The sequence below is a fragment of the Callospermophilus lateralis genome, chromosome 12 (assembly GCF_048772815.1).
Source record: "Callospermophilus lateralis isolate mCalLat2 chromosome 12, mCalLat2.hap1, whole genome shotgun sequence".
NCBI lineage: Eukaryota > Metazoa > Chordata > Mammalia > Rodentia > Sciuridae > Callospermophilus > Callospermophilus lateralis.
In genome coordinates, this window is record NC_135316.1 from 77,690,595 (window position 1) to 77,834,773 (window position 144,179).

The 144,179-nt window shown below is 36.2% G+C and overlaps 1 protein-coding gene across 1 annotated transcript; it reads right to left on the minus strand.

Moving 5' to 3' along the window:
- Positions 1-41,175: 41,175 nt before the first annotated feature.
- Cog6 (component of oligomeric golgi complex 6) lies at positions 41,176-114,400 on the minus strand. Its single transcript, XM_076871996.1, has 19 exons — positions 114,223-114,400; positions 111,032-111,175; positions 109,045-109,116; positions 105,515-105,573; positions 97,926-98,037; positions 95,972-96,054; positions 95,539-95,609; positions 92,973-93,066; positions 86,903-87,031; positions 86,733-86,824; positions 85,082-85,146; positions 80,166-80,257; positions 75,437-75,554; positions 62,737-62,868; positions 62,264-62,431; positions 58,647-58,754; positions 57,662-57,715; positions 54,788-54,867; positions 41,176-41,714 (listed from the first exon to the last, which is right to left on the minus strand). Exons 1-19 carry the CDS (start codon positions 114,373-114,375, stop codon positions 41,567-41,569), a joined length of 1,974 nt encoding a protein of 657 aa, XP_076728111.1. The 5' UTR covers positions 114,376-114,400; the 3' UTR covers positions 41,176-41,566.
- Positions 114,401-144,179: the final 29,779 nt, after the last annotated feature.

A 144,179-nucleotide genomic window follows, 5' to 3' on the forward strand; every position in this document is an offset into this window, starting at 1 on the left:
ACACTTTAGAGTTTTCTACATATAAAACCATATTACCTATGAATAGAGATAATTTGACTTCTCTTCTTCTAATTTGGAAGTGAATCCTCTTATTTCTTTTTCTCCTCTAACTTCTCTGGGCTAACTTTCAATATTATGTTGAATAGAAATAATGAAAGGACATGTTAGCCTGAGGTTAGAAAAAAAGCTTTCATTTTTTTTTTTTTTAACAATTGAATAAGATGCTAGTTGTGGGTTTTTCATAGTCTTTATTTTGCTGACATAGTTTCCTTTTATTCCTTGCTTGTTGAGCATTTTTATCATGAAAGAATATTGAATTTTTTTCAAATGCATTTTCTGCTTTAATTGAGATGATGTGTTTTCCTCTTCATTCTATTATCATGGTGCGTTACATTGGTTAATTTTTGTATATTGAACTATCCTTGTGCTTCAAGAATAAATTACAATTGGCTATTACATATGATTTTTTTCATACATTATTGAATTAAGTTTGCTAGTATTCTGTTGTTCCATAGATTTTTTTTTTTTTTTGGTAGTATCTCCATCTGGTTTTGAATTTAAGGTAATGCTGGATTCAGAATAAATTATGAAGTATTCCCTCCTCTTCAATTTTCTTGGAAGAATCTGAAAAGGAGTAGTATTAATTCTTCTTTATAAGTTTAGTGGAACTTGTTAGGGAACCCATCTTCCAGTTTTCATTGTCAGGAGGTTTTTGGTTACTGATTTAATTTTCCTTACTAATTTAGGTCAATTTTATTTCTTCATAATTCAGTTTTGGTGGTTTATGTGGTTCTAGGGATTTGTTCATTTCATTGGGCTATCCAATTTGTTAACTTATAATTTTTCATAATATTCTCTTATAATTCTTTTTCTTCTTATAAAATCAATAGTAACATCTCCTCTTTCATTTTTTTTATTTCATTATTTGAGTCTTATCTCCTTTTTTTTTCTTAGTAAACCTGGCAAAAATTTTGATAATTTTGTTGATCTTTTCAAAGATCCAACTCTTGTTTTCATTGATTTTCTCTGTTATTTTTCTTTTGTTTATTTCCCTCCCTCATGATGACTTCTTTCCTTCTGCTAGCATTGGGCTTCAGTTTCTTTTTTTATTTCTTTAAGGGGAAAAGTTAGGTTGTTGATTTGAGATCATTCCTCTTTTCAATGCTTTTACAGGTACAAATTTCCTTTTTTGCCCTGTTTTTGCTGAATCTTATAAGTTTTGATATAGTGTATCTTAATTTTCATTGAAGATATTCCCTAATTTCCCTTGAGATTTCTTCTTTGACTCATTTGTTGTATAAAAATGTCTAATTTACACATATTTGTGAAATTTCTAGATTTCCTACTGTGTCAATTGCTAGTTTCATTTCACTGTGGTCAGAAAAGATATTTTATATGATTTCAATCTTTTTACATTTTTTTAAAGAGAGAATGAGAGAGGAGAGAGAGAGAATTTTTTGATATTTATTTTTTTTTTAGTTATCGGCGGACACTACATCTTTGTTTGTACGTGGTGCTGAGAATCGAACCCGGGCCGCACGCATGCCAGGCAAGCGCGCCACCGCCTGAGCCACATCCCCAGCCTCCTTTTCACATTTATTAAGATTTGTTGTGGAGCCTAACACATTGGCAACCCTGGTTAATACTGTATGTGAATCTGAGAAAAATCTGTATTACGTTCTGTTGCTATTGGGTATAGTGTTCTATAAATACCTTTAGGTCCAATTGTTTGCTATTGTTCTTCATGTTCAATAATTTCTTATTGATCTTTCACCTGATGTTTGCATCCATCATTACAAGTGGAGTACATCATTTCAAGTGTAGAGCCATCTATTCCTCTCCTAATACTATCAATTGCTGATTTGATGTATTTTAGAGTGAATTCTGTCAATGCTTGCTTGATATATTTTTGGAATCTTACATATTTGGGATGTATACGTTTTGTCATCACTTTTTGTTTGTTTGAGAGGGGTCTTGCTATGTTGCTCAGACTATTCTCAAACTCCTGGTCATGTGATCCACCTGCCTCAGCTCTTGAATAGCTAGGATTACATGTATATTCTACAGTGATCAGCCTGCACATATATAATTATAATTATTAATATCTTCTTGGTAAATTGTCCAATTTGTCATTATGTAATGTTTTTCTTTGCTTATTGTAAAAGTTTTTGAGTATTTTGTCTGTTCACTCTACCATTGATCCACACTCCCAGTCCCTAACACTGCTTCCTTTTAGTTACTATTTGCCTGCAATAACATTTTATATGTTTTCACATTTAGCCTACACATATCTTTATGTCTAAAATGCAGACAGTATATGGGCATGTAGTTTAGTCTTTGTGTGTTTGCTTCTTCTATTCTACCAATCTATGTCTTTAGATTAGGGAGTTTAATACAATTTACATTTAATTAGTGATAGTGAAGGACTTATTTTTGCCATTTTGTTGTGTTTCTGCATGTGTTAGAGCTTTTTGTCTCTCATTTTCTCCATTACTGACTTCTTGTTTAATTTCTTTTGCAGTGACACATTTTGATTCTCTTTTCATTTCCTTTTGTGCATATTCTATCTATTTTCTTTGTGGTTATGATCAGGATCACACATAACATCCTAAATTTATAATGATGTATAAGTTGACCCAAATTTAACTTCTGTGATGGCTAATTTTGTGTGTCAACTTGACTACACTACCAGGTACCCAGATTCAACATTGTTTTAGGGTGTGTTTCTAAATGTATTTCTGAATAAGATTAGGGTTTGAGCTTGTGACCTCAGCAAAGTAGATTGCCCTCTTCAATCTAAGGAGGAATCATTCAATCCATTGAGGGTCTGAATAGAAAAATAGGTGGAGGAAAAAGGGTCATCTCTTTTTTTCTTTTTGTTTGCCAGCCTGTGCTGTGAGATCAGTTTTTTCTTGCCCTTGGGCTTGAATTTGTACCTCTGATTCTCAGCCCTTTGGACTTGGACTGGAACGATTCCAGCTTACAGATGGCAGGTTGTGGCCTCCATAACAATGGGAGCCAATTCGTCATTATAAATCTCAATACATATATCAATCCCTAATATCTAACATATAGATATAGATATATAGATAGATATCAATATATATATATATATATATATAGATAGATAGATAGATAGATATAGATATAGATATAGATATACATGAATCCCTAATCTCTATACCTATAGATATAGATAAATCCCTAATCTCCAATTGATCCTTTTTCCTCTGGAGAACCCTAATACAACTTTAATCACATACAAAAACTTTATTCATTTATGGCTCTGCTAGTCTTATGTTATTGATTTTACTAATTAGACAAATAAAATAAAAAGTGAAGTTATAAACCAAAATTACTATAATACTTATTTTAATCCATGTAAAGAATTTCCTTTTTTTTTTTTAGCTTCAAGGTATTTTCTAGTTTCTTTTCATTTTAACCTAAAGGATTCCATTAGTATTTCTTCTTGGATAAATCAAATAATAATGAAGTCCAGCAGATTTTTTTTTTTGATGGAGAGGGTTCATAAATGTCTTTTTCTTCATTTATTTTTGGAAGACAATTTTACTGTATATAGAATTCTTGGTTGGACAGAGTTTCCACCCCATCCTTGGTTTGTTCTGAATTTTTTAGCCCTTTGAATATATCATCTCACTGCCTTCCATTTCACAAGGTTTCTGCTGAGACATCTACCAGTAACCTTAGTGAGGCTCCCTTCTATATAACAAGTCACTTCACTCTCTGCTTTTCCTCGCTCTGTCTTCAGAGTTTAACAATTTAATAATCATGTGTCTCAGTGTGGGTTTCTTTGTGTTTATCTTAATCAACATTTGTTAAGCTTTTTGGATTTTTATATCCATGTATTTCTTCTAATTTGATAAGTTTTCAGACATTTCTTTCTCATATAATCTCTCTGTCTTCCCCTCTCCTATAATTCTTATAATGCATGTATTGGTCTGTTAGATGGTTTTCCTTAAATCCCTCAGGCTCTGTTCAATTTTATTTACTCTTTCTGGATAATTCAAATGACTTGTCTTCCTATTTGTTGATTACTTTTCCATCCTTTCCAAGTTTGCTTTTGAAACCTGCTAGTAAATTTTTCAATTCCGTTATTATGTATTTCACCTCCAGAATTTCTGTTTGATTTTTTTTTTAGAATAATTTCTTCTTCTTTTGGGTATTTTAATTTCATTTACATATTGTTTTCCTTATTTCATTTAGTTCTTTGAGCACACTTGAGATTTTTTTTAAAAGTATTCTGTTGCATATGTTTCTTCAAAAGTTATTTCTGGAGATTTATTTTATCTTAATGACTGGGTTATGTTTTCTTATATGGCTTGTCATTCAAATTGGGCTTCTTTAAAAGAAAAGAAAAGAAAACAAACAAACAACAAAAAAGACAGCTACTTTTTTCCATCTCAGAGACCAACACAAAACACTTGCATAAATTTGTGACCCTGTGAGCCTTCAGAACCGCCTAAGGAAATGGTCTCAAGGGCTCTCATGTCTTTTCTGATCATGTGTATTGATTTGGTCCATGTGTGCTTTTTCTTTTTTTTTTTTTTATATATAAAGTATTTATTTTTATGCACATATTTACCCCCTCCAATTTTCTCTAGATGCATTTAAATATCTTTTTTTTTATAAAGAGAGGGTGGGAGAGAGAGAGAGAGAGAGAGAGAGAGAGAGAAAATTTTCAACACTTATTTTTTAGTTTTCAGCGGACACAACATCTTTGTTTGTATGTGGTGCTGAGGATCGAACCCGGGCTGCACGCATGCCAGGCGAGCGGGCTACCGCTTGAGCCACATCCCCAGCCCGCATTTAAATATCTTGATTTCTGAAACAGTCACTTCCTAGCTTCTTGTGACCTTAAACGTTCTATTACAGTGTCATGGCTACAACCTATTGTCTCCAGATATCCACAGATCTTCATGCCCTCTGAAGTTTTCATGTGCACCTATTCTGTCTTTCCACAGCTTCTAGCTTGAGGTCCAAACTGTCCTACCATTCCTTAAGTCAAAAACTATCCTTCATTTAGAAGAAAAGATGCTCTTCCAGGTAAAAATAAAATCATTTGCCATACAGTTAAACATGGTTGTTCACAAAATATAATAAATGTTTTGAGAAACCATTTGCTTTGAAGTTGGGAGATTAGAATCAGGAAGGAAACAAAGTACAAAGACGATAAAACTGGTGAGCTTCTTCAATTTATTTACTTTGGCTCAAAACAAAGTGAAAGATTTTGGGTTTTATACCATCTTTCCACCCTCCCCCCAGAAAGTTGTATAACTTTCCAATTACATTTGATTGGCTTTCTTGAAATCTACTCTTTTTGTACTACTTTTCCTTTTTATTCATTATGTATTTATTATGGACTGAATGTTCATGTCCCCCCAAATTTGTATATTGAAACTCTAACCACTAATGTGATTGTATTTGGAGACAGGCCTTACAAAGATAATTAGGTTTAGACATTATCATGAGATTAGAGCCCCAGGATGAGTTTAGTGCCCTATAGGAAGAGACAGTAGGGAGCTTGTTCTTTCTCTAGACCCACAACTCTTACTTGCTGTGTGAGGAAAGACACAGAAGTCTACAAGTCAGGAAAAGAGCCCTCACCAGAACCTAGCTTTGCTGGCACTTTAAGCTAAGACTTTAAGCCTCTAGAACTGTGAGAAAAGAAATCTCTGTTGTTGAAGCCACCTAGTATATGGTATTTTGTTATGGCAGTCTGAGATGATTAAGACAGCATTTATTGAGCTCTTTCTATGTGCCTAGTACTGGGGTAAATGCTGAGAATGAAATAAAAAAATAAGACATAGTCCTTCATCTTAAGAATCACAGATTCTAGGGCTGGGGCTGGGGCTGGGGCTCAGGGGTAGTGCACTTGCCTGGCATGTGTGAGGCACTGATTTCAATTCTTATCACCATGTAAAAATAAATAAAGATATATCAACAACTAAAAAAAAAAATTTAAAAAAAAGAATCACAGATTCTAGTTAGGGCAACTAACATATAAATCCGTAATTTCTGTACAAAATGATCAATGCTTCAGTAGACCAAGTCACTGATCACCAAGTGAGCAGCACAGGCTTAAAATACAGTATCATCGAATGGATAGTTTTTATGTTTAGAAATGTACTGAGGCCCATTATAATTTTAATGGGAGATGGATCAGTTCATGGATCCACTGCTCTGCAATATCTTCCCAGGTTGCCAATGAACTATGGGGTAGTCAAACCTCTCCAGCCTTTTATTTTTAAGTTTCTCCATCTGTAAGTTGAGATGGTAACACTTTTCATGAACTTCTGTACAAGGTTAGATTAAACAAGGGCATATTGCTCAAAAAGAGACGGGAAGAAACAAGTAGAAAGATTTGTGTTTCATTAAGATGAAAAGATTACATGGGATCAATTACTAACATACAGGCTACTTCTCTAACTCAGTGCTTCTCAGACAGTAATGGCCATAAAAGTCATGTGGCAATTTGTAGGAATGCAGGTTTAGATTCAGGAAGCTCTTATCCCCAACGTGTTCCTTTCTAACAAGCTCCCAGACATGCTGACACTCCTGGTTGTTGGACTATATGATGAGAGGCAAGACTTGTGGTGATTTGAGACCCTATTGTTAGTTTAGATAACAATGTTCATATTTTCTAAAATATTTTACTTACCAAAGCCACCAAAGCGTCACTTAAGATGGTAGTTCTCACATTTTTTCATCTCAGAACACTTTTCACAATCTTTAAAAACTATTCTGGAAGCCAAAGAGCTTATATTTAGTTGTATTTACTATATTTGAAATTAAAACCAAGAGAATTTGAAAATACAAAGACATCTGCCTACATCTGATTATCTGTCAGAATGATTAAAGTCCTTTCACATCCTCTAGCCTCAGGAAAACTGCACTCAATAGTCAGAAGAGTCTAAGAATAAAAAAGCAAGTAGTGGCTTTACAATGATAAATTATTTTGACCTCTGAGACCTCATAAAAGGAACTGCTTAAGATATTCCTCTTTCAGTGCACACAACTATACCACAAATTCTACACAAATCAGTTAACAACTTACTACTTAACTCACTCAAAAATGATTTCATTTGAAATCTAATATGTACAAACCAGCATGTTAGGTCTCCAAGCCCTTACATTAAAAGCACATGGTTGCCTGGTACAGTGGCACATGTCTGTAATTCCAGTGGCTCGAGAGGCTGAGGCAGGAGGATCTTGAGCTCAAAGCCAGTGTCAGTAACATCAAGGCACTAAACAACTCTGTGAGAAAAAAAAAAAAAAAAGAAAGAAAGCATATGGTTAAATCTGTTGTTCTCAACTCTGGGAACTTCTGAAATTTGAACCTCATCCAAACCAATTAAATCAGTATATCTGGAAATTAATATTGTTTTTAAAATTTAACTAATGATTCCAATGTGCAGCCAGGATGGAAAGCCGTTGGGTTAAGGAATCAGGATATAAACTAGAAAAGCCCAGAGTCGAAGACAGTGTGCACATAGGGTCAGCATTGCTTAGTGGCTTGATGAACTACGTTAGAATCTTGGTACTAACACTCGTCATGTGACCATATACAATATAGTATCTTATCCTTTCTTGCCTTCAATTTCCTTAGCTGAAAATTGGAGTAATGGTCTGTTTTTAATAGTGTTGTTCTGAGGATTCAGGGAGGTCAGGCATGGAAATCACATGGTAAATATTCATCAAATATTAACATCATTAATAGAGACATTAAGCACTGCAGAGTCTTACCAGGTAAGATGTGAATTAAGAAAGTCTTTGGGGACGGGAGGTACAGTGGAAATATTTTATATGTACCTCAAAGAAAGACAGAATTAATCTGAAGGCAATTGCAACTCTTAGTATCACCTCAGCACAAATTGGCTTAACACAGTTCAGGGTGTGATTGAATAGGTTGTTTTTGTTTTTATGTTTGTTTCTTTAATCCCTGTTGGAGAAAAGGACCTAAACTAGTAGATTTGGCTGTACAGAAAGGATTTTTTGGCTACTGTCGATGAGTTCTAAAAGGGTTTATTGATCTCCAACACTAGAGCTTTCTCCCCTGAATCCATGACAGACCAGCCTGGCTATACTGCATAAACAGTTCCATTTACTGCTATTATGCAAACATTACTTTGGCATTAACATAGAAAATGTGAATCAGAAGGTACTATTCATAAATAAAATATTTGTAAAAGAAGAAAAGCCACCACAGAGTTAATCTGTCTATAAAGTCAGAGAAAAGAGGCATAAGTAGAATAGATGATATCTCGGCATCAAGTAATAACTTGAATATATGGAAATAACCTGGGTAATTTGGTTGGTATAGAAGTATTCAAGCATTCTTCCAAATTGATTATTCCCACCGACCAAAGTATTTAAATAATTTTTAAAAATCTTTAACTTTGTTGAGTAGATTATGCTCAAAATGTATTAAAAAAAAAAAAAAAAAAGGTAAGGCATGGGCTAGGGTTGTGGCTCGGGTAGAGTTCTTGCCTAGCATGTGTGAGGCACTGTGTTCAATTCTCAACACTGCATATAAATAAATAAAATAAAGGTCCATTGACAACAAATATTTTAAAAAGTAAGACATAATAAAAATGGTAAAGGGCAGAAATTAACAGAGCATATATTTGCTCAATTAGACCCAGTGTCAGTGATAAACATTGTTCCTCTGTGCTCATATATACACAATAACCAGCAGCTCTGGGGTAAACATCATCTCTTCTCCATTTTTTCGCACCACCATTTTATGAAAATGGACTTTTCAAAATGTCTCACCTAAAATTTCAATGATCCCAGTTTTTGTTGCAGAGATATCTGAGACAAAAGAAAGGATTTTTAAAGTTATTAATGTCAATGGTCTGTGTTTTAAAACCATCATTTATGATACTTCTGGCATGGTAGAAAGTGGAAAACAAGGAGAGAAGTAGTAATGCAAGCTCCATCTATGGCAAAAATAGGAGGTATTTTTTGTTTGTTTTTCAGAAGAGTTGAAAAGGCCAGTGAAGATTGAGGTTATAAGGCTCAGAGTTTCAGATCTCAGAGAAACAGCAGAATACAGTTCTCCAACATTTGATAAAACCCACAAGCTCTTGTGTGAAACCACATGCATGGGTGCCCTTGGTAGCTTTGGGAGGCATGGATTTAAGATTGAATGAAGAGCCAATATTGTGGCACACACATATAATTCCAGCAATTTAGGCACCTGAGGCAGGAGGATTGCAAGTTTGAGGCCAGTCTGGGCAACTTAGTGAGAGACCCTGTCTAAAAATATAATAAAATTTTAAAAATAAATAAATAAAAAGGGTTTGGAATGTAGCTCAGTTTTAGAGCACCCTTGGGGAAAAAAAAAGGATTGAGGAATCATAGAGATAAGCCACCTCTGCAGAGAGTAGTCTATCAATGTATCAATGACACCAGGAGATAAAATACTGAGTTTAGTTAGAAAGGGAGATATTAGGTTTTGGTATCTCATCACATACACAGAAGCTTGAATATTAAGAATATCTGCCATCCTGAAACATGGCACTGATACCTCATCCACACAGACCTGTTACAAATGACTGATCCAAAAGTAATTTGCTTCCTTCCAGAAATACCGCAAGGGAGGAAGGGAAGGATGGAAACAGAAATTTTAAATAGGACAGGAATCACTTACACCCAAGGGGGACATAAGTTGCAGTTAACAAATGGACACTTTGACCAAATATATGTTTATACATTTAATTTCAATTATAAATTTTAAATCTTTAACAATCAACCACTTTCCTAAATTAAGAACATCTAGCAGAAATGCAAGAGCTCAGAAAAATTATTCTGACACAATCAAGAGATGAAATATGTGTGTGTGTGTATAATTTCCAAGCATTTCCTCTAATTTAAGTTTTCAGCCATTATATCTTCAAATAATATCTCTACCCCCTCCTACTTTTATTTCTATAATTTTTATAATACGTGTATTAGTCTGCTAGATGGTGTTCCTTAAGTCCCGTAAGCTCTGCTCACTTTTCTTTATTTTCTCTTTTTCCTTCCCAAAACAGATAATCTCAAGTGACTTGGTTTCACTATTTATCCTCTTGTATCTTTTGAATATTTAACACACGTTAAGACACATGTACATATTATTAGTTATTTTTCAATAATGCATTTTTAAACCAACAACTACATTGTGGACATTTCAATCATACTCAGTGGGGGTAATGTTATCTCTACCAACTGAAGTAAGTAACTTTTGTTAAAACACAAAGGAGAACAGTAGAGTGTAAGAGAAAATGAAAGAGTGACAGAGGAAAGAGTTTTCAGTAAGTGGATCTTTAGTGCATACTTTCCTTTAGGTCATCTCATCCTTTAATAATCCACAAAGCTTCAAATCATTTAGAAAGACACAAACATTTAAGATGAGAACATCAATAATAACAGTGACAGCTAACACTTAATTGGTGCTTATCATTTGCCAGACATTGTTCTCAGTGCTTTATACACATTTATAGTTACTTAGCCCTCACAGCAACCCTCTATGCCATATGTGTATGTTATAATTTGCATTATTCTGGAATTTCCCTTTGCTCATACCTCACTGTGTTTCTATCAAATGAAGAGCTACAGAAAAGGGCAGATGACAAAGCCATCTGGCCACATTTCTATAAGCCAGACCTCTGGGCAGTTTTCCAAGACATAATCACCTCCCACCACTGGAATGACTCCAGAAGCACAGGGTCCTGCACAGGTCACAAGATGATGATGATGGTCCATGGGGTAGCCCAACCAAAGCAAATACCAACATTCAAAAGACAATGTTGCTGATAGTGCAATTTCCTGCTTTGAATGTTTCACATTCCTGAGCTTTCACAGAAAGGGCTGAAATGAAGATTTATCCAGGACTATGGACTGATTACCCTCTGGGAGGGATAATTAGGCTATTGGTAGTTATCACCAATTATTTTATAGTGATGACAGTTGTGACATGGGGAAACGTTAAGCATGGCAGTTTGAGAAGATTTCATGCCAAAATATCCTTTTCCACGCTTCTCTCCTAAGTGCCTGAAATTCCACAGAAAGCATGGCTATATATTATTATATATTATATACATATTATAATATTTATTATTACCCAGAAAACATCAATATATATATATACTATGCCTCTTAATAACTCTATTCCCCCATGCAAGATTATCTAACCTGAGGTTTCCCATCTGTCAAATAGGGATACTAACTCTCATTGCAGAAGCTTGTTGTGTGTGTGTGTGTGTGTGCGCGCGTGCACACACTCACACCCCCCACTTGATACAGAATCCAGTTAAGCACTGAAGCATCCAGTAAATGTTCCACTAACATCAGTTTCCTCCCACACCTTCCTACCTAATTAACCCGATCCTCTTGGCAGGCCGTGCAGGAGTTCTTTGCTGAGTTCAAACTTGACCACCTTGCCTGGAAGTGGCCTTTTGTGCAGTGGCCACCCACATTCTTTTGTTCACTCCACTCCCCTGACCCCTGACCCAGTCCACTCACTCCAGTTCACAGAGTGGTGAGCCAATCTCACAGTGAAAAAAGACATTTCCTACCTTTGGGGGAAAAAAATATTAAAAATGGGCAGAGAACCAGCAGACTTATGGTGCCTTCCATTTCCCATCTGCAAATTTCTCAAAATACTTTCCAGTAAGCAATCACTTAGGGCTCATAATGTGATTAATAATATCAAGTGTCTCAGCCATCTTGAGCATTCCAGATAAAATGGTTTCTTAAGAACAGTCACTGTGGTTGCCTCAGTCTTCTGTTCTTGTGTGCTGGAATCTCAGAGGGGTTATGGGGAACCAATCAATCAATCTACCAGGAAAATTCTTTTTGCTTGATTCTAACCATAAATTAATAGGGTTTCCATGAATGAAATCCAGTGTCACCTCCAGAGTCTGGAGATCCCAAGTCAGCAAGGCCGACTAGAATTGACGTCACAGAATGGCTCTTTCCTTTCCGGAGCACTTTAGAAAACAATTCTCGCTTTCGTGTTCCTCTCAAATGCCATTGCCATTGGATTTTACAAGTTCAAGTTCGAGGGAACACTGTGCTCTCTCTGCAAAACTTGCTTCAATATCACATTACTGTGGTGGTTACTTGGTGGAAAATGTGATTCCCAAATTGTCCCATCTGACCACTGTGCCTTCCCCCTGCACTCCCCACCCACTCACAACCAGCTCCCCAGGATCCCACCATCACCCAGAGCCACATGCCCAGTTCCAGGCTCCCACTGCTCTTCCATTCCATGTCACATGGATGAAGACAGGCTGAGCCAGGGTTGCAGCCACCCTCTTTATCTGCCTCCACATTCCTTCCTCTGCCTATTCATGTGGCTGCAGAGGTCTGGAGCAGCTTCCTGTAATCTCATGGGGGGTGGGATTTTCTCCCTCCTGTGGCCTCTCAACCTAGTTGTTTTGGGCAACTCATTTCCTCCTCTCTTCTCTCACTTGAGTTCTATAGCTTCCTCTGCTCAGCCTGCTACCTCCCTTCTACCAGGGAGAGGTCTCTTCTAAGCACTAGAATTTCAGTGTGCTCCTAGGTTTCCTGCTGACAGAGTGCAGGATTTCCTGAGACAGAGATGTATATGGTTGGGGCACTTCTGGGCTCTATGCTGACCACACCTCGGAGGGATCATTCTGCTCTGTACAATACATCATATTTATATCCCCGGGGCATTGAGGTCTGTCTCTCTGTCCTTACTTTGATATATCATTTCCTTCATTCTCCAAAGCTGAGCAAAGCGGAAAATCCTTCATCCTCCAAGTACCCTAGCCCCTGCTCTCACCCTGGCTCTGTTTTGGGAGTGTTCTTTCTGCTTTAATCCCTAACCTGAAGGGCTTAATTAAAATAAAGGTTAAACAAATAGCTAGAAAAGCAAAGTGTTGCATGAAATATAATCATCCACTGAAATTTCCTCTTGAGTACCCTAACTCTTAAAAACATGGAATTATTAAAAAATAAAGGATTGCTGGAGATTCCTCAATTAGGGTAAATTCTCTGATCCTTTTTATTGTTTCTGTTGGAGACGTCTGAATGGACCTGTTCACAATTTAAAATGTGTATGATATATACAGGAGGGGACTCCTGAAGAGTCACTAGAACATGCCACAGTGGTAAGTCCATTTGGGAACTGGGAGGGTAACAGTTACCAGTAGAGACTCAAGGTAAAATACTAAATTTCTCACATGGTCAGATAATGGAAAATTTGACCCCTTCAATTCCTGCCTTCCTATGTCCAGCTTTCCTACATTGCCACTATATATCCTGTTACAACCCAGAATTCCCAGGTGTTTTACAAAATCTGAAGGTGGTTCCCAGTCTTACAGGCTTACTTCTGGAGCAGAGTCTCAGAGGAACCCCGTGCAGTTGCCTTTGTTGCTGCCACAAAGAATACATACAGCAACCCAGGGTGGAGCCAGCTGAATTCCAGACAGTTCAGGGATCCTCTGTTGACCATACCACAGCCACAAGCCTCCAGCGTGTTGCAGCTGGTCACGATCAGGACTGAGGGCCTGAGCCCAGGCCTTCTTTCCAATTCCTGATCAGTCCATGGCAATTCAACTCACTCTTCCTCAATGTAGTCCTGGGAGTTCCCAGAAAGGAGCCTGAGTCAACGTGTCGGCATTCAAACTCCTTTTCTTAGGCACGTTCACAGGCCGCTATGCTGTCCCCAAGGGGGTTCCTCCCCAGAACCCATAAAACAGGGGCTTCCAGACCACCAGCCTCCTTCAATATCCACCTCAGAGTAGGAGCCAACCCAAAGGTTTCTCTTTCTATCCTCTTGGGGAATCCATTTGGAGAATTTTATTCTTCTCTGAGAATTTTATTCTCTCTCTGGGCCTTATTAGTAAATGACACCATTTTCAACCAAATTTGCTAACTTCAAGTCTCAGAGGACAAGAGTTGGAAATCTTGCAGGCATCTGAATTGCCATATGAATTATTTATTCCCTCACCCAAAACTAAAAGCTTTGATTATTGACAGTTTCCACTAATTCCAACTAAGAGAACAGCCTACTGTGTTCTAAGTGATGAATTCCATGTGAATATCTTGTTGACTTCTGTGTTCTATGCTTACAGCCCCCCATGAAGAATAAATGTTTAGGAAAAAAACTAGTTGCACAGGTGCTGGTGCCCTGGGGCCACCTGCTCTTCCTAGGTGGTATTGGTCTCCCTCCATTCTCTGTTGGAGTTTCCCCATGAATTCTAGCCTCTGCTTCTAAATCCCACCACTCACTGCTCATAGCTCTTCTAGGCAGTGTCATTACTCTGTTATGTTTCTGTCACGGTGACAAATACCTGAGATAAATAAACTTATCATGAAGAAAGGGTTATCTCAGCTCAAGTTTCAGAAGTTTTAGTCCACGGTCACTTGATCTAGTTGCTTTGGCCGGTGGCAGACTGTACACTATGGCGGAAGCATAAGGTAAAGAAGCTGCTTATCTCATGGCAGCCGGGAACTAAAAGAGAGAAAGAGGTCAGGGTCCCCATATGATCTTCAAGGGCACACCCCTAATAACTTACCTTCGTTCCACTAGAACCTACTGCTTCAAGGTTCCATCATATCCCAATATCACCACAGGCTAGGGATTGAGCCTACTGAAGTTCCAAACCAAAGCATTCTGCCCCAGGGCCCCAAACATTCACATCTACCCCCACATTGCCAAATGCATTCAGTTTATCTCGAGGGTCTCCAAATTCTTAACAGTTCCAGCATTGCTTAAAAGTCCAAATTCAAGGGCTGGGGAAATAGCTAAGTTGGTAGAGAGCTTGCCTCTTATGCACAAGGCCCTAGGTTCAATCCTTGCACCATAAAAGGAAAACAAAGTCCGAATTCAAAGTCTCCTTTGAAACTCAAGACCAACTCTTAGCTGTAGACCTCTATGAAATCAAAAGAACAGGTTGAAAACTCCCAAGATACAATGTCACAGGGGAAACATTCCCATTCCAAAAGAGAGAAATAGGGGCTTAGACAGGAAGAATCAGACCAAAACAAGACCAAAACCTAGCAGAGTAAACATTAAATCCCAATGATGCCTATTAGGCATCCAGGCACATGGTCGCATGATATAAGCTCCAAAGGCCTTGGGCAACCCAACCCTGTGACCTTGCTGACCGTAGCTCATGGTTTCAAAAGTTTCAGTGAGTGGTCAGCTTGCTCCATTGTTCTTGGACCTGTAGCAAGGCAGTAGATCATGGTGAGGAATGAGTGAGAGAGCAATCTGCTCCTTTTATTGCAGCTGGGAAGTGAAAAAAAGAGATACAGGAAGGGCCTGCACCCGTTGACCTATCTTTCTCCCTCTAGACCCTATGTCCGAAAGGTTCTACCACCTTCCAATAATGCCATGGGGAACAGGGTGTGGTGACAACCAAGTCTTTAACCCATGATCACCTGGGGAACATTCAAGATCCAAACTATAGCAGTTACTCTCAAGAGATGCTCCTGTAGAGATCCGGAACCTGAGCTCTGCAGGTGATGTCAGACTGCAGCTTATGGGCAGCTCCTGAGTCCCCTGAGCAGCAGCTCTTGGCTTGCTGTGAAGGTAATGCAATTCCTCCAGGCATATCCTTCTTGGGCCCTCCTAAATGCCTGCCATTCTGCCTGGAGTGGACCATAAAATAAGCAGAGTGAGCCTGTCAAGCCATGCTGCCACCAGTTTGCTTCCCTTGTCCATCGTGTTCTTGCCCCAGAATCCAAACAGTTTGGGGCCACTTCCGGTCCAGTTTCCACTTCCTCTGAGTTAGAATGAAAAACTATCTCACTTTGGGTGGGGTTGCAGTTTTTTTCCCCCCAAAAGATCTTCAACATAAGGGGAATGAAAACCCCGCTCAGTGAAATCAGAAGTTAGACGTCTACATGACAGTTGTGTTAGAATTGTATATGGCCATTCCTCGACTAAGGATGGAGGACACAGGCTGACAGATATATAATGTCCTGGGATTAAACTGAGACAGATTCCGGGTGGTTTGCTGGCGTGGAGTCAGAGTCTGAATTGGAGGCAATATTTCATGCTATAGACTTTCTGGTTCCTCAAGGTTAGTTTGAATTGGTATCTAGTCTAAGAAGGCCTCTGGGAAGTACTGTCCTTTTCAATCTCACAAGCACATGAGTAACTCTGCCAACTATAACACCATTTTAAAATAGAAGACACAGTTCCTGACTATGAAAATTTAACATGAAACAGAAGAGAGTAAAACAATTTTAAAATAAGGTATTGTGTTCAGTTATGACATTAAGAATGGAAAAAAAAAGAAAACTAGAAAAAAAAAATGAACAAACAAATGTTAGTTATTAAAAATTCCAGGCCTTTGTGCTGCTGAGCATCAGCAAATTTCTAAATAATAACCCACTAGCCCTGTGACCGCCATGCTCTTGTCAAGGACAATAACTTGTTTCTAGTTGGAAGTAAAGATTTCTTAACAAAGGGCTTAGAATTGAATGATATAGCTTTGTCTCCACCTGCAGGAATGAAAAGAATGAGTTTTTATTTGTTAGCTGAAAATATATATATGGCCTCTAAGATCCCCATCAGAAATATGAGCTTAAGCTTCACTATAGTATTCTTCTATTCAAAGTAATAACTAGCTCAAAACAGGATCCATGAAAAAAAAGAAAAAGACTAAGTCAATGCAAACCATCATGCTTATTTATGTAGCCTTTTACTGGATTGTACTGTGCGCCTAGAAAAGTTCACAGTGAAGTGCAAGGTAGGTCAGTAAGGAGGAGGAGGGAAGCGAGGGGGAAGGAAGAGGGGAGGGAAAGGAAGATACTGGGGGAAAAGGTGGCCAAATTTTGTTTTGTGCATGTGTGAATAAATAACAATCTCACCATGTATAATAATGCATCCGGTTTTAAAAAGTACACAGTCGTGAATGCACAGCTTGATGAATGATCATCAAACAAACACACCCATGAATCTATCGCCTGGCTCAAGACAGCAGGTTAGCAGCATCCTGGAGGGCCTCTCCCAAATCACCCTTGCTTATAAAACCTGGATTCGAAATCTTAGGTTTGAACCTGTCCATCAGGAGAAAGAAGCTCAGGGGCTGGAAAGCACAAGACTGCCCCCTGGGCATCACGGCCTAGGAGCTGCCCCGAAGGGGACTCACCAACCCCTATTGTAATGAGGGAAATCAGCAGCCTCTAAGGTCTGTGGTTCCTGTCTTCTGTGATTTCAGACATAATTGGTTCATGCTCATGTTCAAAGGCAGGTTTAGCCTACATTTTTATTTAGCTATGTTTCTGTCAGAAGACTCGGTCCAGATGAAAATGAAACAGAGACTGAGGTTTATTTTCCTCTGCCAAATCCATTTCTGATGGACTCTTTGCAGAACCACAGCACATGATATTTAGAGAGGACCCCTGTCTGACCCACATGAAAGTAGGGGTATCCACAGGTTCCTACAAACTAGCGCCCACACCACACCAACGAAGCAATGAAACCCTTTTGCTGCTAGCCCTAACTAAAACTTCTAACTAAAATAATTGCATCTGCTTTAGGTTATTTATTGTCCAGTATCTTGAAACTATTATTTCAAATAATTTTTTTTTCAGATATTTGGTTGTTTCAGGCAGTAGGGTAGAGCTAGTCCCTATACTCCATGTGGGCTGGAGGCAGAATTCTGAGATCAACTCTGATAATTCACTGCCTCTTGAGAAGAAAGAGTTTTTAGAAACACAAAACATCTTATCCTTATGCATTTCTATATGCTGGGTAGTGTGTTCTCCTTTGCCCAATATGTGTGGTTGCTACTCTTGTGACCACAAAGTCTGAAGATACTTTCAGGCTTAGATTTAAAATCAGTTAAAAATCCCATCTCCTACTGGCTCATGTGGGAAAGGACAAGTTCACATCTTAATGCTAAGAACAAACACGGAAAGGGTCCAAGCAGAGAGAGAGAGTAGAAAGAAAATTCTGAAACTTCACAAAATATGATAGGCTTTATTTTCTTTCCACTTCTAAAAGTATTATTAAAACACAAATGCACAAATGCATTTGTTAAAAGTATTGGAAAAAAATGTATCTGGATATTTTGCAAAGAATTAAGCCCGTGTCCATGGGGGGGGACTCAGGAGGCTGGTGACCCCGACAGGTGCTTTTGGTAGCAAAGCGTCTAGTACATACATATTGTGGGTGCACTTCAGCTATTCAAACCCAGACAGAGGAAATGGGGGAATGAATGGGGGGAGAGATGGGGCTTAGAAATGAATAAAAAGAGAAAATGGCCCAAAACCCTTTGCTGGGGCTCTTCATAGGATGAAAGCCTGCATTGTGTGGAGATGTGAGTCAAAATAAGAAGGTTATTCAGCTATCACAGACTGCATCGCAATATAAAATCATTCTTTTCCAGCCAGTTTCTGAAACTACCAAAAAAAAATTCCTCATTACCTTATTAGCTATTTTTTTTCCTTTTCTGTAGCCCACAGTCATTTCATATTTTTAGGGGAACAATTAATTTTTAAAAATTGAAAATCTCTCTTTTCTAACCTGTCAGCTGGGTTTTGCATGTTCCTGTGAATTGGATGAATGCTTGGACCTAATTTGATGTTTGCCAAAAAAAAAAAAAAAAAAAAAATACTGTTAAAGTCCTGCAGCTCTCTTGTAAGTGTCTATGGGAGCAGCCCTCCCCTCCCCTCCCCTTCGTGTCCCTGTCCCACTCCGGGGCCCTTCACCTCCCTCTATTTTCCTTGGATGAGAGTCTCACAGTGAATAGGAAACATTTTTAAGAGAGGGGAGGAGGGTTGAGAAAGAGAATTTGAGGCCAAATGGGGTCCTTGGAGGAAAAAGAATTCAGAACTGCTGATATAACTCAATGGCATTCACTGTTGCAGAGTAATGAACTTTTTACTTAGTTAGCAGCAGTTCACCTAATGTCCTAGACTCATTTGAGACCATTTTCCAAGAAGAAAAGAAAGCCATGTGGTTCACGGCTGTGCATCTGCGCTCGGTGCTGAGAGCCATGTGCCTTTTCTTGTGCAGACTTTTGTGCAAGGGAAAGACAAGCTCTTATCTTTGTCTCTCTGCCTGGTTCCTGGTGTGGGATTCTTTCATATGAATAAACACAAGGGGAAAGTAGGTGGCTTTTCATCCATTTTGAAAAGGTAAACTGGCCTGAAAAATTATGGGCTTTAACTTGATTACAATCTTCCATGTCCATTGTCCCCAGACCTCTCTAAATAATAGATAATAGAGGGTCTATGAAATATCCATACATTTATCCTAAAGCTGTCTTCTATTTGGTTGACTGAGAGGGTCATGCATTAAGAGACCATGGGATCTTTTTTCTCATTTCTTCCATATTAATATGGACACCTGAACAGAAGTAGTCATTTTCATTTGTTGTATTAATATCTGTGGATTACTGCAACCTCAGATAGAAGGGCCATTTCTTTCAGGGAAGGGTCAACTAGAGAGTGACATTTATGCTTCCTCATTATCTTGGTTTTTATTATCTTGTTTTATACATTCAAAAGCAAGGGAAGGTACTGGGAAGTGGAATGGATCAAATTATGCAGGTGCATGTACAATACAGCATATTGAATCCCACTGTCTTGTATAATTATAATACACCAATAAAAAGTAAAATTAAGATTAAAAAAAGCAAAAGTTGTGAACATTTAAATCTAACTTGATTAGATATCAGGAAATGGGTTATCTTGATGCTTGAGAATTTCATCTTCTTCTTGAAAGTAAGCCTGCTGGTGCGAGACCTGTACCTGGGAGGAGCAGGTACTGATTTTGGTTTCCAATGAGAATGCATGGTATTTACAGTTCAAATATTTGAAACTCTCCCTATTCGACTTAATGACACATATTCTTGGGACATCACTGTGGATTTTGACTGCAGCAGATAGTGGCTAATCTAAGATTCTATATGGGTTATAAACGTATTGCCTGGCCAACAGAAAGTTTCTTCCAGATTAGCAGATGCTATGCCTTGCTCATAATACCTCCCTAATGAATATTTGTTAATTTGATTAGTCTAGGATGACACCTCTATAGACTTATTTGGTAGCCAGATTCTTGAACATTCTTTCAGTTCTCAGAGGTGACATGGAGGTGGGGGAAACAAACTGGTTTCCGACTCTGGTCCATTTCCTAAGATGTCAGAGACACACCTTTCTGAGGTGACTCCAGGTCAGACCACTGGAGAGGTCCTTGTTCAGTGAAGTCACACAAAGAATCTGAAAGGATCTCTTCAGGGCCTCCTGGATGGCCCCTGGAGCCTGCAGCTGAGATTTCTACCTCTGACTTCAGCAGGATCCCTGGGCGCCATTTGGTCTTTCTCTCGTCCCTGCTGTTGAACCTGAGAAATGGTGCAGCCTGGCTGGCACCTTTCCAGACCACTTCCTCTGGTAAGAAAAGAATAACAAGACTTTGTAACACAGAAAAATGCACACCACCCGTCCTGGATACCCAGCCCAGGCCAGAACAGGATCCAAGTTCACAGAAGCCCAACCGAAGGGCATGGAAACAGGGCTGTCACAGGAATTTAAGGCCACCCTCCATCCATGATCCCAGACTCTATTATGTTTGCCTCCAAATTAGTCCCTCACAGGCCAGAGGGGTCCAGAGTAAAGTTAGCAATCAGCCCAACAACTGCCCTACTTATTAAATACAAGCCCTGCATTGTTCTGAGGTCTGGATAGGACATGGTTTTATTCTTATTCTATAAGGCAGATACTAGTATTATTTCTATCTTACTGATGAAGAAACTGGAGCACAGAGATCTTTATATAATCACCCAAGGTCACAGTGTGGTGCTTCAAAAGTGTGTGTGAAATTCTTTGAAATTCCTTCGAAAGGTGGAGTAAAATTCTCCTGCTTCCTTGATGTGAACCAGATTCATGGATGATTCTAATAAGTATGACATGGTGAAAGTGATGAGATGTGCTACCTCGGTTAGGATGTAGGATGTGATCTCCCAATAATTCTCATGTTTTTCAACCTGAATATTTGGAACACCTTGTAGTTTCCTGAGCAACTATTCTTTCCAGTATTGCAGTCCTCTTTGGCCAAGTCAACTCCTACTCTTTTAGGAATTCATTCTAGGGAGCATCTCCTCTGTTTTATGTCCCTTTCACCCCACCTGGCCCCTGCTCTTGCTCTCTACTTCTGGAGAACCTCCCTGCTCCAACTCCAAGTTCCAGTGTGACTGAAGATAGCCCTGTGCACAGTGTCCCCTGTGTTGATACTGTCAGTTTAAATGCTTGTCTCCCTAGTTGGGAAGCTCCTGGACAATAATCGCAGAATATTTTTCTTTGTACTCCCAGTGTCTGGCAAATAGTAGTTGCTTAAGAACTGAAATAATACATGCCAAGTACTTAGCCTAACACTTGATAACAGTAAGTGCTTGATTCATGGTGATGCTGCTGCTGCTAATTTATTGATGCATAAATTAGTTACTGCTCACCTATTCCTGGCAACAAGTAAAGACAGGAAGGCTGAAGGAAAAGAAAGAAAGGACACAAAGAAAGTAATGAAGAACTAAAGACGTGGAAGATAAGCAATTGACTGAGCCAAATCAAAGCAGACAGACGAGAAAATCAAACAAAGCAAGGGGAATTTGACAAACTTTCCTAGAAGCGAGACAGTCTCCACTAGGAAAATGGTAAGTTCCCTGTAACTTGAGTCACTAAAAACTAGACCAGACAACCCACTTGAAAATACACAGCACTAGACATCAGAATTCTGGACGAGTTAGTGGACTTTTCTTATTTCTAGTTTCTCAGACTCATTCATAAAATAATTATAAAAAGAACACAAAGTATTTTTTTACATCTTTTCCCATGTGTTCCCCCTTGTTTTTCCAATGGAAAACATACAATATATTATATATTAACATCTTCAAGCAAGGAGGCTGAGCAGGACAAGTGGCTAATTTTTTCTTTCTTTCTTTCTTTTTTTTTTTGCAGAGCTGGAGTTGAACCCAGGGCCTTGGGTATGCCAGGCAAGCACTCTACCAACTGAGCTATATTCCCAGCCAGATGAGTGGCTAATATTTAACAATAACATTGGGGAAGACAGAGACAGTCATTACACCGGAAACTCGTTCAATACAACCTGAATATTCTGATTAGGTCTATAATGGAAATTAAAAAATAAAATAAAAAGTTGGGCAGACTGTTTCTGGGTGTTTGTTGATTTATCTGAACAAAATCGGTCAGAATAACTTTCCTTAAAATAAAAACCATTTATAACACACACGTTGTACTTAATTTCTCTGGCTCTCCTTTTGCCTCTTCCTCCTCCCCTCCCCTCATCTGCCCCCCTTTTCATCTGATAGTTCCTAGAAACAAAGCCAAACACTAAAATAAAAGAGCTGATATTACTATTCTCTTGTTTTCTTCAGCTTTTTAAATATAGTCATATTTTTTCCCACTCTGTCCATCAGAATTTTGACGAGAACACTTCTTTCAGAAGCATCCCTGAAAAGATGATTTGAGGATATTTCTAGCATTCACTTTAGTTGGCTTCTGGATGCTTTGTCTTGATATTTTATTAAAATATAATACCACATTAAAAAATAACTCAGTTATTAGGGTTTTGTTAGATACTCAGGCAAAACCACAGAATGAGAGAGGTGAATGGGAGAAGGGAGCCTCCTGAACAGGTCCCTCATGGCATTGACAAGGAAACCATGTCCCCAGGTGCAGTCAGGTCACAAAGCTAGTAGGAGTCGAAGTTAGGACCAGATCCCAGACACCATCCTTCTTCATCTGGAATTCCTCCATTATACCAAGGACTAAGTGAGGAGAGACAAGAGTTGTATTTTTCTCCTCCATTTTCTCCAACCTCATTCCAGCAACATAAATAACCGCCAACCTCCGACAAACTCTTATTCTGTGACCTGCACTGTTCTATACTTTTGTGTTCCTCAATTTATTTGAGCCACATCATCATCTCCACCTTTCCAATGAAGAAATAAGGCACCATATGTTACTTTGCCAAAGCAACCTACCTGAGGTGACAGATGACAGACACGAGATGGGACTCCAAGGCCTAGCTCCAACCCTGCCCCCTCTCCCCCCCTCCCCTTAGCTGCCATTATGAGACCTCCCTCTGGAGCAGGGAAAGTGGTGGGGGGCCTAGTGACCTGCCTGGGTGTTGATGTTTCCCTGATATTTCCATGTGGTCGCTGCAGCTCTGCAGTTCTGTGGCTTCTCTTCTACCCAATCACTAAGAATGAGCCTGCAATCTCACTCCTGTGGAATTTTCGGAATATAATAACATTGATTTTGCAGTGATGTAAAAATATGAACTTCACCACTTTTCCCCATCTTTGTAAACTATCCAGATGTAAATATATTTTAAAATTCTGACCAAATCACTGATAAAAGGTAATTATAACCAAGAATACCTACCAAAAAAGTATAAAAATCTATAAAAGTAAAAATAAATTTTCTGGGCTGGGGCTGTGGCTCAGTGGTAGTGCACTTGCCTAGCACGTGTGAGGCACTGAGTTGGATTCTCAGCACAGCATATAAATAAATAAAATAACGGTCTATCAACAACTAAAAAAAAAAAAAAAAATATATATATATATATATATATATATATATATATATATATATATATAATAAATTTCCTAATATTGAAAACCACAGATTAAACAGAAAAGCTTTTGAGCATAAGTTGTACCCAACACTAAATATAGTTCTCAAATTTTTCAAAACCACATTTAATGTGTTTCTTATATTTCCTCTCTAAATTCCAAAAACAATTGGCCTAACAATTTTAGAAAATGAATTTCCACTGGCAAAGAGACGCACTCCAATGTACATTCCATTTATAAATTTTTGAAATCATATGCAAAATAAGTAACGTGAAAGATTTCAAAAGTTGTGATTAAGGGTTCTTTTGGCAGATATGAACTTGGGGCGTATTGGAGAGCGTTCTGTAAATAACAAGCTCTGATTTACCCCCCAAATAGACAGGGAAGCAGTAGGCCAGGCCTTTCTCTACAATGAGACAATTGTGCTCTGAGAACGGCAAGGTGGCTTCAGGCCTGCCAGCTCAGCACACACCACACACTCATGTGCATTTCCGCTCAAATGCCTGACAAACTTCATGGTCTTTTGTCTGATTAACTTTTAGGTTCAGGTCAGCCAATATTTAAACATGGTGGGGTAAAAAATAAGAAAGCAAATTTAAAAACATCGATAGATTTACAATTTCCATTTCCATCTGTAACATATGAGTTCGGCACGATGGTTTCCATGTGGGCTAGCCACAGCATTTCTTCTTCTAAGGAACTCATAGACTTTTAAGCAGTAAGGAGCTAATTATGACACGGAAGGAGGTGAAGTCATAGAAAAGAATTATCTATGTGCATAAAACTACCAGCCTTAATAGAATCCTAATAGAAGTCAGGCTGGTGCAGGGTCACGTGAGGACAGGGGAGAGTTGGTCCAGTTTTTACCAAAGGGGCACCGTCAATCTGAAACCATACAAGCTCCAGCTCAGGGCTCTTATTTTGTTTTTTTCTCTTGTTCTAATAGAAGCCGAGGTAGAAACACACACACAATAAACTAATAATTGAAAATTATTCACTAGTAATTGAAAATTATGGTATTTTGGCCTCTTTGGTTGTTACTGAGAAATGTGCAAATATCATATAATCACATGCTCTGGGTCTGCCAGAAGTCACAGAAATAGATAATTCCAGTGCTTAAGATAGTCACTGTGAGGGGAATTCAAATCATAAGAAGACCTTTCTCTGCAAACTGCCAGGAAGTGAATTTGGAAAGTATTTGTTGTTGCTTCTATCCCAACTAAGGACTCTTCATAACACACACACAAAAACAAACAAACAAACAAAAAAACCAACAATAAAAAACCTCAAATAACCCAATCAATAAATGGGCCAAGGAACTAACAGACACTCCACAGAAGAAGAAATACAATCAATCAACAAACATATGAAAAAATGTTCATCATCTCCAGCAATTAGAGACATGCAAATCAAAACTATTCTAAGATTTCATCTCACTCTAGTCAGAATGGCAATTATCAAGAACACAAGCAACAGTAAGTGTTGTTGACAATGTGGGAAAAAGTTCATTCATATATTGCTGGTAGGACTGCAAATTGGTGAAACCAATATAGAAAGCAGTATGAAAATTCCTTAGAAAACTTGGAATGGAACCACCATTTGACTCAGCTGTCTCACTCCTTAGTCTATACCCAAAGAACTTAAAATCAACATACTACAATGACACAGCCACATCAATGTTTATAGCATCACAATTCGCAATAACTAAATTATGGAACCAGCCTAGATGCCGTTTAACAGATGAACGGATAAAGAAAATGTGGTTCATATACACAATGGAATATTACTCAGCCTTAAAGAAGAATGAAATCATGGCATTTGCAGGTAAATGGATGGAGCTGGAGAATATCATGCTGTCAGCCTACAAAAAACAAAGACCAAATGTTTTCTCTGATAAGTGGATTATACAGAGGGGAGGGGAGGGGAGGGGAGGGGAGGGGAGGGTGTGTGGGGATGGGAAGGACGGTGGAATGAGACAGACATTATTACCCTATATACCCATGTATGATTACACTACCAATATGACTCTGCACCATATTCAGCCAGAGGAAGGAGAAGTTGTGCTCCATTTGTGTACAATGTGTCAAAACGCATTCTGGTGTTGTGTGCAACTAATTAGAACAAATTAAAAAATTAAGTTTAAAAAAAATTTAAAAACCTAGTAATAAACAACAGGAGCAGCAACAACAACAAAAAAGTATTTGTAAATATCCCAAATGACCTGCACCCTGCTATTTTTCCTTTCCTGGCATTAGGATGGAGGGAGGGCTCAGAGGCAGAGGAGCATGAGTTGGGCAGAAATAGCTTTGACCCCTGATGAGACACTACAGCAAGTCCTTCCTCGTCTCAGACTCTCTTCATTCTTTTCTGAAAATTAGCAAAACCCAGGTCTACCTTGTGGGGCTGAACCATAAAACATACAAAGACCTGGCCCCAAATGGTTGACCCCAAATGGCAGGTGTACAGAAAGCAGAGGGTCTCTGGGGAGAGTGAGGGGGTGCAGGCCTTCACCAGCTAGTAACTATGCTGCCACGAGAGTCGCTAACTACAGTTGGTTGCTCTGTAAGACCTACCAGTTCCTCCGCGGGAGCAAGAGAGCCTGGGGACATTGAAAAAGGGGTATCTTTCTTTTTCTTCAAGAGACGACAAGGTGAATCAAATACGAGGTTACTTGGAGCATCTTTGAGAGTTGAGAATGGAGTTGTCAGGCCAGGAAGCGGGGTCTGAGCAGAATCCAGATAAGTGATTTGTCACCATGGTGCCAGGGGTTAACTTTAGGAAAATGTATCTCAGGTGTTTACTGAGAATTCCTCTGACTTGACAACCAAGCCACTTCAACTGCTATACAGCTGCTGGTGTCCCTGCTAAGGACACATGAAGAGTAAGCCCCAGCTCCAGACCTCGAACAATGAAGAGTTGAGGAAATACAAGCTCCCGGAGGGCAGGAACCTTGTCTGTGTTGTTTAAATTGAATGCTGAGCACAATACCAAATGCCTGCACACATATGATAGGACTCAAGAAATGTGTGTTGGATGAAGGATGTAAACGATTATAAGAAGCAGGTACAACATATTCTGGAGGTTGAGAGGTGGGGGACACACCAATGGGTTGGTTGAATACATCAAGAAAAGTCTGATAGCATATTGTAAGATTTTTAAGTAGAAAAAGGGCAAAGGGAGATGTTTCAGGAAACAGCATGAATAGTGGTGAATTGTGGATGTGCTCAGAGAGCACATATCCTCAGATACATGCTCTGGGGTCTAATGACAGATTGCTGCGGGGAAGAGCACCCAACCTGGAGTGGCAGGACAGGGCCTTGCCCGGGATGCGGGGGGAGGAGGCCGGGGCCTTGGTATTTAACTTCAGAGGGTGTTAGAAGGGGAAGTTGGAAGCTTGCTTTCTCCTCTGTGCCCAGCTTCAACATCCTCTCTTCTCCCTTAAATCCTTCTCCCCAGTACTAAACAGAGTCCCAGGATGCAGGCATCAAAAATGTGTTGGATGGATAAATGAGAAAGAAAACTTGCGAGGCAGGAGGATGAGATAAGAAGGACCCACATCCATTTTCCATAACTTTTGAAAAATGCTTTTCATGGGCTGAGGCTGGGGCTCAGTGGCAGAGCACTTGCCTAGCATGTGTGAGGCACTGGGTTCAATCCTTAGCACCACATAAAAATAAATAAATACGAGTATAAAAATATATATAATTAAAAAAATCTTTTCATTTACTTTATAAAAATAAGGCTTTAGGACACTGTTTTCAAAGGAGGCTCCAAACAGCCTACTGAAGTGTGCAGAGGGTCTGTGTTATCTTCCTCCATCAAGGAAGCAAAGGTCGGTGGTAGGGGGTGGTTAATGCACTCCGCCAAGGTAGCAAACCGAGGAGGCATGGATCATCACTGTGTCCCTGCAGAGGACCCTTTCCTGGACCAAAACACTTCCAAGACTGCCCCAGGGTCCAACACAAGATCAGTTTGAGGACCAGGTGACAGGCATGAGCCGCAGGGCAGGGCCTCACCGGAGAGTGCTGAGGACAGGCTGAGTTGCTGGTCGCCCACATTGTAACTCCTCTGGGACACATACCTGGCTGAGCTTGTCCCCAACACAAAGATGGTATACAACGGAACGCTTGGAGATCTTGCAGTATGACTTGACTAGTACAAGTGCTTTTCAGTATTGGAAGAAATAAGCCAACAGACTGGGTGTGGTGGTGCACAACTGTAATCCCAGTGACCCAGGAGGCTGAGGCAGGAGGATCACACATTTGAGGCTACCCTGGACAATCTGGCAAGACCCTGTCTCAAAATTAAAAAAAAAAAAAATTAAAAGTGTTGGGGATGTAACTCAGTGGTAGAGTGCCCTAGGTTCAATATGGAGTACCAGGAAAAAAAAAAAAAAAAAAGATAGAATAAAAGCAATAAGACAGCAGGATAGTTGGGTGATCTGTCACCTGCTGAGATGATATACAAAGGCCAGATCCTGAGTTGTGGGATCCAGAGGTTCTGCCCATCAGCCTTGTATGAGATGACACTGGGTGGTAGCAGGCTGTCTTCCTGCTGGGCTGGTGGTACCCAGTCTGCCACACCTGCATCTGTGAGGTTTTGCTCTGCCCCTACCTGGGAGACCAGGAGGAGTTAATGAGGAACAGCTAATGCTCTGACACCAGAGAATGAGAACGTAGGCTTGTTTTGAAAGAAAATGAACATGAAAAAGACGATTAACACTATATTGAGTGAGGTCTTGCAGAGACAAGAGGAGAAGGCAACGAAGCGGTGGAAGCTCTTTTGAAAAAAAAAAAATCTCTCAGCAACAAAGAACGTGGTAGCTACACGCTTCGGCGGTTACTAAACTCTTCGGTAATTAAAACTTGATTGGGAGAAATGAAAGCCTGTGATCTTAAGCCTTTCTCATTACAAATAAGCCTTTCACAATTAATTCTTGAGCCGTTCCTCTTATAGCAAATTTGACAGTGAACTTTGTTCAGTAATTCTGACTAATGGCTAGGGCCACCTCTAGAGACACAAATGGATTTCTTTTTCTTTTTAACATAATAAAATGGATTAAATTAAATAACATTGAAAGGAAAAACAAACACATACGAAGGCGTACAGCACAGAAAGGCAGGGGGAAATGGTGACAAAAAAAAAAAAAAAAAGAATAAAAAATTGGATCCCGTGACAGAAGATCTGGGTTTCATCAAGATTCTGTCACCTCAGACAAATCGCTTGTCTCTGTTTTCTTTCTCTCTTTTTTGAATCCGTAAACATGGGACTAGAAATAACATGGAACTTCGAGGCTCTCGGCAGTGGCCAATGAGAGCCCACATGGGCTGGGGTCCGTGAAAGCCCCAGGGCAAGTGCTAGCTGCTCCTGGCGCCCCCTGGTGGCTGCCTCTGAGGACAGTCCCATCCCCTCCGTGGAAGCTGGGTATAGCATGTGCTGCCTTGTGGGGCTCTGAGGCCGTGGCATTCCATAGGCAGCCCAAAGGGAAACCCCAGCTCATACGGACAAGCCCTGGTGGAGGATGTTAATTAGGTAAATTACCAAAATTGCCACCTGTGATACAAACCAGAAAATATTTTTACCTTGTGATACTGCTTTCCAATTTTCTTTGCAGGATAGATTTGAATGATGAATGGGACTAAGTCACAAACATCCTAAATCAGAGCACAGGAACTTAGGTCAACCATGTTTGGCAATGTTAAGGCACTGGGTTATTGGGGATGTTGAAATTTCATAAGGGAGTTAGGTACTTATTTAGTTAGTTCAAACTACAGTAACAACATCTTTCAGACTGGGTGATTTATAAACCATGAAATTTACTTCCTATAGTTCTAGAGTCTGGGAAGTCCAGGATCAAGGGGCCAGTAGATTAAAAGTCTGGTGAGGGCTGCTGTCTGCCTCAACCATGGTAGCCCCTCAGTGCCCCTCAGAGGGTGGAAGAAGTAAAGAAAGCCCCCTCAGGCCTCTTTGATGAGGGCACTATTCTCCTGCATGAGAAACCCACCCTTATGACCTAACCACATCCCCATCTCCCCTTTCAATACAATCACCTTGAAGGTGATTTGGGGGGGGACAGACCATGACAGCAATGTATTGAAATATTTCCTTCCGCTCTTAGCTTTCATTTTGACGTAAAATCATAATTGCTAGTAGTTGTTGGACACCATTGTGTATCTGGCCCTGTGCTAGGTTATTTGATTTTATATGGCTTATTTTAATTCTCACAATAAACTTATACGTTATGACAACTGATAATCCCCACTTCAGAGTTGAGAAAACTGAGCTTTAGAGAGAGTGACTCTTCCAAAGCCCCACAGTCAATAGCTGGAGTTCACATTAAAATAATGCTCTTGGCCAGTATGCACGTTGGATGTAAAACACTGTGGGAATTTGGAAAAGTGCAAAGGATGTTGCCCAGATGGAGGGAATAGGAACAGATTCAATCACTCTGGAAAATAGTTTGGCACTCTCTTATAATCTTGAATATTCCCATATTCTACAACCCAGAAATTCCACTCCAAAGTAGATTCTCACGCATTTACACTAGTATACATACACCGGACAGTTACAGAAGCATTATTGAGATTGTAAAACCAACAAAAAATACTAGAAAGGCCCAAATTTGTCAGAAAGATGTGACTTGTCACACAGTGAAACATTATACAACAAAGAGAGGTGAATTGGTATTCTCTCTATACTCTTGCAGAGATGAATCTTTAAACTAAGTGGAGAAAATCGTTGCAGAAGGCTACCTACAGGATGATACCACTTTAATAAGACAAAATGCAAGCAAAACTAACAAACAATAACCAGGGACACTTACATATGTGATAAAACTTCTTTAAAAATCAAGTGAACAGTAAGGACAGATTTTTAGCCATTGGTTCCCTCTTGGGTGGGTGGGGCACAGGATACATGCACATAGGTAGATGCAATAGTATTGGTAACATTCTAGTCATTAAGTTGGGTGGTGAGGGCCACAGGTGACTGCTTTGTGATGCTTTGTGATTAACATATAAATTAAATATATTATTTTCAGTGAAGCTGTACATAATTAGAACTTCCTTTTTCAAAGATACAACTGAGACTGAGCTTCAAAGGTAGATGGGTAAATGAGGAGCTTCCTCTTCCCACCCCCACCCACAGGCACTGAAAGCCTAGATGAAAATAAAAAATAAATCTAACCAAGGTGCATGGTTATGATTATTGAAGTTTATTTTTCTGGACCCTTCAAGTTGGAGGACTACTTGGGCTCTGGAGCCTGGATAAATAATCCTGCCAGTAGAGCCAAGCCAATGAGAAAGATCTAGGCCACCCACACAGCAATCGTGAGCTCCACTGGGTGGGCAAGGAAATTGCAACGGTCCCTGCCCTGTGGCAGCACTAAGCCACCTGTGGAGCCATAGTAGAGGCAACAGAAATAGCAGTGGGCAAAGCTATCCAGTCAGCCTGGGGGCCAGCAAGTGAGTGCCAGGGAGATATCAACACCAGGGCACTCCAGCTGAGGCAATGTAAGAAAGTGCATAATTGAGCATAATAGAGTTAAAATATAATTGCCTCATTAAAATGAGTTACTAAATCTCATTCTGTGTGAGTGTGAAGAAGAGAGACATGTATGTTAAACAGCAAGAAAAAACCAAACTGCATAAATGACTGGGCTGGTGGGATTTGAGTGCCCTGCAATGGCACCTAGAGAGCAAGAGACTGGATCCTCACTGCAGGCTGTGAACCCTGGTTTGTGGCTGCTCTTCTGCAATGGTGGCTCAGAGTTGGGCTGACCAACTGTGACTCTGTCTTATCTCCTGGACCCAGGAGGTCTCCACTTTGGAAGCTGAAGCTCTGGTTGAGGGAAGCTCTTCCCTATCATTTTGCTGTCTCTAGAGTTTACAAGCCCAAGTCAGCTGTAAAACATGGCACTTTTCATGACTGGAGACCTTCATAGCCGAATTCAGAGCTGGAGTCAGGGAAATGTAAGAACTGGTTTCGTTGCTGGGCACAATACCTCAACCCCTGCAAAGCAGAACATGTCCTTGCCACCCTGTAAGAAAGCCCATACAAGTGGCACTTTCCCCAGGAAGTGTACACACCCTCAAGCTTTGGTGAGATCCAGGAAGTGCACTCTCCATGAAATCACCCAGAGACAATGCTTCTCTCTCCTCACAGTTTTACCACCTATAATGTTTCCTGGCACTACCACCTCCATTTCTGCCCTAGAATTCTCCAGAAGGAAGAAAAATCTCAGCTTCTCACCTCCTCTGGAACATTTTAACACACATACACACACACACACACACACACACACACACAAAATGTGATTTCTGACAATACCTTAGGACTTTTTATTACCTCAACAGCCACAAGCAAGTCACGCTTCATTTTCTCAATTCTCTGACAGGACCACGATCTGGCAATTAGTACAACTTAGGCGGAAAGGGGCAAAGTTAGCTTTTGTCTTAGAACCCTGATGCATTAAAATGTCAAGACTAATGAGTTATTTTCTTTTCTGTATTACAAAGCACATAAATGTTAACAATCTGGTGTCAGTAAGTATCGCTGCTGAGAGGCCAAAACATGTGGAATATTTTTGTAGGCACAGCTTAGGCAAGGAGATGGAGGAAGGAAATGTCCAAGGAAGGAAGGAAGGAAGAGGGTAGTGTAGCCTAGTCCTAACCCATGCCGAGAACCCTGACTGTACCATGCACCCAGAAAAACAGGACACATCAAGTCCACAGGGGAGGGCTCCAGGCTCCACCCTCACAACTGATGTGACCCACCTCTGCTGGTAAGCCCCTGACTTCAAATGCCCATTTTCCCTTATATGGGCAGATTTCTTTCTATGTGTGATTAAATACTCTGTGGATTCCTCAGATAAGTTCAGGAGTGCGGAAAAAGGGGGAGGATAAGCTTTTTAATTACAAGCAATCTAGCCTGGCAAACAGAACTCTCAACCTGTCCAAGTCCCAGACTTCTGAACCTCGCCCAGATCCCCATCTGCTTCTTTCGTGGGAGCTTGGGGAGGGGGTGCTGATTCAAGTTCCCACAGAAAGAATTAGAAAATCTTGGACCAAATGCTTTGCTTTAACAAATGAAGTCTCAGTTCTGGATAAAAGTCAAATTGTTAAGATATTCCACTGCTCTGGTTTGGGGGTTGGGGGAGAATAGGATGGGATGGGGAAAGGACAGAACCAGATTTCAGTTCATCTTGATGAAATTTTAGAGTTACAAAGGATACTCTTGTCCCTACCCCCAGATTTTTTTCTGGGTGCAGGCCAGGGGTGGATGGATGTCTGCAATCCCTTAAGTGACTCTCCCCACCCACTCTCATACCCAGTCTCCCTGAGCGCCAGGATACTCCAGAAGCCGCTGAATGGAGGCCCCTGAAATGTTATGAAACAGGAATTGGCAACCCTTTCCTCCCAAGCTGCCAAGCTAGAGAAGAGGTTGGTGGAGAGTGGGGGCAAGGAAAGGAGACTGCACTGTGTCGGCTGGGTGTCATGACTCGACTGGTTCGGTGCCCCCCACTGTGCACCCACTGCTCAAGTGGCAGGCAGATGGAGGGCAGATGGGCAAGAGGGTGGAGTCAGAGGCGGCACTGCAGAGAGCGCATCTAGAAGCCAGAAGTGGCCGGGTGGCAGCTGTTGAGTCTTAGCCAGGCTGGCCCAGCTATCAGGAAACCTGGAGTGCCACCCTCTGGCAAGTGAGCCAAGGGCTGGTTGCTGAATCCTCTGACAGAACCCTCCCCTCGGGCGCTTGGCATCTGAGCATTAATGGTCTTGGCACTTGTCCTAATTGCTCAGAATATGTGCTCAGTACAGAGTAATTCCTCCATCACTCTTAGTAACTATCTGCACACAGCACAGAAGTTGTGATGTTTTTATACAGAGAATTCCTTTGCCGACCACCAAAATTCGATGAAAATGTCTCAGAGGCTACTGGGTATAAACCAAACTCAAGAGTTTTACATTAAGTTTAGTCTCCAAATTATGGATGGTTTAAATTTAAAGCCAGCAGGATGCCCACCAAGCAAGAAAATTGCTTCCTTATTTTGTTCAAGAAATCATCTAGAAGGAAACTTGCAACACCCAGTTATAAAAAGGATTCATATTTTATCTAAAAAAAATATGGAAGTTGGAAACCAATGTTACCTACATCACTTATTTATACTAGTTAGTATATAATTAAGTCCCAAAACTCACTTTGAGATAAGGCCATGCCAGTGAATGAAATCAGGTTATCTCTAGTGTATAAGATACTGAGATCTTTTGGAGATTAAAGTCATATGCTAGTATTAAAAAAAACAGTCAAAGCCAAAAGAATCCAAGAAACTCAATCCAGGGAAAGAGAGATGAACAAAATAAATTGCACCTAAATATGCTGAGAGAATTTGGCTTGATTTATCATGGAATCAAAGCAATTGGAGCTGCCAGTATTTCAATTATCTGTGACTTGCTTAATTAGTAAGTCTATAGCATATTTTTTGTAAGTGTGGAAGAGGAGACAGAGAGCAAGAGGCACCAGAGGAGCAATACCAAAGAAATCTACCCCCACCGATGATTCTTTTTAAGAAACAGATTTTATTGCCTCACTCCCCTGCTGAAAAATTTAATAGCAAAAATGCAAATAACACACTTCTAAGTAACTCACAGTTCAAAGAAGAAATTATAATGAATAAGATTTAAATATCTAGAAATAGTCTAAAACATATAAAGCCCAAACTTATAAAACTAAAAGGAAGCAGAGACCGATCAACCATTATAGTTGAAGTGTTAACAATATGGCTCAATAGGTTGCATACAACCCAGATTAAAAACAAGAAGGGTACTGGGATGCAGTGATACATGCCTATAACACAGTGACTCAGAAGACTGAGACAGGAGAATCACAAATGTGAGGCCATCCTCAGCAATTTAGGAAGACCTTCAGTAACTCAGAAAGATTCTGCCTCATAAAGGGCTGGGGATGTAGCTCAAAGGTAAGCATGCCTTGGTTCAACCCCTAGGGAGGGGGGAAACCTCAGAAGGACTACAATTGATTTGAACAAGACTTAAAAAAGGTATCCTTTTAGCTCACGTACAGCACAGCACCCAGTAATTATACAAAACTCTCATTTCCCAGCTTAGAGAGGATAATTTACTAAAATAGATAGTTTGCTGGATCACAAAGCAAATATAAACAAATATAAAAGGACTGATACACCAAACATTTTCTGGTTGTAGTAGAATTAAACTTGAAATTAACAACAAAAAGATAACTAGGAAACATATGTTTGGAAATATACTTCTAAATAATAGGAAATAAGGGGTCAAATTATAATGGTAACTAAAAAATACTTTGAACAGTAATGAAAACATGACATACAAAACTTAAATAGTTAAATCTGTGATTTCATGGAAATATAGATAAACATATTAAATGGACATTTAAATAAATATATTGCCATAAAAGAATGTCTAAAAATCAATCTATAAACTTCTACTTCAAGAAGGAGGAAAAAAAACAAGTAGAACACAAAGAAAGTAAAACAAACAAATTAATAAAAATACAGCAAAAATAAATTAAATAGAAAACAAGTATAAAGAAATCTACAGTAAAAAATAATTTCCTTGAAAAGACTAATAAAATCCAAACTATTTTATTTGGTTAGTTATTTGCAAAACTAACCAGAAAAGAAAATTTAAATTCCCAATACCAAGTCCATACGTATTAAAAGATAAGAGGATAGTAAGGAGAACATCATGACAATAAATTTTGATAAAATGAACCTAAACCTTGAAAAAATAAAATTTACCAAAACTGACACAGAAGAAATAGAACAAGTGAATAGTCCTATATGCATTTTTAAAAGCTGAATTTTTAATTTTAAACCTTCCCATGAAGACATCTCTAGAGCTAGTTGGTTTCACCTGGAATTCATCTTCCAGACAACAGAAAAAGAGACTTTATCCCAGTTTGTTTTTAGTACCAGTTACCACTTACCAAAACCTGACAAGGATGTGAAAAGAAAGGAAAAGTACAGGGCAAGTTTCCCTCATGAAAAAAGTTGCAAAAAATATAAATATTACCAAAGTCAGTCAAGAGATATATTAAAAATATAGTATAGTATGACTATGGGGTTTATTCCAGAAATGCAAAGTTGTTTTGACATATGAAATTTTCCATATTAAGAGGGCTGGGAAATGGTTATGTATTTTGGTAATGGAGATTGAACCCGTGGGGTACTTTACCACCGAGCTATATATCTCCAGCTCTTTTATTTGAGACAAGGTCTCACAAGGTTGCTGAGGGGTTGACCTTGAATTTGCAATCCTCCTGCCTCTGCCTCCCAGATCCCTGGGATTACAGGAACGTGCCACCTCATACCCAGCAGATACGATGATATAAGTATATATAGAAAAAAGTTTTGATAAAATTCAATGCTCACTGGTATGCATGATTGTGCAGGGGCTCTGACCATATTCTCAATAGCTATTCCAGAAATCTGAGTTGATTCTCCATTATACTGACAAATATTAAGTTGTTATTTGTGGAATAACATAAAGCCAGAATGGCTAAGTCACTCTAGAGGAAGAAAATGAAATAGAACATTATATACTAAGACTTTTTATAAAGCTATAATAATTAAGATAATTGTTATTTGGGCAGGAATAAGTAAATCTACTAGAAGAATGCAGTAAAAATCCATAAGTTAATTTATCCACATTCATGGAAGTTTCAATTATGACAGATGGCATTCACCTCACCCCACCATGATCACACCAAGGAAGCAATACCAACTCTGCATTATCCCCCAGAGGTTGTAGGTTACCAGGAGCAATTCCATGGCTAATGATTTACCACTTTCAAAGTGAGTCTTTCGGTAAATCTTAAGGGTGTGTTTGCACATTTTTTGGTTAATGCAAATTCTATTATAGCTTATTATTATGTGAATCATTAATCTGTTACTACTCAGTGGAAAAGTAATTTTCTTCCTTGAAAGATTCAGAATAAAGGCAGGGTACCTTGACCTGATTTTTTTTTTTTTTTTTTTTTAGCAAACTTTTGGGGCTCTTTTAACACTTGCCTTGCTTATATCTTTATTTATTAAAAGAAATGAATACAACTGTAAGCAAGAATTCCTGGCTTACAATTAAATATGTATTCCAACTATGTGGTATACTAATAAAAAATTTGGTTTCCTTTTAGGACTTCATTTCCAAGGCAAATGCGTTTTTCTACCTCAATTCAATCCTCATTACATTTTATATTCCTTCTGAGGACTGGCTAGCAAAATAGTGGCCAGCTCTTGCCTGAGTCCTTCAAACAGCTCATACCGATGGCATCCCTTGAAAGACTCATAACCTTTCAACACGGAGAACCAACTCTGGATGCTGGCTGGCCCTCCTCCTTCTTGTCACTTTGCTTTGAGTAAGCAAAAGCTATGTTTGCTGCCCTGGAATTTCAGATCTGACATTCATGGAAACAAAGAAAATATTTAAGAAAATTAATTTTAAAGCAATAAACTTTGAAAATTGTAGACTGGTTTAGAGTTTCACTATTTTAAATACACAAAACTAAAATACTTTGCCAAAATATAATGTATCTCCTCGAAGAAAGCAAATAATTCATAAGAATATTTTTGGCCTATCAAAAATTTTCCCTGTTTCAGCTCATTTTTGTAAGCTTAGTACCAGTTATTTTTACTTATTAAATTATCAGTGCAAAGAAATTTTTATTTTTAACATTCACTGGCATTAATTTTAGTTGGATTTGATAGACTGGCATGCTGTTATTAATATGGTTATTATATTAATTTCTCAGCTAACTTGTAGTAATTTTCTGTTTAGACATGTAAAAATATAATTCTAGTGTGTATTTCCAAAAGCACTCTCTGAGGAAATATAAATAAGTATTTTTCAAGGTGACTGATAATCATGCTTAAATATAATCATAGCCCCCAAAGTAACCATTTGTGGGGCCATCCATATTATCTAAAAAACATATTTAACTAGGAAAATCAACTGACCTGCTGCAAGTATTAAATATTACTATGTGACTCTGCATTTTACTTGTGTATTTTAAAGTTCATAGTCTATAAAAGATTCACAAACTGGGCAATTACCTAGCACTACCATTGTCAGCTTCAAGAAGATACCTCACTTTCTGACTTTCAAAAAATGGCTGTCAGAAAGGCTTCCCTAAATCTCAAAAATGATAAGATCACAGAATCTGAATTAAGAACATGCCACTGGCACACACACACACATACACACACACACATATTTGCAATTAATCTAGTTTCATTGACATAAAAATCATGTAACATAAAATTTACTATTTCAAAAGAAAAATTTAGTGGTATTTAATATATACTATGTTATACAGTCACTATCACTAATTCCAGAACATTTCTATCACCTCAAAAAGTACCTTTTAGCAGTCATTCATAATCTTCTCCTCTCCTATCCCTGGAAACTGCTAATCTACTTTACATCTCAACAGACTGGCCTATTCTGGATGTTTCATACAAACAAGAGTCAGTGCAGCCTCATCTGTCCGGCTTCTTTCAATTACCATGATGCTTTCAAGATTTCATCCACATATCATCAGTACTTCATTGTTTTTTATTGATTAATAATACCTCATTTTGCGGATTTATCACATATTGTTTATCCTCTGATTACCTGAAGGATACTTGGGTTGTTTCCACTTTTTGGTGATTATAAATGCTGCTATAAATGTGTATGTACACATTGGTTTCCAATTCTCCTATCAATACTGAACACACCGTGTTGCTAACTAAGTTCTGATGTTCTGTAGGTTAGGTGTATTATATGGTGACTCTGTAACTTTTTGAGGAAACTCAAACCGTTTTCCACACCAACTGCACCATTTTACATTCCCTTCTGCCATGTATGAGGGTATTGATTTCTCCACATCCACACCAAGTTGTTACTGTCTTTTAAGATTAATATTGTAATCAGCCCGGTATGTGTGAAGCGGTACCACATTATGGTTTTGATTTGGATTTCCCTAATGACTAATAATGTCAAACTTCTTATTTTCTTATTAGCTATTTGTATATCTTATTTGTAGAAATATCTATTCTAATCCTTTGAATATTTAAAAATACAGTTTTCTTTTTATAATTGAGTTGTAAGCTATATTTTGAAGACACTAATTTCAGATACTAGACCACTACCTATATATGATGTGCAAATATTTTCTTCCACTGGGTGGGCTCCTTTTTCATTTTTTCAATAGTGATCTTTACCGAACATACTTTAAAACTTAAAATTGTCCTCTCCCCATCTTTTGGAAGTCTATACTTTTGACATCATTAAAAATAAAAAAAAAAAAAACTTGCCCAATGTAAGGTCATAAAGATATATAGCTATATTTTCTTCTGAAAGTTTTAGTCTCAGTGCTTATATTTAGAACTGTCATCTATTTTGACTTCATTTTTTAATACAATGTAACATGGGGTGGATTTACAGTTGTTCCAACTCCATTTGCCAAATAGCTTATTCTTTCCCCACTGAATGGTCCTAGAAACCCTGTTAAAACAAACAAACAAAAATAAACAAACAAAATAACAATAACAAATTAAGCATAGCATAGATACATGGGTTTATTTCTAAACTCTAAATTTTATTCTACTGAACTACAGATGGTCCCCAACTTTCAACAGCTAAACTTATGATTTTTCAACTTTAAGACAGTAGGAAAGTGGTTATGTATTCAGTAAAAACTGTACTTCAAAATCTGGAATTTTGATTTTTTTTCCCCTCTTTGTCAATGTTGGACAACAGTGAGCTGCAGCTCCCAGTCAGTCACATGATTCTGAGAGGAGAGTGAACAACCAATATTCTACAGCACACTGTGTTGCTAAGTTCTGATGCTCTGTAGGTTAGGTGTATTAAATGCATTTTTTACTTAATGATATTTTCAACTTACATTATTCTTATCAGGACGTGGTCCTATGGTAAGTTGAAGAGCATCTTTATGTGTCCATCCTCATGCTAGTATGACACTTTTAATTATGGTGGCATTGTAACAGGTTTTTAAGTTTTAAAACCTATTAAGCAGTCCTCTGTTATTTCTATACAAATTTTAGGGTCAGCTTGGCCATTTCTGAAAGAAAAAAAGGTAGATGGAATTTTCATAGGGATTATGTTGCATCTATAGATCAATTTAGTGAGTACTGGCATCTTAAGTCTTCTAATCCATATTACTTAGGCATTTTCCATTTACTTAGGTCATCCTTGATTTAATAAGGTTATACTTATGCCACATCAAAATAGTCCAAAATGCAAACTATGACCTATGTAGCAAATCTAAGTATTACCCTTGTGATTATAAGTGATTATTACCACTTATAATCTTTTATTTTGACTTTGTTCTCAAATCTTACAATATACCACATTTTCCTGCTTGTCTCTGACTAGTTATCTCAGATTTGCCATATATATATATATATATATATATATATATTTTTTTTTTTTTTTTTTTTTTGGATAAAGATTCAGGGATACTTAACAACTGAATCACATTCCTAGTCTTTTTAAATTTTTAGACAGGATCTTTCTAAATTGCTGAGGCTGGCTTTAACTTGTGATCCTTCTGCCTCTGCCTTCTGAGCTGTTTGGATTATAGGCATGCGCTCCAATGTTCAGCTGTTACCTATATGTGACACACACACACACACTCTCTTAAATTTTTTTTAGTTGTAGATGGACACAATACCTTTATTTGTTTCTTTGTTTGTTTGTTTTTTTAATGTAGTGCCGGGGATCAAACCCAGTGCCTTACACACGCTAGGCAAGCACTCTACTACTTAGCCATGACCCCAGCCCTTGCCCTAATACCTTTTCCAAAAATAAATTAACAAGATATACAAAAGTATGGCAAAGAATACTGCTCTAGAAATAGTTCAATATTGTACTTGAGAAAACCAGATAAAAAGAAAAATACATTTTTTTCTTAGAAAAAAAAGGAATTCACTAATGGTACCAACTGTTTTTCACAGAACAAATAAAATATGTAAAAATTTAAGCTTGAATTTATATTATGCTTTATTTTTCACATATATCACATATATTTATTGTAGAAAAAATAATACAATTATATACTTTCACCAAAATGGATGATGTAATTCTTTTGCTCCAAAATAATTCATATTGGTTTGAACACCAGATAATTTTGTCTTTGGTTATATTTAGGACTCACACTATATGACAAATGCTATCTTTAAATACTAGACTAACACGTAGCTCAGGATACCTACACATCTAAAACTCAGCAAAGTGATGAGCTCTACTTTGAATTCCATCCAGGGTATTCAGAGTAGACTCCAACCTATTTAAATTACTTTCTTTGTTCTCCCTTTTAGCTGAGCATATATTTAAAATGACATTAAAACGTATATAACCATTTGTGTGCTATGTGTGAAAGTAAAGCAGAAATGAGACTATTGCTATATATACCAGCAGCACAATCCACTGTTATTTTCCTCTCTCTCAACACCCATTTAGAATAGTTATTTTGGGAACAAACGTTCAATAAAACTATTCAGTCTACATACTCACATTAATAACAAGAATGCAAAGAAATCTTCAGGTAAAGATGTATTTACTATAATTAATGATAGTTTTAACAAAATTTGGTGTTAATATAGAATTAGTCTTTTTAAAACTATCCTCTCATATTACTTTTTCCCACAGATTTTATGTTCCAGAATAAAGAAGAAATTGCAGAGATGGAGAGGTAGTTAACAAAGAAGAGATAACTTTATCCAGAAAGAATATGCATATAATACTAACAAAGGTCAATGTCTAGTTACTTCCATACAATTGAAAATGGAAAAAAATTACTGGGACCTATACAATCTTATGGTACAAAGAAATCTGTAACTCAGAAATTTCAAAGATAAATAGGTGGAAAAATAAAACAACCTTCAGTATTTTAGGGAAGTGATATTTTGCTAACACAACCAAGGAAGACAATCAGGAGAGCAGGGTCTGCACTTGCTGGGGCGACCGGTGCAGAATACTCTCTGGATCTTTGTATTCATTGACTGGATTCATCACAGCTGCATACACTTCACCATAGGCTCTGCAGATCAATTCTGTAGACTGTTTTACAATTTGCTCTCTGTGGATAAGCAAAAAAAACATGAACACATGATCACTAGGAATTATACAGAAACTTCCTATTTGAATCAACGCATTTCCACATTTACCAAACCTCCACTATTACTTAAAAATCATTGCACAACTACAGGTTATTTTCTTGGTTTGGGGATAAAAGATAAAATTTTAAAATATTTATCATTTATTAAAGTCTTTCTCATTGCTATGTAGGTTCCAGAGGGCAGGGACTGTGTTTTATTCAGTGCTCTATCTTTAGGGAAATAACAGTGTCAGGCTATTCTGATGCTTCTCTGTTTATGACCATATTACACCCAATAAACCTACTGTGAATTGAAAATATCATTTATCAAAAATGCACTTAAGGTAGGATGACCTATTGAACCTCCTATCTTAAACATGCTCAGAACACTTAATATCAGCCTGCAGTTGGAGCCAAATCATCTCACACAGGCCTATTCTATAATATAGTACTGAATATTTCAAGCAATGTATTTACTGAATACAGTACACTATAGCGGACAACTGTATTCAGCTGTTTACTCTCACAATCACGAGGCTGACTGGGAGCCGTAGCTCACTGCTGCACAAAATTATAATTATACTACAAAGCATGTTGCTTGTCTAGGAAAAGATCAAAATTCAAAACTTCTATTGAAAATGTAACACTTTTTGCAACAACATGAAGTTGAAAAATCCTAAGTCAAACCATTATAAGTCAAAGGCCATCTTAGTAGACAGTTAAACAAGAAATGAATTGTGACCTCCATCAATGTATTCATTTTGCAAAAATGACTACTAATACATTAATCTTAAAGAAATAAGTTTGTAATTACTTATCAAAGCTTTTATGTCTCAGAAAAACTGACAGTAAACTGACGTTCCACCTGGAGGCCCTACGCTGAGACCACATCTCCTAGGCTCCTCTGCAGCTCTGGATATCATCACCAGGCTAACCATGACACTTGCCGGGAACAATCTTCAGCATTCTCACATGGCTCTAAAAAAGCACCTGGAAGAACAACAGATGCAGCCTTGCAATGTTTTTAAAAATCTTCATGCTAGAGAAGAGCACTGGGTTTTCTAAATCTGCCATCACCTCCCTCCATATTGTTGTGACACCTTCTTTTTTCCCCAGCTGCTTGAACTATTCATACATCACTATTCCTGGTCCTGAGAATGCCAATCTCTATTTCCCGATTTTTACAAAAACTACATAAAAAATTTGCTTTTCAAACTTTACAACTACTTTTCTTGTAATGTTTCCTATTTCTGTTAATGGCATCACTGAGTCCCATCGTCTCTTGCCTACAGGACTAAGAACACTCTTACTTGGTCTTCCCTTTTCCCGTCTTTCGCATACTCAGTCCTTTGTAAGCACTGCTGTTAGATACACCTTTCTGAAGCAGACTTTTAATCAAGTCTCTCCTTTACCCGCTGCCTTTGAGGAGCTTTGGTGGCTTCAGAGAAATCAACATTCCCCACTCAAGCACTTTCTGGATCACTTCTCTCAGTTGTAGTCCAATGCAGCTCCTCACTGCTCTCTTTGCCCTGAGCTTGGGGACTTCAGTTCTTATACTCACTCTTCCATTTGCCTGATATACATTTGATAACCATTTTGCCTCCAACTACTTTAAATGTCCTAATATTCTGTAAAAAAAATGTACTCTCATCCATGAAGTCTCTGATCTGCAGAGCTAGAAACAATCATTTCCTTTTTGAAACATCCATGGCACTTTCTTTGTTCCTCTTATGGCATTTACCACTCCTTAAACTTTAAGTTTCTACATTTTCTTGATTCTCATATCCTAATAGCTTTATGCTGAGGGAGGGGAGAGTTCCACATCAAATCTATATACCAACTGCAAAAGAGCTCCATCTTAAAATGTCAAAATGTACTTTTAAAAACATCTGAAACTATACAAATATAAGATATTCATACCTCAGCTATCCTGCAAAACTTCAAGTAACTGGATATTGTTCATATTCTTATGTTCCCTAAAAACCCAGGATACTGTAATTGCTCACTGAATGACTGTAATTGCTCACTGAATTTAAGTAGCCCTACTTCTGGGTCGTTGAGCCATCATTCTTTTTCATAAATACTGGGTTAATGGCTATTTCAGGCCAACCTTTCTCTCCACATAGTCGAGTATACTATGTGATCAGACTAACTTAACAGTGATGGTGGTAACAACAAATTGTGTTGTCATACAAGTCAATGCCAAGAAATCACAATCAACAAAACATATTCTTTAAGTTATTTTCCTGGGAACTATATTCTTTTTGATAAAAATAGACCAAATAATATATTTGATGGCTATTTGTGGAAGTATATATTCATGGCCTAGGACATAAATAGATGGGTGGAATGGGGAGGGAAGTTCACCTATGATCTTGGATCATCAGTACCTCATTCTGATGAGATCCTATATCCTTAGCAACTAACATTTTATTTAAAACTAAAGCAACTTGACATTTTCCATATATTGCTGAAGCTTTCAAAATTAGAGTAGGTAGAAAAAAGATGCACTTAGTAAGTTCTCTGAGAAAAGTGGACTCATAGTAGGGTCTGTACCACCTTTCTGCTAGAGGGGATAAAGGTGGAATCTGGTTTGGAACTCTACTTAACCAAATGAGACTCCAAGATGTTTTGTGATCTACTGACTGCAGATCTTTCCTATAATTAACTGAACTAACAATGAATGCAACAAATGATGCAAGATTAGTTCTAATAAATTAATAGTTGAAGAATACTATAAACTGGTTTTGAAACAACTGTCAGATATAATATACATTTCATAACCATTTTGTAACAAGGCAGATACTCGATTTTAGAAAAATCGAGTTTTTAGTTCTTTACTTAGAGCAATATGACAGATTTGAGGGGCTGTCATGGCATTCATTATACCTCATACTTGAAAAATCTATACTTAATCTGAATACAGGGTATATTTGCTAGTCTATAAACATACAGAAATAAGGCTGTTGTTTTTCTATTGGTGCATGTTAATTATACAGAATAGTGGCTTTCATTGTGGTATATCTGTACATGCTCATAACATAGTTTGATCAACTGGATTCCCCAACATATCTCCTTGCTCTCCACTCCCCTTCTTCACTGAAGACATGAAGATAGGCCCCCCACCTCCAGCTTCCATAGATGAGAGAAGACATGTGACACTTGTCTGGCTTGCTGCACTTAACATGATGATCTTCAGTACTATCTATTTGTTTCTGCAAATGTTCTAATTTCATTTTTTATGACTGAATAATATTCATTTGTATATATTGATATACATTTTCTTTATATCTTTTTAATTGAAGTTAAAAATCAGAATAAGGTATGAATATTAAATAAACTTTAAAAATTGAGACAAACTGTTAAATTAGAATTATTGAAAACTCTGCTGTAAATTTTAAATTTTATTTTCTAATCCTAATAATGAAAAAATTTACATATATTAATTCAGTTATAACTTAAAGCCCATTTCTGTTTCTAAGATAAATTAGCTAAAAATGTCTACAATTCACAATGTAGCGGAAAAACCATAAGTCTGCAATACAGAAAAACAGAATAAAGCAATATTGCTAAAACAAAGATAAATTAAATAAGACCACATCAATAAAACCAAGCAAGACTTTTTAAATGTTGGTATTCGGTGGAATAGGGTTCTTCAATCTATATATAGTAAAGAGACTAAAAATGAACACAGATATGCTGTGGAAGATGAAAAGTTAGCAAAGCTGGTGAAGAAAAGAAGTCTTTCATGAAGTCGGAAAAAAAGGGGAAGTAAAAGAAACTTCCCTCTGCCCAGTCAGCTTGCTAAAGCCAACCAGATAGAGACAAGAGGGAAAGGGAGATTCTCTGAAGTGAATCCACGTCAAATTCAAAGTGTAAAGAGCAAGAGCTCTGACTGATAGTGTGATTCCACAGTTCTGAACAAAACAGGGTTCATTCATCACCCCCAAAGTCAGGGAGAGGTCCATCTAACACAGTGCAACAGAATGGCACAGTGAAGGAACTGCTGTCAGAAGACTCAGGTGAAGCTCCGCCACTATTGTTGCCTTTAACTTCCAGGATTAATCCCTCTACTGTGAAGTACTAACTAGACAATATTATAAGACACTTTCAGCTTTTAAATTATACTATTCAATTGAAAAATAAGAGCATTTTAATGAACTCCTGTTTAAAAAGAAATTTCTATGTGTCTATTTACCTACACATGTACAGACATTATTTTGAGGGATTGGGTTTGCTAAATGATGATATGATAGGTAGGTAGGTAGATAGACTAATGACCGATAGATGCTTACATATACTTTTAAGATAAAGGATAAACTACATTATAATTACTTCTAAAAATAAAAAGGAAGAAATAGTAAAACAGAAAATAAAAAATAGAGAATAAAACCATTTTAGAATTACAGAAACATATTTTTATATATGAGTAACTGATATTTTAAATTTTCAAAAGTTATACTTGTCCTGGATAGATTATTAAACCATCCAGAGGCCAACAGAGCACCATTAATAAACTAATCCATCATATTGTCTGCTTTCCTTCCTTGGACCAAATTATTTTTCTAATCACTAATATCATATATGAAATACAGGGTTTCAAATAATGGTGTCAATATAGTGACAGATAATTAATTATCAAAATGGAAAGGTTTTAGGTATTTTGTAACTAAATCTAAAACAACCAAATCATCAACAGTGCAGACACATACTTCTGGAAACTTGGAACGTCCTTATCTACTGATCACTATAGGAAATGCAATTTTCTTATCAGCAGAGTATGCAGGCACTGATTCTAACAGAGAAATAATCCACCTGCATATTGAACAATCACAGTCAAGCCATAGCTAGTAGATGAAGAGTACGTTTTGAATTGTTACATGCTAGAATTGTAGTCCTGTTTTTTATGAGGCCAAAAGATATCTATCACAAGGGGTAGACATTTTATTTTAATATAAGCTGTGATCATCTATAAAGTTAGACCATTAGTTTTTGCTACCATAAAATCTTCTTGGGACTGATTTATTAAATGGTGCTGTACTGGCCTCTGGATGGTTTAATAATCTATCCAGGACAAGTATAATTTTTGAAAATTTAAAATATAATCTTTATACAAATAAAGAATGAATACAAGTAAAAATTCTAATAAATTATTAATGAAAAAACTACTATTGAAATGTTAAAACTGTTAAGCTGATTCACAGGCCATTTTAAGAAATTCATCATTTATAAGCACTTGAAAAAGAAGGTTAGAATATAACAGTTTAGATAGAAAACAGTTTAATGTGTCACAGCACATTAACTGTACCTCGGGGGACATCTTTTCTACAAGACAGAATCTACAAATTAACATACCCCCATAGTTTGAGACCTTTGATGAACAGTGAACAGAATCAAACAAAGGCACATTCACTTAAACAAATAATCCTTCTGGACTTTGTTTACATTATTTCCAAATTTTGGAAACTCTTCAATTTGCTGCATTTAGGAAGCAATTTGCTGTACCAGTGTAGCATACAGCAAATATAATAATCACATAGTTAATTTATTATCAGAAAAAAGAATTGAAGGAGAAGATTAGCTTGCTACACAAATTTACAGAAGGGCAACATTTTTTAGTTACTTGTGCAATAGAATACTAAAATTGAGAAATTCTATTTGTCCAGGTACAAATGTCACAATGCTATAACAACTTAGTGTTATATGTTTAAAAAATTTAAATAATAATTTAAAACCATATGGAGAAATCTTTCTCATTTTAAAATATGTTCAAAGAAATTAAGTGTATTTTAAATATAAAGCACTGAGCTAAGAAATGAAGTGCTTACTTTCAGAATCAGTGAGCTTGTCATTAATCAGTACTTTAGAATTTTGGTTGCTATAACAACATGATACAACTTTCACCATTACCATAAACCCAGCAATTCTAAAAATAGTTTATTTCAACATTCAGGTTCTGTTATCACCAATTGAGCTTTATTACAGCACCATGTTTAATAGTGCAATCAAATGTATCAAAGAAAAAAAGGTGTCAACAGTTCAAGGCTGAAAATCTAAAATGATGACAATATTACTTATGAATAACAGATTGTGTAAACATTTTTTCTTTATCACAATATAAACATTAAAAATGTCACAATGGGTCAGGTCAGTTTTTCACCCCAGGTCATCTGTCTCTCAAAATGAAATGTAGACATGTTTCATGTGAGTCTTAGGAACATATCTCACATAAGTATTATCTATCACATATGCCACACATCTTTGAGCATCCTTTAAAAAAATAAAATGCTATCAATATCTTAGAAAGTGTTAACAAAAATATAGGATAGTCTAAATAGCTTACAAGCTTTATGAAGACTTCCAGATTTTATAATAAATTCAGCAAAGTAGCAAGATACAATCAACACACAAAAAATCACAACAGTTTTTCTATACACCAATATCGAATCTGCTGAAAAAGAAGTCAGGAAAACAATTCTATTCACAATACCACACATACACAAAAAAAAACCTAGGAATAAATCTTACCAATGAAAATTACAGAACACTGCAAAAAGAAACCGAGGAAGACACTAGAAGATGGAAAGATCTCCCTCATGGATAGGCAGAATAAACATTGTTAAAACGGCCATATTAACAAAAAAGATTTGCACATTCAATGCAACCCCCATCAAAAGACCAATGACATAATTTGCCGTGAACAATACTTTATATACAGAGTTATGAAAAATTGTGCTGTGAATGGATAATTATGAATGTAATGCATTCCACTATTATCTTTTATGAAATAAATAAGACCAATGACATTCTTCATAGAACTAGAGAAACACAGTCCTGAAGTTCACATGGAAGAATAAAAGACTCAGAATAGCCAAAGCAATTCTGAACAAAAAGTGATGCTGGAAGTATCACAAGGTCAAATGATACCACAGAGGTACAGTAACACAAACAGCATGGTACTGGCAAACAAGACAAAGCAGACACTCAGATCAATATAATAGAATAGAAGACACACAGACAAACCCGCACAGACACAGTTATCTAATCCTTAAAAAAAAATGCTGCCAAAATACATTAGAGAAACGACAGCCTTTTAAACAAATGGTGCTAGAAAAGCTGAATATTCTTATATAGGAAAATGAAATTAGATTCCTCTCACCCTGCACAATCGTCAGCTCAAAATAGACCAAAACTCAGGACTTAAAACTATGCTACAGCTACAAGAAAACAAAGGGGCAACACTCCAACATATAGGCACAGGCAATGACTTCCTCAATAAGACTCCTAGAGCTCAGCAAATTATACCTAGAATTAATAAAGGGAATGGCATCAAATTAAAAAAGCTTCTACAGAGCCAGACACAGTAGCACACACCTATAATCCCAGCAACTTGGGAGACCAAGGCAAGAGGATCACAAGTTCAAGGACAGCCTCAGCAAGTTAGCAAGACCCTGTCACAAAAAAAAAAAAAATAATGAGGGCTAGAGATGCAGCTCAGTGGCAAAGTTCCCTGAGTTCAATTTCTAGTATCACCCCGACTCCCTGCCCTCAGTTTCTGTATAGCAAAGGAAACAAATAAGAGCTTGAAGAGAGAGCCTACAGAAGGGAGAATATCTTTGCCACTCTTCCAACAAAGGATTAATAACCAGAATATATAAAAAATATTTTAAAAAATACCAAAAGAACTAAATTCATTAAATGGGCACTAAAGACATTTCTCAAAAGAATGACCAACAAATACATGAAAATGTCCTCTACATCTTTAGAAATAAGGAAAATGCAAATCAAACTACTCTTGAGATTTCATTTCACCCAGTTGCAATGGCAATTATCAAGAATCCAAATAATAATAAATGCTGATGAGGTAGTAGGGAAAAAAATACTTATACACCACTGGTGGAATTCTAAAATAGTACAACTTCTACCGATATCAGTATAGAGATATCGTTTTATTTCTTAAAAGACTAGGAATGGAACCACCTGTAATCCAGCTATGCCACTCCTTGGTATTAATCCAAAATAATTAAGTCAACATACCATAGAGATATATGCATTCCAATGTTTATAGCAGTGAAATTCACAACAGTCAAGTTATGAACCAGCCTAGGAGCCCCTCAACAGATGAATGGATGATAAAACTATGATATACATACACAATAGTTTTATTCAGTAATACATACACAATAGAATTTTATTCAGTCACACTTCTTTGTAGACAAATATTGAATAAAATATTCAACAAAATATCACATTCAATATGGGAATTTTTGCTGTAGTTATGTTAAATTTATAGATTTCATTTGCTCCACTAGTAAATTTTCCCATTTATGAACACAGTATGCCTATTTATTCAGATCTTCTCTAAAACTTTTCAATAAAGTTTTCTGGCTTCTTAATAAAATTTTATAGCTATGTTTTTGGGCTCATTCCTAGAAAACAATACTATGGCTATTACAATAAGGGCTTTTATTTTTCATTATTTGTTCTAATTAAATATTGTCAGTGTATACCAAATGTACTAATTCTTGTATGCTAATTTTGAATCTGGCCAAGTAATAACTCTATTTCAGTTCTATTAGTTTATTAATTATTTGCTTCATTTTTTTGCTAAATATCTAAAACTAATAATTTTTATTCTTTTTAATAGTTAATGACTAACATCATTATATTGACTACCCAAGGTAAATAGATGTGATAGTATGACATATCTTATTTTGAAGTTTAGTGAAAATGTTTCTAATGTCTCCTCATTAAGGGTGATGTCTGTGGGTATACTTGCAATGTTCCAACCTGGTTACATGATTGTTTTTTTCCAACTGGTATGTGCAATAAGGTTAAATTAAGATTTTTTGCCTTTATATCCTTTGGCTTTGATATGGTTCCCTTTTAGTACAGTGGCATGTTTAGTTTATTATCTTCATTAAGGATTTTTTCAATATCTGAAAGGCTTTATACCAAAGATTTTTAGTATGATTTTTATTAATACAAAATATTCCCTTTGGGCCTTTTAATGATATTCACCCTGAATTCAATTTTGTCTGTGAATACTGCCTGCTACTCTTGCCTTATTTTGGGGCTACTTTGTTCTTAAATGGTTATTGCATGTTCTACCACAGAGCTTACACCTTTACCTTAGTAAAGATACTTTTGGTGAACATGTAATCAAGGTTGACAGTGGAGATTTTTATTGTTGTTGTTTTTGCTTTTTAAAGATAATATTCCATTATTTTTTAGTTCGCAATGAAAAGTCAGTGGTAGTATTTATCATTACTCCCTGCTCTCTTCCTCTGGCTACTCTTCAGATTTTTCTTTTTATCACTGGTTTTCAATAATTTAATTATGGCATGCCTGATATAGTTTTCTCTGTTGGGATTTATTTTGCTTTTTGGATATGCAGATTCATGCATTCCATCATATTTGAAGAAAACTATTATTTTTTCAAAATGTTTTATTTCAATCATAATGATTTTTCATTTTTATATCATATCTATATGTAAGATTATTTAATATTTTTAAATTTTTTAATTCGTCCTTTTAGTTATATATGACAGTAGAATGTATTTTGACATCACATATACATGACTTCCCATTTTTGTGGTTGTACACAATGTGGAGTTACACTGGTCATGCATTCATATGTTAACATAGGAAAGTATGTCCAATTCATTCTACTGTGTTTCCAATTCCCATCCCTCCCCTCTTAATATTATTTTACAATTTCTAAATTTAGATTTTCTGACTCATTCTGTCCTTCAGTTTTGATGTTTCTACTGTCCTCAAGTTAACTGATCTTTCCTTCAAGACTGGCCAGCTGGTTCTCAAGCACATCTAGTAAAATTTTCATTTTAGATATTGTATTTTTCAAGTTTAAAATTCTCATTTTCTAAAATCCCTATTTATTCTCTCAATATAATATAATGTTTTCCTTTAAAATCTTGATCACATTTTTAATAGCTCCTTTAAACATCTGGTAATTCTGCAAGCATTATTTTTGGGTCTATTTTCTAGTTTTGCTTCTCCTTCTAAATATTTCTGATTGTATGCTTAGCATTCTAGAAGCTACACTGTTGACTGTATGTTGTCATCCTTCAGAATGCCTCATTTATTCTCAAGGCAGTTAACTTAGTTAAAATTATCTTGGTCCTTTAGATGCTTGTTTTTAAGCATTGTTAGTGTGAATCTAAAATACCCTTCACTGTAGGACTAAATCAGCCCTTGGGCTTTCTGAGGTCTCCAAAGCATGGTCTAAGTTCTAGGTGCTTTTCTGCTCATAGAGTCCCAGAAGTTGTTCTTTCTCTGATATTTTCTTTTTTTCCTTCCCTTCTTTCTTCCCAACTTGCTTTTTACCTGTTTATATGGGTACTCCTGATAGTGAATATAGGTAGTAGTTACCAAAAAAGGGAATTCTGTTTCTCTTATAACAAACAGAAAATGGTTTCTTCATAGGCACATGCTTTATTTCTAACATATATTACAGAGAAAGAATCTTGAATAAAAAAGTTCTCAAGTCATATCTACCTTCTTACATATTCGTTTCAGGTAGCATCTACATTTCCTTTATTTCTTGTCACCCATGGAAATCATTCTGATTCAATAAGCAAAGATTTATTGAGAACAGTTTATATATGCATAGTTGTGGTTTCTGCAATCCAAATTTTCTATTTTCATGCCACTACAAAGTGAATATGAGAGTTTGTCATTGAAAAAGAAGAGCTCCCTTTTAATTGATCCAAATAAAGAAAGAAGGAATTCTTTAAAATGATTTTTTCTTCCTAGTCTTTCCCTCATTATCTATACTGTCTTGCTTCCTGGCTATTTACATTTATTCATCAGTTTATTCTAAGGCTGAGGTGTTTAAACAAAATCTCCTTTGAAAGTCATTCAAACATTAGCAGAAAAGGGGAGAGAGAGTAACACGTGTTCCAAAGTACTGCAAAGATAGGGAAAAGTGAAGTTCAGAACACAGCATTAGCAAAACAGGTAGGATTTTAAAAGAATGCTTTACATTTCAAAGAATCAATTGACATATTAAATATGAATTGAAAGACTGGAATTAGGAATATAAAGACGTAAAATAACATTTGCCTAAAAACAAATCATCATTTTAAAAAAGGCTCAAAATTCAACTGAATAAAAGTTATCTCTTATTATTTCAAATACTTTATAAAGAATATCAAATATACAAATACTGTGCCTCTACAGTACCAGAAATAAGGATAAAAATTATTTGGGGGAATAAAAGGAATTGCCATCAACAGACAAAGGCAGAAACGCACAATTAGAATATCTGTTTGAATGCTGAATGCATAAAAAGTGCTATATATTTTCAAAGCAACCCTGAGTTAAAATAATTGGTCAAATTGGTAATGATTTCAGTTATCCTTAACAAAAATACATTCACAGATCATATTTACTTTTAAGGTACTTTACAAATGACATTTTACAATTTTTTTAAGGAAAACCTCATAATTTGAGCCATGGCATAATGGTGATTCTTTTATAGTCTTTTAGCTTTTTAAGTAGGTTATACATAAAATGTTTTGGGATAATCAAATATAAAGTCACCAAAATATCATTAAATTCATTTACTCTTACATTCACCTATTAAAGGAATTTCCTAATTCCCTGTCTCAGAAAAATATAGTCTGTCCCACTCCTAGCCAATTCTTCTTCATGCTGAATCAACAGCTGCCTCCTTGCTCAGCTTACTGCTGTAGTCCTTCCCTCCAGAACAACAGGTTTGGACCACATCTGGAACAACACCCTTTTGGATACTTGACATGTTCAGTAGTTATTTTCTGAATTTTTTAATATAAATATTTGCTTAAGGGCAGTGGTAGAGTGCTCGCCTAGCATACATAAGGCACAGGGTTCAAACCTCAGCACCACATACAGATAAAATAAAGATATTGTGTCCACATACAACTAAAAAATAAATGTTTAAAAAAATATACATATTTGCTTACATGTTTAATTGACCTACCAGACTATAAGCTCCATGAGGACAGAACAAAGCCTTTTAAATCAACTTTTGCCCTGTTACTAATAAAGCACTTAATGCACAGTTGTTCAAAGGAAAGAAAAGAATATATAGATAATTTTGCCTAATTTTCTACTTTGCGTTGACAATTTCGTTAATTTCTTTCTTAAAATTAAGGAGGTCAGTAACTGATCTCTCAGTTACTTCAAACTGTAATATTCTAATACTTCAGAATATTACGTGGTTCTAATATTTTAACAAATGGTTCTTTGTCCTGAACCCATTCCTGATACAAATGGTGTCTGACTTTTGATGAGTTGACATACTATTTTTCAATTCTACAGTGGTGAGAAAACAATGCACATTCCATAGAAACCATACTGCAGATTTTGAATTTTGGTCTTTTCCTGGGCTAACAATACTCTAATTAGATGTTGGGTAGCAGCAGTGATCTGCAGCTCCCAGTCAGCGACAGGATCAAGAGGGAAAAAAACTGGTACTCCACATTGTGCAATGCTGCTAAGCTGCCATGATCAGTAGTGGATTAAATGAGTTTTGACTTTTCATATTTTCAACTTAAGATGGATTTATCAGTACATATTACTATCTTAAATTGAAGTATATATATTATATTGAACAATTTTATAATACATTTAGAGAAAGCACTGTGGTCCGAAATGGTTTATAAAATAATCATCTGTATCACACAATAAATACATTGTTGATCTCCCATGACATATGCAACATTATTCTGACATGTTTGTACTCTTTAAATAGGTTATGTATAAAATCTTGGCATTATGGTTATATAGCTCAAATTATTATGAAAATAATTTAAAATCATAACTTAATTACAATCATTTACTAATTAGAGATTTTGGAAAAATTTTGGCAAAGAATAAAAAAATGGACAGTGTCAGGTCAAAACCCTTAGGTGCTGAGGCCAGAGAAAAAGTAAAAAACTATAAATCTTCAAAAGTAAATCTCCTAGTGTTGAAAATAATTTTTTTCAAGAAAAGTGCTTGATGGTTAAAAATATGTGACTCTTCAGCGATTATAGACCAAAACCACTTACTTCACTGTAGCACTAAGGAGAAAGTTCAGCTGTGGCATTAATAGGTTGTCTGGGGCTGACAGATAGCGATCAAACTGAACCTTGAAAGAGAAACACAAAACATAAAGTTCACTGATCAACTTTCAAAACATTTCAAATAGAACAACTTATTTTATGAATTTAAGGATTAAATCTTAGGAAAAATCCCATATTCCAAATAACTAAATCTTTTTGTTTAAATGCATATTTCTTAAACATCTAACTGAAATTTTCTAAAACTGCCATCTTTTAATAGAGTCACAACTAGCAAAACTTCTTTTAAAACCCTGAACCTAAGTCATTCATTTAAATCACCCTCACCAAGTTTAACAAGAAGTAAAGTTACTCTGGTTCAAGTATATCTTCCATGCATCTACTGTATTTGTTAATCTGCTTGTTTGTCCATTCATTCAACTGGTATTTCTCAAGTACCTGCCATTAGTAAGGTCCTCTGCTAGCTAATGGGGACATAATAGTTAAGAGGATAATCCCTAGCTTCACAGAGCTTAGTGAGACAGATATTTAAAAACCAATAATATAAATACTACAAAATTACACACCGTGTTAAATACTACAATGGGAAAACCAAGGTAGCATAAGTATAAGTCAGGGATCGAGGTTTGTGGGTTTGGCAAAAGCCTCTCTAAGGAGAGGACATCTGAATTGAGAGTTTAGGATGAGCACAAGCTATATAAGGTAGGGAGAGGGTTCATGGAGAGGGGACTACATATGAGAAGGCATGAGAGGAGAAGGAAAATTGCTAGATATGTAGAGATCAGCTCGCATAGGACTTGCACACTTTACATAAAAGCATTAGTAAGCCACCAAAGTTAAGTTAGGGTATAATGTGATGTACGTTTTAAGGAACTAAATCAGGCATGAAGAGGAGAATTAATGGAAGACTTCGATAGCTGAAGCAAGGTGCCCAGTAGGCAGCTGTTGCAGCATTTTAGACTCACGCAGCAAGGAGGGAGGCGCAGAGGCACTTGAGAGTCAGTGCAAAGTCGCCAGGATTTGGTTACTGATAACAGGAAGAGGGGCTTGACTCTCACATTCTGGATGTCTTAAGTAATTCATATTATTATCATAATACATAAATGCATTCTTCATCCATCTGTTTAGCTGTGTAACAGCTGTACTGCTTACTAGACCATGTTCATTTTCATGCCAATTCTTAACATAATGCATAGAAAATAGCAGACACTTGGTTAATGACTGCGAAAATGATAAATGGGTAGATGTTCTTATTCCTCTCTAAGTTAAAAGCAGTTGGAGGAGAACATGGGTCTGGCAAGGCAGGGTTAGTTTCGGATTTCCTGAAACCTCCCATTTGGAGGTTACGATCAGTAGATATAAAACCATACATCACATAAAAAACTCAACCAAAACTTTGTTTCTTCTGAGACATATGCAACTTATTTTTCAGATCAATATCAGGCATATAAAATTTTGAATGGGGTTTAAAAATATGTCATAGATTATGTTAGGGACTGAATATGTGTCAGAAGGAGAAAAAGGGAGGAAACATACATTTACAAGTAATGTAACTAATCTTTGTTTAAATATACACACACACACACACACACATACATACACACACATATATATATACACACACACATACGTATATATTCATTTTGTGGGGATAAATAAAAATTTATGTGAAATTATTGACTTATGTGTTGAGTTTACATATAACCTTCTCAGAATCTTATGTCTTTTGTAATGAATCTAAGATTCGTTTTCACTAATTTTAAGTTGAGCTTTTTCCTTTGCAGTTTTATAGTGTTCACTGATCTAGTTTTATTTGATACATGAAGTTATAATTATTACCTCTATACATAGTGTCTTTTGCGATGACATAATGTTCTTTATCTTTCCTATTAAGTGCTCTAAATTCTCAAGTATTAACATAGTCATCTGTGTTCTTTGTATTTGTTAGGTATTTTGTAAGCCTATCCCTTTATTTTCAGTTGTTTTTAGCTCTTCAGTTATTTTTAGGTTCAGTTATCTTAGTACTAAGTATTTTAAATACTTGGATAGGTGGCATAGTACAGTTGCTAAGCTCACTGGCTCTGCAGGCCAGCTTCCTGGGCTGAATGTGGTTAGCATGAGGACTAAGGAGTTAAAGCAGAAAAAAAAAAAAAAAAAAAAGGCAGGTATGCTCAGTAAAGGATAAAGGCTGTTATTGCTTATTGCTGTTATTATTACTATTAATAGTAGTACTATTTAAAGCTTTTAAAAGGGATCCTTTGTATAAGGAATAGGGTACATATACATGACTTCAAATTAAAAGCACGAATGGTTATACATATATGCAAAATACATACTTAAGACAGAGAAACATGCTACAAAGAATGGTGCTCATGCAGAAAGGAAGGAACAAGCTCTTCACCTGAAAAGAAGTTAATAAAGTGGAGCTTCAGAAATTCTCATGCTCAAGAGTAATATTCTGTTTTAAAACTGAAATCCAATTTCAATTATCATCTCAGGGACAACTCAAGAACTATAAACCAGGAACCATAGCAGTAGCAACTCTATGATATGTAGCCCCACTTCCTTATGTCTGTCAGTCTTGTTTCTTCATTAGGTTAGCAATAAAACTCTGAAAATGAAGAAATCCTAAATAGTAATGATGAAGCCATTAAAGTATGGTGAAATGTTACTGTAAATCACTCTCTTGGTTAATCTGATCAGTTAAAGAAATATATGCTCGTCTGGTGTTATTGGACCCAATGTGAACACAATTCATCAAAACAACAAAATGATCATGCATAACCAAATTATCAAATAGAAAAACTTTAGAACAGCGTTTCGTAAGGAAGTATAAGCTGAAATGTTTTACTATGCACTTACCATTGCAGCCTTCAGTGCCACAGAATCTAGATTGGGCAAATTGGCTAAACAGCCCTATTTAACAAAAAAGCAGAAACAAGATATGAAAATGTTGATTTACACATTAATTCACTTAGGGAACATGGTACACTAGTTGGCTGCCTCAATTTAGGAAGTCATTTAGTTATTTCCGAAGAAGTATCATTTCTTCAACCTCAGTAAGAACAGTGACTGTGATTTTGAGGGAGTAAGAAGCACATAAGTTCATCAATAGTGGAAATATTATTTATTCATAAGCAAGAAAAAGAAGATGCTAGCAAGATGAGACTGAAGAATTTCACTTTGATAATTTTAGAAAAGAAAGAAAGCAGAATTGGTTTCTACTTCTATATTTCTACAGGGGCTGTATAACCATGTTAAGTTATGCTGGTTCTAGAAGCAAACCACTTTCCTTTAAGGATTTGTTAAATTAAAAAGAAGACAACTACCATTTATACAGCAATTTCTGTATTAAATTAACTGATAAAAACAAATGACTTTGATAAATGAATATTCTCTGTACATCATATGATATTAGATATATTTTCATTACTTTTAAAAAAATATTTATTTTTTAGGTGTAGATGGACACAACACAATACCTTTATTTTTATGTGGTGCTGAGGATGGAACCCGGGTCCCACCCGGCTAGGCAAGCGATCCACAGCTGAGCCACAATCCCAGTCCCTATTTTCATTACTTTTAACCAAAACCATTTGTAGTAGGAAGGACACTATTTGGGGGTACCCCACTCAGTCCGAGAACTATACATGAATCATCTAGATTTCAGAACAGTCCTATGAAACAGATTCTATTTTTATTCCCAATCTGCAGTTGAGAAAACAGACACAGAGAGAAACTCACCTCCCCAGGAAAACACAGCTAATCAGTAGGAGAGCCAAGATTAAAATCCAGAGGCCACACTCTACACTGACCTATTTCCTCAATTAAGAACACCAATGCTTACCTGTTCAGGTTTGTGTTGTTGTACGGTGTTATAGATGTAACACAAGCCTACTCTAGTTAAAACATAAGACGCTTGCTCATTTATAAGTGTGTCCAAATGTGCTTCAATCTAAAATAAAACACAGTAGAAAGAAAACAATTTAAAAGAGGAATAGCACTGATGAGAGTAGAAGCAGACCACCCTGGAGGCTGAGGCTCATCACCAGGAACCTGTTCCCTGGAATGGCACTGACAGGAGCCTTCAGACAGCGTCTCTAAAAAAGGCCTTTTCTTCTCCCAAAGAGGAAGTCCTCCTACAAAAGGAAGAGAAAGTCTGACTCAAAAGGAGTGAACACCAAAGAGGATTCCAGGACTACCCACTCACCAAAGAAAACGGTGCTTCTCAGCTCTTTTTAAGCTGGTTATTAGCAGAACACAAACAAACAATACCACAACAACTGTGTCCACTAAAACACTTAGGAAGAGTTATGAGAAGATGAGGGCTCTGTATGCCTGGCCTCCTGACCGTCAACTTGCTGGACTGACTCAACAAATCAAATCAACATCTGGAGAAGCCTGGAGGAAATCCCCCCAGGCTGAGGCAGTAAATCCTCCTGAGGATCCAGCAGGTCTGTGACAAGCAGGGAGAGCTGAACCCAGGTCCAAGATTTCAGGTTCAGAAATGGTCAAGAAAATGTGAGTGGCATGTGCTCCCCAGCTCTGTGCTATCTCTGGGGAAGGCACCTAATGCTAGTGGGGGCAGAAGGCAATGATAGGAACACTCAATTCACCAGTGGCAGCATTTCCTAATAGGAAGATGCCTGGACTCTTCCTTCTACCTCATTGGGAAGCCCCCAGTTTTACCAGTTTGTTTACCAATGGTACAGACAACTACCAACTCTGGTTATCTGCCACCATCGAAGTGCTTGCCTTGTTCAAGCAACTGCAATAGCTGTTCTCTTCCCCCTTACAACTTTCATTTATTTAAAGTTAATGCCCAGTGATGTATAATTAGAGCTCTTACTTAATGGACTTATTGGAAATCAAAGAAAAATAAGATCTGCAAATGTAAACCTTTAAAGAAAGTGAAAAAGAGAATAGTTACTAACAAGAACCAAATAAGCCATCTGAAAGAAACTAACACACAACAAATATCAAAGAAATAGATTAAAGGGAAGAAATTTAAAGGAAATTGGAGAACACATCCTTAAGATTAAATCAATCAATGGCAGAAGCTTTAGAATATAAAAAATAACATATAGAGAAGATTTAAGAAATAACAGAAAATTTTACTGATCAAAAGTATGGTTTAAGTTTCAAACTGAAATGGCTCTCTGAAGTCCAAGATGAAAAAAAAGAAAGACTTCTAAAAATATGGATAAAAATATGGATAGACACAGCCTGGTCTTTTTACTTGAAACACTGGAAGATGCTAGAAAAGTCACTGGAAGAGCAGAAAAGTTACTAATAATAGAAAAGTTACAATTAATAGAAAAGGTCTGAAAACCAAGAATTCTTAGCCCAACAAAAAACCTTAAATTGGAGGACTCCAATAAACCAGGTCTTCCTTTAGTCACACTAACACAGCCCTTTCCCACGCTGAATCCGGGATGCTCTGTGTGACCAGCATTGGCCATGGCACATTAAAAGCATGACCCAAGCACAGGCTTAACTGACACTTCCCCATCACGGCTTGCTATCCACTCAAGGAGTCTGCTGGTGGATTCTGGGAGGGCAGTGAGGAAATGGCTCAGAGAGGCTTGAGAAAGGGACATCTGAAATTTCTGCTGATAGAACAATTACTGAAAATGCCCCTATGGTAAGAAAGATTTGCCTGAGGAGATTTCTGGAGGAAAAGCTGAAATATATGTCAAAAGTCCAGATGACTCATTTTATGGGGGAAAAAATAACCAAGGATCTAGAGAACATGAATAAATTAATAAATTCAATAAATTAATAAGACAAAGAACTTTGTACCATGCAAAAAATGAGTATGGAACACTTAACCTGATACTGGTGAAAAAGCAAGCTGATGAACACCTGAAATATTTGAATATCTTAAGAAGAGATTTAGACAACTTTCAGAGATTTGGATTTGAATCAGTGGCAAATACAGAAAAAAAAGTGAAAATTTATAAAGAAAATGTTAGTAATTCCACAAAAAGCCAGAAAGTTACTCAAGATCGGGGGAAAAAAATATCACTCTTCATTACATGGCTCAGACATTAATGGTGTTAATAGTTGTAATAATTTAATGCAGCCTATAAATAAAAATTATAACTACATTTGAAGGATGGGAAAGCTCTCAGTATACCCAATTACTGTGTGTGTATGTGTAAGCAAAGAAATTTTTATCACTCAGAATACACATTCAATACATTAAATCTATATTTTAAAAAATTAGTAAGTAGCAATACAAATATTCAGTTACAAATATAAATACCAAAAGAAGTAAATATAAGAACTGAAAGAGCTTGTCCATTTTAGAAGGAGAACAGAAGAAAGATGTTTGGGTGGAGAGGATGGTACACTTTCTTTTTATAACAAACTCTAGAATTACTTAACTCTAAACCATTAATATAGATAATTTTGAAATATTTCTTTTAAAAGAAGGAATTAGAAATTAGAAAATATCACAAATTTAGACCTAGCAAAACTCATTTCTCAGAAAAACTCAAAGTTTAACAAATAAATTTTTACTATATCTACTACCTACTTGTGATAATTCAGTTTTGTTTTGTTTTGTTTTTTTAACATCATACCTACCAATATCACTTTAAAATTGGAATTCATGTATTTGGTAAATTTTACAAATAGCTTTATTTTAGCCATCATACAGAATCCTAAGCAATACCATTTGGAGGAGGGGGGACTGGTAATAACAAATTGTAATGTTTTGCCTAACACTGGTTTACACACAGATAAAAATATATCTGTCCTCTGTAACACATTTTGTACTAGCTACAGAGATTGAAAAACATGGCATATTATTCACAGCTCAAAATCTGAGACTGCATATAGCAGTGAATAACTATTCAAATTATTCATATCCAATGGAAGGAGACCCTCATTGTTATACAAAATTATATATAAGAGGTTGTGAGGGGGAAGGGAAAAAAAAACAAGGGAAAGAATTAAATTACAACAGATGGGGTAGAGAGAGAAGATGGGAGGGGAGGGGAGGGGGGATAGTAGAGGATAGGAAAGGTAGCAGAATACAACAGTTAATAATATGGCATTATGTAAAAATGTGGATGTGTAATCGATGTGATTCTGCAATCTGTATTGGGGTAAAAATGGGAGTTCATAACCCACTTGAATCGAATGAATGAAATATAATATGTCAAGAGTTTTGTAATGTTTTGAATAACCAATAAAAAAAATTATTCATATACACTGCATGCTACCATGCTATACTATGGTCTGAACCAAGTATCTCAACAATTTCATACTCTGGCTCCTCCAGAGCTGAAAACCAAAACACTGAACATGTGGTATGTCTATGTACCCATCCTTCCACCACATTAAATCAAGGGATCATAGTAATTAGGTCATGTTGTCAAAACCAGTAGCTTAAAGTGATCACAAGAAGAAAAATGGTTCCATCACAAGGAATAGTCATTCTTTAGCAAAATTTACCTGAAACTGTAGCATTTCCAGACGTCTGTCAGTGAATTCAAATAGGGCTAATGTTGTCTTCATCATATATAGTGAATTAACCATGAAAGTGGCCATATCAGCTGTGCCCAAATTACTGGCTGACACAGTACACATCTGGAGGAGTGGATCCAATACACAAGACAAAACCTGCACATGAAAAACAAAATCAATTCTTTATTTCCTAATGAGTGATACGTTCCTGGATTACTGGCATTTCAGAATTAATGCCAAACTAACTGGTAAGATGCCAACTTACAGAAGAACATGAAAAAGAGTAAATGATAATAACCATATAATTTTAAAAATGGGTATGAGTGAATAAATTCATTTAAAATAAAGATCGAAAATAAAAAAGGGGTTATCTAAATATATGAGTTACAAATGCCAGCATTCAAACAGAATGTACAATAAAGGAGCAAAAAGCAATAACTAAAAATGAATTCATAAACCACCTGCACAAAGTCAGCTTGACGAGCATCCAATGGTATGACTGAAGAATCATGCGATGCCAAAACTTCACGCAGCAACAGGAGTGTCTGATTGAGTGCAGCACTTGGTCCAAGATCAGGTGGTGGGAGTTCAACCTAAAATAAAGAATGTTTTACCACTCAACTTTTATCTTTCCACTAAATTTTTTGGTATACATGCCAGTTCATGATAAAAACAATACATGTACAAAATAAAAAATACTGGCTAACACATTAGAAATCTATAATTTATCAGTAGCTTATTTAGAACTATATTAATCAACACAAAAAGCAATACAACTTTGGTCAGATTATCTCAGAATTTCATTTGAATTGAAGAATTATATGTAATGTTATTTGAAATGACCTTGTTTTTTGTTTGTATGCTTTTAGCCCACATCATAAGAAAAAACAAACTAGTGATATCCCAACTATAATAAAGTTAAGAAATATTACTCATTCTCAGGCCTAAATCTAAATGATCTGTCCAGTTATGTCCAGGTTAGGTGTCCAGGAATCAATTTTTCATCACATACTCCAGCAGTGTCAGGAGGCCAGTCCATGGGTCATACACACTGCAAATCACTTCACAAAAACAGTGCAACAATATCATTAAAATCTGGGGCTCTGGAAATCAATTAAACTGAGAATTAAACAAACAATACACAGGATCAATGAAACAAAGCATTGGTTCTTTGTAAAGATAAGCAAGATAGATAAGCCCTTAGCCAAACTAACCAAAAGAAAAAGAGAGAAGATCCAAATTAATAAAATAAGAGATTTTAAAAAAAGGAGAAATCACCACAGACATCACAGAAATCCAGTAGACCATTAGAAAGTATTCTGGAAACTTTGATAAATTGGAAAACCTGGAAGAAATGGATACATTTCTAGTCAAATATGATCTGCCAAAACTGAATCAAAGGACATAAAAACAAGCAGACCAATAATTAGCAATGAGATGAAAACAGTAATAAAAAATAAATAAAGAAAAGCTCAGGACCAGATGAATTCTCAGCTGATTTCTACCAATCTTTTAAAGAAGAATTAATGCCAATACTCCTCAAATTATTCTATGAAATAAGAAAGGGTGGAATATTTCCAAATTCATTCTATGAAGCCAGTATCACACTTATACCAAAAGTAGATAAGGACATTGGTCAAGGAAAGAAGATTACAGACTAATATCCCTGATAAACTTAGATGCAAAAATCCTCAATAAAGTACAAGAAAATTGTGTTCAACAACATATTAAGAAGATTGTACACTAAACCAGAGATGCAAGGATAGTTTAATACATGCAAATCAATAAATGTAATTCATCACATAAACAGAAATAAGGATAAAAATCACTTAGTCATCTCAATAGACGCAGAGAAGGCCTTCAGCAAAATTCAGCACCCATTCATGATTAAAAACACTGAAGAAACTGGGAATAGAAAGAACCAACCTCAACATCAAAAAGGATACACATGAAAAACCCAAAGCTAACTTCATCGTAAATGGGGAAAAACTGAAAGCATTTTCTTTAAAATCTGAGATAAGACAAGGATGTCCACTCTCACCACTCCTATTTAATATTGTGCCAGAAATTCTAGCCAGAGCAATTAGGCAAGGGAAGGAAATAAAAGGAATAAAAATAGAAAAAGAAGAAGTTAAATTATCACTGTTTGCAAATGATATGATCCTTTACCTAGAAGATCTAAAAAACTCCACCAAAAGACTGCTAGGACTAATTAACAAATCTGGCCAAATAGCAGGCTACAAAATTAACATACAAAAAAAAAAAAAATAGCTTTCCTATATACCAGTTCTGAGAGAGAAATCAAGTACAATTCTACTCACAATAGCCTAAAAACAACCAATCAACCAACCAACCAACAAAAACAACAACAACCACAACAACAAAAACCCTGCGAATAAATCTAACAAAGAAGGTGAAAGGCCTCTACAATGAAAACTATATTAACACTGAAAAAAGAAATGAAGAAGATCTCAGAAGATGCAAAGCCCTTCCATGTTCATGGATAGGCAAAATTAATATTGTTAAAATGTTAAAATGGTCATACTACCAAAAGTAATATGTAGATTCAATGCAATCCCCATCAAAATACCAGTGATATTCTTTACAAAACTAGAAAACAGCGTCCTAAAATTAATTTGGAAGAATGTAAGATCCAGGGGCTGGGACTGTGTCTCAGCGGTAGAGCACTCATCTCACATGTGTGAGGCCCTGGGTTTGATCCTCAGCACCACATAAATAAAAATGTATTGTATCCACTTACAATAAGGAAAAAAAAAAAAAAGAATATAAGACCCAGAACAGCCAAAGCAATTCTAAGCCAAAAAAACAATGTTGGAGGCATCACAATATCTGACTTCAAATTATATTACAGAGCTCTAATAACAAAAACTGGCCTAAAACAGACACACAGATCAATGGAACAGACAGAGACAATCCCACATATCTACTATAGTCATGTGATCCTTGACAAAGGTGCCAAAACATACACCGGAGAAAAGACAGCCTTTTTAATAGAAGGTGTTGGGAAAACTGGTTATCCACATGTAGATAAATGGGACTAGACACTTATCTCTCAGCCTGCATAAAAATCTACTCAAAGTTTAGACCAAAAAATGCAACTCCTAGAAGAAAATGTAGGGTCGATACTCCAGTACAGGCGACAACTTTCAACAGGACCACTAAAGCTCAGGAAATAATACCAAGAGTCAATAAACAGGATTGCACCAAATTAAAAAGTTTCTGTACAGCAAAAGAAATAATAAAAAATGTGAAGAGAGAGCCTATAGAATGGGAGAAAATCTTTGCTAGCTACTATTTTGACAGAGGATTAATATCTAGAATATATGAAGAACTCAAAAATCTTTACACCAAAAAAAGCAAATAACCCAACTAATAAATGAGCAAATAAATAAGACACTTCTCAAAGAAATACAAATGGCCAAAAAATATATGAAAAAAATGTTTAACATCATTAGCAATTAGGGAAATGAAAATCAAAACTACACAGATTTCATCTTACACCAGTCAAAATGGCAGTCATCAAGAATACAAATGAATGTTGGGAGAGGATGTGAAGAAAAATAAACACTTTCACACTCCTGGGGGGATTGTAAATTAGTATAACCACTATGGAAATCAGTATGGAGGTTCCTTAAAAGACAAGGCATGGAAGCACCACATGACCCAGCTATGTAACTGCTCAGCATTTATCCTCAAGAATTAAAGTCATATACTATAGCCATACATGCATACATATTTATAACAGCACAATTCACAATAGCCAAACTACAGAACCAGCCCAGGTGTCCATCAGTGGAAGAATAAAGAAAGAAAATATGGTATATGTACAAAATGGAGTTTTTGCTAAGCTTTACCTTAATACACATTTTAATATTAATACTATCTCATTCATCAAACCAACAACCCAAAATTATTTTATGACCTTTCTTTTCCTCACTTCCCTGATCTCATTTACCAACAAGTCCTGTATCACTAAGATATATTCACATATAATGCTGCAAACTGTCCCCATGCTACCACCCAACAGCGAGGCATTGTCATCTGTTGCCTGGCCGACTCCAAGAGTCTCCTGAGATGTCTCATCTCCCCTACTCTACCTTCCAGTCTCCATACATCAGCCAAAATAATATTTTCAAAATGTTTTAAACGTTTAAAACTAAGTAAAAAAGGTCAACCCTCTCACTAAACCTGTTAAGTCTTCAATGACTCATCCTTGCACTTAAAATCCAATTGTCTTAAAGTACGTAACATTCAAAACAAACTATAATCTCTATACTCTATACTCGTAGCAGATGCGTGGAAAATACAATTTAAAAAGAAAAAAAAACACCCTAAGAACAGCATTAAGAAATGATCCAATATCTGAGAATAAGCCTATCAAAAGATGAGTAAGGCCATAAAATTATAATATATTACTGTAAGAAACTAATGAAGGGAGAGCTATACCACATTCACAGACTAGAAAATTCATTATTAAGATGTTAAATTCTCCCAAAGTAAATCAATCGAAATCCTAAAAAGCTTTTTACTTTGAAAAATTGACAAGATGATTCTAAATCCATGTGGAATTGCCCAGAACTTAAAACTGTCTTGCTTAAAATAGCCAATGCACTACCACCAAAAAAAAAAAAAAAAGAACAAAATTGAAGGATTTATGGTAATAGATATCAAAGCTACAGAGTGATTAAAGAATGTGGCACTGGTATAAAGGATAGAAAAATAAACCAATAAAATCAACATTTATAAAATAAATCCAATCACATGGTCATGTTTTCACTGTAATTCAGAGGGAAAAGACAGTCTTTATGATGGTACTGAATCAAGTGTACTGTATATCCATGTTGAAAAAAATCTTCACTGCTACCTTACCTCATATTCAAAAATCAATCTGAGAAGGATCAAAGACCTAAATGTGGAAATACCTACTAAAACTCATGAAGCTCCTTGGAAGAAAACATAGAAGAACACCCTCAATTCCCGGGTTTCTTAAACAGAACACAAAATGAATTAATTTCAAAAGATTAGTACACAGGAAAGGATTAAAATTAAGTGCTTCTATTCATCAAAGTACACCATTAAGGGTGTGATAAAACAATTCAAAAACTGAAAATTATTACATAAGAGTGGGGGGGGGAAGACAACCCAATGGAAAACTGGACAACAAACTTCAAAAGACTACATCTAGCAGCCAATAAACATGAAAACCTGTTCAACACCTTTAGTCTTCAGAAAAATGCAAACTACACACGTGAAATACTGTCCCATACTTTCCACAATGGCTAAAATTAAAAAGACCAACAACATCAAGGACTAGAGAGGATGTGGAGCAACTAACACTTTCACACATTCCTGGAAGAGTAATAGGAAAATATTTTCAGGAGAAATACCTACTAGAATTTATCAGTTCTATCACCCAAATATATTCCATATCTGGGGATACAAACAACAGAAATGAAAACTTATGCCCAGCAAAAGATGTACAGAAATATTCACAGCAGCTTTATTTACAATATCCAAGAACTAGAAATAACCCAAACACCCATCAACAATAGAATAGGCAAACAAATTGCACTGTATTTATATAATCTATCTATACAAAGGAACTTCACAATGATTAAAAAATGAACTACTAAACATGCAAATGGATCTTACAGACATAAGATTAAATAAACTGTAAGAGCCAAAAATGTATACACTGTATGAATTTATTTACATGAAGTTAAAAAACAGGGAAAAGGGGGGAGAGTCAGATGGTGGTACACGCTGGGGAAGGCACTGACTGGTCAGGGCAAGAGAAAGCCTTCTCAGGTGCTAGTTAGGTATAATATCTTGATAGGGATAATGGTTAATGAGTACACACATATAAAGATTCAGTGTTGGGCTGGGGATGTGGCTCAAGCGGTGGCGTGCTTGCCTGGCATTCATACGGCCCAGGTTCGATCCTCAGCACCACATGCAAACAAAGGATGTTGTGTCTAAACTAAAACAAACAATAAATATTGAAAAAATTCTCTCTCTCTTTAAAAAAAAAATAAAAAGGAATGATTTGTTCCTCTATAAATAGTTCCTTTACTTAAAAAATAAATAAAAATAAATAAAGATTCAGTGAAGTATACACTATGACTTCTGTATTGGACATTATATCACCATGTAATATCAAAAATTAATAAACAAAGTGATCATTAATAATTCTTAATTAATGCCCAAGAGTTTTGTGAAACACATACTCATAATTTTATGTACATTTTCCCTAATAATTAAGTTGAAGTATAAAGAAAAAATTTCACATTTAAAAACATTCTTCAGTCTACTGAAAACTTCATATTCAGTATATTACTTTCTTTGTGTAGAGATATAACATGAAAAACTAGCTCTCATTCTTCTTGTGACTAGGCGCTTTTTATCCTTTTTAGAGTATAAGTGTTTTGACTTTCCTAGAGAAAAATGAAAAGTTTGCACCATACAAACTGCAAAAGCTCTTTCTAGACTTCATTTCTCTGCAACTTTATTTTATTCTTTCAAATATATTCTATTTAAGATCTTCCAATTTTCTGTTCTGTAATTTCAAAATCTTCTCAGGCTTTTGCTTTAAAAAATGAAAACATATAAACCAAAAAACACCTTTATATTTTAAATTAATTTCCTTATTCTATATACAGACTGTTTTTGCTCATGATAAGTGACATACATATTTGGGCAATAAGTAAAATTAAAGTTTTTTAAATACCTTTGTTTTACTTATTTATTTTTTTAATGTGGTGCGGAGGATCGAATTCAGTGCCTTACATGTGCAAGGCAAGTGCTCTACCACTGAGCCACAACCCCAGCCCACCAAAATTAAAATTTTTTGTTTGTTTGTTTTTGGTACTGGGGATTGAACCCAGATTGTGCCACATCCCCAGCAATTTTTATTTTTTTTTATTTTGAGAAAGGGTGTATGTTACTTAGGGCCCCGCTAAGTTGTTGAGGCAGGCTTTTAATTGCAATCCTCCTGCTTCAGCCTCTCAAGTTGCTGAGATCATAGGCATGTACCACCACACCCGGCTGGAATTAAAAAAATTTTAAGTCAATAAAATTATCCAAGATAAAAAATACAAACAAATGTCTGTTTGAAATAATGTTAAAAGCATTTTGATTGAAAAATATCTTTTTTGTTTATTTTTTCTTGGCAGACCAATCTGTAAGGAACAATCTAAAACTATTCATTTAGAATGAGCACACGAATATACTGGAAATCTTGTTAAGATACATATTCGACTCACTAGGGTTGGAGTGGGGCCTGAGATATTTGCATGTACAATAAGTTCTCAGGTGATCCTTTGCTTTGAGTAGTAAAAAGGGACTCTAAATAACCATAGCCTGGAATTTAATCACAACTTATTTTAAAAGATCATGAAGGGCTGTTTTCAGAGGAATGGGCAAAAATCAGTTCTATTAATTTAGTGTGGGTTTCATTTATAACAGACTATATCCTTTATAAATTAGAATTATATTATTATTACAGTAAGAAGAATTTCAGAAAATATCTTGTGTGGCTTGAATTGATACAGCACTATCTTTTGCTCTCCTAGACTTATAGTCATGAAATGTTCCAGGAAAGCCTGGTAGGGAAGAGAGTACCCACATGAATGTTCAAGTGCTCCAAATGTTTTGTGAGGAAAAGAGGTACATGTTTTAATAAATGAAGTCCTTGAATTTTCTTTTTTTCATATAAAAAGTTTCTCTCGGATTATACCTTTATTATTTTTTAATATATTCTTCCTAACAATTTTACTATCCACTTAAATTTCTATTAACCAAAATTTCCACGTGGGAGCTCTCCTAATGAAAAACATTCTGCAATGTGTGTTGTTCTCTTTATAAGGTTAGAATCATTAGAATCATTTTAGAGGAAGTGCAATGGTTGACAAGAAGCAGAATGAGAAAAGATATAATTAATATAAAGTATCGAATTCTTGAGAGAAATTTGAAACAGTTTTATGTGTGTCTGTGTGTGTATACCTATGGGCAACACAGATGTTGTAAAGAGTACCATAATCCAATCCAATTTAATGTGAAAATATCCTTTAATTCAGCCCAATTCATATCTGAGAAAAACGTTTCAGGCTACAATTATTAACAGCAATGACAACAAAAACAACAATAATCATTAGATCCCATTCATTGCTGTAAATTCACATTTGCTGCAATTGGTGACTGGTAATTAACAGATTCAAATTACAATTGCTTTCTTCACATTTTTACACTGTTCAAGGTTTTCAATGCAAGAGGCCATCCTTAAAAGTTGCCTTTTGTTATCCATTGTATCTTCCTATTTTCTTGCAACTTTCATTTTAATTTCTATGAGTAATAAAATATAGAGAAATTTAACATTTGATAGGGAGATAAACAAACTGGCACCCACTTTGGAAAGGTAAACAAAATTCCTAGTATAGACAAAAGCAAACTTCAGAAACATCAAAAATATTGAGTAAAACCTTAGAAACACCTAAGAACATACATCTAAACAAATTAGTTAAACAACCTATAATTTTCTTACCAATGAAAGCTAACTTCATCACACACAAAATTCTAAATGTATTTCCTGTGGAGAACTTTTCAAACATGGCATGTTTTCAAGGGAAAAACTGTAAGGAGAAAAAAACTTAAAAAAGATTTTGCCATGGAAAAATTAAAAGTTGATCAGAAAAGACTACAGGCAAATTTAAAAGGAAAATGATAATTTATAGAAAACGTTTATAACATAAATGTTAATATTCTTAAGGTATAAAGAATATCAGAAATTAAGAATAAGACATAATCCAGTAGGAAAATGGCAAAGGACTCAACAACTCACACACAGGCAAAAAAGATAAATAAAATGTTCATTCTTTATAGAATCACAGAAATTCAAGTGAGAAAAACTATGAGATGTCACTTTTTGCTCACCATATTGGCAAAGATCTTTTAAAATACCCACTGTCCAGTCTTGGCAAAGCTTGGTACATTTGACAGGAAGCTATATGTAGACTTGTCCAGATGGTCGAAAGTAAGGTAAAGAGGAGTGGCTGCCTACAATCACACAGCATTTGCTGGACATCACAGAGGACTTTGCTCATCTTAGTGAATTTTCCAATCTTCAGTCTATATAATTTCATAATTTCTTAAAGCAATGCTTAGTGGTGACAATACATACAAAAATTCATCCATGATGGTTTTGCAAAGTGAACACGGTAAAGTGACAAAGGTAAAAGAGAAAGTAAGATAATGATGGAACATGGGCTTTCAAAAAGGGAACCCAGTCATTCAGGTAAGTAGTACTGAGTTCCTTGTGATCTAGGATTTAGGAAAATTTGTTTTCTGGGTCTATAGCTTTCCAGCGGATTCTCCTGTGTTTTTACAGTGGACAATCATAACGTTCATCAATAATCTAATGTCTCCTCATTTGAAATATTTAGATCTCTTTCCCCACCCCAGCCTTTCTGAAGTACTGGGAATTGAACTCTGGGTCTGGCCCAGGCTAAGTGCTAGGTAAGCACTCTATCATTGAGCCACACCCCCAGCCCTTTATCTGGTCTATCTACCTTGGCTATTATCCAAAAGCATTGGCAAGCATTCTTGATCTTCGTTTAGATAGGAATATGCCTCTAGAACTTCTATGTTAATTATGTAGGCTATTAGTTCTATTTATCTTCATATTATTAAAGAAGTATTCTTCCATTACTTATGTACTAAGGTTTTTCTCCCCAATTTGATTAAACATCATGACATAAAATTTAACATATTTTACATATTTAATAAGTCTATTTTTAATCACCATATTTTAATGTGTAAACACTTAACATATATGTATACATATATACACCCACATAAACATGTATATAATAGTATCCTTGATCACCTAAAACATTTATTTTCTAACTCTGATATATTCTTATATTTGTGGAATAAATCACACCTGGTTTTATCTATTTATGGAATAAATCACACCTGGTCTTAATATAATGATGGGTCTGACCTAATGACCCATTTTTTGGAAAGTGAAAAAGTGACTGACTTGTGGTCATCACTACTGCACTACCTTCAACAGGTTTTAATGTCAGTGTTATACTATCAAAGAACTGGAATGCTCCTCCTGTTTCTCTGTGTTGTATAAAACTGTCCACTCCTCACAGATAGGAATGAAACATCTTGGCAATCTGAGATCAGCCGTGCAGAATATTCTTTAGTTGCCTTTCCTCCCTCCCAAGGTGTATTTACATTTGCCATCCTTTTTTATTTCATTTTTTTTTCTGATGGAGACAGAACTTTAATTCCTTTACGTGTGCAATGGCCCTCATATACCAAACAAGTAAGTAATACACTTTTAAAAACTATTTGGACACTGGACAGCAAGAATTGAAGGACAGTGATCCTGTGAGGAGGTAACAGTAAGGCAGGCTTACATCTACCCAGTTTATCATTTGGAGAAAGGCCATGGCTGCAGCACAAGATGAGAAGCCAGTCTCCCTGTTTCCTCTTATCTTTAACTATTTTAAAATCAATTTATATCATCTTAAAATTTTTCTTCTCACACAGTTTTCCAGATTATTTCAGCATAAAAGTGCATATGGTATGCTCTACAAAGTTTTAATCCACTTCTGTGAATTTTCTGATTTCTAAAGTTATAATCTTTAAATTTTATTTGTTTTTCCTTAATGAGATTTGCTAGAAGGTCATCAATTTTGTTGGTCTTTTAAATAGTTCTGCTTTTCTCTTTTCCAATTTGTCAGAGAAATTTCATTTCATCCTTCCTAATTATCACAGTGTTATTATTGTCTTTTGAATATCTAAATATGGAAGACAAACACATTTTTATTTTCAGTCATTGAGTCCCTCATGCAGCTTTGAGTAAAATACTTATCCCTGTGCTTTTCCACTTACTGAAATTTGGCTGCTGTCCCTACACAAGACTAATCTTGTTCAGCAAAGCCACTGGTCATCTATACAGTGCCATAGAGCAAGCCTGCTGCCTCGTCTTGACTAGAACTCCTCATGCAGCACCTGTCATCCACCAGCCTACCTCCTGGAAGCTCCACCATCTTGGCCTTCTGATAAGATGCTCTCATCCTCCTCCTTCCTCTGGTTATTCTCTCTCAGCATCATACTGGTAACTTTTTTCCTCTCTTAAATGTCAGTGTTCCCCCAACTGTGATTCCTGGTAGCTTTATTCTTACAAAAAATTATCCCTAGTAACTTCATTTAAACCTAAGGGTTCAAATACATCTTTCATGCAAAACTCTAAATCCAAATGCAGAGTTCCAATTTCAGAGAGATATTCCACAGGTAGGTCCCTCAAATTCAACTTTTCTACTTTATCTCCCAAATTTTACCCCTTTTCTGTATTCCAAAGATTTACGATCAACAGAGAAATTATTCCAGATCCATTCCTCTCTCTTGTCCATATTCAATCAGTCATAAAGATTTGAAGATTTTGCCTTCACCCCTCAAGTATCTGTCCATCATGGGTATTTCCAAATCCCTCTTAGGTCATGTATTTCCACAAATGGCTTCAGTACTCCCTTCAATGCCTGTCTCCCATCTGGCCTCCCTCCTACTCACACAACACACCAATTTCCAAGTGATTTTCTTAACAAATAAAAAGAAATGTGTTCATTGGTGACTTGTAGCTTGTGTTCTGGCATATTCTATTTATTTCTTCTACTTAGAAGACCCTCTATTTACCTCCTTCTTTAACATCAAAATCCTATATGTCCTTCAAAGTTCCCTTCAGCACCTCTCTCCTGGAAAAGAAGCATGCATGGATTGCCACACACTCCTTCTTTTGTGCTAACACAGCACCCTAAGCACAGGAGTTTCATAAAATGTGATGAGTACAGCAATCACTGATTCCACTGATCATTCTCCCATAAAGGAGACATGACCTAAGGCCAACAGAGGCCACTGCACTCTTATTAGCTAGTGTTTGTCTCTTCATGTTCAATGTTTGTATCATATGAATTATTTCAGAAAAACTTATTTACATAAGAACTCCTATAAACAAACATAACCAGAATTGACTGTTAATAAATTTCTGGTGCAAACACATACACAAAGCAAAAAAATATAAGATAGATACTTCAGTTCCATATATTATTGCTGCTTTCCATAAGAACTTGTGTCATGCACAGTTACCATGAAGTAGACTCCTATTAAGGCTTCTCTGAGCTTAAGAAAACAAAGATGGACCACATTCTCTGATACTAACTATTTGACACTATATAATACTATTCTTCAGGATAAAACCTGTGCCTAATACGACCAGACCATTGGATGAAGTTATACAATCAAAAATAATATGATCGGACTATTGGATAGAGTTATACAATCAAAAAGCCAGCATTGGGCTGGGGTTGTGGCTCGGTGGTAGAGTGCTTGCCTAGCATGTATGAGGCACTGGGTTTGATTATCAGCACCAAATATAAATAAATAAAAATAAAGGTCCTCAACAAATAATAAAAAAAAAAACAACAGCATGGTGATTGGGACACATCTCTGAAAAAAAAAACTAATAATAAAACAAAAATAAAGAAAAGTTAACCATTATGAACCCATTCCACAGGCCCTGTCACAATACCCTGCTCAAATTAAAATATTACATCTTATAGGACTCTTTCAGTTTTTTGTCATTGATTTATCCTTTGTGGGGTATTTTTCCTAATTTATTTGCTTTTATAAATAATTATAGCATAAAAACCAAAGGAGCACAAAGTTCATAAGAACAATGTTATAACATCAGAGGGTAAAAATGTAAGCTGTTTGAAAAAAAGTTTTTTAAGAGTTCCAGTTTTCTAATCTGTGTGGCGTGTTGGCTCCTACCTAAATATAGTAAGTTTGCTTTAGTTACACATTTTTGGTTATGGAAAAAATGGTAGTGAAACTAGGGCTTGACATTCTATCTCCACTTATGACTCAATGTTATACTATTCCAGGAAGACAGATTATAAACTTGGATCCAGTAAGCCACTCAACATGAATTTTGTGCTCAAAGTAAGAACTCAAAAGAATATCGAATAAGATTGGGGGGGGGAGGATCATTAACCAATGTAAAGACATTAAAACATCTCTAATTGCAAAAAATTCACAGTCACATAGGTTAAGAACTGCATTTTTCAAACATACCTTGTCCATTAATTTACTTGCATGAAGACTCAAACTATTGAAGAATATTTTTTTGCTTAGCAAATGCATTTCTTCAATGGTAGTCAATAAAGTAGTTGCACTATTTCCAACAATGCCACTAAAAGCAAACAATATTTCAGATTGCAACACAGAAGCTAAAACAATTCAGTTTTTTTTTAGTATAATGCTTTAAAAAGACCTATATTGAAATGAAAGTTTTTATTTAGAATACAATTTATGAATCAAAAAAATTATTCCAGCTTCATATAAAATTATGGGTTTTTTTAGTTAATGATGAAAAAGGAAAACTGAAAACAAACTATATGTTGAGCATATTTATTTTGAAAATCCCAAATCCAAAATGCTCCAAAATCTATAACTTTTGAGTGTCATGTTATATTCAAAAGTTGCTTCAGAGCACTCTGGATTTAGGATATTCAGATTAGGAATGCTCAACTGATAAAGTCTATGTAAATATTTCAAAATCTGAAAACTTTTAAGTTTAAAATTCTTCTGGCCTTAAACATTCTGGATAAGGGATCCTCAACCTACGCTATTTTTAGTATTTCACAATCTCTTTTAGCACAACTGTAGGTTAGAACCTACCTCTGCAATGTGTAAACTGTACCTCTATTTTTCCTCTATAAGAGTAAATGAGTCTTGATTATCCAAGGCCTATTTTTAATTCTAAGAAAGGCATTCCATCAACAGCTCTACTAATAAAATAATTAAATTGTATAAATACTGAGTTCTTTTGATTACAACTGCTATATCAATAACAACTAAAATTATAGCTTCTCAATTTTAATATGGCTGCTTAAAAAGTAGGACCCTTAGACTAATTATGAAAAATCTGATATTTTGGAATATTCAATTACATTAGTACATTCCATAATTCTTAATTTACTACTATAAAATATTTCTTACATCCATCCAAATGGTTTTCCATTTTTGCCAGAATCTAAGATAAATATCCATATAAAACAAATACGAATTTTATTTTCCTAATTTATATATTAAAAGCAATTTTAAATTGTTTTTAGGGAAATTTTTTGTTGATGTGAAAATATACTATAATTTGGTAGCAAGTTATAATTTGTAAAGGCACAATAAAATCATATAATGCCTAAACCAGATTGCTCAAGATAAATATGATGACATCTGTAAATAATGATAAATAGTAAGTTAAAAACACAGCAAATTTATTGATAAATTATATATTACATGTGAGTTACTACAAAAGCAAATATGTATACTATATATCTCAATACATTCTACAACTGAAATAAATTGGATAAATTCTTACACAGTTCATACAAATTAGCAGTTAAAAAATGTTTAAAGCAAACAGTAAAATACAATCCAATTACTAAACAGGTATCTGTCACAATACCTGTATTTTTAAAAGAAATAAATATTTCAGTTAAAAATATTATAAGTGAAACACTAAAATAGATTATAAAGAATTCCCACATATGCCTATGCAAACAATCAAAATGACTATTCCTCAAAATAAATGTGTATATTAAGCAATAGTGGATATAAATTAAATGATTGCAAAAAGAAACTGATACTTTGATGAAAAAAAATGAAGAAATATCAAGATATATTTACAGTGTTTTGGAGTTACTGGTTGTAATTTACAGTTACTCAGGACTGGAATTTACCGGCTACTGAGTACTCACTAGTGTTCAGTAACTGGTTCAGACACTTACAGACATTTCTTCTGATATTTCACTTCATATTTCTACCCAACATGCTTATTTGCCTATTGCTGTTTTAGTTCTAGGTATTATATACTGATATAGATGACGAGAGTTAAACTCTTTCACACAGTTCTTTCCTACCACATATCCAAACACGACCTTCCCCAGCTTTCCTAATACACTTATGATTATAGGGTTCTGATAAATATTTAATGCTTACACCTTTATAAGCACATTAATACTATTCAGAGCTGAACAAGGAATTGGGGCCAGCCAACATGGTGAAGAAGCAGGCTGATGAAGAAGATGAACCCCACCTGACAGCCATGCAGTAGGCCTGGAGAGTAACCACCTGGACTGGAAGACAGGAGTGCTCCAAGAAGGAGGTCAGGAGGAACGAGGGGAAGAGGATTGCTTAATGTGTTAGGCTATATCTCTCAGAAGTGTACAGCCCATTTAATAGACTGGATCTAAAACAGTGATAAGGGCAAAGGAAAGTAAACAAACACAAAAACAGAGCAAATGTTCTAGGAAAGGATACAGAATCTAAGTGTGCTAGATTCCTTGTTTCCTGGATTCTACATCCAGGAAGTACACTGGTGACACTGTGCATGTTTCCTGCTATTCCCCCAAATTCACTGGCAGTTCTTCTACACTTTTCTTCATGAGTTTCTCCTCTTCCTGATGTCTACACACTGGCATGCCTGAAGACTCAGTTCTAGGCCTTATTCCTCACTCTTTCACTCCTTAAGTAATCTTTCCTAGTCCTATTGTTTCAGATATTACCTATATGCTGAAGACTACCAAATTTATAGTGTGGGCCCTCATTTCTGTTATGTCACTCACTCAAATCTTCTACTCTATGTTCACAGGTATATCATATTTGACTTGGCCCAAACGGAACTGGACTCTTTACCACCACCACTCCATCAGCCTATGCCTCTCCAACAGTTCCCATCACAACAAGCAACAATATCATTCCACCTTGTTATTCAAACCAAATGCTAAGAACTCATCCTTGACTACTCCCATCTCACATTACCTGGACAATTTATGTCCTACTGGCTGTAACATAAAATGACTCCAGAATCACCACCTTGAAGACTATCACTCTTGTCTAACACATTGTCTATGCTTCCTGAATACCTGCCTTGCTTCCCCTTAATGCCACTACATTATATTATCCACACAGTTTCCAGAGTAACTCTACTCATTACTCAGCTCTGGTCACACAAAATCCTCTCAAATCTTTCTCAACGACTCAAAGTCAAATCTAGATCTTCAGCCTGGTCTACAAGTCCCATATGACCTGCCTCTCTCTACCTTTCTGACTCCCCTACTCCTTCCAATTCATTATAGAGTTCAACCACTGGTCTCCGTTCTGAGTCTCCATAGTGCAACCTTTTCCTAGCTTCAGAAACAGTGTACTTCTGCCTAGGAGATCCCTCTCCAAGATCTTTCCATGCCCAACTTCTCCACATTATTCAGGACTCACAACTGTCACCTCCACTGAAAGAGCTTCAGAAATGTCACAAACATGCACCTACTCATATACAGTCACTTCCTATAATTTCTATTTCCTTTCTCCTGCTATATTTCTCTTCAGGGCTCTTATCACTATCTAAAATCATATGTTTCCCTTGTTAGAATGTAAGATTAGGAATTGTTTTGTTCATTGCTATTTCCTTAGCAACTAGAAAATCAACAAGTTTACAGTCAACTTTTTAACTGACTAAATGAGGGAATGTGTCACCAAGTAGAAAAGGAACATTCAAAAACACTATATCAAAAGATTTTTGATCCTCCATACCATGATCAAATATTGAACAATTATAATTCTCAGAGCCTAAAAAACCTATTATTATCTTTAAAATCCAACTGATTTTATTTATAGTGTTTTCTACATTAGAAAATAAGTTGTCATTACCTTCAAATAGGTTTTTATGCAGCACCATCATGGGTATTACCAAACAATTTTTTTAAATTACTTTATAACTTTTTTATAACATACCACTTACTATGTCTATTTGCTTTTAGTTGCTCCTATGTTTTCTAAGTATTTATCATGCTCATTTTAAGAAGTCTAACTCATTACAACTGGAGCTAATTTATTGTTAAAGTATGAGGAATATTAATAATAAGTTTGTATCTAAAATGTTATATTAACCCCAATCCTATCTCTGATCAGTGCTATAGCCTGTGGCTTAATTTTATTTGAAAATCTACCAATGGGATGTGATGCCCTTTTTTTAGATTGACATTTGAGTAGCTACTCTCAGTCTCTAAGAGGTAGATAGTCATCACTATAGTTTTTGTGGTGTTCTGTGAATTAGTGATTCCTGAACCTCTCTGGATCAGACAGTTATAACCCTCTTGGGTTTTAACAGCTGGAATTCTGATCCTGATACAGGCATACTGGATTTTAAATAATTTTTAATGGAAATATATGGAGACTATAAAAAATATAGCTTAGAAGGACACTGTTTTAACAATTCCACATACATTGCAGATTTCCAGTGACATAATACTGCTTAAGTGTGTACTACCAAAAGACATGCAAAGCAAAAATGAGTGCAAATTTTAGAATCAGACAAAGTTGCTTTTATGTAGAGAAGATAAAACTATCACTCTATTTTATCACTGATAGGAAACCAAATGCTAAAGAACAATTTAGGTTATTTACATCCAGAATAGGATATGTCACTCATTATGTCCTATAAAGTTGCTTCAGTTGTCATGGCCTTATTTACTAATATAGGAAAACTCAATAAATACTTTGAAGATCTATATCGTCATACAAGTTGTGTGTGTTTGTGTATGTGTGGTTTGCTTAAAGAAGAAAGAAAGCGAAATGACATCAAGGTAAATACGCAGGTATAACAGGCACATAAGGAATCAGACCATGTGGAGGTTCTACCAGTTACACTTAAGCACCCAATGAAAACAAAATATCTTATACTGTCCTCTAACTGATAAGAAATATCCCAAGGGATTTAACAAGCACATTTCATTATTCCACTTACCTGATTGTATGATGATAAAATTTGAGGAGATTAGAAATTTTATATAATAAAACTGCTCCAGGTTCAGCAAGTATCACTTGTTCAATTCGAACCTATTAAAATATGTAACAAAAATTAAACATTTCTTTAAAAATGTCTTTTCTTTATTAATGATGTGGTATGAATAGCATCAAAATTGAAAGAACAATTTCATTCATTCAGAGATCATAAAATACCTTCTTAATAGTAGTTTTCTTAGTAGTAAGTCATAAGAGATGATAAACATCTTAAACATAGGTATACTCTACAAAAACAATCTGTGATCTGCAGAATTTGGCTTAGGGAAATTATCATCAGAAATATCACATAAAATGGGGTCATTCTGAAGTTTATTACCAGTTTGAAAATAAATTTAGTTCAACAATAAATCACAAAAACAGTTGCTATATTCTTAAAACACATATCATTGGTGAAAATAAATGCTCTGTCACAAAATATTCCTCCCAAAATTAAAGAATTTCTTAAGCTATTGTGCCAAGTTTGTTCCTATTAATCAGAGTATAGGAAAGGAGATAAACTGTAAATTAGTATCAGCATATTTACCTAACTATAAAACTACTGGGGCAATAATTAGATCTGGCTCAACATTAGCTACGAGGACTATCCTCTAATTAAAATTCCATCTCTCGCTGATCTTTCTCTTCCCTTGTATTTCATTGCTAATGAACACACTCTCAACCACATTGATATGTGTCTACTTACATGTTGCATCTGCCCTTAAGCTACTACTTATAATGTAGCTTCTTGCTTTCCTAATTCTACATATGAACACAGACACTGCACTGTGTTTTCTGCTTCCTTTACATCTTTGCAGCATCTGGTAGAACAGCACATACACAACAGATGTTTAATAAATCCTTTTGAAAGTTGAAGTTTCTCTGTAATTGGATTTCAGAATATGTCACAATGCCAACAAATGAAACCTGATAAAATGAGATTTATAAATGTATGCGTAACACCATACAAAACCTCTCGAATTACAGAAATTAATTTATCTTTACACTGATATGTTTATAAAATTGATCCTTTGGAATAAGGCAACAGAAGAGCAAATTACACTATACTGCAAATCATGAATGGCATTTGAATTTAAAAATCGTAATTCCACTTGATGATTTCTTTTTAGGCCTCATGGAAACTTAAATTATATCTTCCATCAATAAAATGATATTTTTTCTAAATATCAAATATAATTATTAGAGCAAAATATAAAGGTTGTTAACTATAGACAGAGTTTTTCCTTAGCAGATTTATAACACCATCTGAGATTATCTGGCAACCTGCCTTCTAGAATTTAGAGGCATCAGGAAAATATTCTTTATTCCAGTTCTCTTCAGACAAAGAGAAAGGAGTGACGGGTGGGAAAGGAGGAAAGAAAACGCAGAGGGAATAGAGGGAGAAAGGAAGAAAGAGGAAGGAAAAGCAATGCCCACCTGAAGGGTCATGCCACAAAGGCTTTGAGGGAAAGGGCCTCTGCCAGTGAAGGCAGACACTACGACAGAGGCGGGCGGCAGCATCAGGAGATTCACAAATGACACACCAAGACTGATTTGTCTGCCACAATGAAAGGAGCAACATGTCTTATGAGAGCTAGTAAGAGACCAACCATTAAGCAAAAGCCAGAAGTATCAGGAAAAACAACCAGAGACCAGAGAAACAAAAATAAAAAACATAAAAAGAGACTCAAGAAGTGGTAGCAGCAAGGACTGATTGGAAATTAAAATGGCAATGACTGTGAAGGACAAACATCATTACCAGAACTTTAAAGTAGATCTAAAGTTTGTGTAACAGTTCTAGCACATAATAACCACTCAGAAAATCATAACTATACTATGAAAAGGCAAGGACGGGACAGGCAGACATTTAAAGTAGCAAAACAGGCAGTCCAACAGCAGAAAAGCTGGGCAAGACATAGGAACAGTGGCTCTCTTCTCCAGGGCCAGCAGGAGTGAGGAGGCATGAGAAGTGTTCCTGGGGACCCGGGGAGAAGGGAGCCAGGAAGGGATACTGACAAGCCTCCCTTGCCTCAGTCTCACAGGTAAGGCACAGAGTAGGAAAACGTCCCCAGGTCTCCAGCAGTCCCTGGGGGCACCATGAGTGTATCCTGCAGTACAGTATTCAGCTCTACTTTCCATACCATTTACCTTCATAAACACCCATTTTCATAGAACCCACTGTAATTTACATACATTAAATTTTTATTAAAAGAAATAGAATCCAAATGAGGGCTGCATCTTTCAGGAATCTAGAACATTTACATTAAAGGACCATCTTACCCATGGGCTTAAAGAACAAAAGGTTGTGTGTGTGTATGGATTCTGATGTTTCTAACTATAACTTAGCAGTGAATACACCTTCAAAAGTAATGGGTTGGATGTTGATGAGCCATATTTAATTTTAAGTTTAGGGCACAGATTTTTTTTTTAAACAGGAAATAAGTATAAAGATCATGTCTTAATGCATATGCTTACAAATATTTAGTCTACAACCTATGAAATTTTACTTTATTAGGACAAAGAAAAGGCTGAACAGGATAGAGCAAATAAAAAATGAAGATTCTCAAATGTATCTATGACCACTGAGACCATTTCTTTATACTTCAAAAAATCAAAATTCCATGGGCTGCGGATGTAGCTCATTGGTAAAATGCTTGCCTAGTATGCATGAGGTCCTGTTGGGTTTCAGAACGAACAAAAGAAAACAAAGCAAAACAATGTCTCAAAATCAAAATATCCCCTGTCCTTTAAAAAAAATCATTCCTACAAAGAAAAAAGACTGAATTGACAGAAAGGCAGTCAAAACATCTAATATCATATGTCATTAAGAAAAGATTAGTTGTTCGTCTAGAAGAAAGAAATGTTGTATTAATGGAATGCAAAAGCAGATAATTTCTAAGAAAAAATTCAGAATTATACTTGCAAAAGAAAATATTAAAGTAAGATTTCTTTTTCCTCAGTTAACAACTACATCATTGAAGATGATATCAGATAGCCAAATGAAGTCACATAAGAGGAAAATTCTTCAATAGTGTAACATTTTCTGTGAGTGTATAAAGGAAGGGAAGGTACAAGAGTTGTTGGATCATGACATAAATCACTACCAAGCTCATTTGACTATAACAACTGTGAACACCTCTAAAGCATTCTCTGCAGTATGCAATAAACATTACTAGCATATGGAAAGATTTAAGATTTCTGCCACTTCAGAAACCAAAAGGATTCTTTTTACATTTTACAAATAAAAAAGGTATTTGTTAACTGTATTTCTTTTTTACCTTTGGTATCTTACATTACAATTTGCCAGGGATGGTCACAGTAATGTCCTATAATTGTTATCAACACTTTTCTGTGTATATACATTTAAGGAAAATGACATAAGAATTTCTAAGTACATTTTAAAACAAAGGCAGACTTGAGTATAAAATTTTTTATGTAGGTAATAAGTGTTAAACAAATTTTTTTCTTTATTTTTTGTTTATTTATTTTTATGTGGTGCTGAGGATAGAACCCAGTGCCTCACATATGCGAGGCAAGTGCTCTGCCACTAAGCTTCAACCTCAGCCCCGAGTGTTAAACAATTTTAACATAGAACATTTCTTAATCAGACTGACAGGAAACTATAAGATCCATTGAAATATCAAAGAATTATAATCTTTTATGTAATTATTTTTTTAAAAAGAAAAGCTGCAATAGAAATAATACTATAAGTAAGGAAGGGACAAATAGGCAAGGCAGATAAAGTACAATTTACTTATCAAAGTGACTAGGAGTTTCACTTAACCATAAGTGACTAGAAAAAGGTCTAAAAAGTATAGGGGAAAAAAATGTTATTGTTATTTTTCCTTTTTTTTTTTTTACTTTTCTAATAACTGTTGTATACAAAGCAAGCAACATTTATATGAGCTATAAATGTCTGAAAATCAAACTATGAAAAACATAGTTCATTTGGGAAACATGTATAAAATACTTTGCTATTTGTTTACAGTTGTTACACAACTGGACCCAAAGATGATCAAGTTATAGTAATAATTAAATTTGGCTGTGTTGTCTTGAGATTTTCTTGTCTGAGATAAAATATAAAGAAAAATTTCAGAAATAAAAGAAATTAGTTTGAACCTTAATTCTTGATATAAATAAGCCACAAAACTCACAAATTTCAACTTCTATATGCTAAATTGAGGTCAGTCAACAAAGAAAAGACAACAATTACCAAGTATTCCATAAATACTAATAAAAGAAAAGAAAATCTGCTCAGGAGTTTAGCACTAGGAAGTATACAGTTATTTCATTTAGTCCTCACAGTGACCCTTGACAGCAGTTATTCCCACATTCAGGTTAAAATAATTAGAAAATAATGGTGCAGAATAGTTAAGCAACATACGATTAAATGGCAAAATGGAAAATTCTGCCCAAGTTTGATTCCAAATTTTGTTCCTCTAATGTAAATAATATTGATGATGATAATAGTATACAATATTATTTTAACCTTTGATTAATAATTATTTATTGCTATAATAAACAAAAGATTACTGTGTATGAAGTAATAAAACAAATTAACATTTTCATAGAAAATCTTTAAGAATAAAAACAGTTATTTTAATTTAAAACACTTTTCTCAACTAATTAATGTAAATAACTATGGGAAGTAATCTGTAAAAAAAAAATAAGTCAATATATGCAAACTAAGAATATTTTTAATTTTCTTTCTCAGAGAAAAAACTGACAATGATTATATTTAAATATACTTTATTTGAGCTTGGTAAATGTATTAACAAAATAACAGCTTTAGCTCAAGCTATTATCAGTTTCTTTAAACTCATGAGAATAAAGCATTGTTTAACCAGACACTTTGTAACATATAAAAAGAAAATATTTTACCTTTAGAGGTCTGCACACACCTTCAGTGATATGCCCAACAACTTCTTGAATATTTTCTTCAACACCTAAAATTAAGTACTCAAAATTAAAAATTTTTTCCATGTAACTTTTTCACATAAGTTCTAAAAGCTAACAATAATACCAGGATCAATGGCATTAGTGACATTTAAAATAACCATAACAATATTGTATTAAGTTTGATATCTTTGGGGACATTACTAGTTGTCTTAATAACATTACTAATTGTGTCAATGACTAATGTGTGTCTCACAAAGTCTTCTTAATTCCTTTGACTGTTAAGTAAATAAAATGAACATTCATTGTGAAAAAAGAGTAACTATATGAAATGGTAAAAAAGACCATGAAACATATCAACTGAAGGAAGATGTGAAGATGTGCTAGCACTTGTTCTACAAAAACCTTATTCAAGGTGCAGCACAGGGCACAAAAACTGACAAGGACAAAGATGAAAAACAAACACTGCAATCTCACAGAGACAATAACATTTTTAAAATACCAACTATTTATCAGGCACTGTACTGGGTAATGACATTTACTACTTATAACTACCTTCATCTTTACATATAAAGAAACAGGCTCAGAAGATTTAAGTTACTGCTGTAGAATAACCTATTTCATCTAATTTATACATCCTACTACATACTATATATACTATAAGTAGACTATATATTACTATTTTCTCTACCTCTTAATATTGCCCCTCATGTATACTTTTCTAAAACACTTTTAAAGAAATACATTTTTTTAAACTGGATAATAACAGATTTTTAAAAATTTAAAAATGGAGAATATGCCAATCTAAGATATATATAGCATCTAATATTAAAGAGCTGAAATTTATGAAGTAAGTATTATCACCAATTTGTACATGGCCTCTTATAGATCATGTGATAAACCACAGTGATGTACGGCTGAGCCACACAGAACAGTCAAGTATTACCAGATGAAATATTTCCCTTCACTTCCTATCAAAGAGAGCATCTCTCAATTACACACCAAACCCTCAGACTCTAACCAGGCCTTCGAAGGCAGTCACAACTAAGATGATTTAAAATTCTATAGATATTAGCAGCTATTAAATGTAGTCATTGTTCTCCCTTGAAACCAAGACAAAAATTTAAAGTACATTTAGTACACGTCGTAACAAAACCTCTTTATAATGGTTTCATGAGAATGAAAAAAGATGCTTGGTGATAGAAATAAAAGAATTAGCAACTTAATGACAGTAAGCAAGTTACTCAGTCTGTTTACTCACAGATACAATGAAGTTAATACCAATTTTTACCTTTAAAGTGTCAGGGTGAGGATCTGAAATAATACACCAGACACTCCAAAAATGTTTTAAGAGCAAAACAGAAGAGCGTAGGCTTGAAGCGGAAGGTAAGAGGGTCTGCTACAAAACTGAACTGTGCATGACAGGATGACAGCAATGAGGAGGAAGTCTATTAGCAGCATGGGGTGGGGGTAGTCATAGCAAGGATGAGGAATAAGGATGTTTACCAGACCATCTAGATGTGAAGTGTTTATCTCAGTGAAGAAGATGGGCAACAAGAACAGAAATAGAGAGCCTCAAGAGCCTAGTGCTGCTTTCTGCCTGGTATTAGCAATACAGTACCCATTGTGCACTCACCTTGTGCTGTTACATGCTTCAGGAGGGCTTCCAGGTGTTCCTTCTCAGAAGCAGTAGCTTGATGAAGCCATGCCAACATATCTCCCACATACCTAATGACAACTACATGTTAGTAAAAATGTCTTGGGAAAAAGATCAACTGATGTCTCTACTGACGTCGATTACTGTACCTCAAAGGGTCGTGGGAGTGCATTTCAATGGGCCTGGGGGTACCTCCAGGGCCCCCTCTTGTAAGAGCATCAATAAACCCACGAACAACTGTACTTCGCCTGGCTGTTCCAAATTCATCTAAGGTATACCTAGAAGACAAGGTTATATGAGAGAGTTGGGGTTTTTTTCCTAAATTATATCAAGCTAATCACATAATTTCTAAGATAAGCAAACACAGTTAAAACATCTTTGGGTATTCTTTCAAGTTATATTGGTTTTAAATTAAAAAATAAATATTGTGAGGTAAGTTTAGCATGTTGAAAATTCAGTCTAAAAAGTATAAGAAAGAATGCTTCTCCCAAGAAAGAATGCTGGGACTGGGATTAAAACAGTTCCTTATTCCTCAATGGCAACAAGGAATAGCGCCCTGGATTAGCAAAAGTAAGAAAATCGAGCCAAGGTGGGAATCCTGAACTCTTCAGGTTTTGGTTTCTTTGCAGTCCAAAATATGATGTTCTATAGTTTTATGTGAAATCATATACCTAATTCTCAGAAGCTGGTTATAATTAGGACTGTGTAATCCAAAAATTAAAACTTTTTCTTCTACATTAAAAAATTCTCCTTATGATACTATTACAACTTACCACCAAAATTTGCCCCCCAGATTGTCATCCATTTTTAAAAGCTTATTTTAACTCCACAAAATAGAGATTAGATGTTCCTTAAGTTTATTAACCAATCATGCATACATAACAAATATCTCTTATTTTAACAGACATTTAGAAGTCACCTATTGTAACTGAAAATGGGGGAAAGTTTTTCGACAGTGAAGGGGGGAAGACAGGAAAATTTGGGGAGCAATTTATGAGGATGGCCTGGAGCTGCCAGGAGTACCCATTTCATTGACTGGACTCTGCTCTTATCATTATCATTCCTAACACCCATTCCCCAGTTAAAAATTTTATTTTAATGTATGCAGGAAAAATATTTGTATCAACCTAAAGTCAGCAGATTTCACACCCGACTTTTAAATTCCTAACATTTTCTCCCAGTCTAAATATTAAGAATTATTTTTCATTAACCAATAATACCTTAACAAAAGTTACCAACATTTCCCAAAGATTTCCAGCAGAACTCATTCCTTAGGTCCTTCTGCATTCTTTGGCATGTTGCTAACTTAATGAAAACTCCACATTTTGTTAAATATGAGAAAGCTGGAAGATGTATTATTTTCAACTAAAAGAAAAGTGTAGTGAAGTGGCAAATAACTAGAATTTTTAGGAATCCAAACCTTTTTTGAGGACTGTTCACTATTAACTAGACTGTGGTTCTTTGTGTGTGTTTTTGCTTTCAATTAAAAGGAAATAGTTTTGAAATTCTCTGCAGTGACACGCCAGCCTAGGAAAGGGAAAATGCACTACAAGCAAGGCCTGTTAAACTACATGACCGCCCTCCATTTTTTTTTAACATGAGAATCAAAATGCACACTTCTATTTGGATCTCTTACTCTTCAGTTACACATATGATCTATGTGAATAAGGTATCTGATCCTGTGAAATAAGGCACTTATGATCAGACTACCCATTACAGTAAAAAATTCATACACCTTTCACTTTTTAACTGCTTTTTTTTTAGCTCTAGAGAGACACAACTTTATTTTATTTATTTATTTTTATGTGGTGTTGAGGATCGAACCCAGTGCTCCACACATTCGAGGCAAGTGCTCTACCACTGAGCTACAACCCCAGCCCAACTTTTCATTTTTTAAATACATAAAACTAATCTCCTTTCCTAAAATGCTACCATAGTAAAGAAAAACAACATGATTTCTGTTCCAAGATTGTTCATGGGGGGGGGACAATTATACCAGAAACACATAAATTCACTGGTTATTTTAAATGGGAGGGGATAAGCAACCCAGGTAAACATTGCAATTTAACAGATATAATATGGGATATTAATAAACATTATGATCCTTCTGCAAAACAAATATAATTTAAGCAAAACAGACTGAGCCATGAAGAACCTTCAAAATATCCGTGGCCAGGAAACATCTTTCTCAAAGACAGGAAAATTTTGATAAAAATTAGACTCTCTTCCAATAAAATTCAAAATTTCAAAATGTTGCTTTATAAAGGTTATAAACACTCAAATTGTCTAAACATTCTAAAATGTCCCTAGTGTAATTTTTTAAATTGTGTTCATCTACATTAAATAAAAGAAAATTCTGGTTAAAAGGCAAATTAAAAGAAAAATTTTGATTAAAAGTCAAGTGATAAATGAAGAAAAATAAGTTTTGTAAAAACTACTACATTCTCAAATAAGTTATGTTCTGAGGGTTTAGAAAGAAAACGTATCTATTTTTTCATTTCCATTTATAATAAATTTCTTTTTAAAAAATTTCTGTACTTGATTTATTAAAATAATACATTAGTATTACAGTTATATACTACCTAAGAAACACTGAGTTAGGTTATTTTCAATAATTGATACTTTTCTTGCACATGATAACACATTTGAGACACAATGTACAGAGAAGCTTTTACACATAACTTAAAAGAAGTTCAAATACTGCCATCTGGTGGTTAACATGAAATATTAAGTTTTTCCTAAATTTAATGAAACTAAGCCTTGGAAGATAGATGATTACTTAAGAAAAGGCAAATTTTCTCTTTTTAAGCATTCATCATATCCCAGTAAATGTTCTTAAAAAAACTACTTCTCCATTCCACTCCCTAATGTCTCTTAAAGTCTTTTAAATTTGCCATCATTGTCCATTTCCTGGCACGTGTCTTTCCCAGATAAACCTTTACCACTCTATTTGCCTCTCCATTCCATCTTTCAAGCTTTTCCCCTGCTTGTCATATAGACCTTAAATACATCCCTACTTAACTATCAGTTTCTTAGTCATCTCCCTTCCAAATAAATAATATCTAAAACTTAATGCTATGGCCAAGCAATATTCTAAAGCACCTCATGTGAATAAACCAATTTAATCTTCACAACAGCCCTGCAAAGTATGTACCATTAGTATCTTCATTTTACAGCTAAGGAAAATGAAGCTTTCAAGGGCTTATTTAAGAAATCTGAATCAGCAACACAACTCACAATATCTAACCAACCTAGATGCCCTTCAGTAGATGAATGGACTAAAAATATGTGACATTATACACAATGGAATATTACTCAGCAACAAAAGGAATAAAATCATGGCATTTGCAGGTAAATGGATAGAGTTGGAGAAGATAATGCTAAGTGAAGTTAGCCAATCCCCAAAAAACAAGTGTCAAATGTTTTCTCTGACATGAGGAGACTGATTCACAGTGGGGTAGGGAGTGGGAGCATGGGAGGAATAGAAGAACTCTAGATAGGGCAGAGGGGCGAGAGGGGAAGGTAGGGGGCAGAGGGTTAGAAATGATGGTGGAATGTGATGAACATCATTACCCAAAGTACATGTATGGAAGACCCAAAATGGTGTAAATATACTTTGTATACAACCAGAGATATGAAAAAATAAGCTCTTTATGTTTAATATAAATTGTATTGCATTATTTTGTCATATACAAAAATATCAATAATAAAAAACGAGAAAGCATTTTCACAACTACAAATTAAAAAAGAAATCTGGCTCAGGAGGCTGTGGCAGGAGGATCACAAGTTTGAGGCCAGCCTCAGCAACTTAGCAAGGCCCTAAGGAACTCAGTAAGACCCTATCTTAAAATAAAAACTAAAAAGGGCTGGAGTTAATGCTCAGTGGAAAGTGTCCCTGGGCTCCATCCAGGTACTCCCCACACGCCACCCAAAAAAGAAATCTTACTCAAAACTTCACCTTATGAATTCATATTGAATTGCTTCTTTCCAAGTGTTGATCAAGAATGATAACTTACAGTGAGTACTACCTCACCCCAGTTAGAATGGATATTAGCAAAAGAAAAGTAACAAGTGCTTATGAAAATGTAGAGGAAAAGGAACTCTTATACACTTCTGGTGGGAATACAAGTTATAAGAGCCATTATGGAAAACAGCAGGGAGGTTCCTTAAAAACTAAAGGTAGAACTACCATGTGATGCAGCTATCCCACTCCTGGATGTTCAAAAGAAATGAGGTAAGAATGCAAACGAGATACACACATGTCTGTGTTTACTGCTTCACTATTCACAACAGCTAATATATGGATTCAATCAACAGATGAACAGATAAAGAAAATATGGTGTATACAAACATGGAGCATTGTTCAGCCATAGAGAATAAAATCCTGTCATCTGCACCAAATGGATGGAACTGGAGGACATCATAAGTGAAATTAGCCAGACATCAACAAACAAGTATTGTATGTTCTTTGTCACACTTGAAAACAAACAAAAAGTCAGGCTGAAAGCAGAACAGTGATTACTAGAGATTGGGAAGGAGGCCGCAGGGTGGAGACTGGAAGAAGGATGAATGGATACAATCCCTGCATGCTGTATGCATATAGGGAAAGAGCACAGAGAATCCCATTAATATATACAGTATGTGTTGGGAAATGGAAAAGTTACAATTCTGTAAAAATGCTGACTAGAGAAGTCAACTGTCCTTTTTATGTGTCTGAAACACAAAAAGGCACAGAAGCATCTTTTAGAACAAAACCTTATGAACAAATATTTATCTGCAGACAATGTTAACTAACACTTGATTAAAATTAAACACAAAATGTTTTACATACCAAGAGACTTATAATCAATGCCAATATATTTGAAGTAATACTAGAAAGAAATTTCAAAGTAGAAACAAGCTGCTAAGCTGCTGATCAACAGTGACCACGCACAACATTCAGGGTACTATAATCTGGCTCTTACTGCTAAATCAAGGGCAAACTTTTGCAATGAATCTCCCAAAAGCGCATGTTCGCTCTCAGTCCACATCTTTGCACCTGTTATTTCCTCAAGCTGGAATGTTGTACTCAGTAGCTTCTTCCATGAAAAATACTTATTCAACCACAGAAATCACTTTATAACTCTTTCCCTTAGGAAATATTCCCTGACGATCATTTCCTTCCCCTATCCCAGAATATGTGAACAACCCAACACCTGAGATACTGCCTCTAAACCAGCAATTAGTATATTTTATTAAAATGCACTTTCTTATGTCTGTTTCTATAAAATAAAGCAGTTTGATGGGAGTGTTTTATTGATGTTGTGTCTCCAGCACTCAGAACAATCTTAACACACTAGAGTGTTGCTGTTTTACACAGAAGTCCCAACCTTTGTATTCTGTAACTCCCCCCACCCACATACACACACACACACACACACACACACACACACAGGGAACTGAAGTCAGTGCCTTATATGTGCTGGCCCAGCACTCTGAGCTACATCCCGAGCCCTGTATTCTCTAAGTCTATGATGGGATAAGTAATGTTCCAATCAGAAAGTAAAGAAGAAATCCTCTGAAAGAGATGTTTCAGAGCAGGATCCGATCAATAGCTCTGTACAAGTTCCTTGGCTGTTTACTTGGGTTTCTGAAAGCTTATTTTCATACTACTCCAGGCATTTTTTAAAAAATATTTACTTTTTATTTTATGAGAAATAATAAAATGCAGGATGATTTATAAATAAACAAGCTAAATGCATAGGATTCTCATCTAAAACATTACCATGGAGTTCCTGATTGGTAATAATTTATAAGGTCAAAGACCAGGATCCTCTCTTTACTTGAATCCTACTGATGGAACCTACTGATGGAAATACTCTTATTTCATCTCTGGGTGATTATATCTCACAGACCCTATATGACTGTCTTCTCAAAGGAAGAGTTGATATAGGAGTTATAGTGACTTATAAGGCAGTTAATGAGATAACAGGCTAATTAAGCCACTCAACCTCCACATATCTAGGAGGACAACTAGATATAAGACACCTTGGTCTTCCCATCCATATTGTGTTCTGTAGCAAGTAACATTCAAATAATATACAACAGGGTGAAAATATCACTGAAAAGCATAATTACTTAAGCTATTATACATGAATTTGTTAGTATTAAAAAAATCAATAAAAATTATCAAAGAAAATTACTTATATAATACATGTCTATAATGTAGGGCCTTCTTACTTGTATAACACAGGTCTATCCTGTAGGGCTTCCATTGCCTGAGTTAAAACTGGAGATATGTCACACGACTCTTGTGTCAATGCTCTGCATTCACCTGTAAACAACATTATAACCTTGGTTAAAATTAAAATTGGATATTTATTATGTCCACTGTATACCAGCAATCTAAATTCTAAAAATGCTTTAAAAATGTAGAGAATATGTCAATCAAAACCTATTTTATATGGTCAACCAAACTAGAAAAGTAAGTTTAAATACTTATATAACCTTACATAACCACAAATGCTGTCAACCATACTCCAGATCTGTATTTTTTTATTACAGAAAAACTACAGTTCTGGAAAAAAAAAATCAATGAATAAACATTTACTGAATTACTGTCATATACATGGTAGTATAAGGGAGGGGAAAGGAACACTAAAAATACATTATCAGTGCATTTCCTCAAGAGCAATATTTAAATAGTGTGCTAAAATGTTAGTGTGCATAACTGATATATGGTAATAAAATTATAATTTCAAAATAGTTTGGATTTTATGAAACTGTGTGTGTGTGGTGCTGGGGATCAATCCTAGGGCCTTGCCCATGTGAAGCAAGCACTTTACCACCCCACTGAGCCACACCCCAGACCCCCAAAATTTACATTTTAAACTAAAAAATATCTACGTCAACATTTTCCTTATTTTACTATTCAATTTTATCCATAAAGTGCTTACAAGTTAACTACTATGTTCAAAGAACTTATGACTTGTTCAGAAATTCCCAATCTTCTGGTATATGAGGACCTTGCACCAATAGTTTATTTTCTAGCATGCACTGACTGAGAAAAACCCAAGCATCTCTACGTGGCTCCACAGAATGTAGGAGTCAAGGTCCAATGGTAAATGTTGAGAACCACTGTGTCATCTGTAGAGATCGCAGAAAGAAATGTGAGGCAATGTCCTTGCTGTTGAGAAAGTAGAAATCCAACTAGAGAGATAAGATGTATGTGTGAAAAGTTATATCATAACAGTGTAGCATAATTCTGGATGCTAAATAAATATTTCCAGAGGTTAGTGTTCAGAGGGGGAAGTCACTATGCTTTACTACAGTTATGGATAATTCTAGAAGACACAGAACCCTAGCACTAACTTGAAAGTTGAGACAGGATTTGAGTTCCAAGAGAAAGTCAGACAACTCCTGATGGGAACAGACAATGTAAAGAAGAGAGGCAGAAAAACAAGCAGGCTCAAAGATAAAATCATCCAGGGGCTGTGGCTATGGCTCAGGGGCGAGGCAGTGGGTTTGATGGATGAAAGGAAGGAAGGGAGGGGAGGGGAGGGAAGGGAAAGAAGGGAAGGAAGGGAAGGAAGGAAGGAAGGAAAGGAAGGAAAGAAGGAAAGGAAGGAAGGAAAGGAAGGAAGGAAAGGAAGGAAGGAAGGAAGGAAGGAAGAAATTGGGTCCATCTACAACTAAAAAAATATTAAAAAAAAAAAAAGATAATTCATCCAAACCAGAGCACTGGATTTTCACATACACTAGTACAGGTGTAACTGGCTAACTAGATTTAATTCCAGGTCCTTCCAACAGTGAGCTGGTAGTAACACACAGTAAAATATTATGTGTACCTGTTCCACTCTTGCTCATTTCAACTATCTTCTCTCGTTTTAACAGGCTATTTTGCAAACAATTTACTGAAACATCCTAAAACAAATGTAAATAGAACATTGTGGTAGGCAAAATAATAGCCCTCCAAAGTTACACACAACCAAATTCCTGGAACCTGTAAATATACCTTACACAGCAAACAGGATTTGGCAAAGTAATTGAGGTGATAAACCTTAAAGTAGGATTGTTTTCTCTGATTACCCAACTGTGTCTAAGGCAATTACACAGTCTTAAAATGGAAGAAGAGTTAGTCAGAGATATGAGGTGGGAAAAGAGGCAGAAGAAATTCAAAGTGAGACAGTGATTTGACTCATCACTGCTGACTTTGAAGACAGAGAAGGGGGTCATAAGCCTACGAAGGCAGGAGGCCTCAAGAAAATAGGTAAACCCCTCAATGACAGCCAGCAAGGAAACTCAGACTTTTACCCCGCAAATGAAGAACTGAATTCTGCCAATACCCTGAATGAGTTAGGAAACAACAGACTGTCCCTTGAAGCAACCCTGCCAACACTTGGGTTTTAGCATGGTGAGACCATGCCTGATTTCAAAGTGTCAAATAATAAATTTGTATTGTTTTAAGCCATTATGTTTGTGGTAATTTGTTACAATGGAAAAAGAAAATGAATTCATCATTTGTAACTTTATGTAAATAACAAGAGATGCCCAATCAGCTTTAATGATAACCTAAAACAGAAACACTGCCTTCATTTTTTTATCATCATCCTTCATCAAATATGCTCTTGGCTGAGAGCAGATGCTCATGATATAAACACGAAGACAATATGTTCAAATGTAAAGTTCACTTTTCTTTTCAAAACTACTTTTGATTACTAAAATTTAATTACAGCAAATAAAGGCCAAATAAAATTATCAAATACTGATATTCACGAAGCTACACAATATGAAGGAAATCACTCACTTTGAGCCCACCGATAAAGTCTTTCATACGCTGTTTCTTGAAGTAAGGCCATCTGTTCCATAATTTCTAAACTAAAAAAAATTGAAGATTACAAACTTAAACTTTCAGTCAATAGCTATATCTAAGCATCTAATTATTTTTGTTTAATTACATAATGATTTAGCTATACTATGTTAACTTCATTTTAAAGAATAATTTTTCAATAATTTTTCTAATTAAATAAATGTCAAATTTTAATAGTATCACTTACTTATCAACTACTGCTAGGGTATAACTAATGTCAGAGTATAACTTCTGTCTTTCCCAAAGATAAATAATAATGGACTAAGCCCTTATTTCATAAAATGTCATACGGTTTTAAATACAATCTAAAGTGTCTGAGACTTTGGAAACATAAGTAGCAACACTACTAGTGCAGGGAACAGTTACTCACCCTGCTGTTTGCTGGTTTGTTCGCAAGAGAACTTTGACATCATTATGAATCTGTTTTACTCGGCCCAATGCCTTGAAGAAATCCTTTAAAATTAAGAAGATGACTTTAAATATGTCCATGCTGTCAGGTAAAATTATATTATTCTAAATTAAAAGATCACTATAAAGAGAAGACAGACTTTCATATATTCTAATGAAGTCTCTCTATACCAATCCTAACTTTCTTCCAATTTTTATACAAAGTATAACAGGTATCGCTTCACATTTTAAGACACATTAATTTGATGCCTTCCATGTACCAAATAGCATGCTAAGTTGCCAGGAATATAAAATTTGTAAAGACAAAAGTTCCTGTCCTCAAAAAGTGTATAATCTAGTGAGAGAAAAATGCAAACCTGAAGATTAACACAAAAAGCAAAAACACGCCCACTATTACATATCGATGACTTAAGCACATCACTCTAATTGCTGAAGATGCTGTTTTATATGTCAGCTATGCAGCCATTCTCTTCTCTCCTTCCCCCTTACCCATGGAAAGAATGCAAAGCTGGATACATAAAAGATGCTCATTACATACAAAGAATTGACTGATGCTGAACTGATTACTGATTTTTTTTTTTCCTTAAGGAAAACATATTAGAGCCTTACTTTCCAGAAAATGTACTACTGAGACACTCAGTGAGATTCCATCACCACCTCAAGAACCCTTCTTGCCCTTTGATCCCTGATAACATCAGGCTTAAGTTTATATAGCTCCTCCCAATCAGGAGACCAAAATATTCCTTTCTGGCACAAACCACATTGTCTTCGGGAGAGGGGGGGGACCCTGAAACTTCTCTTTTTTATTTAACATTTTGAGAGGTTTCATAATTCTTTTGGTCAGTTTGCAAAGAATGGCATAAGCTTAAAAAGTCAATTACATAAAAGATAAGCAATTTCCAACTCCAGGAAAGACAGAAGATATAAAATAAGAAACATCTACTCCGGGCTGGAATTGTGGCTAAGCAGCAGAGTGCTTGCCTTGCATATATAAGGCACTGGGTTCAATCCTCAGCACCAAACAAAAATAAGTAAATAAAGTAAAGGTATTGGGGCTGGGGATGTGGCTCAAGTGGTAGCGCCTGGCATGCGTGCGGCCCAGGTTCGATCCTCAGCACCATATACAAAACAAAGATGTTGTATCCGCCAATAACTAAAAAATAAATATTAAAATATTCTCTCTCTCTCTCTCTCTCAAAAAAAAATCTATTTAAAAAAAATAAAGGTATTGTGTCCAACTACAACTAAAAAAATAAAAAAAAAAAAGAAAGAAAGAAAGAAACACCTACTCAATGTGACCTCACTGTGACTCACAAATAGGAAATATGATGAGACTACTGAGGGCTGTGGAGGGGATAAAGAGAACACAGGTGTGTACTGCTGTGCTTAAGGAGGAGAAGAGGAAGTAAGAGGCTAAATCATATTTCATGATAGTGAATCAACATAAAACAGTCAATAAATAACAAAAATATATTCTAAATTCAAGATCTAGAACAGAATTTGCAAAAGCAGCAGTTAACAAGGGTGAAACTGGCTGAGACTGAAGAGACAGGAATGGAACAATAAGGCAGGTTTCTTTTGTTTTTAATATATATATATATTTTAGTTGTAGTTGTACATAATATCTTTATTTATTTATTTTTATGTGGTGCTAAGGATCAAACCCAGGGCCTCGCATGTGCTAGGTGAGCACTTTGTTGCTGAGCTACAGGCCCAGCCCCAGGTTTCTTTATAAGTTGTGTCGTATCCTGACTTTTTAAAAATACAAATGTAACTCTTGAGAAATAAAAATTAAAAGCTAAAATGTGCATCTTAATTTCTCAATTTAGAATAAGCTTTAAAGGAAACACATTCTCCGTAACATGTATAACTGCTACAATCTTAAATTCAAGTTATTCTAATAGAAGCAAGGATACCTCAGTAACTGGCCCTTCTCTTGTACCTCGGAGAAGACTCATTTCATCAGAAGTCAGTTGGAACTTAGACAAGAAGGCATCTGCAACTTGTGCTCGAATTTCTAATCTTTGACTACAATAGGAAAAAAAAAAACAAGGAATAGAAATCAAGCATGCAATGCATTTGCATATCTATAAAACAAATTGTACCCTCTGACAATAATTTTGTAAAACAAAGTTGTTAAAGATTCTAAGTATCTTTGAAAACCTTGTTTCTACCTTAAATGTTGGAAACTCATTTTATTGGAAATGCATCAGGTGATAAAGTAACTGGAAATTCATCAGGCAAGTATGTGATAAAAACTAGCTGATATTATTCAACATTTGATATTTAAAGGACTCAATCATTATGTAAAAGCAGAAATAAGTTCATAAATGGTCTCTGCATTATAAACTTTCAGCCACTTATGAGTACTTGGATAATTTAAATATATAACTCGACAAGGTTATTTTTGAAGACAGAATTATACTCCTGTTTTCAACCAGTTTCTTCCCAGTCACTAAAATATCCCAACCTTTGAAGTTTTCATATGAAGTACACAAACACCAAAAATCAGGTCCATTCATTTTTTAAATTTTAGATTAAAAGAGAAGTGAAGAATCCTACTAATTCTCCCCAATCTCCAAAGTCACTTCTCTACTTGGGGTTCCCCATATTTTCTATATGATAATTAAAACATCGTTTTAAATTATATTATCTAAATACAATCTTATATAGCCTAGCTGACAATTAGAAAAAGGCATACTCTAGTCTGAAAAGCAACCTATATGGACATAAAGGATTAGGTGGATTGTCAACCACCTAAAGGTCACCTAGGAACATGAACTCCCTGAACAGAACCTGTTCCACATTCCTGGTTTCTGTATCTTAGATCTGGAAGTACATAAATATGATTGTAAAAGTATAATCAACAAAGATAAACATGTACAGATAACACGACAAGTCAGCCCTCATTATTTTATTTGCACCTCCGGATCTGGAGGGTTTGAGTTTACAAAACTAAATATTCCAGTTGAATAACACAGAAGCTATACAGTTTATAGTTCTACAAACATAGAAATCTACAAAGGAAAAGTCAGTTGTCCAGGTGTTCACTTCAAACAATAAAGTAAATCATTTAACTGGGTTTGAAGAGTTGAAGAGCACAGGTCAATAACTGTCCTATTACTACTATCTAAAAGTCACCTTCACAGGGTTTGTTTTATACTCTTAAAGCTGTAATCATTATCATTTAAAGTAATTATAAAACTTCATAAAATTCCTTGAGATGATACAAATTGACTCAACTAAAACCCCTTTTGGAGCTTTTTGGATCAATATTTAGAAACAATTTATTTAGGGGCCAAGGAAAATCAGTCACTTTATGTTTTCACTTGTTTTAACTAAAACTAGTGCTACTCATATTGATCATACCCCTTAATCACTAAAATTGATCCCAAATAATATGGTCGACTGGATCTAAAAATCAATCCATGAGATAAAGACTGAACCACAGACTTTATATCTACAAAAGAGATGGCCCAAAAACATTTTCAAGAATGGCTTTTCTGCTAAAACAAGAGTTAAGTATCAAAAGATGGCAACTTTTAAAGTAGTGACAAAAATAAATTCTAATATATTTTAAAATCATATAACTCTTTAGTTTCATAACATTTACTTTTTCCAAGTAAATCTTTCCCACAACCATTCTGACAGAAAGCTACCTCTAGATGGCTCAATGGTTTGGTCTGGCAGCATTAGTGCACTGAAATGACATTAGTGGGGACTTACAACTTGTAGGCTGTAGCAGAGCCTGCTGTGACAAAAGGCACATGAGATGCAAACCTTGCCCTCACCTCATATTAACACTGACATATACAACTTGTGGAGGGGTTTTGATATCTAAAATTTATATAAAATAAATGCTAATACAAAAATATAAACAATCATAAACTACAGTTTCTATAGTACTTAAGATATGTTCACACAATTACCACATGTAATATAATATACATATGGAAAATATATAGTACTGAATAATATACAGCATTTAAAAATATGAGGTAGATATAGATGTTAGTACAAAGTGATCTAAGACAAGTTGCAGAAATATATACACAGGAACTTCCATTTTTCCTTAAAAAGAAAATACACACACATATGAATTTCTAATACATGCACTTACATATTGCCCAAGTATTTAAATTAAGACTACTCAGTCTTATGATTCCTTCAAATAATTCCAGAACAAAACATATAAATCTTCTGATACTTTTTTCGTTTCCTGAAGATATACTCTAAGTTCACCTCAATGAAGTAATTTCAAAATAATAAGAAAACACACACACAGGCAGTGTATGAGACAAAATGAAAAATGAAGGAATATAAATGGTAAAACAAAATGAAAAACATGTCATTTTTCCACTATTTAATGACATGCAAAATTAAAACAGTGTGATAATACTTTTCCTCGATAAAATTGGCAAAGTTTTTGATGACAATACCTACTGCTGATGATGGTATAATAAAAGATATTCTCATGTATATGGAAGTATAAATTTGTATAGCATTTTGGACAGAAATTTAGGCAATACACATCAGGATACTTTTTAAAAGTTTATATCATTGGGGCTGGGGTTGTGGCTCAGCGGTAGAGTGCTTGCCTAGCACATGTGAAGCACTAGGTTCGATCCTCAAAACCAAATATAAATAAATTAAATAAAGTTTTTTTAAAAAGGATGCTTTAAAATAGTTTATATCATTGATTCATTACAATGCTAAGAATTAACCCTGAGCAAGTAATCTGAAATGTACATAATGATTTAAAAACATTTTCTGAACCATTATTTTAAGTAATGGGAATAATATGAATATTCAGTAATTTAAGAATGGTTAAATATGTGGATTCTTTCACAAGAGAAAATACAGCACCCTTTCCAACTCATGCTATGGTTTAAAAAAAATCCAGCAAATAAAATAAATTTGTGAATCTTTTATCTTGTCATTTTAGAAACTAGCAGATAAAATAATTTTGGCACAAAAACTTTTTTTTAAATATAGAATGTATAATTAACAAAAATGCATGAATTGGACTACATCAGAACTATAAACTGTATAGCTTCTTTGGAAAACAGTCTGCAGTTCTTTAAAGAGTTAAATACAGAATTATCATTTTTGATCTTGGCAAGTCTTAGGTATGTGCCTAAGAGATAAAAAAATATCTACACAAAACCTGTACATAAATAGTCATTGCATCATTATTCATAATAGCCAAATAATAGAAATAATCCAATTATCTATCAACTTCTGAGCAATCCCCAAAATCTTATGTATTTGTACAACAGAATATTATTCTGCAAAAAAAGCAATAATGTTAACATAGATGACCCTTGAAAACATGCTAAGCTAAAGAAGCTAGACATGTATGATTCCATTTACATGAAAGGTTTAGAAAATAGGCAAAGCTATATAGGAAAATGTAGATTAATAGTTGACTAAGGCTGATGACTATTTGTTAAAGGTCACAAGGTTTCTTTTGGGGTAATGAAAATGTTCTAAATTTGATGGCTGCAAACTCTGTAAGTATACCAAAAAAACACTGAATTATACACTTTTGAGTGAATTTTATGGTTGTGAATTATATCAACAAAGACGTTTTTTAAATACACCAAAATACATAAAATGCCACTTAGCATCACATATAGCCTTAAAAAGCATCTGATATTTTCTTCTATTTTGATACTTTTTATTCTTATTAACTTTTATTTAAGTTGAGCACAATCAGTATTATTCCCACAAAGTCTCAAGACATAAGAATATCATAGGCAATATCAGCAATAAGTACTTAAAACTTAAAAGTAATACAGTCAATACAAAAACCTTGTCATGTAAAAAGCAGCTGGTACAAAGACCAGTAAGACTCTGCCCTTAATATCCAGTTAGAATACAGTCAAAGACCACTATACCCAGCAAGAGTTCAGGAATTAGAGAGCAGAAGATAAGCACTATGAGAGCAACAACCTGTGGGAATAAAAGAAGAAATCACTCACTCCTGTTCTTGTGCTGAGTAAAGGTGGCTGGATGTACATGGAAAACAGATAGATAAGAGAACTGTGAACTACAAAGGTGGACTAAACTTCCTATGAAATAAACTAATTCTCAAAGTAATAAGGAAACAAATGAAATATACATATGCATACATAGATACGCATAATTCTCAAGGAACATGTATATGCATGCATACACACATACACATGGTTGCCTAGAATTTTTAATTGTGTAAAATATTTTTAAATGTACGATAGGCGTCTATAACATACATATGCTAAGACCTTAAAGGACAATGTGTTTTCAACAAATACATTCTGGGAAACAGAATTCCAGATAGAATGAACAAGAATATAGAAAAAGTCTGTATGGTGAATAAACGCAGTCAAATCAGGAAATATACAACATTATCCACTTTAAATTCGTATGCCCACAAAAAAAGCAAGCTCCTATGTATTGAGGAGGATAAAATGTGTAAGATCAAAAATTTTCTTAAAAATTAATTAAATCTCCAAATCCAATTTTAAAAAATGTTTGAATTCAAGATTATTTACACATTTTTCTTATCCTTTTCCTTTACAGCATGGTCACTGTAATAAACTATTTTGTGCCTTATCCTCCCAGATTTCATTTCCAGTGAAAATAGAGACTTTATAAACTATCTAAGCTGGAGGGACCCCTCCATATCACCAACAGTATCTTCTGTACGATAGGCAGAAGGTCCAAATTGCTTCTAGGTCCAAATCAGAGAGTCTGAAGAAGGAAAAAGTGATGCTCCCTGGATTACCCTAACCTTTCACTAAGCAATGAGAAAATACCTCATACAACCTTCTGCAACATATTTTTACATGTATATTTGTGCAAAATAAATTGCCTGAATAAGACAATTAGATATCATGTTATCCAAATAAGCCCATAGCATTTCTATTTCCAAAGCAAACTGCTCATTTTTTAAAAAAAAAAATTCCTGTTAAAAGAAAAGGTAATATTTTAAAAAGGAAAACAACTCTTTGCCAACCCCTAGGAACCTGTTTCATAATTTCTGCTATGTAATTTTTCTAAAACACACACACTAATGTTTACTTGGCACATCAAATCTATAGCTCTGAGGATACTACAATGTCACCAAATTTTCAGTTCCCAAAAGAATATCAGATCAAACTCTTTCAGAGGCTTACTAAAATAATGAAAGTAAACAACCTTGCTTAGTTTTGAGAAAATGTGAACAAGCATAGTGTGCTAATATCGTCTCCCATAGACATTAATCAGTCTCATTTTCATATGTTACAAGCTAATACAATGCTTATTGTTTTCATTTTATGTTCCTTTTCTGATGCTGGAGCAGTTCATTCACTCAAAAAATATTTATTAAATCTAATGCATCAGCACTGGAGTTACAAAAAAGAACAAGAAACTGTCATTGTTCCTAAGGAGCTTATAGTTTAGAAAGAAAAAAACAATAACAATTAATAGCAAACTATAATAGACACTACAATAAAGATGGTACAGAAAGATTGAACTTGGAACAGGAAAAGTTTAAACAGCCTTACATGTAAGATGGCTGACCTGTTATCTTCTTGGTTTTAGTCACATTTTTTAAACTAAATCAATGCTAATTCATTAGCCAACATTAAAGAGAAAAATTTATGTTCTCAATCTATAACTGGGAAGTTATTTTTCTAGTAAACTTCTTTCAGAAGAGTTGTTGTAATATCATAATTTTGTGCTAAAGGTATAGGCTCACTTTGTCTACAGAAACTCAGTAACTGCCTCTCCTGTCGAACTGGCACCTTGTAGCATCAACCATCCTTTCACAATGGTGTAGGTATAACTTTCCTCACCACCATCCAACCCACTAACAAGGCCGCTTTTGTGGTGATGGAACTACTTGGTCTCTTGACTGTGGTGGTGCACACATGAACCTATGCAGTTGGTAAAAATTGTGTATTAACTACATATATACACATAAATGAGCATAAGCAAAACTGGGAAATTTGAGTATGACTAGTGTATTTTATCAAAGTCGTTATCTTAGTAGTGGTATTACGTGGTTTCCAAGATAACCATGAAAGATATCTGGGTACAGGCTACAAGGGATTTTTGAATTCTTACACTGCTTATGAATCTACAATTATCTCAAATTAAAAGTTTAATTAAAAATATTAAAATGTATTTTCAAGCTTAACAGACACTATGGGGGAATTATGGGAGAGGGTACATCCCAAGAAATATGAAAGATCTGAATACCATGTGCCATCCTATTAAGCTTCCAAATGGTTCTACATTTGCTATGATAAAGTATAAGGAACATGAATGGCAGCATTGTGAGGGAAAAAAAAGAGAAAGGAAAATTGGGGTACAATTATAAAGGTTCCAATGACATTAACATCAGACTAAGTTATTCCCAAAGAAGTAATTGTTCAAATTTAATGGATGGAAAATTCTTGCTTATAGTGAGCCAAAATGTACCACCTGCAAATTTCTCCATTGAGACTTCATTCCAACCTCAGCAAAATCACAGAATAAATCCAGCTTTTTAAAAACTAGACAGATTATCAAATATTTGAAGAGAAACACCATGTCCTTCTTAGATCTATACTTCTAATACATAATTCTAGTTTTTCAGCTCTATGCCACTTGATGAGATCCTTATCATACTACTAACCCTGCTGTTAAACGAAGTCACACATGGCTTTGTTAGCCATGTGTGGTCTCAGTCAACTCTGTTATAGGAGTATAGAAGCAGCCACAGACAATCTATGAACACTTGTGTTCCAATGAAACTTCATTTAAAAAAGCAGGTGCTAGTTGGATTGGACCAGTGGTCATAGTTTGACAACCTATAATCTGTTACTGTACACTGAGCTACTCTACAATAAGCAGTTAAGGTAGTAATACCTCCACATTATCAATGGAACATGCAGAATACTTAGATTAAAATGATACACCAAGCTACAGAGTGAATGACAGGTATACTGTATCACTGTATAACATTTCTCCCTCTTTATAAGCTCCAGACATAAGAATGCAGTTAGTAAGTTTTACCTTAATTATTAACAAATTTTAGCAGCATTCAACCAACATATTATAATAATCCATATTGCACTTAATTTCATTCACTTGTCAATCAACAGTCTACTTGCTTTCGTAAACTACAAGGAGTATTTATACTTAATTATACCAGAAAGGATTAATCATAGTAAAACCTAAGAGGCAATAATTCTGAAAAAACAGTGTAAGAAAATTATTACATTTTAAAACACAATCGTTTCTGAACTTCATAGTAAATAACACATCATCATCTCTGTTCCAAAAAAAGGATCTCTCAAACTTAGTAACATGTTTAATGCCTTAAGCTACTGTTTTCATGCTTAAATTACTACTAATAATAACTTGGGTTTTGGTGCTGTATCAATTTTAACTATACTTATATTATTTTAATTTTGATTTGCAGTTAGGGACAATTTTCTTTCCACTTAACCTCCAAATTAATTAAGAGGTGAGTATACAAATAAAAACTTACCTTTCAGCTTGAAGCTTAGTGGTTTTTACTATTAAATCTTGAGTCTGTTCCTTTGCTGCCTAAAATTATAAACATACAAAACATACATAAACATATATACATTCCAATTGCATTATATTTTAGAAAACGAATACCAACACCTATGGAGTTCAGACTCTCCAGAATTTGAAAGTTTAAAATATCCAAGGGACCCAAATAGATGATTCAAGGCTCATACACTACTTTTAATAAGAGGAGTTCCCTTATAAGTCTCAATATACACATAATGCTAAAATTTACAAAAAAGAAAAAGGTATCTGTTGCTGTCTAAAGAACTTACAGTTCATAACTCTTTAGTGAAACAGAAGCACTTGAAGAGCAAGTTAAGGGTGAGAACATAACTTTAGTTATGAATATGCCAGGTTGTGAAACCAAGAGACCTCTAAACAGGGCCATAAATTAAGTCACTAAAATGTAGGTATGGAGCTCAACAGAAATGCATGAGATGGAGATAAAAATTTGTGAGTTGGAATATGTAAGATACCTACCAAACAGAGTGTTGGTAAGGATCAGAGATACCCCATCTAAAAGACAAAGGGCAATTCCTGACCAAAATTCATACCAAGCAATGCTCCCTCCCACAAGCCAGACTGAAAAGATCAGAAAAATTTGATGAAAAGGAATTCTATCCAAAGATCAGTCAAACATTTATAAAATGGATTCAAACAAAACACACATGTAGTCAATAAGATTCTCAAAGTCTCAAACTGGAGAATGCTACAAAAATAAGGCAGAAAGCAGTCAGACATGGTGGCACATACCTGTAATCCCAGTGGCTCAGGAGGCTGAAGCCAGGAGGATCATGAGTCCAAAGCCAGCCTCCGCAAAAGCAAGGCACTAAGCAACTTAGGGAGAGTGTCTCAAAATAAAATACAAAAAAAGGGATGGGGATGTGGCTCTGGCTCATTGGTCCAGTGCCCCTGAGTTCAATCACCATACCAAAAAAAAAAAAAAAGACAAAAAGCAAGAAAAGAGGCAAGAGGACATGAGAAACAGAGGGTTCATGCCTTGAAGGGACACTAAGCCAGAATTATGCAGAGTGGAAACTACAGAGAGTGAGTCAATCTGCTAAAAGGGTGGATACCAGAGAAAATACCTGAAGATATTGGATCATTTTCATGCTAGAATACTATAATGTTGTATTCCAGTTGCTGAGATTTCTACAGCTGCCTCAAATCTAGACACTCCAGCTCTGGACTGCTAAGGCCTCATCCTCCTTCTGCAAACTCTACCTTATTATTTCCCAAGCACCCTGACAATAAGAGAGCACACATCTCACTCTTTAGTGAAGAAATTTTGAATGTGTGTTCCTTACAACCAAATCATATTACTATCAAACAGTGGCTACATAAGAAAAAATGTAAACTTCGATAATTCAGAATAACACTGATTTTTAAAGAATACAGGCAAATATGACGGCTCCCTAGACACTCTTTTGAATTGTGAAACTTTAAATGCAATAACTTCTTCAAAGGCTTACATTTTTATCATTTCACTTTAAAGTTTACCTTTCACCATTATACATAACTTGTCTTGTACAATTTTTTTCAAATATACTACTTACTTAATTCTCAGAAATGTTTACATTTTAATATTTTTGGAAAAAAGAATGCTTCACAAAAGCAATATCAAAATTGCTAATTAGCTTCTTTTTATTCCTAGTCATTAAATTGGTGGCATACATTACAATCAAGAATGTCTAATTGAGACCCTCATTGTCATACTAAATTACATATAAGAGGTTGTGAGTGGAATGGGAAAATAAACAAGGTGAGAAATGAATTACAGTAGATGGGGTAGAGAGAGAAGATGGGAGGGGAGGGGAGGGGGGATGGTAGAGGATAGGAAAGGTAGCAGAATACAACAGTTACTAGTATGGCATTATGTAAAAATGTGGATGTGTAACCCATGTGATTCTGCAATCTGTACTTGGGGTAAAAAAGGGAGTTCATAACTCACTTGAAGCTATTGTATGCTAATGTATGAAATATGATATGTCAAGAGCTTTGTAAGGTTTTGAACAACCAATAAAAAAATAAATTAAAAAAAAATAAAAGAATGTCTAATTAGACAGGCACAGCAGCGCATGCCTGTAATCCCAGTGGCTCAGGAGCCTGAGACAGGAGGATGGAGAGTTCAAAGTCAGCTTCAGCAATGGCGAGGTGCTAAGCAACTCTGTGAGACCCTGTCTCTAAATAAAACACAAAAAATAGTGTTGGGATGTGGCTCAGTGGTTGAGTGCCTGAGTTCAATCCCCAGTACCAAAAAAAAAAAAAAAAAAGAAAGTCTAATTAATCAATGAAATAGGATATTTTAGTATAGCAGTATAGTGTAACAGAACCAATATTTTCCATTTTTTCATATTTCCTTACTCTCCATTTATAAATTGTGGTTATAATTCCAAAATAATAATTAATAGTACTAGTGAAGATTATCACCCTAAAATAATTTCCAGTTAATTTATCTTAAATGTTAAGGATGGTTATTATTCATTAAGTAATAAACATGATATAAATGTAATTTATGAAAGAAAAACCACACCCAAAGGAGTAAAACATAGCACACAAAAAATTACTGATTAATTTTTTTTTTTTTTAATACTAGGGATTGAACCCAGGCATCAACCACTGAACCACATCCCTAGACAGGGTCTTACCAAGTTGCTTGGGGTCTCGTTGAATTGCTGAGGCTGGCCTTAAACTTGTGATCCTCCTGCCTCAGCCACCCAACCCACTAGGATTACTGGCATGTGCCACTCTGCTCAGCATACTGATTAAATTCTTAAATGTTATCTCATAATAATAGTCATTTTTTAAATGCTCCATGTTTAAAGTATTTTAACAAGTAGTAAGTAATTAAATTAACCCTTATAATAACCACTATGAAAAAAAGAAGAGATAGAACACTCTAATAATACTTTTCTTTATAAATGGATAAATTAAAAACATTATAGTTGACGAATGGGAGCTATTAAGATTTCAATAACATTACAACCAAATAAATTAACTTTATGAAAAACTGGGGAGAATGAACAAAACTCAAAATCATGGCTCTAATGGCCTGCTGAGCTAAGAAATGACTCATGCACCAAAATTGAATGTGAACAGTAGCAAGTGATCAACTATCTAAAAAAATCAAATTAAAAAGCTATGAGAAAATCTTCTGCAAGTGATGAAAATGCTTTACATCTTGATTATAGGGGTTGTTTCCTAGAAGTAGAAAGCAATTTAAACACTTCAAGTGGATACAGTTAGCTCTATACTGACAAGACCAAATATAAAGGTTTCTAGAATTAACTGGAAATATTAATAAACCAGCACCCAGAGAAACACAAACATTTTTAAGTATTTTTTAAAAGTATAATATTTATATTCAAACTTCCTTTACGGCATAATGCATCAGATATCCATACATTCTGCAGACCTATCTAATAATTTTGAAAGCTTACTTTGCACCAAGAACTATGATAAAATCTAGCCATTCTACAGCACCTGTAGGCGGCTTGTCATATCTTGACAACAGCTGCTCATTGCTTGAATGTCCTCATTTATGCTTTCAAGTTCCTGAAAAGGAGAAAAATTGCATCAAATATTGTATGTACTATTAAATAAATGTCTCCTCTCTTGGCCAAATCCTTAGTCATTCATACACATACACACTCACACATTTTGTCAAGGCATAATAAGAGATTTCCACATTTAAACTAGAAATGCTTAAAAAGACAAATACCTAGTGCTAAAAAAAGGTATAAAGAAGTTAATCTATTCTTTCAGAGAGTATAGAGAAAACATTAATGTTTAAAAAATATGCATAATTTTTGTTTGTTCATGGACTTTTGTTTTATTTTGTTTTAGTTTGTAGTACTGGGAATTGAACCCAAGAATGTTCTACCACTGAGATATAGCCTTGATACCAGTAGGACCATCTTACCCCTAGTTGTTCCAACAAAGAATATCTCCAGATATTGCCAGTGACCCCTGGGGAACAAATCAAGGGGGAGAGGCCAAAGATGCTACCACAAATCTTTTAGTTCAGAGACAGTCCCTAACATATATCTGGCCCCATATGTAAACAGTGCCAAGGCTAAATATCTAGATTTATAAATTCAATAGTGGTTGCAAGACTGGGTGGAGCACTTGCCTAGCATGTGTGAGGCACTGGGTTTGATCCTTAGCACCGCATAAAATAAAGATATTGTGTCTATCTACTACTAAAAAAATTTTAAAGTGGTTGCACAATTGCCTTCTAATTGTTCATCATTTCTTCTTTATTTATGAGCTAAAGCACTTCTATAGAAACAAGGCTCCCCTTAAAAACTGCATGATGCAATTGGTAAAAAAGACAAAATAAATGCTCGACCCTTTCCTCTTAGCAATTTTCACAGTATGCTAGTTTCCTTATATCTACTGAAGATAACCAACAAAGATTCAGTTTGATTTTTAATATCTTTATGAACTCATAGATTTCATGTTTGATGTGTTTCAGTTCAATGCAGTTATAATAATTACTGATGCTCAAACTGACTTATCTTTGGTCAGTAGAAGCCTCTTTAAGAAGCTTACCTCCAGAGTCTATTTGACACTTACTCAGTAGTCTTCTTAGACAGTTTCCTTATTTTCTGGCAATGATAAAATCAAGTTTAGAGACCATAATTTAGATGTGTTTATCACTACTATCTCTTCCTTTTTTTTAATGAATTCTATCAAACTTTTCTTTTGTCCTTCTAGGATCCAACAGAAGGTCATCTTGTCATTGTTAAGCTTACCTTCAGTCAATAAAATCCTATGAAACTGCTAAACTATCTATTGCAGTCAATAAAATCCTATGAAACTGCTAAAATATTTATTGTAACCATGTATAACACTTCCATGTCATTCACAAAGAAATGTCAATATCAATCATATTAACAGAATAAAATACTATAGTTGATATGTCATGAGCTTTGTAATGTTTTGAACAACCAATAAAAAAATACTATAGAATTAAAAAAATAAATAAAACTTATTTTCATGGGGGAATAAACAGCACTCAAGTTTGATGAAACTTTATTTATACACTGAAGTAATTGATCCCTGAAACTTGCATAATTTAGGACGAAGTAAAATGATTCAATACTAATTACTCTCCCATGAAAAAGTAGTTATCCACAGGAAAATTATTCAATGAGGAGATTTTTCTATTGGAAAATTATTCAATGAGGAGATTTTTCTATTGGAAAACTATTTAGAGAAATATTATTTTTTGTTAAAACACTAAAATTCCTAAGAGAATTTACTAGAACAAGCATTAGCAGAGTTTAGATTCAGAAATCACCCTATTTCAAATAAAGACTAAAGATACAGCTGGAGTACAGCAAGTCATTTTCTATTTGAACGTGGTACATTAACAGCAACCGAACCAACTTAATTCAAAATAATACTCATCCAAACAATACTCAGTAAGTTCTCAAGGAGTGCTAAACAAAAAGAATTCACATACCTCCTTTACTTCTTTGAAAATGCTTACAAATTCTTCATTGATGGCTAAACTTCTGCGTTCAATATCTCCACGTAAATTTCTTCGAGTCCGCAAACTATTTTCAACAAAAAATGTTGAAAGTGCCTTGAGAGCTTCCAACATCTCCTGTTTCAATTGATAATACAAGAAAATTATTGAGAGTAATTTTTAGGTGGTTTCCTAATCTCAAGATAAAATGTACTGAAATCACTTTTGATGAATTTGTTTCCATTCAACAATCCAAAAACTACTGGATGACCTTCAAACTACTGAAGAGTAAATTTATTTCTGGAATATAATAGGTATATACTTAGCGTACACACAATGGCCTAAATACAAGGTTATTCACTACAAAATTGTGTGGAATTACAAAAATTGGAAATAACTGAAATGTCCACCTAAAAAAATTGGCTAAATAAGTGATGACATATTAATTTTTCAAAATGAAAAAATGAAGAAATCCTTTATGTACTTGGTATGAGCTCTGAGATATAGTAAGTGAAACTGCAAGGTATAGAAAGTTGCAATACCAACTGTTATAAAATAAAAACGCATATATACACACAAATTTACTTGCATACATATATAATCTCTAGAAGCATCTACACAAGAAATCAGTGCCACTGGTCACCTCCAGGCTAGGAACTGAGTCACCAGAGGCAGGATTGAGAAGAAGACCTCTCTGAGGTGACTATTCAACAGGCAAAGACCCTAAACAGTGCAAAGACCCTAAAGCGGAATGAAGAAGCCAGTGTGACTAAAGCTCCCGAAAACTATTACAGGTTTTAAGCAGGAGAGTAACACAATATGTTATATACAGCTAAAGTTTATTCCAGGGGCTGGGGTTCTGGCTCAGCAATAGAAAGCTCGCCTCAATCCTCAGCACCACATACAATTAAATAAATAAAATAAAGGTATTGTGTCCAACTACAACTAAAATATATATATATTAAAAAAGTTTATTCCAACTTTTTAAGAATGGATGGTACAGGAAGGCAAGAAAGCAAACAAATAAAACTAAAATAACCTAAGCAAGACTTGATGATGTCTTTCACCAAGACGGCAGCAGTGCAGATGAAAAAGAAATATTCACCTCCCCCCCAAAATTTTAAATGTACAGTCTATAAGAGAGTTTCATTTATGGGTTGCATGGCACAGGTGAAAAAAAAGAACTAAAACCAAAATTATTTATATGCTTCTTGCCTGAATGGATGAATGGTGATGTTCTTTTTAGCAATGAGAGCAGAATTGGTCTGGGGGAAAATCAAGAATTTTGTCCTTGTTAAGTTTTTATAATGTCAATCAGGTGTTCAATTGAAGGCATAATAATTGATAACTATTTCTACAAAAATCTGAAACTGGGTACAGGTATCAGAAACAGGGTTACAGATTAGAGAGTCATCATACGTAATGCTATTTATAAAATTAAAGGAGATCAATTACCTACAGAGAGAATATGGTTGGAGGAGAGAGCAGAATTCTGTTCAGGATATTCTCATAGAACCTGGCATTCTACAGATAAAAATGCCTTCACCTGAACTACTGTATATTCTAAGAGGCTTACCCTTCCAGCTTTCAGTTATGTTATTTGAAAGGAAAGTGACCACCACACTAGGGGCTAACATTATTCTGGAGCTAACATTCATTCAGCCTGCCCTGCATCTAACATTAATTTAAAATATTGGCTGGATTGACAAAAATAAAGTATTTAGGGAGCTGGGGATGTGGCTCAGGCGGTGGTGCGCTCGCCTGGCATGCGTGTGGCCCGGGTTCAATCCTCAGCACCACATACAAACGGAGATGTTGTGTCCGCGAAAACTAGAAAAATAAGTGTTAAAATTCTCCCCCCCCGCCCTCTCTCTCTCTCTCTCTCTCTCTCTCTCTCTCTCTCTCTGTCTCTCTTTAAAAAAAAAGTATTTAAATGTAATTTAATATTAGTAAAAATGTTTACAACTACAGATGCTTATTGTAAACACATGCGCGCACACACACACACACAGACTGCCTTAAAATATTCTAGGGCCTGGCTGAATGGACAGAATCCTAAAGTTATCAGTTACATGAATTAACTTAGTTGCACTCCCTCCATGCCTTATTTTTTCTCCTGTGTAAAAAGGAGAGAATGTTATCAACATTAGAGTAGTTGTATTGCATGAAACAGTAAATAACAATGTTAGACACATTAAGCAATGCCAATTTATGATAAAATAAACATTTGTTAAGAAACAGCAAGTGCTGGGCATTGTGCTTAGGACTCCACTGATATTCTCTAGAGTCCTCACAACAACCCTGAGAAAGTTACCAGCAGTATTCCCAGTTCCCAAACAGAAGCTTAGAGAAGTTAAGGAACTTGCTCAAATCACCATGCACAAATGTGGTGGTTAGCGCTAACAATTACTGATGGCCTTAGAACCCTTCTTTTCCAACTCATGACACTGTTATGTTATAAATTCTTACTGACCTTTTGTTTTCCAATTACCTACATATTTACCTATAAAGCTCTCACTTTTACTAATTCACCCCCGCCCCCCCCCCGCTTTGGCATTCTTCAGGCGACTGCGTGATATAGAAATGATATTTAGCTATGACAGGAGCTGGAAAGTCCAACCCTAGTTTCAGAAGCAACTTGGTCGGTTGTTTATCTTTTAAAAAAAAATAAAATAAATAGTGGATAAGTTCACAAGTCATAGGCAGCACTTAGTTTACAAGAACAAAAACTAGTAGATGAGTTCATGCACGCCTTGGGTAGAAAGCAGATCTTTGGCGCTGCAAACTGTTGCTGTTCTCACCCGGTAGTGAAAATGCTCCCTGCTCACACTGTTCGGCCCTCCTAACGCCCAATCGCGACGCCCTACCAAGCAGCCCAAGAATTTTGTCTCCAGCACGGGTTTCTCATCCATCTCAGACACCTTCACACCTGGGGGTGAGGGGAGGCGCCTTCCGAGAGGCCACAAGTGGAAGCCCCTTTCCCTTCCAGGGTCTTCTCGGGCTTGCCTTCTCACCTGCCCCGAGCTGGCAGAGCCGCGCGCCGGGGGTCTAGGGTCACTCGCGGCTCCCTGCGCAACCCGCACCGCGCGGAGGCCAGAGTGTGCGGACCGACAACGCCCCCTGTCCGGCTCCAACCCCAGGAGAAGAGGGGTTCTAGGACCTGCGGCCCTGCTCGCCCGGGTTACCTTGTCGTTGTCCAGCCGCGTCTCCAGGATCTTATGCAACTTGCGCGACAGAGGGTTGCTGGTCTGCGCCGACGTCCCGCCTGCCCCATTGCTGAAGCCGTTGGCGGCCCCGGAGGCCGGCACAACGACCACTTCCCCGCCGCCCTCTGCCATAGCGACTAGCGACCCACGACCCACGACTCACGACCCACGACCCGCCCCCAGGGGCGGTGCTGCCAGCTCAGCCCTAACTGGGTAACAGGCGGGCAGAGGGAGAACTGCGCATGTGCATAACGGTGTGCGCTTGCGCCCTGATGAGGGCGGGCTGGTCCAGGCTGACCGGCTGCGGCTCCTGGGGAGAGAGCAAGCGGAGAGGTGGCGGGCTAGGTAGCTCCAGTGAGAGGAAGAAATTCGAGGTATTAAAAGGGGCTTCGTGATTCCTGAATCTAAGAAATTCTGAACCAGTTAAACGCAAAATGCACTGAATCCTGTGCCTGGCATACGCGTTCAATGAAGCAATTCTTCTTAAGTTCACTTTATCCGATTCGTCTTTCGGAAGAGTATTTACTGAATACAGAGTATATGATTCTGATAGACTGTAGAAAATAAGTTATGCGTGAGAGACAACGTCAGTCATCCTGCTACGTTCTCTCTGGCTTTGTGTCTAAAGTTGTTCTGCCAACTCAGCAGCAGTATGATCTCTCATGGAGAATTTGTGTGTGCTGGATGGGAAGGAGCAGATGCTCAACATCACCCGCCAAGGTCTATCGTCTCTACCTTTGGGGTTATAACTGTTCTGGCTCCTGCCACTGGCTCCTCCATCAGCTTGTCCCAGGCCTCTGAAGTTCGTGCTTGAGTTAAAGTCACTTCACGCTCCAACTTTAATTCCTCCTGCAACTGCTTAACACGGACTTGGGCTTGCAGCTCTGCTTCTGATGAGCTGCTGCTCATCCCACATTGTTGCTATCTTGCATAACTCTTTCTCTTTAGGCCATACTGCTTGCTCACTAGCAACAGTATTTCCCATACTTTTGAGGGTGTTTGGTGCACCAATCGCCATATTCAAAAGGTGGTCCCCAAGCATACATAATAGTTGCCACGCCCCCCACCCCCCACCCCCGCCTCACACACACATTTCCCCTTTCCGACTGCCATAGTCTCTGCTCAGAATTTTCTTTGACTTCCTGCAGTGCTCACCAATTGCCACATGCTTAGCCCAGTTGTGCCAGGGCAGTGGAGTAGATTCTGGAGAGACCCAAAAAGGTACCTGGAGACTGCATGAGAGACCTCTGACTTATTGGGAAAAGCTTACAAGAGATCAATGACGTATTCTGTTCATCATAGGATGTTTAGCAGCATTCCAGACCCCTACCCACTAAATGCCAGGAGCACCATCCCCAGTTAGAACCATCAAAAATGTTTTCATAAATTGCTAAATGTCCCTGAGGGCCAAATTTGCCCTGGCTTGAGAACCATTATTCTAAGCCTTAAAGATATTAGTTCCCTAATGCTACTTTTGACAAATTACCCAAACTGAACACAGTGTCACACACCTGTAATCCCAGCTCCTCCAGAGACAGAGGCAGGAGCATCGCAAATCTAGGCCAGCCTCAGCAATTTAGCATGAAGCTGTTGCAAAATAAAACATAGCTGGGCACAGTGGCACACACCTGTAATCCCAGCGGCTAAGGTGGCTGAGATAGGAGTATCACAGACAGAGTTCAAAGCCAGCCTCAGCAATGGGGAGACCCTAAGCAACTCAGTGAAACCCTGTCTCTAAATAAAAATACAAAATAAGACTGGGGATGAGGCTCAGTGGTTGAGTGCCCCTTAGTTCAACCCCAGTACTTCCAAAAATTAAAAGGACTGGAGATCTGGCTCAGGGTAAAGCACCCTTGGTTTTAATACCCAGTATCAAAACAAAAAAGAAAAAAAATTACCCTTAAACTTGTGTTTTAAAAGAATATTCATTGCAATTTGTTGTTCAGGAACTACAGCATGGGTTGACAAGGTTATTAGGTGATTTAGGCTCAAGGTATCCCATGAAGTTGCAGTCCAATATCAACTAGGACTGCATCATCTAAGAGCTTATTGGGGGTTGGAGGATCTGCTTCAAGATGGCTCACTCTTATAGCTGGCAACTCAATGCTACATGTTGGCATAACTTAGCTCTGTTTGCCTCTCCACAGAACTGACTGAATGTCATCATTATGTGGCACACTTACTATTAGGTATCTACTATAGTGGTAATACAAAAATTTCCCCAAGTGTGCAGTCAAAGATATTCACCAAATCATGTTTGTATTAGAAAGAAACAAAATAGAAGTACACAGAGAGGGAAGAGAGACAGAAGTGGGGAGAGAGTTAGGGAGGCAGACAACCAAAATGTTATCTATGGAGGACTGAACATTCATTCATTCAGGATAACACTTTGCAACTTTTAGCTGGTATCACATAATTTCGTGACGCTATCAATTATAGTGCAAGTGCTAAAAAATCAATATTTATCTACAATTAAAGTAAGTACTCAAGTGTTTTATCACTTACATATATTTTTGAATGAAGTTTTTCTTTTAGCAAAAATATTTAAGATAATTTTGAATATTGGGTTCCATAGTATACTAGAACACTAACAGAATTAAAAGAAAGGCTCTGACCCAATTAATGGGAAAACAAATCTGTGCATATAAAAGCGTAAAGGATGTTTGCCAAGCTACGGCAAGCAGAGATAAACTAGCAATTTTTTTCTTACACATGATAGTTGAATGGAGGTCTCATCCGGTTTCCCACCCTCATGTGAGTGCTTATTTAAGCTTTCTTGCTTTTTGGCTTCCAAGATAAGTGGAAGTCACATTACATTGACCACTGTGGTTTCATCAAAAGGACATTTATTAAATCCACATTTAGTGAATCAGAATTTTCAGCCTTCTGCATTTTTCATTGCATTAATAATAATAGCTCCCATTACTTAGCATCTGCATTTATTGAGTATCAGACTCTGCTAGACTCTTTTCATACGCTATTATTATCTTCACAATTACCCTACAATGTGAGAATCATTCCCATGTTATCATGTAATTAGTACTCTGTTACTGATGAGTAATCTAAGGCTAAGGAAATCTTTCCAAGGTCATATGACTAACCTCAGATCACATAGCTAGTTACTGGTTTACTTGGCAGTTAGAAACAAGATTCTATTACTGCTTTCTTGGTTCCAGTTTTGAGTTGTATACACCTCTCCTTGAAATGTAGGCAAAAGAGAAAAAAAAAACTTTTGCAGGTGAAGTTTCAAACGTGGTCTGTGTTGGTCTTGACATGGTTTTTAATGTCTTCACACTGACAGCAGCATTATTTTTCTAAAACACAGATTTAGTGCTAATTTTTTTTGGCTTTAAAATCCATGATGGCTGTGTATAACCAAAGATACGAAAAATTGTGCTCTGTATGTATAAGAATCGTAATGCATTCTGCTGTCAAAAAATTTACATAAAAATGAATTGTAATGCATTCCACTGCATTATACAAATAAAATAATTTTTTAAAAGCCATGATGGCAATTAGTGAATAAAAGAACATTCTAGCAGGGTACACATGAGACTTCATGATCAGATCTCACATTATCACTTTAACCTTAATTCTGGCACTTGCTCCATGACTTCGATACTGTGTTTGTTGGATACAAACACATTACAAACTTAAGTCTCCATTCATTCACTCTTACAATCCTCTTGTCTTAGTCCAATCAGGCTGCTATAACAAAACTGCCTTGGACTGGATGGCTTATAAACAATAGAAATTGATTTCTTACAGTTCTGGGGGCTGGGAAGTTCAAGGTCAAGGAGCCAGCAGATTCAGTGCTAATGAGGGCCTACTTCGTGATCCAATAAACTGTCATCTTTTCATTGTTAATCTCACCTGGTGGAAAGGAGAGACTGGCTAGTTCTCTGGGGTCTCCTTTATAATCCCAAACCTGGGACCTTTGCTTTTATGCTCTAATCACTTCCCAGGGCTCTGCCGGCCTCCATATATCCCCATTTTGGGGCTTAAGATTTCAACATATGAATTTTAACAAACACTCAGACCTAACGCCACTGACCTAGGAATGCCTGCTCTTGTGAGATTGATCAAATTATATTTATCCTCAGGACTCCCCACAGATACCAATTCTTCTCTGCATGTTCACAATGCAGCTCTCCTTAAGCAGAATTAACTAATCTCTTATGCAAATTCCATAGCCCTTAACATATGATGCCTATTATAACTTGATTCATCTGATTATTTTTAAAAATGATTTATGTATTTGCTGTTCTCCAGCTAGACTCAAAGTACCTATATAATGGAGACTCTGTCAGGCATCTCTACCTTCCTAGTTTCCAGCACAGCATGTTGCATAACATATATCAGTAAGTTAAATCCTTAACAAATGAAAAGTATTGAAGTTTTATGGTTTTATAAGTTATGGTTCATAAGTGAAGCTAAAAGGAGCAAACTGTGCATGAGTTAAGTAGAAAATTATTTACTGAAGGAATTTTGAGTATGTCTTAGAATTAATAGGAAAGAGAAAGAACCAAGCTTGTAAGAGAGGCAGAAGCCACCAAAAGCAAATACACAAAATAACTGCACAGAACAGCTTGTCATAGATCCACTGTCATCAGATTTTATACCCATACTATCGACCCTAGACATAAGATTCCTCTGTGGCACAGCTGCTGATGCCGTGCCTGGAAACTCTGTGTTGCCTAAAATTCTATTACCCTCTGAAGAAGTCTCCACTGTCCATGATTTTTGTGTCACTTTCTCTTGATGCAAAGTCTAGGACAGGCTGGGTGCTATGATGCACATCTGTAATCCCAGCGACCCCAGAGGTTGAGGCAAGAAGATTGTTAAATTCAAGGCCAGCCAAAAGTGCAAGAAATAAAATCAAGAATCAATAAATAGAATGGATTCAAACTAAAAAGCTTCCTCTCAGCAAAAGAAACAACCAATGAGGTGAACAGAGAACCTACATTTTGGGAGCAAATTTTTGCCACATGCACATCAGATAGAGCACTAATTTCCAGGATATATAAAGAACTCAAAAAACTTAACATAAAACAAAGAACCCAATCAATAAGTGGACTAAGGAGCTGAACAGATACTTGTTGGAAGAAGATATGCATTCGATCAACAGATATATGAAAAAATGTTCAATGCCTCTAGTAATTAGAGAAATGCAAATCAAAACTACCCTAAGATTTCATCTCACACCAGTCAGAATGGCAATTATCAAGAATACAAACAACAATAAGTGTTGGCAAGGGTGTGGGGGAAAACACACACTCACATGTTGCTGGTGGAACTGCAAATTGGTGCAGGCAATCTGAAAAGCAGTATGGTGACTCCTTAGAAAACTGGAAATGGAATTACCATTTGATCCAGCACTCCCACTCCTCAGTCTATACCCAAAGGACTTAAAAACAGCAAACTCTAGTAATGCAGCCACATCAGTGTTTACAGCAGGTCAATTCATAATAGCCAAACTGTGGAACCAACCTAGATGTCCTTCAATAGATGAGTGGGTAAAGAACTATGGTATATATACACAATGAAGTATTTTTTATGTTTTTTTACTTAGTTACACATAACAATACAATGATCTTGACATATCATACATTTGAATCAGATGGGATATAATTTCTCATTTTTCTGAGTATGCAGTTTGCAGAATCACATTGGTCATGCAGTCACTTATATACACACAGTAATAATAATGTCTGTCTTCCTATCTTCCCAACCCCTCCCCTCCCCTCCCATCACTTCTCTCTACCTAATCTAGGGTAACGCTATTCTTTTTTTTTTTCCTCACATCTTCATACATGTATTTTGTATAACAACGAGGGTCTCCTTCCACCATCCATGCAATTCCCTTTCTTCCTCCCTTTCCCTCCCACCCCTCTTCCCTATGTAGAGGTAATCTTCTTCCCATGCTCTTCCTCTCTTCCCCATTTACTCAGCAATAAAAGAATAAAATTATGGCATTTGCAGGTAAATGGATGGAGTTAGAGAATATCATGCTAAGCAAAGTAAGCCAGTCCCAATAAACCAAAGGCCAAAAATTTTCTAAGATAAGTGGATGCTAATCCAAAATGAGTGGGGGGCATGGGATGAGTGGAGGAACTTTGGATGGGGCAAAGGGGAGACAGGAAAGGGCATGGGTGTAGAAAAGATGGTGGAATGAGACAGTCATCATTACCCTAGGTACATGTATGATTGCACAAATGGTGTAACCCTCCTTTGGGTACAACCAGAGAAGTTAAAGTTTCTGCTCTGTTTGTGTACGATGAGTCGAAGAACATTCTGGTGTCATGTACAACTAATTAGAACCAACAAATAAATAAACAGGCTCAACAGCCCTGTCTCAAAATAAAACGACCCGGGGATGTAGCTCAGCTATAGAGTGCCCCTGGGTTCAATCCTCAGTACCAAAATAAACAAATAAAAAAAAGGTCAAGGACAGATGCTTCTCATTTCAGAGCTTAGATAATAGGTTTGGGCCTAATGCCAGGAGAACTGAGAAAATAGAAAATTGATCCAATACAGAAAAAGGATTTATGTACTGTGCAAGCTCCATTCCCACTAACAAGCACATGAATGAATGGATGGATGGATGAATGGATGGGTGGATGCCAAATGTCCACCAGAGGTTGTCCTTCAAATAGGCAATATCAACATATACTCTCCCCACCCCCATACACATATGCTTAAGGAATGTTTTTACCTTATAAGTTCTCAATCCAAGCATCCTAACAGCTTAAATCACAAGACCTAAGCTCAGTTATTAACATCTGTTTTAACAGTTTCAAGAGGCAGCAGAGATTTAAGAAACAAAGAGTTTCAAGGCCAGCATTAGAAATGGTATCAGGGACTGAGGCTGTGGCTCAGTGGCAGAGCACTTGCCTAGCATGTGCGAGGCTCTGGGTTCGATCCTCAGCACCACATAAAAATAAATAAAATAAAGATATTGTGTCCAACAACAACTAAAAAATAAATATATAAAAAAGAAATGGTATCAGACTTTTGGAAACAGAAAAATGTTTACAAATGAATAATATAGTAAGTAGTTCCATCCCCTGACCCCCATCCCTCATACACACTTTGTTCCTAGAGTATATATATGCTGACTATGGAAGAAACTGGACAAAAAACTGATCTTTAGTTGAGAAGAGCATGTACCCTAGACTTAGGAGGTGTGGTCTCCTGGCTGTTGCTGTAGTGGCTCATTAGTAGCTTCTACACTATTATGTGGTTGCTTCTTCATAGTGAAATAAGTAATAAGACTAATGAATTTCACAGGTATTACTTCTTTCATTTTAAAGTAATTTCCTACATAAGAAACAAGTTGAATGTGAAATTATGGTGGCAATGAAGTATTCAATAAGTCAATGGGTGGTAGGAAAAAAATCAACCAAATTCAAGTGTGACTCAAGTTGAAAAGAACAAAATATCTCTCCCTCCATGGGAGAAAGAATCTAATTATTCAGTAGCTGTTAGTCCTGCTGGGATGAGTTAGCATACCAGAGGCTCATGTTGGGCTACCACTGGCAAATTGGACACTCAGCAGTGGTAGAAGTCAGGTGAAGGGAAAGACAGGTTATAGATTGGATCTCCTTGTCACTGTTTTACTTTGTGCATGGGCATAAATTAGTAAATCAGAGGTGGTTAGGAAGAAGAATGACTGAAGTCCACAGAGGGAATGTTTGTTGCTTTTTTTCCACCTGGTTTTTGAGAGCATCCATTGCAAAGGGGCCTTTTCATTCATTCACACATTCAGCTGACTCAGAAAAATTTTAACCCAGGACCCCAAGTGACACAGTCACATATTTCTTCTCTAAGCCTTCTTGTCACCAGTATTTCCACTTTGTTTTGAACAGGTGTTTGGCCAGTGAACCAAACCCTTATCCACTGTTTGTGAACCAGCATAAATTCTTATCTCAGTCCTATTCTCTCAGATAAATTGAACAACAAAATGTAAAGATATCCCTTTCCACTGTCCTTCAGAAACATCCATAAAACAGATCGATATCTACAGCAGATGGCTTTTATCTGGTAGAAGAATTACAGGCATCAATATTGCATGCACACTTGGTTCAACTATTCTGCTTTCTATGTGATCAACCACAGTGAACTTCTCTTGAGGCCAGAGTATGGGCTGAGGTAGGAGTTATAAAGGAATCAAAAAGACCTTAATGAAGTATTTAATTTGGGTTCTATGCACTGCTGAATATTTTTATAAGTTGGATCATATTATAACATCTGCCATGCTACCCAGTGTAGTGATCATAAGCATCTTGCCTGGTAGTTATGTGCTATTGCTTGGCTAGAATACAAAATGATTACACCATATTGTTAGAAATTATGGAAACCAATTTGAACTGTTATATCTCCATCAGTATTCACAATCTACATAAGGAAACTGTTTCCAAGTTTTTCAAGAATTTTTTTCATACCAATCTATGCCTTGAGCCCTTAGAAAAGACAGTGTTTAGATTCTCCTTAGAAGACAAAATTAGGGAGGTGCTAGAATCAGGAGGAAATAAAGCCCAATACTTGAATATCTTTATCTCCTTAAGTTTGTTGAGTCCTTTCTCCACATTAAACCAAGGATTTTCTGGTACTTCAACTTCCTTTATCATAGGCAAGAATGGAGAGAACCTTAAATCAGTGAACTGAACAATTTAACCTCTTCCAGTTATCTGAGCCAGCACAAGGTCTACAGAAACAAGAATTTATAATAAGTATATCCACCTCAGTACATTCAGTCAGAGCTAAAATTATATTCACCCTTGAAGTGTATTCCTATACATATTGCATAAATTGTTGATGATTTCTTTTAAGTAGCAAAGGCTGAAATCTGACTGTAGTTTAGGCTGAAGTTCTTCATCCTGTACAGGAGAGTATGTGCTGTTTGGGATGTCAAGGGATGTTCAGGTGTAGGTTGAGGATTTGAGTGTCCTAAGTTTTCCAAATCTGATTACATATGTACATTCCAGTTCTGGAGTCTTTAACAATAAATGTCCTAATTCTCACATAAGTCACTTGGTAAGACAGTGAGTGCATTGATTGACATTGGGCAAATCACTTGACAAATTTTGCCATGTTTTCTTTCTTTCTCTCCTTCTTTCCTTTAATTTCCTTTTCTTTTTTCTTTCTGGCCCCCTCTGTCCTGTAGCTATAAGGGTCAGAAATTCTTTTGGCATATCTCATACATAGTTGTTGAATCTCAGTTTGTATCTTTAACCAAAGATTTAGGAATCTGTGCTTGTCATTCTTGGTACTGTTCAGTAAGATAAGACAGAGTCACTCACTCCATGATGACTGAATTTTATGTTCTTCTTGCAGTAGTAGGTACGTGGTTCTCTCAAAGCCCTGCCATTAGTAGGCCTGTTTCTCAAGATTGACCACAGGTAGCAAGAGTTATCACATGCCACAGACTGCTCCCGCTCTATCCATTGGTACCATCTAGTTTTAATGTCTTTAGCACCCATCAGACCAGATGACAAATATTAGTTCTCCCATGTTTTCCTTCAGAATTAGTTGTTAATAAACAAATCAAAGATGCTCTGTGATACTGAACGAATCAAGCTCAGAAAATAAGAAGAAATTTGGCAAATCACAGTTGAAAAAAAAAAACCTGGGAATCAAACTTAGAAAATTAGCAGAAACAAAGGTAGTCAGATGCACAGAAGAAAGGCCTCCCGAGATCCAGTTTGATAAGGACATCAGTGGCCTGAAAGCTGAGTCTTAGATTCTTTAGCTGATTCTCTACACACCTGTCATCAGCCACAGCAGCACTACTGGCCCTGGAAACTGATGTTGTGACACAAACATCACCATTCCTCACAATGCCAGTTTCCTTGTGTCCCTGGACCATGTGTCTGTGTTTGTGTGTCTGATTGGTGGAAGCTAAAGTACATTTTCTAGTTTCTAGAAACGCTGAGAAATCAAGGACAAAATTTTACCTTTTATTTTAGTCCCATCAATTCCTCTGTAAAAGTCCTTGTAACTAACTTTTCCTTCTGGAGTCCCTGTACTGTGTGCTCCATCTCCCTCAGGGATTTTGAAGTGCGGATCCCGTGTTTCCGACCTGTCTTTCATCATGACTCTCTTGGCCTTTTCTTTGTGCCTCCTATTATTTGCCTTCACTGCTGAGTCCTCAATTTTTAGGCATTGAAGATTTTCACAAAGAAATATCCCTTGATTTCTTTCTTCTTTCTGTTCCCTCATCAATTTGAAACCTGCTCCATTTTCTTTCTGCCTCAGAGATTTTTTTTTTTCGAGGTTGTTTTTATCCTCTAATTTGTCCTTGAAATTCTCCAAATTTGGGTTTAGTGATTGAAACCTCACAAGTCACAGATGTAAAGATTTCAAAACCTTTAGCAATAGATTCCCCTCTTCAAATGAAACCTGCAGAAAGGTAGCAGTGACTGATCCGAGGAGCAGGAACATGGCCTCCAGCCCTCTCTCTGCTAAGTGTACCCATCTAGTCGTCTGTGCAGCCCCCGGTGGCTGCAGGGGGGCTGCAGTTGCAAAGCAGCAGAGAGGGTAATTTATTGGAAGGATAAGAAACAGCTCAAAGAACTGAAAAAAAAAAAAAAAAAAAAGACTGAAAATTGGGCTGGAAACCAACCAGCAACAAGAGATCTCAGTAGCAGGAAACATTTGCCAGTTTTTTTGGACACTGCTGCTAGTTATTTTTCTGCTTTTGTTCAACATTCAAAGTCCTGAAGCAAGTCCACTTTGGCCAGATGCCTGCTCACTGGTCATGACACCATGATCTACTGTCCCAACTCAACAGCACACACCACCAGAGAGGTAATTCTAGTCAACGTAATAACTATAAATTTGTGGTCCATGAGACAGGTAAGAAAGTAATCTATATAAGAAAGGTGCAAAATCTGAGTAGATAGTAAAAAGATTAGTCACAGTTCCAGCTTGGGGGAGTGGAAAGGGCCGATGTGCAGATTTCAATTAACTTGAGCAGAGAGCCGAGATCAATTGCAACTGGGTGGTGGGGTTAAGAGGTGGGTTAGAAATAAGAGGTGTTGTACCCAAATTAGGCAACTAGATTGATGGGAAAAATTACATTAAGAGTTATATCAGAAGTTGCAATAAAAATAAAATGGCTAAGGAGGGGTCAGTTGTAGCAGTTTGCAAGAAAAAGAAAAGACTTGAAAAGCCCCCTTCCTACATGAACAGACTCAGTGTATTACCCCACAGAACAGGTTGAATATCTCTACAAATTGCCACTAGGTTCCAGGTCCCCATCCGAAACCTCTAAGCACAGCCTGAATCCTTTTGAGTAAAGAGATGATAAGTGACTTAATAATCCAGGATAGTGTAAAAATAAACATACAGACAAAAATTGAGATAAAATCCTTGGTATCTGTAGTTTTGTACCAAATTTAGAAAGCAAAAGTCATTTGAGGTGACCATAACTAAAGAAAAATAAATGAAAAATAAAAAGAGCCATTCGAACCGTGTGGAATCAACTGAATAATGTACATTGTTTTGTTTCTAAATCTGACAGCTAAACATCTAATTTCAGTTTGAAAAGATGTGTAATGATGATTTTCATTTAAAAATATGTAGTATTATTTGGTAAGTTTTGAAGAGAGAACCTAGTGCCCCCTCATCTGCATGGGATGTGTTCCAAGGCCCCCAGTAGATACTAAAACCATGGATAGCACCAAACTCTATCTGTAATATGTCTTTTTCTATAATTACATACCTATAATAAAGCTTAATTTGTAAATTGACACTTTAAGGAATAAACAACAATAAATAATGTTAAAACAATTATAATGATAAGCTATAATAACACTTAGGAATTTTTTATTTGTAGAATTTTCCATTTAAAATATTCGGACTGTGGTTGATCACAGATAACCAAAGCTGCAGAAAGTGATGCCACAGATAAGAGAAAATCACTATATTTATCAAATTTAAATGATCTGAATCATTAAATCTTTATGGTTAGGCTTCTTAGTACCAGTTATAACTATAAGTGCTCAAGTAAATTTGAGTACTTAAGAAAATCTTGTTTTTGTGTTAAATTTATAATTCCACCTCCTCATCTGTTTGAAATGCTTTAGAAAACCAGGTACATTAGATATTTCCTTGAAGTCAGAATTTTTCAGATTGTTAAATCAATCACATTTACAAAGACCTTTGAGTATTTAGGAGAATATATGACTTGGGTGAACTTAATATGAAATGTTCAAAATAACTTATAAACTAAAGTTGCATATAAATGCTTGGAGAAACAATACTCTAAATTCAGAAACTACACAAGTATAAATTAGCAATTAATAGATATGTAAGTAGATTTACTTGATTCGTAAATTTTATCTACAACTCACATTTAAAATTTGCATATCTGGGGCTGGGGATGTGGCTCAAGCGGTGGCACGCTTGCGTGGCATGCGTGCGACCTGGGTTCGATCCTCAGCACCACATACAAACAAAGATGTTGTGTCCGCCGAAAACTAAAAAATAAATATTAAAAAATTCCCTCTCTCTCTCTCTCTCTCTCTCTAAAAAAAAAAAAAAAAAAAAAAAAAGAAGTATCTCTGGGAAAGTTTCTGGGCTATAGCGTTTAATTGCTCTTCAATACTTGGTGAATAAAGCCTTAATTCCTTAGCTTAAATCCAGTAGGCTTTTAAATAAATAAATAAATAATAAAATTTGAATACTTGGATTATTAATGAAAATGAATGTAGATGTAAGGATTCCTTTATGTACACAAAAAATTTATTTTTAGATATATATTTTTTAAAAAACTTTAACTAAAATTTTTTTTAAAGGATACTGAGGTATTGTCATCAAAAGAAAAATATTGTTTGACAATCAAAAAGTCACACATGTTCACCATGCTGCCCTGAGGCAAATATACAAAACCCAAAGGCCCATGAAGACCGTTTGAAAACCACAGCTAAAATGCCCTGATCTGAGAATTAGAAAATATGGTTTGGATCTTACCACATGACACCAGCCAACTCAATTTACGCCACTGGTCTTAGTCCCTTATGTGCAAAATATCATAACAATACCTACATTATAGAGTAATCAGACTTTGTGTACAGGCTGTATTATCTAGCCCATAAAGTAGCACACAGTGGTCACATTTATCTAAGCAATTTCACACCACTAGCTATTTTTGTACAGTGCAACTCTATAACAAGCCTTCCTTCTTGCCCATGACTTGCAGAACATTTCCACATTCTCAAAAAATGCATAAATATTTTAACACATTTTCTATTTCCTTTCAGTTTCTAGTCTCATCTGGCACACACATGTCCATGCATGCACATAAATGCATAGTTTAGTACCAAGGTGTAAATATTCATGTACCATCTAAAGCTTGGGCTGGGTCCTCTTTCATGGCAAGGATGCATTTATTCTCTAAAAGCAAGCTTTCACTGGGCTCACAGTCTGTTCTTGTGGTCCCAATCTGCAGGGTTGCCAGCTGGCCCCTCTCATTTAACATATAACACATTTAATGTCTGTGTAACGATGTCTTCAATTTAAATATCCACAGTTAGTATTTTCAAGGTTTCATTTCTATGCAACAGCTTTACCATATGAACTATCTATTCCCCCTTCTTTCTGGGAGGCATCCACATGACTTTTCTGCATAGGCCTGACAGCTTTCTGCTTTTAATTAATCGGTATTGATTTTTCTTTCAGATTATATGAGACCACGGCATCTTAGCAGAGCTAAGCGACCTATCAGAGGCACTCTGATTTCTGTTGCACTCTTTTTCCACTTGAGTTTCCTATACATGCTGTGCTGTTCCTTGGCCATCTGTCCCTCTGCCTGGAATGCACTTCCTTCCTTCTTCCTTAGCACTTACTCAAGAGCTCAGAAATCTCTTCTCCCAAACATCTCCCAAGTTGGGTGCATTTTCAAATCATCCTACAAGTGATTTCTCCACTATAATTTCCATGTTCTGTGAAAATTATCCACTGATTTTTCATTATTCCTACTAGTTTTTGAGTTACTTGGTCTTCAAATACTGGATAACTTATGTACTCTCTGAAATTGTGTAAGTGCTACAATCTGAATGTCTGTATTCCCCCAAAATTTTTATGTTGAATTCAACCCCAAAGGTGATAGTATTAGGAAATGGGTCTTTCAGGGGTGCTATTGTTTAAATGTGGAATGTCCTCACAGGTCCTTCTGTTAAAGGTTTGGTCCCCACCTCGGTGCTATTAGGAGGTGGTGGGACTTTTAAGAGGTGGGCAGGGCCTAGAGGATAGTCTTAGGCCATTGGGGTACATCCTTGAAGGGAATTATGCGTCACTAGTCCCTTCTTCTTCCTGTCCCTTTCTCTTCATGAAGTGGGGAACTTGCTCCACCACAACTCCTGCCACAATATACTGCCTCACCACAGGTCTAAAACCAACGGGAGCAAACAAGCATGAACTTGAACCTCTAAAAATGTGATCCAAAATAAACCTTTTCTCCCTATAAGTTTGTTATCCCGGGTATTTTATTTCACTGATGGAAAGTTGGCTATCACATAAAAGTAGCATTGTGAATACATCTATTGCTGTGACTGTATTGAAATGCTGTGGGAGAATTTTTGGAATTGGTTTGCTGGGGGAGTTTGGATAAGCAGACTAGAGAAAGACTACAGTGCTGTCAGTGGACTTAGCAGGCAAAGCTGGTAAGAGTTCAGAAGACCAGTCTGCTAATAGAAATGAAGTTAATAAAGGCTATGCTTATGAACTTTCACAGGGAAATAAGGACTCTGTTTGGAATTGGGCTAAAGACCACCATTTTCATATTATGGCAAACATTTGGATGCATTATGTCCATGCCTTGAGACTTCGTGGGAGGATGCATTTAAAGGTGACAGACTAGTTTATCTGATGAAGGGAATCAATGACGAGGCAGCACAAATTTCAGTCAATGACATGAGTATTACTGGCAACTTTTGGTCAAATTTACTGTGAGAATCAAGAGCAAATAGGATCTGAGCAGAAACATTTGGAAAACTTGCATTCGGCCAGAAAAGGGGCATATTTAAAGGGGCTGCCAAGGAGAGAGCAATTCCTAAAGAGATTAGTACCATTAAAATAAGTCAAGTCCTTGGCACCAAGACAACAGGAAAGATGACTTGAGGGCATCTCAGGAATCTGCAAGACCTCACCTATCACCATATCTTCATTTGAGAAGATAACCCAGGTGCACCCTGACCCCTCTTGCACCCCGATTGCTGAGCTAGGGCCACGGAACATATAGATTGTCAGGAATTCATTTTCCTATGCTCTTCCATTAAGGTGCTCAAAGTTTCAAGCATCAAGGCAGCCATGGTTCAAGTGGCCTGATACTGCTTACGCTGTCAACAGATGTTGGCATCTTTCACTCAATGCTCATGTAGAACGCAAGAGTTATGGAGTGGTGGAGATTTCCACTGAGATTCTGGAGGAAAGCTTAGGAGGTCAGGCAGCATGTATCAGAGTTGGAATCCCTAACACTGTGACCTGTGGAGCTGTAAAAGTAAAGCTGAAGCTGCAGTGGAAGCCCCAAGAAGACAGAGACGCCAGGAATGTGAAAGGCCTCCTGAGGGAAGCTGCAGAGGCGGCCAGTAGATCCAACTCAAGAGAGGGCTTACATGGGCTGTAGCAGCAAGTCCGCAGGGACAGAGTTGGCCGAGTCCTCGGAGGGCCACATTTTGCCATAATGTGCCCAACGTGGCAAACAAGGAACATCAGGATTTAAAGCTTTCCCTGCTGGGTTTTGGTCTTTTGTTCTGATTCCTTCCTTTTGGATTGGGAATGTTTACCCTCCAAATTATATAATTTCCTTTTTGATTTTTATAGAGGCTCACAGCTGAGTTTGCCTTGAGTCTTCAGGGAGATTTTGCACTTGGGCTTTGGAACAATTCTGTCCTTTTCTCTTCATGAAGGGAGGAAATTGCTTCACCACAACTCCTGCCATGATATACTGCCTCACCACAGGTCTAAAACCAATGGGACCAATCAAGCATGAACTTGAACCTCTGAAAATGCAATCCAATATTATCCCCTTATTTTGGGAACTCCTGGAGATAAACATTTGGGAACTCCTGGAGATAAACATGCATTTCACAATGCATTTTGCCTTGTGAAAAAGGACATGAACCTTTGGTAGCCGGGGTGGAATGGTATACTTTTGTTCTGGAATGTCCCTAAAAGACCCACGTGTTAAAGAGTTCATCTCAAGCCAATGGCATAAATAAGAGATTACGAAATCCTTTTGTCTGTTTGTTTTGTTTTTGATGCTGGGGATCCACCCAGGGCCTTATGCATGCAAAGCAAGCACTCTATCAACTGAGCTATATCCCCAGCCTTGTGGTCATGAAATCTTTAGGAAGAGGGCCTACTAGGAAGTCTTAAGTCATAAGGGGTGTGCCATTGAAGGAGACTGTGGGATTCCAGCTTCTTCTTCTTCCAGTCTCTTTTTGCTTAACTGTCATGGGGTAATCAGATTGCTCCACCACCATCTCGCTATAATAATGTACTTCCTCAACATAGGTTCAAAAGCAAGGGGACCTATTGATCATGAGCTGACACCTCTGTGAGCCAAAGTGAACCTCTACTTTTTATAAGTTGATTGTCTCAGATATTTTGTCACAGTCAGAGGAAGCTAACTAATACATCAAGAATTTGTTATAGTAACATAAAGTAACACAGGGAGTAATTAGATCCAAAAGACAGCCCTCATGATTAGGATCTTAACAACTCATTAGTTATCTCTCTTCTTTTGTTCTTTAAATTCACCTCACATTAGTACCTTGCTTTCTTTTCCTGAGTTATTAATGACTCTTGACATATTGATGTGTCACTTTCTGGATCAAACTTTCAATGAATCCCTACTCCCAAATGTAACATAGTAGTCCCCAAACTGTTAAAAATTACCAACTCCTCTCAGGTAAAACATTTTGAGAATGAACAGTCTACAGGCACACACATATTTATAAATATACTTAAATATATGATTATACCAATAGTGAGGTACCATCTAAAGTAAGCATAAAATTTTTAAGATTAAGGAAAAGAGAAAAGTATTTTTAATCACTTTGATCTCACTAATATTTCAAAGAACATTTTGACTCTCTAAATTTGTGTCACTAGTATTATGTCATATATGTTTATTTATATATGTATATGATTTATGAATTATATATGCTTCTTTTATATTTATATGTTTTATATGCATTCATATTTATCCTATATGTATATACCTCATTGTTTTTTAAGATCTTGGTTGAATACTTTGCAATATAGAAACTGAAGTTATTGTCATAGCTCCAAATTCAGTTTATTTCAATCTGATTCAAGAATCTTCAGAGCAAACCTAACCAACCAATCAACAACAAAATAAGCCTCTCGGCATTTCCTAAAGGCATATGCCATTTATGATATTTAGGAGAAGGTTCATCATAAATAAAGTTGGGTCTATAATCCTCATTTTAAATGTCACTCTTTAGAATAGTATTTCCTGTCAAATCTCATTGATTAGTCCTGTTTTTGTCTTTTGTAATGTGGCTGTTGAAAACCTTGTACTTAGGATAGGAGGCCCACCACTTTTTTAAAAAAAATTATGATTGTATTACAAGTTTTATGTTCAAATCTGTGGATTCTCTGAAGGACACTTTTAAAGCTATTGTCATTTTGTGGATGAGTTTACAGCTGACCTTTGAATATTGCAAGTGTTAGGGGATGCTGACCCCTCCACAGTCAAAAATACACATTTTATGCATTCATGGCATTCATAATTTTTCTTTTTTCCAGTATTTTTAGCCTACAAGGTTCATCCACAAGTTTTCTCAAATTGTCAGAAATCTCCAACAAAATCTGCAGAGAAGTGGGCCTATATAATTTAAACTTGTGTTGTTCACAGGTTAACCATATTTGAAATTAGATGGCATAATCTATGAACTCACCTAACTGGGCTCCCTTATTTGCCAACTCACTATAATGCAGTGCACTGCACTCGAGGGATTCCCTAAAATGTAGTAAGGAGTGAAGAGACGCTTTTAGTCCTGCATCATGGAGCTCCAGCTCTCCCCAAAGCATGCTTCCTGTCCTGCACTTGAAGTACAGCATGTGACCTTAAATAAAGACCGTGAAGGAGTATATTTTAATAGTGCTTAATTTCGTTTGTTTTTAAGAATAAAATTTAAAGATAAATAGAAATTTTGCCATCTTATCACACCCCCCATTACATTCTCTTACCAACATCCTGGGATTTACATCCTACACTGGAGAATATTAGTATAGAGAATAGAATCCATATTGATGTCTCTGGCCTCCAGATGCTTTATAACTTCATCGAATCGACTTAAGAAGAGCATCCTTGTATTTTATTAAAGGCTGCCTTGTTTATTTTCTGCGGCATCTCAAGGGTTCTAATCCCCTGTTTCTAAACATGCCCAGTGCTTTTCCTGCCCACCATGCACATGCCCTCTCTTCTAGCCCTTGAGCCCTGTATCACCACCTCCCAGACTTTTCCTGAACACAATCTCCTTCTGTCTGGGTTTCATCCTTTTTACCTCATTTGAATGAAGTTTCATAGAATTTAAAGGCTTTCTTTAGCAGTTCAATGAGAAATAATTATGTGCCTATAATTATCTCTTCTATGAGGAGATTATAAACACTTTAGGGAGTGGTGTTGGGTCTCATTAACTCTTCTGTTCCTATCAATTACTCTGAAAACTTCGTGGTACATAGTAGACATTTATTCAGAGGCAGTGTGATACAATGAAACAATATGAGCTTTGAAATCAGAGTGACCTGACCCTTGAAATTATTTTAGCAATATAGAGGAAATTTTGGAAAGGAATAACCATCATTTAGAGCTGCAAGCAAGGAAATGGTCATACTCAAAGGGGTGAAGGAAGATTCAGCAGAAAATTATCCAGTAGTGTTGGGGAACATATTTCTCCATTTAGTGGAACAGGAAACAAGTTTCTTCAACTACATGAATCTATGATTTGGAGCAGAAAGAAATGCCAGATTTCTAAAGGCCATTTCCAAGTAGAATGTGGATATATTTTAAGATCATCTGCCATTTCTCAATTGTATTGACCATTTCATACTTTATTTATTGTCTATCTACTAGTTCATTCTTTTACATATTAACTAGCTCAGTAATTGATTATGTATAAGTTTATTTTTAGAGGAGTTCATCCTGCTGATAATAAGAAATATTAAAACTGCTCATTCAGTGTGATATTGTTAGAGTCTGTAAACAAGTCAGGATGGCGACTGGCAAATGTTAGAGTCTGTAAACAAGTCTGGATGGCACCTGGCATTTTGCCAGGGGGAGTGGTTTGTGAAGTAACTCCAGCGAGCCATTAAGTGTGGAGATTTCTTATTGGTTGACTGCTGTATCTAGTTTATGCTAATTAAGATAAGCTGTGTGGAATGTATAAATACCACTCCTGTCCTACAATAAATGGCTCCTACTCCTGCTGTATCAACGTACACAAGTTGTTCTTAACCCCCGCCCCCCCCCCCCCCGGGTTAGTTTGCTGCAGCTGGACTGCGGCAGAAAATATTAAAACTGCTCATTCAGTGTGATGTTATCTAGTTATCTTCTGTAGGAAAAGATTATTGGGACGATTGGGGTAATGAAAATAACATAATTTATCATAGGACTGGTTTTGACATTTTTTTTATTGGTTGTTCAAATGGTTTTGACATTTTTGATACTGAGTTTTGACTATTTAGCAATCAGAAGAAACAGTTAATGGTTGTGAATATTGTTTGTGACTAGAACTGTTAATATAATTTCAAGAAAAAATTAAAAACACACAAGCACACACACTTCCCTGGTGTTTGAAATACTTGACATTGGAGTCTCTTCTGAGAGAGAATGTGGGAATGCACTTTTACATTAAAACCAATGATCCTGGCAGGTGCCTTATAGTTATTCATGGTGTTCACCTGTTCCAGCTTAGGAAATGGTTTTGTTACTAAATTAGGCATGGTGAGAATTAAGCCTGGCATAGTACCTTGAAATTGTTTAAAAATAAGAAAAGATTCATGTGGTCAAGGAGGCAGAACACAGCTCATAAAAACTCAGAGTCATCCCTGGTAATAGCCCCTGCCCAATGCCACCCATAGCTCCTGATGGACCCCAGCCTTCTCTGAAGACCCGTCAGTAAAGAGAACTGGCCTCTGAGCATGTTCTAACCTCTGCCACCTTTGAACAATGTGTATTTGTCACTGTAACAAAATACCTGAGTAAGATAATCAGTTTATAAAAAGAAAATGTTTATTTTGGGTTTTTTTTTTTGGGGGGGGGGTGGAGGAGGGTACCAGGGATTGAACTCAGGGGCACTGGACCACTGAGCTACATCCCTAGCCCTATTTTGTATTTTATTAGAGACAGGGTCACACTCACTGAGTTGCTTAGCACCTCGTTAAATTGCTGAGGCTGCCTTTGAACTCACGGTCCTCCTGCCTCCACCTCCTGAGCTGCTGGGATTACAGGCATGCGCCCGGCCAAGAAAATGTTTATTCTGCATCATGATTTTGGAGTTCCAGTTCATGATCAGTTGGCTCCATTGCTTTTGAGCCTGTGGTGAGAGAGCACATCATGGCAGGAGTGTGAGACCGAGCAAAACCTCTCACCTTATGGCCTGGGAGCAAATGAGAAGAGAAAGAAAAGGGGGCCCTAGTCACACTATCCTCTTCAAGAGCATGCCCTGAATGACCTAAACACTTCTTATTAGGCCCCGCCTCTTAGGTTCCACCCTAGTGACACAGTCAGGACCAAGCCTTTAACACACAGGCCTTGAACATTCAAGATGCTAACTATTGCAAACTCCCGAGGAAGCTCACCTGAATATTTGTATAGAAGGTAATTTTAGTGCCGATGTGTGAATCAAATCAAAGAGTACCAACTAGTACCTTTATCCGTACCTACCATGTTCCCCTAATCTTCCTCTCCTATTTAGTTCCCCCCAGCACAATGAAACAGAAAAATCAACTATCTCAGAATTCAAGAGAGTGTGGCCTAAGCTTTTAAAAACTATTCAGTTTTGATCCCTAGCACAGAGCCATTGAGTATCTTCAGAAGGAGGATGAGGAAGTTCTATGTTAAGAAGAAAAAGAAGAAGGGAGAAGAGGAAAGAAGAAGGGAAGAGAGGAAGGGTTTTAAAGAAAAGGAAATGTTCGTTGTTGTGTAATTTTTCACTGCTGATCAATGTGGAGAGTGTTTGATCCGGCAGTTGTCGGAGTGTGGCCTCACTGGACAGGAACTCCAGCATCGCCTGGAAACTGGCTGGAAAGTCAAATTCTCAGGCTCCACTCTAGACCCAGTGATCAGAAATGCTAAGGATGGGTGGGGCCCAAAAATGTGTGTTTCAACAACCTCTGCCCCCTAGATTTTGATAGATACGAAAGTTTATATTCTACTGCCCTGGAGTAAAGCACATGTTCTCTCTCTGAAGGAATACGCAACCCCACGGGCTCCAAAGACAAGCCACAGCTCTGCAATGACTTTGCACTCTTTCTCTCTCCCCACCCTCTCTTGGCTTTACCAACCACCTATGGAAATGGTATTATTTATATATGAAAGAAATGAAAAGCAAAATTTATTTCCCTATTACGGCATAAATGCCTTGCCTATTTTCCCAGCTAATATGAGACACTTTGAGAGTTTAAAATCTTGTATTACTCCTCTATATACCCCAAGCAACAATTAGTATAATGCTTTATACATTTAATGCATATTTGTTAGTGAAAAAAAAATAATGAACTGATCACTTACACAAGGAGGCCATTCACTTTATTTGAAATGTGCAAAGCATCCCTTTAGAGATGCTTGCTAGTTAGTTCTTGTTATTGCTGTCACATGGGCTTTGGGCTCTATGGTCATCTAGTAATACCAACGTGTGTTAGTATCTTAGCCATCGTGGAAGTTAATTATGGCAATCGAGGAACACAGTGCAAGTCTAGTATCCTACCAATTTGGGATTAATAGGCATTGTTTTCCTATACGAAAAAAGATGGGGTTCTTAGGTCAGTGTCAGGTTCTTAAAACATTCAGTAAATCATAGCTGATGGCATTGACATCAGGGTTCAGGGTTATAAAATCCATAAGTAAAGAACTCATTGGAAAATTGTATGTCACTTCTAATAACCTAAAACAAGTTTAGACTGATCAGAAAATTGGCAAATATTTGCTAACTAACCTACTAGAAAATGTACATACTATCACTGAACTGGGATGAATTTTGAAAATGCTAAGACAGACCATAAAATCAAACACAGATGGTTAAAAGCAATTTCTTTTATGAGCACAGATTTATGGCTCAGTTAATCAATATTTGCATTAGATTTGTGTAACTCGGTGTTAAGACATTTCTCTACAAACTGCAAATTAATATTAATGAGAAATTCAGTGACATTCGGTAGCAGCCATTCTGTCACTGCACTGAAGTAGTCATTGATTTTTTAATTGTAAATATTCAGGCAGTACAATTTTTGTCAGCTTAAGGCGGTAATTGCTCAGAAACAGAAAGACTGAAGTCGGGTGAGACTCTATCATAGGAAATTTGAAAGTAAAACTGCCAACAGTGGCTGGTCAGTAACATTTCAATCACTTTCCAGCCATTGGCAGATGAAAATGAGTGATTATATCCCTCATAACAAGTAGCTTACCCCTGGGGTTATTTGGTTTGGAATTTGTGACCATTAGGTTTAAAGAGCTTCCTGATGTCAAAGATGGATTGGCTCATTCTCTCCAAGGAATTCAATTATAAGACCAAGAAAAAGTGTCACCAGCTGGTACTTTGTGTCAAGGGAGAGAAGAGCAGAAAGGAAAGCTTGGGAAAATAGGGAGAATGAATGAATTCTCTCGGCAAGCTTTGTGATGTCCCAGGATCTTGGCTAAGAAACCTGAAAACTATGGACAGCATGTTATTGAGCATAGCCCTGCTCTTTATATATGATAGAATAAAAAGTGTATCTAATTATCTTGGAGTAAACTTTCACTTTTCTCATAGGATGTGTGTGAGGGAATGAGAGAGTACTCTTAATCAAGATGAGAGTTTTCCAAACCTAATTTACACATCTCAGAAAAAAACACAACTAGATCCTCTCACTCATGGTGGAGTCCCGAAATCAGACCTGGTATTCCTTTGAGATCTCTGTTCTAGAAAGCATATGCAATGGATTGCCATATGCTCTATTTTTCTCCTGCATTAATCAGACTTGTTCCTCAGAGTTCTGTGTCTAAAACCTATTTACTGTTTTTGTTGTTGTTTTTGGTTTTGGTTTTTTAGGGTAAAGCACCATTATTGCTGTTGTTATTAATAAAATCTTATAAATCAACTGCTTTTGACAGGAAGTTGCCATCAAAAGGAAAATTATTTATGAAGTATGTGTCTAACCTATTTTACCATGCTTGACACAAATTTATGTAGAGAATTTTTAAATTGGGAATGCTTTCAAAATCATTGAATTGGTATATTATATTTCTATTCAACTTTGGGAAGCAATACCAAATTTTTACAATCTCTAATGATACCAATATTACTCTTTTCTTAAACAAAAGACTTTAAAATGCCATATATTTAGTTTACTTTAATATCATATGTTAAATAGATGTTATCTCTGAATACATATATGTTAATTTATTAGGTAAAATTTTAGATAAAAAACTTAATTATTTGCTGAAATTATGATGTCCTTCAAAAGGTAAGAAATAATCTAATATAATAAAAGAACACTTAGTTAACTGTCTGTGTCTTCTTTAAGCAATAACATTAATGATTCAATAATGAGGCTCTTTCCATCAGAAAGAAGAGCATAAAATACAGACATAAGACAGAAAAATGAATGCATATTATTGAGCCTAACTTTTCCATTTGCTCCCCGTAGGGTGCAAAGAATATATTTTGCAATCAAAACCTTATGTTTAATTCAAAGAAAGGGATCTTTTCCAAAACGTCTCAGATAATATTTGAATTGCTTTTAAAACTATCCCCACTAGTTCTTCTTTTAAAATGCTATATTTGCATTAGTTGTGCATTTTTACATAACATTTTGAGTGTTCGTGCATTGTAGGATGTTTGGTTATTAAATGAGTGAAAGGGCTGCTTTAAATGTGTATTAGAAATAGAACAGAATAGAAATATTAAATAAAATTAGTGTTGTAGTCAGCTTTTTCACTGCTATGACTAAATGATCTGACCAGAACAATTTTAGGAGAGGAAATGTTTATTTGAGAGCTAATGGTTTCAGAGGTCTTAGTCCATGGAAGGCCAACTCCATTCCTTGGGGCTTCAGGGGAGGCAGGAGAACATGATGAACAACTAGATCCAACACAGGACAGTATACTCAGAAGAATGTCTGTTCTTCTCAAGTGCACATGGGACGGTTTTCAGGATAAACTACATCTTAGGCCACAAATTAAGACTCAATAGACTTTGGGGCTGGGGCTGTAGCAGAGCCCCCACCTCGCACATGTGAGGCACTGGGTTCGATCCTCAGCATCACATAAAAATAAACAAAATAAAGATATTGTGTCCATCTATAACTAAAATATATTAACAAAAACAAAAAAAGACTCAATAGACTTTGAAGATAGACTCATACAAGGTGACTTCTCTAATTACAACAGGATGGAACCCTACATCAATAACACAGGAAATGATGGAAAATTCCCAAGTTTGTAGAAATTGAAGATTATAATCTTAATCCATTGACCAAAGAAGAAATCACAAAGGAAATGGGAAAATACTTAGAAATGAATGCAAATGAAAGTACACATACCAAAACTTACCAGTCACAGCAAAAGTAGGTTAAAGGGGAAATTTATAGCTTTAAATGCTTACAGTAAAAACCAAGAAAAATCTCAAAACAACAGTTGAACTTTACAACTTAAGAGCTAGAAAAAGGGGCTGGGGATATAGCTCAGTTTGTAGGGTGCTTGCCTTGCATGCACAAGGCCCTGGGTTCAATCCCCAGCACCACGAAAAAAAAAAGCTAGAAAAAGAACAAACTAAACCCAAAGTTAACATAAGGTAGAGAAAAATTAACATGAAACAGAGATAAGTGAAATATAGACAAGAAAAACTGATAAAACAAAAAGTCGGATCTTTGAAAAGATCAACAAAATTGATGAGTATTCAGCTAGATTGACTAAGAAAAAATGAAAAATATTTAAATTTCTAAATTCAAAAATGAATGTTGGAGACATTACTACCAGTTCTACAGAAGGATTACAAAAGAGTTCTACTAAAATTGTATGCCAACAAAATAGATAAGCTAGTTGAAATAGACAATATGGAAAGAAATTAAGAAAACAATTCCATTTATAATAGCATCAAAAGAACAAAATACTTAGATATTAACTAAGGAGCTAAAAGACTTGTATAATGAAAAACTATGAAATACTGCTGATGCTGAGAGCAGTTTTCATAGTTTTTCATCAGAGAAGATGCCAATAATTGGAAAGCTACTCCTTATTTGTCAATTGAAAGACTTAAGATTGCTAAGACATCAATACTGTCCAAAGTGATCTACAGATTCGACACAAACCCCTATCAGAATCCTAAAAGCATTTTTTTTCAGAAATAGAAACATCCATATTAAAATGTATGTGGAATCTGAAGAAACCCCACAAAACCAAAACTTTTTTCTTTTTTCTTGGAAAAATAACATAGTGGACTCACACTTCCTAATTTCAAAACTTACTGAAAAGCTATGGTAATAAAAACAGTGTGGTACTGACATAAACAGACTTATAAACCAATGGAAAAGAATAAAGAGCCCCAAATTAACCCCTTGTGTTCATGTCCAAATAATTTTTGACAAACGCGCTAAAATCATTCAGTAAGGAAAAGACACTTTCCAACAAATAGTGATGGGCAAAGTGGATACCCACGTACAAAGGAATGAAGTTGGTCCCTTGCCTAATACCATATGCAGAAATTAATTCAAAACTGATTGGAGACCTAAACATAAGAACTAGATATAAAACTCTTAGAAGATAACATTGCGAAAAAGATTTATGACATTGGGTTTGGCAATAAATTCTTGAACATGATGAAAGGCTTTGGCAACAGAAGAAAAAGTAGACAAATTAGATTGTTTAAAAAATAAATGTCTATCTATCAAGGATACTATCATCAACAAAACTAAAAGACTGAATAAGAGAAGATATTTGCAAATCATGTATCTGTTAAGTCACTAGTATATTTATAATATGTAGAGAATTTCTAAAGTTCAACAAGAAAAAAATAAATAGTCCTACTCAAAAAATAAACAAAAGACTTGAATAGGCACTTCTCCAAAGAAGATAACATGAATGAAAAATAGGGACAAGAAAAGACATTCAACATCATTAACCATTAAATAAATGCAAGTCAAAACCACATTGAGCCAGGCATCCTCGCACACACCTATAATCCCAGCTATTCAGGAGGCTCAGGAAGGAAGATTGCAAGTTTAAGGCTAGCCTTGGCCACTTAGTGAGATCCTGTCTCAAAAGAAAAAAATAAGTTCTGGGTCTGTAGCTTTGTGGTAAAGCATCCAATGTAGGGGTGGGGCGAAGCCCACATTGAGATATCACCTGACATCCATTAGAAGACATCCATTAAGAAACTGAAAATAACAAGGTCAGAAAAGATGTGGAGAAATTGGAATTCTTGGTTTTACCAGTAGGAATGTAAAATGGCATCGCTGTGATGGGAAACCATAATGGTGGTTTCTCAAAAAAATTAAAAATAGGTCTGGGGATGTGGCTCAAGCGGTTGCGCACTCACCTGGCATGCATGCGGCCCGGGTTCGATCCTCAGCACCACATACAAAAAAAAAAAAAAAAGACAAAGATGCTGTGTCTGCCAAAAACTTTTAAAAATAAATAAATAAATAAATATTTTAAAAATTCTCTCTCTTTCACACTCTCTCTTTAAAAAAAAATAAAATAAAAATAGGACTAACATATGATCCAGCAATTGCACTTCTTGATATTTACCCAAAAGCAATGAAAGCAATCTCAAACAATTGTTGGTGTTCCCATGTTTTCAGCAGCATTGTGAACAATAGCCAAAATGTGGAAACACCCAAATGGCCATTGACAGATGAACGGATAAGCACAATTGTGGAGAGCCATTCTCACACGTGACTGGGCGACTCCCGGTTTGGGTATGAGGCGCTCTGGCTGTGTTGGAGCTTTTCCGGCCCTCTCCTGATGAGAGAACCCGTCCATGTGGGGGTGTGACTGACCACTGACCCCGGGGCCCAATCACTGACCCTGACCTTGGAGTGCGGCCCCCCTCAACCTTCATTGGATGGAATTTTCCCCTGAATTTCTTGTTCCCCAATAAAAGGCTACTCCCTGGTGTGCTCTCTCTCTCTCTCTCCTGCTAGCCCTGAGTAATCCTTGCTGCCCTGCCGGGCGGTTAGAGGTGGGAACCAGAGAGGGGAGCCGACTCGGACCTGGTCATAGAAAAAGGTAACTGAGTCTGTGTGTTTATTTCGATCTCACTAGTTAACTTTTATGCCAAGAACCTCATTAATGAAACCAATGCACTGGCTGTATGGTGGACACAATGGAACATCTACGTCCCATGGACTATTATTTACACTTAAAAAGGAAGAACATTCTGAACATATTGCAACATGGATAAACCTTGAAAACATTATGCTAAGTGAATTAAGCCAGTCACAAAAACACATCTGATTTCACTTATGATGAGGTACTTAGAGGAACCAAAATTATAGAGACAGATAATAGCATTGTGGTTGCCAGGAACTGGGGGGATGGCAGAACAGGCATCTATTGTTTAATGGATATAGAGTTTCTATTTTGCAAGATGAAATAGCTCTGGTGATGGATGATGGATACGAAACATCATTTTCTCATTAGATTCAACGGGAATTAATAGGAATATTATTTGAGTGGATTCTGTGATCTTATTGCATCTTACCAGGTGGTGCAGAATTTTAATTTGTCCAATTACTGATGATATTCACTTTGATTTGATTAAGGTGGTGTCTGTCAGGATTCTTCCCTGTAAAATTACTCCTTTCCCATATCTATTAAATAAATATTTTGTAGGAAGATGTTTTGAAACTATTTAATATCCCATTTCTCATCAAACTTTAAACTTATTTGAAGACTTAAGTTTTCCTATTTTATTTCATGAGTCATAATTTATTTTTTATTTTATTTTAGTTTTTTAGTTGTAGTTGGACACAATACCTTTATTTTTTTTTTAGTTTATTTTTATGTGGTGCTAAGGATTGAATCCAGGGCCTCGCATGTGCTAGGCGAGCATGCCACTGCTGAGGCACAACCCCAGCTCAGTCATAATTTATTATTATTGTAAGACTGGAAGACGCCGCACCACACGACACAGATCACCAAAGAGGTTTCCGCTTTATTACAAAAGGCTGTGTGTTTATATAGGTCTAAGGAGAGGTAGCAGGGCTGAGGTAGATAACAGGTCGCCCGTTTATTGGCAAGCTCTTCCATATGTCAGTTCCGGAGCCCAAGAAGTTAATTCTAATTGGGGCTAAGGCTTCCCACCAGCAGGGTTTGAACATTGGCACCGGTGGGAACGTTTCGCGCCAGTGAAAGAAACAAAGAGGAGAAAGAGGGTCGTTAGACGCCATGTTGGGGTTTTTTTCTGGGGTGCTGCTGCCGTTATGTTTTCCCAACATTCCTCCCTTTTTGTTTTCTTAGGAAGTGGGGCGTCGTTGGTCAGATCTGGCTGCTTCCAGCTGTGCGGGGGCTGTGTAGGGCCTAGAAGGGGAAGTGGAGGAATGTGGGGGGGGCAGGTCTGGGGATATCATGGCAACCAGAAATAAAACCCAGTGGCTATAGACAGCTACTTCCATAGGGGTGAAGTCTATGAAAGTTCCCTGAAACCACAAGTCGTCGATGGCATCGAACCAGTCCTGGATGGAGGAAATAGTTGGTAACAGCCACTGATCCTGTAACAGAGACTCTAGGAAATACTGGAAGCGTTGCCTTGACATTGCGTCACCAGCACCTGAAGAAAATCAGAGCGAACAAAAAGAGGATGAAGATAAAAATTAAAGCAAATGTCAGTTTTTGGCAGAAGTTCCATGTCAGAGGACTGACACAGAAGAGGCCAAGGGCCATGAGGAGGCTTAAAAGGACATAAGGCTCAAAAATCCAGGATGGCAGATTAAGAGGTTCTCCGGGCTCGTTGTCTCTCACTCTCCGATGTCCGTTGCATTCCATCGCACCTGGTAGTGAGCTTCAGCAATGAGTGAGCTGTTCTATTGAGGGTGTTGGGGGTTCATTGGTCATCAGAGGCTGGTAGTACCTAAGCAGAAGCTGGTTGAAAGTTTGGTTAGAGATCTTCTGTAATTGGCCCTGTAGGAAGTGAAGCAGTCAGGGCAGGAACAGACACATCAGGAAAAGAAGACATATGGGCCCTAAAAGAGGCAACAGCCATGATTGGAAGTGGGCTAAAAAGAGGGTGGCAAATGGGTTTTGGTTTGGTGGATTTTTCAAAGAGATAGCCAAGTCGGTGAGCTTGACTACATTAGTTTCCACAAGGCCTGATTCATTGATGTAGTAACAACATTCTTCCCTCAAGAAAAGACAGGTTCCACCTTTTTCGGCTGTGAGTAAGTCTATAGCTCGTCGATTTTGAAGAGTAACTTGAGCCAAGGATGTGACCTGCCTTTGTAAAGATGCTAGAGATTCTGCCGTAGAAGTGAGCGCTTGTTCAAGTTTAGAACTTAAGTCCTGTACAGCCCATAAGGAGTGTCCTGGAGCTCCACCAGAAATTCCTGCTCCCACCGCAGATACAGCCAGTGAGAGACCCACCAGTATTGGAAGGAAAGCAGCCTGCTTATTCCTCGCTGGGGGAGACAAGAGGGCCTGCACTTCAGCTGGGGTATAGAGAGTCAATTGTGGGACAAGCGTCACCAGTATACATGGGGTAGAGGGG

Coding starts and splice junctions, on each gene's coding strand:
- Cog6 (XM_076871996.1), bottom strand. CDS start 114,375: ATGGCAGAGGGCGGCGGGGAAGTGGTCGTTGTGCCGGCCTCCGGGGCC. Junction 93,067..95,538: donor ACTTTATCGGTGGGCTCAAA/GTGAGTGATTTC, acceptor TGTTGTTTACAG/GTGAATGCAGAGCATTGACA. Junction 75,555..80,165: donor TTTTATCATCATACAATCAG/GTAAGTGGAATA, acceptor GTTTGCTTTTAG/TGGCATTGTTGGAAATAGTG.